Genomic DNA, 139,586 nt, shown 5'->3' on the forward strand with positions numbered 1-139,586 from the left:
CGCCACCTTCCCCACATGGCTCTCCACCCTGCCATGTCCTGGCGGACCTGCAGTCAACCGACTTGATCTCTGTTCGAAGAGGATAGCAGTGCCCCTACAAAGGCCCATTCAAGGTGTTGTAGCAGGATGGTGTCATTTTGACCCTGGACATTGGTGGGCGGCAGGACAGGTTTACAATTGATTGGCTCAAGGCAGTGCGTTTGAACTCAGGCCAGCCCACCACAGATCCCCAGGTCAGACACAGAGGTTGCCTTCCTAAAGACAGTATGATAACTTGTGGCAGTGATTCTTGCAGGGGGGAGGGTGGTGTAGTGGGTGGTGGAGCGACCACTCAAAGGGCCGAATTGCCACCCCAGTCATCCAACACAAGATGGAGCTGATTCCCCCCTTCCCTTCTGAGAAGCCTGCGGTTGGCAACACCCATTGCCCGGGTACATCGCCACTCCCTGGTCGTGTGCCATTAGATAGGTGGTGATGCCGCGACATGCTGACTTCACTCCTGAAAGCCAGTGCGCCCCTCAAAGGAAGTGGGTGGTCCCCTCATGCAGTGCGAGGAATTCAAAATAAAGTTTCAGTTACTGGTCCATCCTCGTGCTGTGTGGACGTCTCTCATTTTGGTGGTGCAGCTGGTAGCAGATGCTACAATGTGCTGAATACCCGTGGTAAATTCAGACACATAGGACAAGTGTCTCTGTGGTCGGGTCGACCACAGGTTCGATACCTTATGGAAGGCAAAGGTCAGTGGCTTGTGATTGGTGAAGACCTTGAATTGCCAGCCTTCCAAAAAGAAATGGAAATGTCTTACCGGCAGGTACAGCGCCAACAGCTCTCTGTCAAAAGCACTGAATTTAAGTTCGGGGGGGGGGGGAATGGGGGTGGGAGGGGGAGGTGCCTGTTGTAAAAGGCCAGGGGTTGCCACTGGTCCTCAGCAAGATGTTCTGGCACTGCCCCCTACCACTGTACTAGAGATGTTGACTGTCAGGGGTGCCTCCCGTCTGGGGTGGACCAGGAGTGTGGCCCTGGAAGACTCATCATCCCAAGTAATGTCTTTTGACTTGCCCGCCATTAGCGTGAAGAGGGGGCGCAAGATGTGCGTTGCTGCTGGTGTGAACCTGTGGTAAATGTTTATCATACCGTCAAATTCCTGCAGCCCTTTCACCGCACATGGCCTAGCAAAGTGCCGGACTGCCTCAACCTTCTTGGGGAGGGGTGAGGGTCCGGTGCTTGTTAATCCTGTACCCCAGGAAGTCGATGGTGTCCAGGCCAAATTGGAACATTGTGGGGTTGATCGTAAGACTGAACTTACTCAAATGGGCGCATAGGTGGGACGGGTGGTCTTTGCAGCTGCGGCTGGCGATGAGGATATCGTCCAAGTAGATGAACACAAATGAGTGGTCCCGGCCACTGTATCCTTCAGCCTCTGAAAAGTGTGTTGCATTCTTTAGACCAAGGGGCATGCGGAGAAATTCAAACAAGCCAGAGAGTCATGATTGCAGTCTTGTACCATCCTGGGGGTGAGCTAGGATTTGGCACCAGATGAGGTCCACCTTGGAGAACACCTGTGCCCTGTGCAGGTTAGTGGCAGACTTGGATATGGGGCACAAGATTTCTGTCGGGTGTGCTGGCCTCGTTGAGGCAGCAGTAGTCACCACATAGTCTCCACCCCCCTGCTGATTTGTAGAGGGGAGAGGCCCAGGGACTGTTGGAGTGGTGCACAATCCCCAGCTCCTCCATTTTCTTAAACTCTTCCTTCGCCAGGCTGAGGTTTTCGGAAGGGAGTCGGCGCACCCTGGCATGGAGCAGGGGACCATTGGTCAAAATGTGCTTTGGCTCAGCCGCAGAGTTCTGTGGGGCCATTATCGGGGGAACTCTGTCAGAATGCAGGTAAATTCATTGTCTGAGTGTTATAAAGTCCAGGTGGGCTGGGGGGTTGTTAGCTTGGCTTCCCCAAGAGGCAGAGTCTTTAAAGCCCTGAAGTGCACAAAACACCATTCCTTGAGGTCTACAAGCAGGCAATGGGCCTGAAGGAAGTCGACCCCCAGGAGCGGTTGCGCCACTGCCACGAGGGTGAAGGTCCATGTAAACTGGCTGTTGCTGAAACAAAAGGGGATGGTGCAGGTACCAAAAGTCCAAATGGAGGAGTTTTTGGCTACCCTCAGTGCTGGACTCTACTTGCTGCTGTCTTTGGATAGATTAGATGACCGGCCCCTCCTCTTGGCTCTGCCCCATCGGTCTTAATATAAACCCTGTTTTTCCACCTTACCTCCAATGTATCTGAAGTCTCCAAATACTATTGATCACGTTACAATTTTATTAGCTTACTTTGGAAACCAGATGGAAGCCCTATTGTAGCCATGCCTGCTCCAGGTTGTCCCCAGAGGCCCCGGAAGAATTCACCTACTGGTTGGAGTGCTTCCAGTCTTACCTAACAGCCACCCAAGAAGTCTTAGTCTCCGGAGATCGGTCCTCCACTCCCAAGTCAGTCCCAAGGGATATGCAGTCATCAGGGACTGCATGACATATGAGACAGCCATCAAAGGCCTGAAGGCTGGCTACAAGAGGCCTCAGAATGTCATGCTGGCGAGACTCCAACTCTCTTAATGTCGGACACGACCGGGTGAATCTCTGGACAACTATGTCTGGAATTATGGGCTCTGATGAAAAAGTCCCACCATGGAGTGGTTTCAGTGAAGGTGAAAGAAGAGCAAGTCCAGGACACCCTCATGGCAGGAGTGAGATTGAGGTACACAAGGCAGTAACTGCTAGAGTTGGGGAAGGACCTTGCCAGTACTCTCGATCAGGCGAAGTCACTCAAACAGGCCCAACTGGGAGCCGACAACCTCACTAATGAAAGTGGCACTTTCTTGGAAGACCCAAGTCTGTGGAGCACCGCCGGCCCTACGCAACCAGGGATGCTACCTCCGCGCCAGATGCCATGTGTTCAGAATGCGGTAAGGGGACATTGGGCGAGTCTGCCAGGGGAACCCAAGAAAGGTGACTGCATGTTCAACCCCCAAATCAGTGTACAACCTGTGCCCGAGTCCAGAAGCGCTGGTCCCGGCATCCCCAAGCTGCTCACTGTCGCCACCTTGCTGCGCATCATGGCAGGAACCACCAATGGAGGTGAAGCATCGAGAGAAGCAACAGTGGGAATGGCAACCATCTTGCTGCGCCTCATGGTCAACACCATCTTCCAAGCCCTCGGATCAAGACAATGCCGACAGGGAGAGCAATGCAGTCTCCGAAGCGTTGGCATCAATTGTCCTCGACCAGGCAAAACCCCACCAGCTGAACTCGATGACGGAGGTGAGGGTAAACAGATATCTGATGGATGGCTTAATAGACACTGGCTCAACGGAGAACTTTATAAACTCTCCGACTGTTCAGCAATACCACTTAAAGTTTTACCCAATGGACGACAGTATTTATCTAGTGTCGCAATTGTATTCGGCGACTATTCAGGGGGTATTGTACAGTACACCTAACCGTAAAGGGGGGAATTTTGTAAGTTCTGATTGAATGTTTTGGAGGATTTGTGAGCAGGAAATACAGAATACAGTGCAGGGGACCAAGAATTTATTAGAGCCGAAATGCAGCATCTGCTGAAAGAAAAATATAATTGAGCCCAGCAACAGCCCGTGGACAGCCCAGCAGGTAGTCATGAGAGGGGGAGAAAAGCCCAGGCTAGTGATTGGCTATAGCCAATTACTTGACACTACTGAACACAAACCCCCTCGCCCAAATTACACAGTACTGGGTTTCTTCGACCATTGACCTGAAAGCTGCTTATCACCAGCTACTGATCCATTCCAAGGGCCATCCCTACACTGCATTCGAGGCAAAGGGATGGCTTTATCAGTTCCTGAAGGTTCCCTTTGGTATTACGAATGGGCTCTCGGTCTTCCAGAGGCAGATGGACGAAATGGTCGACAAATATGAGTAAGGGTTACCTTCACCAATCTCAATAACATCACCATTTGTAGACACACTCTGGAAGACCATGACACCCATCTTCAGAAATGTATCCACATAGCCAAATCCCTGAACCTTACATACAATGTCATTAAGTGCGTGTTCCGGACTAAAGTCTGGCTATCCTGGGTTACGTGGTAGAGAATGGTGTTATTGGTCCGGACCCCGATCATAGGCGCTCCCGCTTAGTTCTCCCAATTCCAAGGACCATGAAAGCTTTAAGGAGGTGTTTGGATTTCTTCTCCAACTACGGCCAGTGGGTACCTCATTACGCTAACAAGGTCCACCCGCTCCTTTCCATTATTGGTTGAAGGCCAGGCAGCTTTTAGCTATGTCAAGCTATATCACTAAGGCCACCATGCAGGCGGTGGACGAAAACACACCCGCCTTTGGGATGATCCCTAGTGGTATAGTAATGACACCTCCCCCTCACTTGTTTTCGCTCACTAGCTGAAGTGGTTTCCAGTATGTGGCACGAGGGGCCAACAAGTAGGAGATGAGTGAGGTCCAGTGATGCCTACCATCCCCACCTTAGTGAGGGGGGTATAAGGAAGGAGGGTGGGAGGGGTAGGGCAAGGGTGAAGTAAACTAGCATGTAATCATTGTAATTTTAAATTTAATCGGTGTGTGTCTGCTTGCAGTTTATTACATGTATGGAAAGATTTTAAATAAAATATTCCAAAAAGAGTTAAATTCCATTTGTCAGTTTGACCCATCTTCCCAACTAACCTGCATCCTGCTGTAAACTGAGATATCCTCTTCTCTTCAGTGACAGCTTTTAACTCTACAATCTTTTATCTTCACCTTAATTAGACGCAATGATCTGGCCTCCACTATCCGATGGAGCAGGAAATTCCAGCGATTTCAATTTTTAAAATACATTTCCGTTAATTTTCGAGATACAGCACAGTAATTGGCCCTTTTGGCCCACGAGCCCATGCTACCCAAATATACCTAATTAACCTATAATCCATTGGAGAGTTATTGGAGAATGGTGGGAAACCAGAGCCCCCAGAGGAAACCCAAACATGTCACAGGGAGAACAACTTCTTTCAAACAGCAGTGGATTCAAACCCACGCCACCATATTTAATTTAAAAAAAATGTAAACACATTTAAATGCTGAACATACACAGATTTAAACATTGTCCCCGGTGTGACCCTGCTGGGGGGCCATCAAGTTGAATGACCAAGTGAATCCTTTCCCACACACTGCACAGGTGAAGGGTCTCTCGCCAGTGTGACTCCACCAATACATCTTCAGTGTGAACCTGATGGTGGGTCAGCAAGTCTGACGGTCAACTGAACCCCTTGCCTCACTCATTGGAGGTGAAGGACCTCTTGCCGGTGTGAATCTGCCGGTGGGACTTCAGGCCAGAGGAGCGAGCGAAGCCCTTGCCACACTCGAGGCAGGTGAAGGGCCTCTCACCAGTGTGGATCCGCCGGTGAATCTTCAGGCTGGAGGAGCGGGTGAAGCCTTTGCCACAAGCGAGGCAGGTGAAGGGCCTCTCACCGGTGTGGATCCGCCGATGGGACTTCAGGTGAGAGGAGTGGGTGAAGCACTTGCCACACACGGGGCAGGTGAAGGGTTTCTCCCTGGTATGGATCCGCTGGTGGGATGTCAGGTTAGACGAGTGGGTGAAGCCCTTGCCGCATACGGAGCAGGTAAAGGGCCTCTCACCGGTGTGAACTCTCCGGTGGATAATAAAGTTTGATGATTGACTGAACCCCTTGCCGCACTCAGGGCAAGTAAAAGGCTTTTCCCCAGTGTGGATCCGCCGGTGGGACTTAAGGTGAGAAGACTGGGTAAAGCCCTTGCCACACTCAGGACAGGTGAAGGCCCACTCACCAGTGTGAACCTGCCAGTGGGTCAGCAAGTCTGGTGATCGACTGAACCCCTTTCCACACTCAAGGCAGGTGAAAGGCTTCTCGCCAATGTGGACCCTCTGGTGGGTTAGGAGGTGAGAGGACTTAGCAAACCCCTTTCCACACTCCGAGCAGGTGAATGGTTGTTCCCCGGTGTGGGCCTGCTCGTGGGCACTCATTTTGGAAGGCAGAATGGACCCCTTCACTCACAGCAGATGAGTGACCAGGTTTTGGTTAGGATGTGCTCTCGATGCCCCAAATCATCGGGGAAAAGAACACGGTGTTTGCTTCAGATTCACCCATCTACTTCCAGGTAAAGTCCAGTTAATCCTGAAGCACAAATTTCAGTCTGGGACAGAAAATTGTTTAACAAGTATCAACAGTGATTGATCACTTTTAACAGCAATGTGGAAAATAAATTATTTAGCTTCACTCCTGTTTAATTCATCAAAGCCTCTCAGATGTGTTTCCCTCAGTGACTTTCTCTGTGCAACTGGCCAAAATTCCTTGCAGAGTCAGTGGTCCTTTACACTCTTATTCGGGGATGTGAATCTCACTGCCTTGCCGGTCACACTGTGGCTTGCAATCTCTTCTCAGAAATAAAACACGCAAGCATCGCCTCTTCGCTGACGTGACTGGTGCTAATGTTGCCTTTGATTCCCATCCACAAATCCTCTGCTTTTATCACCCTGTAAAACAAGTGTACCCACGTCATTATTTAGAGAAAGGCCGCAAGGTAGAACAGGTCACTTTGGCCTCTGTGGTCAGATGTCGGCTGTATTCCCACCTCAGTCAGGAAGTTGGGGCATTCTAAGCGTTAATTGAGCCAAGAAGATCATTGAATCATAAAGGTAATGAGAGTTTTGTAAAGGGTCCCAACCTGAAACGTTGGCCTTGGATGCGACCTGACCCACTAACTCCCTGCAGCTTCCCATTGTTCACTCAAAATTCCAGCATTTGCAGTTTTTGTGTTCTTCTGTAGAGGGTTTCATTTACTGGGAATTAAATTTAGTTCATTGACCATTTTAAACTCAGTCCCATTTGAAGCTGTCTCCTCAACCATGTGGATGTCAGCAAAATCTGGAAAACCACTCAGCTCCAAATCCATCCACATGCATTTCTCAATTCACTCAGCTGACTGACAGGGAGAGTTCGACTGGCGAGTGAAACCAATAGAGTTAAACGAGGAAGTATGCAGACACTGAGGTTGAGTGCTACACACAAACCTGCTGGAGAAACTCAGCTGGTCACGCAGCATCCATGGGAAATAAAGGGGAACTTATTCCTTGAAGTGCTCAGGTCTCAAACGATGGTAATAATCTTTACCTCCTCTGGTCATTGCAAGATCGGTCGAGTTCCTCTAGCATTTCTGTGTGTTTTTATTACCAACATTTCCGGCCTAGGCCCTTGCTCAGATATAAGCAAAAACAGACAGGCATCAGAATAAAAAGGTGTGGGTGGGGGAAGGTGCCCGTAAATTGGAGCAACACCACCTTGTATTCTATCTGGGCCCTCTCCAATCAGACAGCATTCCCACTCCTATCAGAGAGTTACTCTTTCTCCCATCACTTCACGGGTTTTCTCTTCCACCCTCTCACCTGTGTCCACTTTTGTCCTCCTCCACCATTTCCGTCACCTACTACGTGACCCCACCACAAGACACAAACTGTATTCCTTGCTCCTCACCACCTTCTGGAGGGACCACTCCCTCCGTGACTCCATTGTGCACTCCTCCCTCCCCAATAATTGTTCACTTGGTACCTACCCCTGTGACCACAGGAGATGCTCCACTTATGCCCACACCTTCTCCCTTACCACCATTGGGGACCCAAATAGTCCTTCCAACTGAAGCAACATTTCATTTGTGAATCTACAAGGTCATCCGGTGCTCCCGCTGTGATTTCCTCTACGTCGTAGGGACTGGATGCAGACTTATTGCTTTGTTGAGCACCTCGGCTCTGTGAAGCCATTCATTTCAATTCCCAGTTCCATTTACTTGCTGCCAGACTGAGACCACCAACAAATAGGAGGAACAACTCCTCATCTTCCGTCTGGGCACTCTCTAACCAAATGGTATTAACATCAACTTCTCCAGTCTCCGTTAACCATCCCCCTTCTTCTTCCTCCTTGTTTCCTTCCACAGAGCCTAAACCAATTATCACCTCTCCTCTTATCATATCCAGTTAAGACCTTTTGATGATGGAATCCTCCCCTTGCCATTCTTCAGACTTCATTCTGGCACCTTCCTGTTCTTTGCTTATTCTTTGAAGAAGGAATAAGATGATGAGGGACAATTATCGGGTGGATCATCAGAGGCTTTTTCCCAGAGCTGAAATGGTCGCCACAAGAGGACACGTGTTTAAGATGATGGGGAGTAGGTACAGAGCTGTCAGGGGTACTTTTTTTTAAGCAGAGACTGGTGTGTGCTGGCATGGGTAGTGAAGACGGATACAATAGGGTCTTTTAAGAGACTTTTGGAAAGGCAAATGGAACTGAAAGAAATAGAGGGCCACGGGTAAGCAAGTTTGGCACAATTTTGTGGGTCGCAGGGCTTGAATTGTGCTGTAAGGTTTCTATGTTTCTTCTATTTTTCTTAGGGCTCAGGCCCGAAATGTCGATAATGTATTTGTACCTCCTTTGGACGCTGCGACACCGGCTGAGTTCTCCAGTATTTCTGTGTTTCCCACGTGACCTATTACCCTGAGCTCCTTCACCTTCGACTCTCCAACGTCGACTAAAAGCTCAGGCCCGAAACGTTGCTCGCCCTTTGACTTCCAGCACGTTTGTGCAGTGCGAAGAGAACTAATGTCCTCCTCTTTACCCAAAATTCCCCGCGTTCCTGAACCCGCCCTATCGGGCCCAGACTAGAAGCCCGGGCCTTTGCAGGGCCGCCCCCACCCTCCAGAGCGAGCCCTTCCTACCAGGGCCGAACCATTCAACCGGCTGGGTCTCCCACCTCCTAGCGCAGCGACCAACTCTCACGGGGAAGCGGGATCCGAACTGGCCGATGTTAGAAGGCGGCAGCGGCTGCGGCATCCACTTCCCACCATCCGAAGAGCAAAGAGGCAGCGCGTAAGGGAGGCAGCTCCGCCCCTTACCCCGCCCACCATCTTGTATTGTTACATCACATCCGGCCGATGGCGTCTGCATCCATTACCCCTCTGTTCCCATAGGGTGCATTCTTCGCGGAGAGGATTCTGGGAACGTTCGCTGCCATTGCGCTCTGTGGCAGTGAGGGGAAATAGTCGCCATGAACCCGTTAAAGGCAGCGCCTGAGCTCGTCAACATGAACTTCACCGTTGGGTGGAACTGGATTCGGATTCACCGAGCAGCAAAAGGTAAATGCTTGCAAGCTCCAATGCGAGGACACGCGGCGCTTCGCCATGGCCTAGCCCGAGGCGGCGCCAGATGGGCGACTGGGAACATCACCCACATGTGCCTCAACCTGGCGCGGGCGGGGCCACCAGAAGCTGCCAGTTCGCGGGGAAATCCCGCGGGCGCCTGCGCAGTAAATGGTCCGGTGCGGCCGCTGCTTTGATTGACAGCTCCCTCATCCCAGGAAACGGCCGCACGTGACGTCGTGCTCCAGCCTTGGTGTGTGCGCGCTGACATCACAGGTTTCGCGAGCGTCTCTGAGCGCCGTTCCCTTAGCAACGGACCGGTTTCACGGAGGAAACCGCGGCTTGCCCCCTGGTGTGGAGGTGAGATTTGCCTCGTGTAGTCCCGAGTGTTCAGGAGCCGGTACTGCCCGAGGTGGGGGTGAGTGAGTGCGGCCTTTGTGAGGAGGACGAGTGGCCGGGGCCTCGTCCCTCTACAATCAGGTTGGTGGGGGGGGGGGGGAAGGGAAAGGGGGGGGAGAAGGGAAAGGGGGGGGGAGAAGGGAAAGGGGGGGGAGAAGGGAAAGGGGGGGGAGAAGGGAAAGGGGGGGGAGAAGGGAAAGGGGGGGAGAAGGGAAAGGGGGGGGAGAAGGGAAAGGGGGGGGAGAAGGGAAAGGGGGGGGAGAAGGGAAAGGGGGGGGAGAAGGGAAAGGGGGGGGAGAAGGGAAAGGGGGGGGAGAAGGGAAAGGGGGGGGAGAAGGGAAAGGGGGGGGAGAAGGGAAAGGGGGGGGAGAAGGGAGAAGGGTCCCAGACAATGCCGTGGGCAACGAGAGTGTCCGGCTACACCCCCTGTCGCCCTCAGCTGTACAGATGGGTGGGGGCAGCTGTCGGACTGGGAGAGGGAGTGGGACAGAAGGCGGACTGGCTCCCACACACGGAAAGGGTGAGGATGAGGGAGGATCTACTGTCGGGATGGGACTGGTTTCTCTTCCCCCCCCCCCCCCCCCATGACCCCGTTAGATCTGAGAGGGAGGGAGACAATGAGGGGGAAAGAGGGTTTGTGTGTGAGAGAGAAATGGGTTCAAGAGAGAAAGGGGCCAGGGTGTCTCTGTGCGTTATTTATCTGAATGAAAGGGACAGTCTCTTTCGAGAGAGGGGGAACAGTCCCTCCCTCTCCTCACCCCTCTGCCTCCTTCCTGCCATTCTCCCATCCCTCTGCCTTCTTTCCTTCTGCTCCCCACTCCCTCCTCCTATTAGACAGCAGTCCTCTCCCCATCACTGCAGCATTTTTCCTCCCATCTACCTGTTAGCCTGTGCTCCTGCCCCTTTTTCCTTCTTCTTCCGTCAGCTCTATGAGTACATCTACAACCAGGATTCTCCATCCCCCACTACAGACCCCTTCTCCCTCTTTAAACTCTTCTACCACCTGCACACTTTGTTCCCGGTCTTCTGCCTGCTCTAGACCTTTATATTTCCAGTTGCTGCTGTGACATCAACTGTATCGACTTCACTACTCCCCTCACTCTTCCAGTCTCAGCCCCTTGGAATACATGGCCCACTCTTTGCTTTCTGCTACTCATCTCACTCTTCCAGTCTCAGCCCCTCAGAATGCCTGGCCCACCTTTGCTTTCTGCCTTTCAGCCAATGCTCCACTCGATCTAATCTTTCCTGTAAGTTCTTATTAAGCAGCCTCTTATGCGGCACCTTATCAAAGGCCTTTTTAAAATCCAAATACACAACATCCACAGCCTCTCTCTTGTCTGTCTACTTGAGATTTCCTCAAAAAATTCCAATTTTTCCTCAGAGAGGATCTTCCCTTCATGAACCCATGCTGGCTTGGACCTATCACATTATGCATCTGGAGGTATTTCATAATCTCGTGCTTGAGGATCGACTTCAATAACTTTCTAATTACCGAAGTCAGGCTAATAGGCCTATAATTTCCTGTTTCCTGCCTCCCTCCTTTCTTAAACAGTGGAACTATATTTGTGACCTTCCAATCATCTGGAATCCTGCCAGAGTCTCTTGATTTCTGGAAAATCAATTCCAATGCCTCCACAATCTCCAAAGCCTTCAGAACCAATGGGTGCACCCCGTCTGGTCTGGGAGACTTATCTATCTTTAGTCCATTCAGTTTACTAAGCACAATCTCTCTAGTAACCCTGACTGTACTTAATTCTATTCCCTGAGACCTCTATCAGGTATATTGCTGTTGTCATCCTCAGTGAAGAATGTTGAAAAATACTCATTTAGTTCCTCTGCTTCTATTTGTTACCCATTATAATTTCTCCAGCATCATTTTCAATCGGTCCTATATCTATCCTTGTCTCTCTTTTACTCTTTAGATATTTAAAAAACTCTATCCTTTTCTATGTTATTTGCCAACTTCCCTTCATAATTCATCTTTTCTTCTCTAATGACTTTCTTTGTCTCTAAGTTTTTAGAAGATTCCCAGTCCTCTTTTTTTTCCACCGATTTTTGCTTTTATTTTATCAGCCACATTTGTGCCAATTTTCCATTTATAATTTTGCTTTTACTTGGAATAAATCTATCCTACACTTTCTGTTTCTTGTAGAAATATCATCCAATCCTGCTCTGCCGTCCCTTCATTGAGCTTACTTTTCCAGTCAATTTGAGCCAGTTCCTCTCTCATACCACTGTGATGTCCTGATATTGACACACCTGATATCAGCTTTTCCTTTTCAAATTTGAAACTGAACTCCATGTTATGATCACTACTTCCTAAGGGTTCCATTACCTTTAATTCCCTAATCACCTCCAGTTCATTGCACGTCACTCAATCCAAAATCCTGATTCCCCTGGCATGCTTATCGACAAGCTGTTCCAAAAAGCAATACCTTTTGTAGGCATTCTACAAATTCTTTCTCCTGAGATCCAGTACCTTCCTGACTTTCCCAATCCCCTTTCATGTTAAAATTCCTCATAATTATTTTGTCATTTTCGTTCCGACATGATTTCCAGCTATAACTTGTAGTCCACTTCCCGGCTGCTGTTTGGGGGACTGTATGTAACTGCTAATAGGGTTCCTTTACCCTTGCCATTTGTTAACTCCCGTCACCATAAGGATTCTACCATTTCTGACCCGACGTCCTTTCTTTCTAGTGATTGCTTACCACCAGGGCCACACCACCCCCTCTACCTACCTGCCTATCTTTTCTATACACTGTATGTTTGGACTTACAGCTCCCAATCACATCCATTATTGAGCCATGTCTCAGAGACATCCACAAGGTCATCTCTTTTTATCTGTAGCTGTACAAGGGCATCAACATTATTCCTAATGCTCTGTGTGTTTTAATACAGAACTTTTAAACCAGTATCTGTTACTGATTTTGCTGTTATTTCCATTGTACAGTAAATTATTCTGTCTTTTCTCCTGCCTGATCTTTATGTCATGTTTGCTGAATATTATTTTTGATTTTTTTTCTATTTTCCTCTTTCTTAGCCCTTAATACCCTACCCTAATCTCTGCACTCATTCTGATTCCCACCCCCTTTTGACGTGAATTCCGATGAAATTCATTCACTCCTGCTTTTTTTTTTACATAGCTGAAACCCTGTCGCTTCCGTTGTCCGGAGTTTGGACTTTTTATCCTCGTCGCCAGTGTCGGACTCGGCTTTACCTTACTCTTAATTTAGTCTCTGTGTGGTCTGAGTCCAGCGTGTTCTTTGAATGAAGTGATAGGAGAAGGTATTCGGTTCAACAGTCAGTTTATTACACAGCACAAGAATAAAACTTAACAGAGCTCTGGGTCAGTCATTAGTTCATAGGTCACCTGCACAGTGAGCTATTCCCCAAGACTGACCCCTATTGTCCAGTTGGCTCAGTTTATATAGATCAATCTTATACAGAACAAAAGTTGTCTTCCTTTGCTAGATCTTTTTGCATAAGGGTTATCACAAGTCATCTCCTGTTTTGCAGATATCTGGGGTGTAGCACTCCCATCTTAATCCTCCAAGTCAGACTATCCTGTTGTTTTGATCAGAAATTAATTCATCCCCAGATATTTCTAATCATCATTCTGTTCCTGTCTGGCCAATTTCTGCTGTACTCTTTAACACCTCCTCCTGCCTTAATCTTTCTCCTAGACTGGTTTTCCATTCCCTTTGTTTCTTGCAGGCCATTCTTTGTTCTGGTCTGGCCTGTGTCTCCTGTGCTACTCACCACCTCCTTCAGTTTGAGCATTCCTCCTAAATCGTTTTATGCATTTCCTCTCCCTGTATTTTGGGAGTAGACAATTTTGCTCAGCCAACTTTGCTCCATGCTGTGATTGCCACTTAATCACATTCCTGTTTTTCCCTGAACCATGCAGTAAATATAAAATTATTAATTAATAATTTCTTTCATAATGTTTTAACCCCTAGATTCCAACAGTCCCCCTTTTGGTCTCATGAAAATGAACGTCAGTCCAATCCGCAATGTACTGTTTTGGTTCGTTATGGGCCTCCCAGGCTGACCACAAACACTTTGTACAGTTGTTTCCTTCTCCAGATGCTTCAAGGGCTAGGAACAACATCACCCATAGTCCCCACATAGTGTCCATCACAGCCCCCTAAATTCTGTTGACTTCAATATAGAAATATCACTTCAAATACTGAAATACAGTCACTGTAATCCAATAGTCTCTTTAAAGGGACCCGTTCAAAAAGTTCTTAGTCTGTAGTTGCTTCACAGGGTCCCAGTCACCTCCGTTCGAATCTGTTCCAGTGTCCGTGTCGGTGGGTCCGTTGCTGTTCACTGACTCCATTGATACCACGTCTCCTTTTCCCAGTAGTCGAACCGCGTGGGACGTCCTCTCCACCACTCTGTAGGGCCCTGTCCACCTGGGCTCCGACCACTTTCTCTTGATCACCTTTAGCAGAACCCACTCCGCGACTGATGGTATCGGTGTTTCCCCTTTTCTGTTGGGACTTGTGACCTGTTGTGAAAAATCTGACACCAGATCCGTTAGTTTATCATAATAAAGCTTGCATCCCATTGAACTTACCTCATTCTTCGTAGTCTGAATTCCGGCTCCCGGTCCTGGAAACTGGTGCCCTGTTTGTAGTTCATATGGAGTAAATCCTGTCACAGAACTTACCGAACTCCTTATTGACATTAATGCCAGGGGCAACGCATCCACCCAATTTAGTTTGGTCCGTGCCTGTACTTTCCCGATCTTACCTTTTATTGTTTGGTTCATCCTCTCCACTTTCCCTTGGGATTGTGGATGGTACACCGTTCCAAAGGCATGTTTCAATCCCAACATTGCTTCTACCTCCTGTAGATCGTTATTCTTAAAATGCCTTCCATTATCGGACCTAATTTTTCTAGGAAATCCGTGTCTCGGAATATACTGGTTGATCAGGAATTTACATACCGTCCTTGCATCTTCTCTTTTGGCAGGGATTGCCTCCGGCCACCCTGTGAACACATCTACTGCTACTAAGAGGTATCGATAGCCACTTACCCTCTCAATCATGTCCGTATAATCAAGTACAATTTCCTGCCCTGGTAACTGAGGTAACGGGAACTGTCCTTCATATGGCTTTACAGTCGCCTTGACATTGAAAGTTCTACATACCTCACACTCTCTAATATGGTTCTCCACCATCGCCGGCAGGAAGGGGTGCCACCAATGTATCAAATACCTTATCATCTGCTTCTTTCCACAGTGTGTTAGCCCATGCGCCTCCTCGAGGAGGGGTTTCATGAGTCCAGATGGTAAAACTGGCCTCCCGTCTATCGATCTCCATAGTCCTTGATCCTCGGTTGCCCCCCTTTCCTCCCATACCATCCTTTCCTGAGGTGATGCCTTTGCTTGTTCCTGTACTATTACTTCTACCCTACACGGTGGTAATAAGTCATGTGCTGTTCTGTCTGCCTGTATCATAATAAACTGAGGGCCGTATCCTGCTGCCCTTTTAGCGGCCATGCCCGCTTCCTGATTTCCCCGAGCCACCATCGTATCTGTTCTATCATGTCCTTTACATTTAAGAACTGCTAATGCCCTTGGTTTCAGGAGAGCCTCAGCCAATTTCCTAACGTCCTTCTCGTGTTTAATTGGGGTCATTGCTGCTGTTAAAAACCCACTTCTAATCCATTGACTAAGTTCAACCTGTATCGTCCCTACCACATATGCCGAGTCTGTATATATATTGACCTCCTTCCCTTCCCTACGGAAGCCTAGTATACCGCAACTTTCTACCTCTATACGTGAACGAAAACACATCTCTTAATGGTTCTGCCAGCGGCAAGTAAAAGAAAGCATTCGCTAAAAGAAAGTAAAAGAAAGCATCCTCCATTCTAATGCTGCTATCATTCCCTGTAGTTCTGCGAGTTGTGCTGACTCCTTTCCTCTCACTGTCCCTGTAATGATTTCTTCAAATCCTCCTGTAGTTTTCCGTATCACCGCATAGGCAGCTTTCAATCCATCTGTGGGGTGTCTGTAACAACACCCATCTGTAAACAAGGTTTCATCTGGTTCTCTTAAGGGTGTAGCCTGTAAGTCAGGTCTTATTTTAATATCCTTTACTACCCTCTTCTCACAAAAGTGTGGTTCTCCCTCTCCCATATTGTCTGCCATGTTAATGCCTTCATGGGTAAACGTAACATTTGGAGCATTCAGGATCTTTTCTAGTCTCGTCTGCCTTAGCGAAGTCATTGTAAATGCTGTCGAGCTCACAAATGCTACAATACTATGTGTTGTTAATACCGTCAGGCCATGTCCCATTACTATGTGTGCCACCTTTTGTAAAATCTTTGCTACTCCCGCTGCATGTCTCGTACATGGTGGGTGTCTGTCTTCTGTCGGGTCTAGTGTGATACTCACATACATGAGCACACATCTTCCACCCCCTTTTTACTGAAAAAGAACACCATCAATTGTGTGTGCTTTTTCAGAAACATCCAAAAAGAAAGGTAGTTTATAATTTGGAATCGCCAAATCTATAGCTGTTGTAAGAGCTTGCTTCAATAGAATAAAACTCATCTCAGCCTGCGCAGTCCAATCAAGTGTAGCTCCCAGATTCCTCATCCCCTGCTCATTCACCAAAGTTCGCAGTGGATGTGTCAACTCAACATACGATGGGATAAACTGCCTACTATAACCTGACAAACCCAAAAACGAAAGCATCTCCTTTACTGTCTTTGGTTTTGGATGATGTAGTATCGTTGCTCGATGTGCAGGGGAAATCCCTGTGCCTTTCGCTGAGACCATTCTACCTAAAAAGGTGACCACCTGTCTGCAGCATTGCAGCTTTGAGCGAGAGACTTTAAAGCCTGCCTTGAACAGCTTCACTAGCAAGAGACAGGTGGCCTCCAAACAGGAAGTGTGATCAGGTGCTGCTAATAGGATGTCATCTACATACTGGATCAGAACTACCCCACCTGGCAGTGCTAGCCCCCCCAGCTGTTCTTTCAACACCTGATTGAAAATCCCTGGAGATAAGATAAAGCCCTGTGGAAGCCTAGTATACCGCAACTTTCTACCTCTATACGTGAACGAAAACACATCTCTTAATGGTTCTGCCAGCGGCAAGTAAAAGAAAGCATTCGCTAAATCTATGCAAGAGAACCACTTGTGGTTAGGGGTTAAAGCAGTCATGGCAGTACATGGGTTTGGTACTGGAACTGTGGGTGTTCGCACAATACCATTGATGCGCCTTAAGTCATGGGCCATCCGATATTTGCCCGTGTCCTGTTTCGGAACAGGTAAGATGGGTGTATTCCAACTAGAACACGAATGTTCCAACACCCCTGAATACATAAGGCCATCAATGGTATCTGCCAAACCTTCCTCAGCTTCAGGTTTGTGGGGATACTGCATCTGCCAAATTGGGGTGTAATCTGACAGTTCGAAGGTTATGGGATCAACCTGCTGACAAAAACCCACATCTGCTGATCCCACTGACCACAGGTTCTCAGGGAGAGAATCTAGCATAGGGGCCGAGTCGGGGTGATCCATCTTCTCTCTACCATGAAAGCGTTCAATCTGTCTATGCTCAAGGAGGACTTGATCATATGTCGGAGACAAAATTCTGTATGCCTGACCAGATGAGGAGAACTGCACTGTCGGTATTTGGGTGTCAGACCAGTCACTAAGGGACATCAAGTTCCGACACATTGGTCCCAAATCTTTTGCCTGGTGAGTAGTGCCAATTACAAGGGTGACATGAGGAATGGCCTCACCTGCCATCTCATACCATTCCAGCTGTTCAGATGTCAGTGCCACCGTAGCGGCCACTCCCTCCTTTCCTACCACTATGTAGTCCGAATTAATTTCCCATAGCATGCCCTCTACCTCTTCATAAAAGGCATGCTGATACATTTCATCCCCATCCCTATCGTAAAAGAGGGTCATATGGGGAGGGTCCGAGGGAGGGGTATACGGGTGTAACGTCTGGATCCACGGCTTCCATTGATTATAAAGCTTTAGCAGCCCTCCCTTTTGTGGGTCCTCTGGTTCCAACAGCCCCCAGTAAATGTCAGCCCATTGTCCCTCAGACGCGGATCCTCCAGCTGCCGCCAACAACATCTGAGAACCGGAATGAAGTGTAGTCACTGAACAGTTCATAGAATATCCATTTGGAAAGGTGACCTCTATTCCGCTGGGTCCACAAAGGATCGATGCTCTGCACTTGACCAACAGGTCTCTGCCCAAGAGATTGGTAGGGCACCTGGCTGACAAAATGTATTGATGTGTAAAAGTCTGTCCTGCCACAGAAGTGACTAGTGGTGTAGAAAACGGCAGATTTTCTGGTGTACCCGAGAACCCTATCAGCTGGACGCAAGAGGATGATGTTTTATCTTGAAACTCAGCGCCAGTGAGTGTTGAAAATCTGGCTCCCGTATCCACTAAAAAGGATACTTCCATGTCCATTACTTTAATCTGCAGGAAAGGGTCTGCCAACCTAGCCTGCTCGTGGGTGCTCGGGCTCCGTCACTGTGGGCAATATTGCTCCTCCTCTGTCAGCAAAGGGAATTGTCTCTTCGGAGCTAGAGCCGCATAGGGTGCCTGATGTACCGGGGGTGGCACTGACGATCTCTGGGGCTGGACCCAATGCTCATTTTGTGGTGGTCCATATCCCCTTCCCCCAGTGTCCCGAGGATCCCAAGCTAGGGGGCAGTCTCACTTCCAGTGTCCTGGCTGACTGTATACAAAACATATGGCTGGTTGCATTCGTGGAGCACCCCGACCTCTCCCTCTTACTCGGAATCCCCCCATTGGACCTCCCGTTCTGCCCACATAGGTGGGACCCAGTGCCCAATATCGGGCCGGGTGCCAACTCATATTATTCCCTTGTGGTGGCTGCTGAATCATCTGGTTCGCACCCTTTGAGGAAATCTTTTTTGCCTCGTTTGCCTTTTTCCTAGCCTCTTCCAATTGAAGCTTAAGGAGTTGCACTTGTGCCGACTCCGTAGTTTGTTTGTCCTCCTTTTGCTTAGCCCTGTAACGTTTCATGTGATGGGTCAAATGTTTTTCCCATTGCTCACTTGAGCAGCCAGGAATATCAGGGTTATTCTCTAACGCCTCCCTAACTACAGCTGGCAGTCCGCTCGTTACTGCAGCCCTAAAGAGTGTAGTCTGCAAGGGATCTGTGGCTGGATGTACTCCTGCTTTATCTGTCCAACTCTCCTTACACTGACTCAAAAAAGTCGAGATCTCCTCATCCTCCTTAATGGAAAAGGTCAGGGACTGCATGACACCGGGGGGAACGGGAAACTTATTTTGCATTGCCCCTCCTACTGCCGTAGCATGGTTGGCAAATGGCTCGGCATCAAGGTACCTAGTGATTCCTGTGATCATTTCTACCTGCTGTATCTCCCACAGCCCAAGCTGTTTACCCAATAATGTTCTCCAATCCCCTATGGCTATCTTATGTCCCATCATATATTGGCAGAACTTTCCCATCACGCTCCACCTCCCTCCGTCAGAGGTGGCATTTTGTCCAAAATACAATTCATGTCAGTGAATGAGAAAGGTTGATACCTTTCCCCAATTTGCGGACCCTCATAAATTAGCGGCATCTGTCTATACCTTTCTGGAAGCCGTACTTCCTCCCTGTCCCGCAATGCATATCCCAAAGGGGAGTGAGGGTTATCCTGACTCTGTCTTCTGTGTGTGATCATGCTTCCCCTGATCGTGACTGGCTGTTCCTCCTCTTCATTCTCAACACTCACACTAGCTAGATCAGTATCCTCGTTCTGCTCTCTCTCCCGCTCCCATCTGACACTCGCTGGGTCATTTCCCTTCCTATTCTCCTCTTGTCCCAGCTCTCTCTCATCTGTATTTCCCAAGCCCCTACTATTTTTCCTTACTGCACATATATCGGTCTGTACTTCGTGCACCCACTCTTTTGTTTCCTCCACTCTCTCCTGCGCAACTCTCTTCAGTCTCTCCTTCGCCTCATGTAGTTCTGGACCTGTTAACTCAGTGACATTCACTATTCCCTCACTTATCTGCATCGCTGGCATTTGGGGAATAGGATAAGGTGGTGGCAATGTCTCCGGTAACTCTGGATATAACGGGGCTGACGGCTTAACCTCCCCCGTATTCTCCTTAGTGATATGGGATCCCTTTTTAATATCATGTTGAAGGTTCGCTTCCACAGCCATGCAAGCCAATGTCATATTGTGTAAATTTGCCCTTCTCTGTTCCTTCACTTCTTTCTGCTGTTTAAGCCGCCTTCTATTCCATATAGATCCTTGTCCCTTTGCCTCATGTTCCTGTACCTCCTTGGCTGCTTCCCTCTCTGCTTCTCCTAAGTACAGTACCAGCCGGATTTTTTCAAACCCTCGTGGTACCTTCCCCTGACTGCAGCTCTTTCCATATCTGTTCGTTCCGTGCAATAGACTGTACCTCCTCTCCCTTCGGTAATCCTCCCAGTAATTGATTCCTTGTTTTTTCCCACTGTCGGTTTACAGATGGGGGAACTCCTCTGTCTTCCCTGAGCTCTTGCCCTATATCCCTATTTACTCCTTCCATCTCTGTTCCGATTTTTAACCCTTTAGACTTCGTACTTCACTGGGTCTCTCCCCGGGTAGGATTTTGCCACCCTGCAATCTCCTTCGACCCTTCCCACGTAATAAACACCAGCGGCACACTGTACACAATCCTTAAACAAATACTTATTATAAACTATTATGATACACTATATGATTCTTAAACAGATACTTATACACTATAGAAACAAATAAATATAACACAATACACCTTATACAAATACTTATTATACACTACTATGGTACACGATCCTTAATGAAATACTTATTACACACTATAGAAACAAATAACTATCACAATACACCTTATTCTAATTGGCCAAGTGTCTAAACCTATCTCTCGAGATTGCTACGAGGGGACTCCAACCCCCTTCTACTAGGGGGACTTCAACCCCCTTTTTTCTACAGGGGACTCCAACCCTGTTCTACTAGGGGGACTCCAACCCCATTTTGTTTTATTCTTTGGCTTTAACTAGGGCTTTTGCAGAGTAGTGACAACACACAATTTTATCGTTGCCAACAGCAGAACTTCGTTTAAACAGGCGTCTGCTTACCTCCCTTTGTAGAATGGTCACTTGTTATCACCACACCACAATTGACCGGTGTTTCGTATCTTTTTCTTCCGTCACTTCTCCATCTTCATCACGTCGGGGTCACCAAATTGTCGGACTCTGGCTTTACCTTACTCTTAATTTAGTCTCTGTGTGGTCTGAGTCCAGCGTGTTCTTTGAATGAAGTGATAGGAGAAGGTATTCGGTTCAACAGTCAGTTTATTACACAGCACAAGAATAAAACTTAACAGAGCTCTGGGTCAGTCGTTAGTTCATAGGTCACCTGCACAGTGAGCTATTCCCCAAGACTGACCCCTATTGTCCAGTTGGCTCAGTTTATAGTTTTGGGGTGTAGCACTCCCATCTTAATCCTCCAAGTCAGACTATCCTGTTGTTTTGATCAGAAATTAATTCATCCCCAGATATTTCTAATCACCATTCTGTTCCTGTCTGGCCAATTACTGCTGTACTCTTTAACACCTCCTCCTGCCTTAATCTTCCTCCTAGACTGGTTTTCCATTCCCTTTGTTTCTTGCAGGCCATTCTTTGTTCTGGTCTGGCCTGTGTCTCCTGTGCTACTCACCACCTCCTTCAGTTTGAGCGTTCATCCTAAATCGTTTTATGCATTTCCTCTCCCTGTATTTTGGGAGTAGACAATTTTGCTTAGCCAACTTTGCTCCATGCTGTGATTGCCACTTAATCACATTCCTCTTTTTCCCTGAACCATGCAGTAAATATAAAATTATTAATTAATAATTTCTTTCATAATGTTTTAACCCCTAGATTCCAACACCAGTCTGTAGTCTCCACATTAATTTAGCGATTTCTTCGTGGAACAGCTCACATACTTTATTCTCAAACTAAATAGTACACACACAAAACTGAACTGCGAACTTATCACATCACTTGTGTAATCCCATGAACTACGTAACTTGCATGATGATGTAGTGTGTTGCCATATCAGACATTATTTCCCTTTGCACTACACAAACATGCTGGAAGTAAAAGGGTGAGCAACATTTAAGGCCTGGGCTCTGTAATGGAAGATTTAAATTGTGTTTTTTTACTTTTGCAGCTCTTGGTTCTGCAAGGCTGAGAACCTGCTTGCTTTTACTTTTCAGCCTTTGCTTCTGCAAGGCTGAGAACCTTCTTATTTTTAGAATCAGCAGACATAAGCTAAATTCCACCGAGGGGCCAGAGATGCTGTTATCTGAAGAAAGGACATCTGTGTACCAAGAACATTTAATCTTCCTGCTTGTTTTGGTCACAGACTGTCAGAGGCCTAGCCTTGATGCAAAATAAACCATTGTATTCAAAGTGATAAGCTGAAAATTATGTTATTCAATAGAAGCCTAGCATGCTAGCTTGCTCGCTTATCTTGCTGTGGTGGGAATAGGTGCTTGGGTAAGCAGTTTTTGGGTAATATAAGCCACGGTCCCGCTGCTGAAGTTTGAGACTCTCTGAGAGGTGGCAACATCTCTCAGCAAGAAGAAGAACTTCTGGAGTCCAGCCAATGTCCTGGTCAGAGGAGGTGCCCTGACAACCTACTACAAGTGTGTAGTTGTTGCCTCGCTTCGGCAGTTGGGACTAGTCCAAGCGTTGATAAGTATAGTTGGGAAGGGCTTGCATATTGTAGTGTGAAATCAGCTTTTGAATTTGTAATAAACATTTGTATAATCTGAACTGCTCTTGGTGTGTGTGTCTATTTTCTTTTGGTAGCTCAAACACTGTGACCAATCTAAAACAAACAAAGTGAGAGGTACAAGTTTACCCAAGACAGGCTCTTTGTCAAGGGATGAGGAAAAGCAGGCAGATCCCTGAATGAAAAAGTTGGGGAGGGGTGGGGGAGAAGGTGGTGAAGGAACTCAGGCTAACAGGTCACGTGGGAAAAAAACTGGAGGAATTCAGTCACTCACAGCGTCCAAAGAAGGTACAGATATATTACTGACATTTTGAGCCTGAGCCATTAGAAACATAGAAAACCTACAGCACAATACAGGACTGTTAGAAATTAAAGTACCTTTAAAGAAATTGCTCGAGACAAAAATTGAGAACAAAGAACATTTATTACTACAACAATGCAAAGTTGGGTGCTTCCCCTTACCCTGGGAATACACACAGACACTGGGGCTCACCCAACTTTTATACAGTTGATTTCAGTGTAGGAATACCCTCCCCCTTACATTCTTCTGCCTCCTGCTGGAAAGGTTTGGCATTAGGCAATTCTGCCTGCCTACGTGCAATTTCAGTATACTTGGAGAACCGGGGGGGGGGGGGGGGGGGGGTATCCTGTCGGTGTCCCTTCATGTCATTGTCCTTATTCACACCTTCCTGATTCTCAGGGCTACAGTCTCTTGATATGCAGAGTTGACTCATTCTATCTAGGGTTGGCTAATTTCATATGTATAAATCTGTGTATGGTTAGCTAATTAGAAATGTATGACTTGGTACTTCTGTCCAGGGCTAGGAGACCCTTATCTGATCCAGACTACCTCAACTTCCTACATTCTATTGTACCTTACCATTCCTTATCTTAGTCCTATGGTCTTGTCACAAAGACTAGAAGATTCTTATGTTAATCGTGCTGACTCTGCTTTCCTGCATCCTAAGCCCCAAGCTTATCCTGTTTGAACTGGTTACAGCCATTTTACTGATGAACTTTAGTTTCTTCCATGTTCATAATTTTAGATCAATTTTCCCATCTCTCACAATCCTCACTTTTCTTTTAGATCAGTAATACTGATCTTTCACCATGATCAGTGTTACTGATCTTTGGTTACTAGTGTCAGTGTGACTGATCCCCCCCCCCCCTTCCTCACTTTTCTTTTAGATCAGTAATACTGATCTTTCAAGTGTAAGGTGTAGTTTTACCCAGCTGGACAATAACCGAAATGTAACACCTGTGTAAAGTCTTTAGGTAGGGGAGCACCATGAAGGTCAGAGTAGCAAGTCCAGCTGCTTATTAGGGTTGTGAGTATCAGGCTCCAGTTCTCAGTAAAGAGTCTAGTCCATCCCACATCAGTCCGAAGTTGCCACATCTGAACATGGGCATGGGCAGATTCACGTTGAAACATTGAAGCAGTGTCTTTTAACCACCCGACTTTTGTAAGCATTGTCCTGACGAAGTCTGTGAGAGACGCTGCCTTCAGCAGCGAACGAGTAGTCAGGCGGTTCCGTTGAATTGTGGCTAGTATATGATGTCCTCTTCAGCCCCGAACCCTAGGGCCACCGATCTCTGAAGGCTGTTTGGAGCCTGATATTAAAGTGTCAAGCAGCTCACGTTGTTGGAAACTGGTGTTCCCCTTCACGGGGTGATGAAAAGTGACCAAGCTGGGGGGGGATTGTTTCTTGTGATTTAACTGTGTGTTGCAGCTTGTCTGCTAACATTAGCATATGTATCATTGAACTTGTGAGTTGCAGCCTGTCTGTGTACATTAGCATATGTATTAACTCTCTCTCTCGGCTACATGTCTTCTTTGGCTTGGCTTCGCGGACGAAGATTTATGGAGGGGGTAAAAAGTCCACGTCAGCTGCAGGCTCGTTTGTGGCTGACCAGTCCGATGCGGGACAGGCAGACACGATTGCAGCGGTTGCAAGGGAAAATTGGTTGGTTGGGGTTGGGTGTTGGGTTTTTCCTCCTTTGCCTTTTGTCAGTGAGGTGGGCTCTGAGGTCTTCTTCAAAGGAGGCTGCTGCCCGCCAAACTGTGAGGCGCCAAGATGCACGGTTTGAGGCGTTATCAGCCCACTGGCGGTGGTCAATGTGGCAGGCACCAAGAGATTTCTTTAGGCAGTCCTTGTACCTTTTCTTTGGTGCACCTCTGTCACGGTGGCCAGTGGAGAGCTCGCCATATAATACGATCTTGGGAAGGCGATGGTCCTCCATTCTGGAGACGTGACCCATCCAGCGCAGCTGGATCTTCAGCAGCGTGGACTCGATGCTGTCGACCTCTGCCATCTCGAGTACCTCGACGTTAGGGGTGTGAGCGCTCCAATGGATGTTGAGGATGGAGCGGAGACAACGCTGGTGGAAGCGTTCTAGGAGCCGTAGGTGGTGCCGGTAGAGGACCCATGATTCGGAGCCGAACAGGAGTGTGGGTATGACAACGGCTCTGTATACACTTATCTTTGTGAGGTTTTTCAGTTGGTTGTTTTTCCAGACTCTTTTGTGTAGTCTTCCAAAGGCGCTATTTGCCTTGGCGAGTCTGTTGTCTATCTCATTGTCGATCCTTGCATCTGATGAAATGGTGCAGCCGAGATAGGTAAACTGGTTGACCGTTTTGAGTTTTGTGTGCCCGATGGAGATGTGGGGGGGCTGGTAGTCATGATGGGGAGCTGGCTGATGGAGGACCTCAGTTTTCTTCAGGCTGACTTCCAGGCCAAACATTTTGGCAGTTTCCGCAAAGCAGGACGTCAAGCGCTACATGTACAATCCTGACTACCATTCTGTCTGTCTTTGTCCCACCATGATACAAATTAGATGTACTCCACTAAAGCTGTTCAGTTCCCCTGGTCCGTATTGGAATCCCTTGTTAACCCATACCCCACTATGACTATACATTAAATCTATGCCCTGTCTACATTCTAAAAGAGCACAATTGTAACCTCTGCTGCCCCTATTCCAGGGGGACTTAAAACATAGCGAGTACTGAAGTGACATATCCATTTAACTAACAATATTCCAAAAAAATGAATAAACAACAATAAAAGTAAAACCCATTGAAAACAGCAATAAAATACAACAATAACTGAATAAACAACGATAAATGTAAAACCCATTAAAATACGGCAATAAAAATACAACAATAACTGTATAAACCATTAAAATACGACAATAAAAAATACAACAATAACTGTATAAACCATTAAAATACGACAATAAAAAATACAACAATAACTGTATAAACCATTAAAATACGACAATAAAAAATACAACAATAACTGTATAAACCATTAAAATACGACAATAAAAAATACAACAATAACTGTATAAACCATTAAAATACAACAATAAAAAATACAACAATAACTGTATAAACCATTAAAATAGGACAAGAAATGTAACATTACGGCACTTTGTCACGGCGCAGTGTAAGTTTCAGGTCTGAAGGATGAGGAACTGCACGCCAGGTTGAGGGTTGAATCTGTGTGTCGTGATGTTGTGGTTCAGAAGCTGGTTTAATTCTTTGAATGTGGGTCCAGCCTTTCTCTCTTGTTCTTACTGCGGTGTCTGTAATTAAAAGTACACAGCAGGGACCATCCCAGGCAGGTTTTAGTTGATCCTCTTGCCATGCTTTTACATATAACCAATCACTAGATTTTAATAAAATGAATAACAATCTGACTTTCCTTTGTGTTAGTGTAAAAATTGTAAAATGAAACACAAACCATATTTGCATGGGTTTTGAATATGTTAGACCTTATTAAAATGCAGTTGGAGCTGCTTGTCTGTATGGGGCACAACCCTCCAATTTGTTAGAGTACATAACAGACATTGTAGCACAAGAGCCTCTGCAAGAGAACTTGAAACATATTCAACCTTTAGTTCTGCCTTAAGTAAAATGCCTTGTGCCACAGCTCACAGGAGCAGGCCTTATTTAAAACAGTCTGTAAAACAGGCACCAAAAAAAGTTAAAAGATGTTCTTATGAAGATTGCACACACAATCATTTAAGTACAGGCTAGTTTCTATTATATTCCACTTAAAAGTTCTGCTGCATGAATCCTGGAGCTTGTGGAGTCATTATTGAATCAAGAAATATTGGTACCATGCCAATCTCATTCTAACATGCCAATTTCTCCAGTCCTTAAGTCAAGATGTACTGAATAGCATCTGGTACAAGATCTGTGAGTTCTTAATTATATTCTTATTCTTATGCACCCAATTGTTCTGAACTATGCCACCAATTTAAATCATATTCCACCTATTGCAGTACTCACACAGCACCATAGACCAGTTCGCAGGTTTATTTCTCCATTAAGCTGAATCCAGTTGCGCAGGGTTTACCTCCGTGATTATTTACAATGTAACTTCTGCACTACCGGATTTAAATATAAACCTGATGAATGGGGGAAAGTTATCATGAATTAAATAACAGCGGCAATACAGAGAAATTGTGCCGAGGCATTAATTTCACTCCGGAGGAAAATGCACCAGAGAAATGAATGATTAAACTTATAGGAATCCCCATAGGAATCCCCAGAGGTTTCTTTATTCTTCAGAGGTGGGTGATCTTTAAACTCACGGACCTTGACTGCTGAATGTGTAGAAGAAATACCTCTAACTGCAAGACAAGAGCCTGAAGCCTCAATTTCAAGTGCCACAGTGCACTTAAAGGGACATGCACACTCCCCCTTCAACTGGCTGATCCAGCCACTTTACACATCAGATCCTTTCTTTATCTTACATACACTTAAAATAAGACGTGTAGAACTCACCCTATTTGCGCAAACATTTCTCCCTGCAAATGTTATAACATCACTCAACTCTCAGGTACTCCCTGTGCAAAATCACATTTGAATACAATTTATTTCATAAATTGGAATTAACTGGTAGTTCAATTCGCTCATTCTACAGTATTGATAAACGATCCTTTATGACATTTAAATTTTAGCATGAATTTTAATCAATATTGGTTAGTGACTGAAGTGGGAAGTCGTGATTTATGAAATTATCTCTGGTCTCTACTCTCCCACTCCCGACGCTTCTCCCAACATTCAGGAGCTGGCACACAGTCCCTGCCTTTTTTCATGTTACTCATCTACTATTACTTTAACTGCTTGCATTAAAATGTTAGCCTTTGCTTTCTGCTTATCCTCAGATGTCTGGACAAATGCTTTTTGTGTGATCTGTAGAAGCTGGGTTATTCCCTGCTCATGCCAATTTTCTGTCTTTTGTAATTTTCTCCTAATGTCTGGGGCTGAGTTGGTAACAAAACCTGTTAGTACCAATTGTTCCCCTGCTGGGGATTCTATGTCGAGACCCCCATATTGTATATTTGGTCCCAAAAATTGGTCTAACTGTTCAGCACATCCCTGGGGATCTTCTATCAGGGAGGTCAGTTCTTTCTTAAAGTTACGCACTTCAGTACTGGTCAGGGGCACATTTACGAAACCGAGACCCTCTCCCATGGGAACTTCCCGCAGTGGTCTCATCCAATTGGTTTCTGGCTTATTAGGTCTGGGTTCCTGCTCCCTGGGAAATGAATCAAAGGGTTCTGCCCTTTCTTCCTGAAGAGTCTCACGCTGTTCTGAATTAAAGTTACCTCTCTCTCCTGTCAACAGAGGTGGTAATCGAGTGCTTTGTGAGCAAGTTATCATACCACTCCTGCTCTCTTCTCTCTTCTCTAGTGGTGGGGGAGGTGGGGAAGGTGCAGAAGGGTAGGTCATAGGAGGGGAAGGAAAGATAGGAGCCGGCATAGGAGGAACATAGGGTGGAGGGAGGGAATGTAACACATCCCAACCTTGTGATTCAGGGACAAAAGGTTCCTCCTCTCTCTTATCCCTGAATTCTTTCTCATTCAAAACCAGCTGTTCAATGGATCCCTTGAGCCAGCAGGCTGCATATTCCCTGCTCTCAACATTGTCTTTCTGGTTTTGATAGAGCCATAGGTTCAAAGCTTTACACATCCATTCATCCTCGGATCCGAATTTTGGCCAGTACACGGAGCTCCCTTTAACCGGGTATTTAACCCATTCAATACAACAATACCTGACCATCGTCAGTTTCTCTTTACCACGGGTCTTTCCTGTGCCCCACTCAGATAACATCAACCCAAGCGGGCTGTACGTAGCTATCTGGTGTTCACATCCTGTACCAGGACTCTCCTCTTTGCTACCCATTATTCCCATGCTTATAAACAAGTAAAATACTCTTACCGAGTTCTAGTAGTACTGCTCTAGTGCGCTTCCTTCCGTCGTTTGTTCTCAATGCCTCTTCTCGGATATCACTCGCTTCTTCCACTGACCAGCCACCCGTCGCCCGTGAGTCCAGCTGAATCAGCCGGGGTGCACCTACTCTCGTCGTCGGGGTACTCTGTCAGTGGAGGGAGTGTGATCCCGGACGAGCCCCCATTTGTTAGAAATTAAAGTACCTTTAAAGAAATTGCTCGAGACAAAAATTGAGAACAAAGAACATTTATTACTACAACAATGCAAAGTTGGGTGCTTCCCCTTACCCTGGGAATACACACAGACACTGGGGCTCACCCAACTTTTATACAGTTGATTTCAGTGTAGGAATACCCTCCCCCTTACATTCTTCTGCCTCCTGCTGGAAAGGTTTGGCATTAGGCAATCCTGCCTGCCTACGTGCAATTTCAGTATACTTGGAGAACCAGGGGGGGTATCCTGTCGGTGTCCCTTCATGTCATTGTCCTTATTCACACCTTCCTGATTCTCAGGGCTACAGTCTCTTGATATGCAGAGTTGACTCATTCTATCTAGGGTTGGCTAATTTCATATGTATAAATCTGTGTATGGTTAGCTAATTAGAAATGTATGACTTGGTACTTCTGTCCAGGGCTAGGAGACCCTTATCTGATCCAGACTACCTCAACTTCCTACATTCTATTGTACCTTACCATTCCTTATCTTAGTCTTATGGTCTTGTCACAAAGACTAGAAGATTCTTATGTTAATCGTGCTGACTCTGCTTTCCTGCATCCTAAGCCCCAAGCTTATCCTGTTTGAACTGGTTACAGCCATTTACTGATGAACTTTAGTTTCTTCCATGTTCATAATTTTAGATCAATTTTCCCATCTCTCACAGGACCTTCAGCCCACAAACTTGTGCCAAACATGTCCCAACCTAGAAATTACTAGGCTTACCCATAGCCCTCTATTTTTCTAAGCTCCATGTACCTATCCAAGAGTCTCTGTGAAGACCCTATTGTATCCACCTCCATTTCCGTTGCCAGCAGCCCATTCCGTACACCCACCACTCTGCATTTTAAAAAAAAAAGTACCCTGGACCATTCCTCTGTACCTACTCCCCAGCACCTTAAACCTGTGTCCTCTTGTGGCAACTGTTTCATCTCTGGGAAAAAGCCTCTGAAGATCCATACTAAAAATCCCTTAAGCAAAGAACAGGAAGGTGTCAGAATAAAGGCTGAAGAATGGCCGGGGGAGGAGTCTGTCCATTAAAGGTCTTAACTAGATATGATGAGGAGAGGTGATAATTGGTTTTGGCTCTGAGGAAGGAGTCAGGGAAAAGGGGAGAGCGAGAGACAGTGGGGGAAGGTGACATGGAAGAAGAGGGGGGGGGGTTAATGGAGAAGTCGATGTTAATATCTTCTGGTTGGAAAGTGCCCAGATGGAAGATGAGGTGTTGCTCCTCCAATTTGTGGGGGGGGGGGGGGGGGGAGGGTCTCAGTCTGGCAGTGCTTGAGTCCAAGGACACACATGTCAGCATGGGAATGGGATGGGGAATTGAAATGGTGGCCACTGAGTGATCCAGACTGTTGAGGTAGACAGAGCCAAGGCGCTCAACAAAGCGTCTCCCAGTCTCTGATGTAGAGACCACAGCGGGAGCAGTAGATGACCCCTGCAGATTCACAAGTGAAATATTGATTCATTTGGAAGGTCTGTTTTTGGCCCTGAGTGGTGGTGAGGGAGGAGGTGTTGGCGCAAGTGAACATATCCTGCTGTCACTGGGTAAGTCCCAAAGGGAAGATTGGTGGGGAGGGAGGAGTGGATAAGGGAGGAATGGATGGAGTGGTCCCTGCAGATGGCAATGAGGGGAGGAGAGGCAAATACAGTATGTGTCTAGTGGTAGGATCATGTAACTATATAACCATTTAGAGCACAGAAGCAGGTCAGTTCGGCCCTTATAATCCATGCTGAACATCAGCTTCCACCTGGTCCCACTGGCCCACATTTGGCCTATAATCCTTCATACTTCTCCCGTCCATATACCTTTGCAACATTTCCTTAAATATTAACATCGATCTCACTTTTACCACCTCTGCTGGAAGTTCATTCCACACCCCCACCACTGTGTGAAGATATTCCCCTTCATGTTTCCCCTAAACATTTCCACTTTTACTCTTGTTTAAATCTCTCCAACTCTCAATGGAAAAAGCCTATCCACATTGATCCCATCTGTCCCCCTTATAATTTTGAATCCTCTATCAAATCACCCCTCAATCTTCTACACTCCAGGGAATAGAGTCCCAGCCTGCTCAACCTTTCCCTGTAACTCAAACCCTGAAACCCCGGCAACACTCGTAAACCTCAACACCCTCTCAATTCTGTTTATATCCTTGAAATTTGGTGACCAAAACTGCACACAGTATTCCAAATTTGGCTTCACCAATGCCTTATACAATTTCAACATAACATCCCAACTTTGTACTCAGTATTCTGAGGTATGAAAGCCAACATATCAAATGCCTTTTTCACCATCCTATCTACATGTGGTTCAACTTTCAGGGAATTATGTACCATAACTCTTAAACCTCTTTGTTCCACTGCACTCAACTGTCTACCATTTAACTTGTATAACTTATTTTGTTAAGTCCTACCAAAATGTAGCATCTCACATTTATCTGTATTAAACTCCATTGCCATCTTTCAGCTCATTCTTTAAACTGTCCTTTATCACACTGTAAGCTTTGATAATCTTCCTTGCTGCCAACAACACCACCAGTCTTTGTATAATCTGCAAATTTATTAATCCAATTTTCCACCCTATCATCTAGATCGTTTCTGACAAACAGCAGTGGACCCAGTACCAATCCCTGAGGAAATCCACTCGTCACTGGCTTCCAATTCAACAAATAATTTTCCACCACTACTCTCTGGGATCTTCCATCCAACCATTGTTGAATCCATTTCACTACTTCATCATTAATACTTAATGCTTCCACATTCTTTATTAACCTTTTATGGGGAACTTTGTCAAAAGCCTTACTAAAGCCCAAATAGACAATATCCACAGCATTCCCCTCATCAACCTTATAAGTAACCTCCTCGAAAAACTACAAGATTTGTTAAAAATGATCTTCCACATGCTGACTACTCCAAATCAATTGCTGTCTTTCCAATTAGTTGTACATACCATCTCTAAGAACAGTTTCCATTAATTTACCCAACGCAAATGTCAGACTTACAGGCCTATAATTACCAGATTTACCTTTGGAACCTTTTTTTGGACAGTGGAACAACATGAGCCACCCTCCAGTCCTCCAGCACCTCCTCTGTGGCCAGTGACATTTTAAATATTTCTGTCAGTGCCCCCATTTATACACTAACTTCCCTCAGGGTCCTAAGCAATAGTTTGTAGTAGGTGGCAGAAATGGCGGAGGAGGACACTACTGGGAGGGTAGGTGAAAAAAAAACGCTGAGATGATGGGGGAAAGGGTAACTCTGATTGGAGTAGGAAAGCTGTCTGATTCGAGAGGGCCCAAACAGAATACAAGGTGTTATTCCTCCAATTTACAGGTGGCCTCGGATTGGCAACTTCCCCCAGCCCCACCTTTTTATTCTGATGTCTGTCTGTTTTTGCTTATACCTGAGCAAGGGCCCAGGCCAGAAATGTTGGTAATAAAAACACAGAAATGCTGGAGGAACTCCGCTGGTCTTGTAGCGTCCATAGGAGGTAAAGATTATTACTGTTGTTTCGGGCCTGAGCCCGAATAAGTGCGTGACCAGCTGAGTTTCTCCAACAGGTTTGTGTGTAACATTTAACCTCAGTGTCTACAGACTTCCTCGTTTAACTCCATTGGTTCCTCTTGCCAGTCAAACTTTCCCTGTCAGTCAGCCAAGCAAATTGAGAAATGCATGTGGATGGATTTGGAGCTGATTGCTTTTCCAGACCTTGGGACATCCACATTGTTGAGGAAACAGCTTCAGTTGGGGCTGAGATTTAAAACAGACGATGAACTAAATTTAATTCCCAGTAAATAAAACCCTCTGTAGAAGAACACAAAAACTGCAGATGCTGGAATTTTGAGGGAACAATTGGGAGCTGCAGGGAGTTAGTGTGTCAGGTCGCATCCAAGGCCAACGTTTCAGGTTGGGACCCTTTACAAAACTCTCATTACCTTTATGATTCAATGAATGTCTTGGCTCAATTAACACCTATAAAGTCCCAACTTTCTGACTGAGGTGGGAATATAGCCAACAGCTGACCAGAGATCAAAGTGACCTGTTCTTCTTTGCCATCTTTCACTGAATAATGACATTGGTACATTTGTTTTACATGGTGATAAAAGCAGAGGAGTTGTGGATGGAGTCAAAGGCAATATTAGTGCCAGTCACATCAGCGAAGAGGAAATGCTTGCGTGTTTTATTTCTGAGAAGAGATTAAAAGCCACAGTGTGGCTGGCAAGGCGGTGAGTGTTAATGACCACAAGCTCTGCAAAGAATTTTGGCCAGTTGTGCAGAGAGAGTCACCAAGGGAAACACAAGCACATCCTCTGAGAGGCTTTGATGAACTAAACAGGAGCGAAGCCAAATAATTTTCCACATCGCTGCCTGTTAAAAGTGATCGATTGCTGTTGATGCTTGAAAAACAATTTTCTGTCCGACTGAAATTTGTGCTTGGGGATTAGCTGGACTTTACCTGGAAGTAGTTGGGTGAATCTGGAGCAAACACCGTGTTCTTTCCACAGTTGATTTGGGGATGGAGAGCACATCCTAACCAAAGCCTGGTCACTATTCTGCTGTGAGTGAAAGCTCTGCCTTCTGAGATGAGTGCCCGCCAGCGGGCCTGCAGTGGTGAGCAGCCCTTCACTTGCCCTAAGTGTGGCAAGGGGTTCAGTCAATCGTCATATTTTCTGAACCACCAGCAGGTTCTCACTGGGGACTGGGCCTTCACTTGCCCTGATTGCGGCAAGAGGTTCAGTCATTTGTTGAAATTGCTTATATACCGCCGGATCCATGCCAGGGAGAGGACCTTCACCTGCCCTGAGTGCGGCAGGGGGTTCAGGCAATCGTCGGACTTGCTGAACCATGAGCAGGTTCAGAATGCCGAGTAGGCCTTCTCCTGCCCTGAGTGCAGCAAGGGCTTCATCCAGTCCTCTAACTTAAAGTTCCACCATTGGTCCAAACTGGGGAGAGGCCTTTCACCTGCCCTGAGTGTGGCAAGGGCTTCACCCAGTCCTCTGAACTGAAGTCCCACCAGCAGACCCTCACTGTGGAGAGACTCTTCACCTGCTCTGAATGTGGCAAGGGCTTCACCCGGTCCTATTACCTGAAGTGCCACTAGTGGGTCCACACCAGGGAGAGGCCCTTCACCTGCTCTGAGTGTGGCAAAGGCTTCACCCAATCCTGACGTCCCACTGGCGCATCCACACCGGAGAGAGACCCTTCACCTATGGAGTGTGTGGGAAAGGACTTGCTCGGTCATCTAACTTGATTCCCCACCAGCGGTTCATGCCGGGGGCAATGTTTAAATCTGTCGTTTGTTAATCATTTAAATGTGTTTACACTTTTAAGAAAATTAAATTCAGGGAAGTGGGTTCAAATCCACTGTTGTTAAGGAGTTTGTATGTTCTCCCCATGACATTTTCCTCCCACCCTCCAATAACATACATGGATTGTAGGTTATTTGGGTGACAGTGCCGGATCATTGTGCATGTGCCAGCCAGAACTATGTGCGCTGCTATCACACTTCCCCCTCACCGCACATCCGCCAGCATGAACTACGTGCGCTGCGGTCGCACTTCCCCCTCACTGTGCATGCACAAGTCAGCACTCGCTCGTGCACTCCAGAAGAAGAATGGCCGCACATGCAGGTAAGTGAATTTTATGCTACTTAATCTGTCCTCCATTTGGGGGAGTAGGACAAACTAATATCTGGCTCAAGATTTATGTGTCCTAATATTTACACTTATTTTTAAAATTTAGTTTCCTTTTATAACGTGCTACAGAACTGCAGTACTTCATAACATGTACTAGCTTAATCTGGTCTGTTGGGTGGGACGGACTTATGGGCCTAAAGGGCCTGTTACTGTGCTGTATCTCTAAAAGAAATGCATTTTAAAAGTAGTACCCTCTGTAATTTCCTGCTCCATAGGATCATGGAGGCCAGAGCATTAAGGTGAAGATAAAAATGCATTTACCAGATTGAAGAGTAAAAAGCTGTCACAGAAGAGGACATCTCAGTTTACAGCAGGATGCAGGTCAGTTGGGAAGATGGGTCAAAACTACAAATGGAATTTAACTCTTTTTTTGAATATTTTAATTTTTATAGACTCTTCAATCAAACAAACATTATAATCTTGTTCACATTTCATATACAGAGTCTGTATTTATCTTCCCTTATATGACTGAAAGTACCATCAATTAAATTACCTAGATAGCAAAACAAAAAAAATCTTCCCCCCGCCCAGTTTATCTCCTCCCCCCACCCCCCCGGCTCTAATAACCAAGCTACTGGTGCCAATCTTTCCCCCCCCACCCACCACCACCATTTTGAAATGTGGCTAATGCACCCATCTACCACTTGTATCTCCCTCCCCTTCATTGAGCTTCCCATATACATTCATACTTCTAATATACATTCTTTATTAACATTTTGGGGGAAAAAAATCCCTCTCATATTGCTCACAAATACAATATTTATAACCATATAACTGTTTACGGAGCAGAACAGGCCATGTCAGCCTTTTGAGTCTGCACCGGTTCACTAGAACAACTCTACTAGCTCAACCCTCCCGCTCTCCGACCATAACCCTCCAACCCCTTCACCTCCATGTACACATTCAACCTTCTCTTAAATGACAGTAGGGACCCTGCCACAACTATCTCATTTGGAAGTTCATTCCATTCTGCCACCACTTGCTGAGTGAAAAAGCCACCTCTAATATTTCTCCTAAAGTTTTGCCCCCTTACCCTTAACTCATGGCCTCTTGTTCCAACCTCCCCTGCCCTGTTTATGTCTAGTCCATCTATTCCTTTCATAATTTTAAATACCTCTAACAAGTCCCCTCTCAATTGTCTATGTTGCAAAGAATAAAGTCCCAGTCTCCTTAATCTCTCCCTGTAATCCAGATGCTGTAAGCCACGTAACATTATTGTAAATCTCTGCACCCTCTCCACGTTATCTATATCCTTTCTATAATTTGGAGACCAGAACTGAGCACAGTACTCCAAATCAGGCCTCATGAATGCCTTAAACAGCTGCAGCATCACCTCCCAGCTCCTATACTCTACTAAGATTTATGAAGGCCAGCATACCATATGCCTTCTTAACCAATGTCTACAATGGGAATCCACCTTCAGTGAACTCTGTACCACAACCCCCAGGTCCCTCTGCTCCTCTACATACCTCAGTGCCCTCCCCTTATCTGCATATGTTCTATTCTAGTTATTTTTACTGAAATGCAACCTCACACTTGCCATCTGCCATCTTTCAGCCCACTCTTCCAAACAAACCAAATCGTTCTATAATCCAAGAAAATCTACCTCACTATCTACCACTCCCCCTATTTTTGTATTATCTGCATATTTGCTTACCCAGTTAACCACACCCTCCTCTAAATCATTAATATAAATGATAAACAACAAGGGACCCAGCAGTGATCCTTGAGGCATCCTGCTTGTCACAGGCTTCCAACATGACAGACAGTTGTCCACCATGACTCTCTGCTGTCTATCTGCCAGCCACCTCTGAACCCATGTCACAATCTCTCTACTAATTCCTAGTGACTGAACCTTCCTTATTAACCTTACATGCAGAACCTTATCAAAAGCCTTACTAAAATCCAAATAGATCGCATCAATTGCTCTACCTTCATCCACCTTTTTTGTCACTTCCTCAAAAAACTCAACAAGGTTCGTCAAACATGACTTTCCCTTTACAAACCCATGCTGGGTGCCCCTAATCAATCCCTGCCTATCCAGATATGCATATATACTATCTCGAAGAATACCCTCCATAACCTTCCCCACCACTGAAGTCAAGCTTACTGGCTGATAATGACTTGGCCTACATTTAATGCTTTTTTTGAACAATGGAACTACATTTGCAACCCTCCAATCCCGTGGTACCACCCCCTCCTCCAGTGATCTTTGAAAAATCACTGCTATTTTTTCCCTGACCTCCCTTAAAGGAAAATCCCATCAGGACCAGGAGACTTATCCACCTTAATTGACCCTAAAAGCTCCAGAACCCTCTCTTTACTAATCCCTATCTTCTCCATAACTAAGCCCTTTGCCTCTCTATTATCTCGTAAAGCCCAATGACCCTTTCCCTCGTGAATGCAGATGAGAAAAAATTGTTCAATTTTTATCCCATCTCATGCGGTTCCTTACATAGTTCACCGGTCCCATCATCCAGTGGACCTATTCTATCCTTAATCCTCCTTTTACTATTCATATATCTGTAAAAACCCTTAGGATTCACTTTCGCCTTATTAGCTATGGACACCTCATACCTTCTTTTTGCCTTTCTAATTTCCCTCTTAAGGTTCTTCCTGGAATCTAAGTAACGACCATACCTCAATCCCTTGTTTTTTATATTTAGTATAGGCCTCCCTCTTGTCCCGAACAAACTTCTTAATTTCACCAGAAAACCACAGCTCCCTCGAACCTTTAGTCTTTCGGCCTGACTGGAACATAAAGATCCTGTACTCAAAATCTCACCCCTAAATGCTCCCCAAAGATCCTCTATAACCTTTCTGGCAAAAAGATCAGCCCACACAACTCTCTGCAAATCCCTTCTCATTCTCCAAATCTGGCCTTCCCCCACTTGAAGACCTTCAACCACGAACCTGACCTATCCCTTTCCATCATTAAGCTAAAGCTAATGGACCCGTGATCACTGGATCCGAAGTTCTCTCCAATGCTTACCTGTCACCTGCCCCATTTTCATTCCCAAACAACAGATCTAACACCGATCTCCTTCTAGTTGGCATCTCAACATATTGTTGCAAAAAGCAACCCTGAACACAATGCATAAATAATAAGCTATGCTGCCCTTTTACTAACTGCGTTTCCCAATCTATGTTTGGAAAATTGAAATCCCCAACCAACACCACCCTATTTCTACTGCACATCTCACCTATTTCCTTGCACATTTGCTCTTCTAGTTCCCTTTCCCCATTTGGAGGCCTATAATATACCCCCATAATAGTAACCTCACCCTTCTTATTTTTCAGCTCTACCAAGACCGCCTCCCTCGATGAGCCCTCTAGTCTATCTTGCCTCAGCACTGCTGTAATATCCTCCCTGACAAGTAATGCCACATCTTCTCTTCTTAATCAACCAATTCTGTCACATCTAAAGCAGCTAAATCCTTGAATATTTAACTGCCAGTCACAACCTTCCTTCAACCACGTCTCGCTAATGGGCACAACATCTTAATGCCACGTGTCGATCCACACTTTTAGCTCATCCAGCTTCCTTACTACGCTCCTCGCATTAAAACAAATACATCTCAGGGATCTCCTACATCCTACCTTCTGCCTATCCTCTCTACCATTCTCACACTTTTCACTACCACATCTTTTTTCTACTTCCTGCTGTTCCTCCCTCAAATTTAAACTTGTTTCTTTCCATAGCCTACAAACCCTCTCCCTGCTGTCCTGCCTAACTTGAAACCTTGTCCCCAACCATACTAGTTCAAACCCCCCCCCGACAGCCTTAGCAAATGCCCCTGCCAGGAGACTGGTCCCTCTATGATTAGGGTGTAACCCATCATTATGGCATAGGTCCCATCTTCCCCAGAAAAGGTCCCAGTGGTCCAAGAACTTGAAATCCTGTCTCTTACTCCACCCCTAATTCTATTTCTGCCCTCACTGTCATGTGGCGCAAGAAACAATCCAGAGATTACCCCCTTAGTGGTCCTCCTTTTAAGCTCCATACCCAACTCCCTATACTCATTCTGCAGGACCACTTCCTCCTTCCTTCCAACATCATTGGTGGCAACATGTACTACAACCTCAGGTTCCTTACCTTCCCCTTCTAGGATGTTCTGAACACACATAGTCACATCCTGGACCCTGGCACCAGGGAGGCAAAACACCATCCAGTTTTCCACAGAGGTTTACAGTCCATCTTTTCCCTGATACCCTCTTTCCACCTTATTTACATTTAATTCCAAAGTGGTGGCAGGGTTCTTACAAAGTCCATAACCTCCCTTGGATCCTTAAACTTTCTTTCCCCACTTGCCAGGTGAATGAGGGGAAACTCAATTCCTTTTGTTTAAGGCCCTTTTTAACCAGGTCAAATTCCCTCCTGCATTTCAATAGCACCACGCTTATGTCTGGGTAGAGATCTGTTGATGGACACACAAATTGATTCCTTCTGATCAGCCACTTTACTGTCTTGCCGAAGAAACGCCCCATTAGGGTTTTCCAGATGATAGCCTCTTTCTTTCAGGTCACCACAGAGTTCCTTTCTGTTTCTCTTATCTCATGCAAAACATTATACAGCCAGCCCATCTCCTCTTTATGGACCACAAGGGCTTTGAACAGGCAAAACTCAGAACTCATAACCCCTCTTCAAAATGGGGTTTCCAACAAGCTTTCAAAAGCCCCTGCACTCTCTCTGTCACACTTGGAGAAAAACCTGTTTAACTCACTGCTTGCAAAACCACATGATCCATCTAAAACCGCACACTCCACCAAAACAGCTTGCTGACTCCCAAACTCTTCATGAGAGATCTTCTCAGTTTCCTGAGATGGTCCCCTTTCATTTGCATCTTGTGAAAATCTTCAGCACAGGAGTCTATTGTCTGTAGACTTGGAGGCACCACCTTATACACAAGTCTTGCATTTTAAAATGAAATCTGTTTTGAAGTGTTTGTAACCTAACTAAAACCCCACAATCTATTTTCCAAAAACATATCTATACATAATATAAAATATAACATAATCTGTCGCAAAAGCAAGTTCGGTTGTACACATTTGTGAACTTTCATGCATGCACACCTGTTCCTGGAGAAGCTACAGTTCAATTATTTTCTTTTGAACCCCGGTGCCATCTTCCCCAGCTCCACGGAGAGTTGGTGCCAGCATCATATGAACACGAGCTGTCAGAGCATGAGTCGATCGTGAAGGAAAAGGAGGAACATGAACCCATTAAAATTTCTCATAATTTAGACGTACAGACGATCATAGACCAATTCAGCCCATGTGTCTGGGCCACCCCATTAACCTCCACACCAAGAAAGGTAGGAGGAAACTGGTGCCCCTGGTGAAACTCCACGCAGACACAGGGAGAACATAAACATGTCTTACACAAAGCTTGGGATTGGAACCATGGACTGGTCCTGATCGCTGGTGCTGTAAAGGTGCTGCGCTAACTGCTACACCAACCCTGCTGCCCTCTAGCAGGTGTAGTCATCAGGGACAATTGTGCTGTCCCAAATTTTCCACATGCTGCATTCGGAGTATTCCACTGCCCCAGCTGCTGTCTCCATTATCCACTCCTAGTGTAATTACAAAGGTCTTACCTGGCCTAACCTCACTGGAGACAAGCTTATTCTCAGCCTCTGCTCACCAAAGCCTTGTGAGTCAGCCTCAAAGTTCCTCTCTTACCCTGAGCCACTCACTGGCCGTTCTTTACTGTGCCAGAGGGTTGTTAACTTGGCCTGCAACATCATGGGCACCAGACTTCACTCCATTGAAAATATCTATGTGAGGTAGTGTCTTAAGAAAGCAGCCTCTACCCTCAAAGACCATGCCCACCCAGGCCATGCCCTCTTTGCTACTATTGGAAAAAAGGTACAGGAGACTCAAGACGAGCACTCAGCGGCACAAGGACTGGTTCTTCCCCACTGCTAAGAGATTTCTGAATGATCAATGAACTCGAGATAATGCCTTACTTTGACTTTTTGCGCACTACTTTTCCTTATTGTCAGGTGGTTTATATGAATGTTTACACTATGATGCTGCAGCAAAACAATAAATGTTCTGACTTGTTCATGACAATAAATTCTGATGCTGATTCTAATGAGGTGCCCCACTGATTCTCAGACCACATCCCTCATGAGAGTCATACGGCAATGAAACAGACCCTTCGGCCCAATTTGCCCACACTGTTCCAAATGCCCCTGCACCAGTCCCACCTGCCTGCATTGGGCCCGTCCTATCCATGGTTCCAACCAATCCTTTTCTGAAACATTGCAATAGTACCTGCCTCAACCCCCTCCTCTGGCACTTGTTCCATACTGTTACAAGTTAACAGCCCTTTTTAGTTTTGTTTGGGACTGAAGGGACTTTGTTCGACTAACAAAGAAACAACAATGGAAAATTCATCAATGGTAAATCTAAAATAAAGTCCAAAAACTCTGAAAAGTAATTTTAAAGCTTCAGTATAATTTTAGTCTTGCTTAAGTCTTAAATCCTCAGTTCATAAATAATTATAAAGTTGTGGTGGCCCGCAATTGCGGAGATTGAGCCGGCACATCGCGCGGCAGCAGACGCGGACAGAGATCGCTAAAGCGACTCCCAGGACAATGAACCGGCGGGGGTAGAAGCTGGCCTACAGACCTAAAATGGTATTGGTCAAGCTGCCTAGCTAACTCGGCAGAAACAGGCTGGGGAAGAAGGGCATTTATTATGCATGAACGTTCCCGCCTGCTATTGTTGTTCATATCGATGACTCAGTCAATCAGCAAAAATGGCAGGAACTTGAAGCAGCATTTCCAGCCCTAATAAAGGAGTGAGCTTCTCCTGCCTCACTGTATGTGTGTCTTTCTTTGTAACGGTCGGCTACAAAGCGTTTTTAAACATTACATCTTCAGGCCTCTTAAACTCACAATTCTTTTGATAGGTGACCATCCTCTGAGCCACAAATGTATCTCCTGTGAAAAGGAGAATACAAGTCCTGTCTTTTTTCTTTTGTTGAATGAAGACTTTGGAATCTGTTTTCCAAATGATGAAACTGTCCTCATTATCTTAAAGAGACAGTCAAAAGTAGGCTTCTCTTGAAATTTACTTATTCCGTGTTCCCCTTCTGTGAAGAGCAACATATAGGCAGTCTTTCCCCTTCTGCAGGAAATATGGCTCCTGGTCAGTTCTGCATTTTATCAGAATGGTGAGTTTTCTTAAACTGACTTCTTTGACTTAATTTCAATAATATATTTCTTGCAAATCTCTAATGTCACAAGGTATGTGACATCATTTGTCTTTGAAATTCATATGGTCTTTTGACACAGATATGCTAAAAGCATTTGTCCATGTATGCCTCTATGAGGTCTGCTCTCCTCAGAGCTAAAATGATCGTGCATTTATACAGCTGCTTCTGAAATAACACCTATTATTTTTATCATCTCAAAATCCATCATAAATCTTTCCATCTTTCCGACTCTGCAAACTGGCTTCTGTCTTCCATCTCAAGAACCAGGTGTATTTCAAATGCTGATGTGTTTCTCTGTGCTGAAGAACATCTGTAGAATGTAAATGAGCCCTGTCCTCCCAAACTAACTTATTAACCCATATCGAGATAAAAATATAGTTTTAACATTAACTAAGGATTAACACAGATCCGTAACATGCACCCACCACCCTCTGCATAAAAATAAAGTAACTCCTCAGGTTCCTGTTACAACTCCACTCCTCTCCCCCCACCTTAATCCTATGACTCCTGGCTACCGATTCCCCTACTCTGGGCAAAAGAACATAGCACAGTACAGGCCCTTCGGCTCAATGTTGTTCTGACCTATAAATATCCTCCCAAAAAAACTATACCCTCTTAACCTCATAACCCTCTATTTTTTACATCCATGTGGTTGCTAAAAGTTCCTTAAATGCCCCTATTTTTTCAGCCTCCACCACCATCCCTGGCAAGGCACAACTCTGTGTAAAAATAAAAAAAAAAAATGTACCCCTGATGTCTCCCCTAAACTTCCCTCCCTTTACTCTGTACACGTCATATAGTCATTCTGGTCTTTTCCTCCCATGATTTGTCCACCTTCATGAGAGGCCCTGCCATCTCCAGTTAGAGCAGGGGTGGCCAAACCGGAGCTCACAAGCCACACGCAGACCTTTTAAGTATAATGTGCGGTTTGCAGAAATAATGTATATGCCATTTGACAGGACAATCTGGAATGTAAAATCTTAAGAGCATGATCGTCCTGACCTTGACCACAAAGTCCCAACACCACCGCCATCTTCCTGTCAGCTCTGACACAATCTCACGCATGCCCCATTAGTTATTTGTTAAGTCTCAGTGCTCCCCCGCAGGGTCCATCCACCCGGTCGCACCGCTGTCGGCTCTGTACAGGCTTAAACATCCTGTTACAGGTGGTTTATTTTAAAACATCTAAATAAAATTTAAGCCTTTAAATCAGTAGTTTTCAAACATTTTCTTTCCACTCACATATCACCTTAAGAAATCCCTCTACCATAGGTGCTCTGTGATTAGTAAGGGATTACTTGAGTTGATATTTGAGTGGGGAAAAAGGTTGAGAACCACAGGTCTGGACCCAATACTTACTGAAATATTTTGCTTGAGAAAAATTGTCATTGACCCATTCACCTTGGAGTTATGAAACCATGCACATAGCAATCTTTCTAATCAGAGCACCTATGGCAGAGGGATTATTTAAAGTGGAATGTGAGTGGAAAGAAACCGTTTGAAAACCACGACTTTAAATGATATCTCAACATTCTTCTCAACTTCAATAAGTAATGTGCCAAACTCTTTAACCTTTACCCTGAGGGCAAACCTTCTGCACCCAAGATCACCCCACTGACCCTTATGAATGGCCTGTGATAGAATAGACTTTTCCTCACATATGAACAATCAAGATGTGAATACAATTGTAAGATGCAGAGAAAATTTATAAGGATGTTGTTGGGTCTTGAAAAGTTGAGTTATGGGGAAAGGTTGAATAGGTTGGCACTTTAATCCCTGGAGAATCGAAGAATGAAGAGAGAGTTGCTGGTACAAAATTATGAGGGGTATATTGATAGGACAACTGCAATGAGAGGACATGGGTTAAGGGTGATATGGTTAAGGGGAATCAGGAGGAATTTCATGCAGAGAGGGATGGGAGTGTGGAACGAGCTGGCAGCTGAAGTGGTGAATGCCGCACAATTTAAACATTGAAGAGAAATTTAGATGGGTAGAGGAATGGGAGGGGTATGTAGCTATGGGCTGGGTGCAGGTTGATAGGACAATCAATAGTGCAGCAGGGCCTAGATGGATCAAATGGCCTTTTTCCTGTGTTGTGTCCATGGTTCTCACAGAGCAGTATTATTCTCATTACTCCAGGTGTGGTCTCATAAGTGATATGGTTCAGTTAAGATTGTGCTACTTTTATCCCCATCTCCTTTACACTAAGGGTGAGGAATCCATTGCCCTCCCCAATTACCCACTGCATTCTGCAATTTTAAATTTTAATGTAATTTACAAAATATCGAAGTTAGAGCCCTTCTTTGCAGGCAGTGAGGTGTGAGCTTGGACTCACCCTCTGGAAGGGCAGTTCACGCAGATTCAACAGGAAGCTTCATGGGGCAAACTGGACGTATTCAATGTTCGGAGGGAAATGTGTCCAAGGCTCATTGTGAAAGAGCACATGTGGTGGGGGTGGGACTGATCTCCTCATTGAAGGACAGAGTGAAGAACCAGGGAGCCTGGTCTCAGGGTGGCCACTTCGAAATTAGATCAAGAGAAGCCTTGTGGCTGGAGATTTCTATTTGATTTAGACAAACAGCATAGTTACAGGCCATTTCAGCCCATGAGTCTATGCCATCCAACTTACAACCAACTAAGCTACATGCCCAATAGGTTTGGAATGGTTGGAGGGAACTGGAGCCCCCGGAGAAAACCCACACAGACATGGGGAGAAAGTACAAACTCCTTACAGACAGCGCAGGATTCAAACTCTGGTTCCAATTGCTGGGCTCTAAAGGTGTTGCACTAACCACTACACCAACCATTCCAGTGGTTGGAAACTGCCACACTAGCGCGTGAGATTGTTCAGCCACCAGGTGCTATTCAAGTGTGTAACAGGTGCACTTTTGAACGTGTTGAAAGTAGTCAGGGGCGGGGGGGGGGGTAACCATCCAGGGCCTTGATGCATTGGGATTCACAGGCCGAGATGGGACCTAGACTATCCCATGACTCTCTGCAACCTGAGCCCTCCAGTTCCAGAATCTCCTCTGTACCCCTTCAACTTATTGATGTCCTTCCTAAAGCTGGGGAACTGGAACTGTGGACAACCTCCTGAGTGCAGTCATGCCAGCGGCTGTATCAGGGTGTCCCATCTTTGTTTTCGTCACCCTGCCCAATGAAGGCCCACATTTTCAAACACCTGCTTCACCGCCCTGTCCACCAGAATGGCCACTTTCAGGGAACTCTGCCTCTGTTCCCCTCTCCAGGGCTCTCCAGGGCTGTGCCATTTATCATGTCAGTCATGCCCTGGATTGATACCAAAAATCAAAACCTCAAACTTAAGAACATCACAGCCCACCACAGCTTATGATGTTGTGCTGATCTACAGAAACCTACTGAACAAACTAAACCTTCCCTACCTCACCCATAATCCTCTATTTTCCTTGCATCGACGTCTAACTAAAAGTATTTTAAATGTCCCTATTGGACCACCTCTTGCAAATCATTCCAGACCCTCACCACTCTTGTGTTTTTAAAAAAAAGTGAATATTCCTCCCCCTACCATGTACAGGCGTCCTCCGTTGTTTGCTAGTCTCACCCTACTAAAAAGGTCCTGTCTGTCCATCCCAGCTCTGCATCTTATAATCTTGTAGACCTCTATTAAGACATCTGTCATCCCTCTCTGTTCCATAAACATGTCCTCCAATCCAGTCAACATCCTGGATAATCTACTCTGCACCCTCTCCACAGCTTCCACATCTTTCTTGTAATGAGATGATGAGAACTGAACCAACACACCATCATCCTACTTAACTGTGCAGCAACTTTGAGAGATGTATGGATTTGGGCCCCAAGGACCCTCTGTTCTTCCACACTGTTCAGAATCCTGCTATTAACCATGTTCTCTCCCTTCAAGTTTGAACTTCTCACCTCTGCTGTTTGTAGAAATGAGAGTAATGATCAAAATTAATCTAGTTTTATTTCTGGGGATCTAGATGTCCTGAATGTCCGGGCGCCTGCCTATCTTTTGCTCACACCCTGAACTCCAGTTCAAAACGTTGGTTCTGCATCTTATTCTTTGCACAGTTTTGAGCTGCTGAGTTTCTGCAGCATCGCCCAGCAAACGGGGTTCGCATTTAAATTTTGTAAGTTACAAGAATTACCTGATTAAAGTGAACTTCATGTAATTAAGGACCACAATACTGGTTATTTTTTTTCAAATTTCTTTACATTTTGCACTGTATTTTGTCTTTTAAATTATTTATTCTTAATGCTATTGTGCATGATGTACTTTCAAGTAACAGAACAGAATAAAAGAACTAGAACAATTTATAAAAAACAAGAAAAAAAAAGTTTGAACTTCTCAAATGCATCACCTCACACTGATCTGGATTGAACTCCATCTGTCACTTTTCCACCTAACTCTGCATCTGTCAATAAGCCATTGTAACCTACAACAATGTTCTACACCGGGGGTGGCCTACCTTTTAATTTAGACATGCAGCACAGTAACAGGCCATTTCAGCCCACGAGTACATATCTGGGGTTCAGGTTAATTAGGTGGCACCAACTCGTGGGCCAAAATGGCCTGTTACCATGCTGTATGTCTAAATTTAAAATTTAAATTTAAAAGGTTGGCCACCTTGTTCTACAAATCCTCAGTACCTCCAACCTTTGCGTCAAGAGTTAAATTCCATCCAAAGGAACTACCAAAAGTAAATCACATCGTTCTCTTGAAGCATTAATTAGTGATATTAATTTAACAACATTATCAGCTGAATAACGGTTTGGAATAAATCCTGCTTGATCGAAATGAATTAACTTTAGTAAATATTTCACTATCTTATTTGCCAACAATTTATCTACAATTTTATAATCTATATTTAACAGGGAAATTGGTCTATACGAAGCTACTTTTAATGGATCTCTATCTTTTTTTGGAACAACCGTAATCAATGCTCGAGAAAAATATTCTGGAAGGGAGGACATTTCCACTGCTTGTTCTAATACTTGACGAAATACTGGAAATAACAACATAAAATTCCTTATAAAATTCCAACATAAATCCATCTTCTCCTGGAGATTTCCCATTTGGCATCATTTGTAACAATTCTTTAATTTCCATATCCGTAAAAGAAGAATCTAACTCTTGATTTTCTAAATCATTCAAGAACGGGGGATCTAACCCAACCAAGAGATTCTACATCATGTACCACTTCAGACAAGAGTAATTTCATCGTCATTTACTTTATCAAGATCAACGAGACAGGGTTGTCCATTGTCTCCAGCTTTATTTGCTTTAGTTATTGAACCTTTACCTCAATCTATTAGAGAAAATATTAATATTAAAGATATTACTGAAGGGGAGGATGATGTATTAATTTATTTAACAAATCCTAAACAATCTTTAGTTTATTTACAGACACATTTGCAACATTATGGAGAGATGTCTGGATATAAAATTAATTGGGACAAGAGTAAATTATTACTTGTTTCAAAGGATGATTATTTGGAGTGTAAACAGATTACTCAGTTTCATTGTTCTGAAAAGATAAAGTATTTAGGAGTTGTAATAAATGTGGATTATAATCAATTATATCATTTGAACTATATACCCTTGTTAAGAAAAGTTAAAGCAGATTTGAAGAAGTGGAAAGATTTACCATTAACTCTAATAGGAAGCGTGAATTGTATTAAGATAAATGGTTTTCCACGAATACAATATCTTGTTTTTTACCAAAATATTTTTTTAAGGAATTGAATTCGGCTGTTCATTCATTTTTGTGGAAGAGTAAATTATCTAGAGTTTCATTGCAAAAATTGACTTGGAAATATGCATTAGGAGGTCTTCAGTTACCTAATTTTGAAAATTATTATGAGGCAGTTCAACTGAAATTCATTAATCAAATGTTAGATAAGGGGAAAACTCATAACATGGGTCAGAGTAGAATTAAGTCAACTTTCAGAAAGTGATGTAATTTATTTTATATATAGCTGGATACCAAGTTTTTTTAAAGTTTTTTAGTGTTCCAGTACTTCGACATTTAATTGATATTTGGTATAAAAGAGATTGTATAATTGGATCTAAGGGTAAAATTACTGGTCGGACTCCTATATATAGACATAGGATTATACCATTTTCAATGGATAGTTATTATTTAAAGGAATGGGATTTAAAAGGTATTAAAAGGGTAGAGGATCTTTTTGAGAAAGGAAGCTTTCTTTCTTTTATTCAATTACAAGAAAAATTTCATATTTCAATGAATTCAATATTTGCTTATTATCAAATACGAGCTTTTTTAAAAGAAAATTTTGGAAATGAAATTAAACTTTTGAATTTGTCCAGATTTTAAAAATTACAGAATCTTTGAAAAAAGGATATATCAAAAATGTATAGTTTATTACAAGAGAAGTTGAAGAAACTTTGTGTTTTTAGAATAAAAAGTAAATGGGAAAGATTTACAACTTGGAGGATGATTGGTTAAAGATATGTGAGAATGAGGTAACTAAGTTGATTAATATAAGATATAACTTAGTTAATTATAATTTTGTACATCAGTTATATTTGACACCAGAGAAGTTGAAAAGATATGGTTTAGAGATTCAGAGCAATGTTTCCGGTGTGGAGCACAAAAAGGGACTTTTTTACATTTGGTTTGGTTATTTGAAAAGGTACAAAATTTTTGGTTAAAAGTTAGACAATTTTTAGAATGTTTGTATAATATTCAATTATTGTTTGACCCATTTTTTTAAAATTATGGTTTATGATGGAATTAATGGGTTTGAAATTGGATAAATTTCAGATCGTCTTTATTTGTTTAACTTTAGCCGTTGCGAGAAAATGTATTGCAGTAACATGGAAGGATGATGTAGAGATTAGTATTTTGAGGTGGCATAATGAATTAAAATCTTGTATTTCTTTAGAAAAAATAACATATAGATTATATGATAATAGTTTTTTTAAATTAAAATGTGGGATCCATATTTGAAATATATGGGTCTTAGTATATGGTAACTATGTTGTTTTAATTACTTTTTAATTAATATTTATATATGATGTATTATATTTTAATTTTGGTATAAGGCTCTAATAGTTTGTAAAAATAAGTATAGTTTGGGTTTTTTGGTAAGGGGGTTGGGGGACTGGGGCCAGAATGGGTTATTAATGTACTAATTTAAGATTATCTATTTTACTAATATATTTTTGTAATAACAGATTTTGTATTTTTGATTGTATTAACTTTTTAAAAAATATTATAAATAAAGTTTTAAAAAAAAGTTAAATTCCATTTGCCACTTTTGACCCATCTTCCCAATTGATCTGCATCCTGCTGTAAACTGAGATATCCTCTTCTCTTCTGTGACAGCTTTACCAATTTACCAATCTGGTAAATGAATTTTTATCTTCACCTTAATTAAACCTAATGATCTGGCCTCCACTCTCCTATGGAGCAGGAAATTCCAGAGGTTTCAATTTTTCTTTTTTTTTTAATTATTTTTATTGATTTTAATAGAAAAAAATCCTTTATACATGATTTCTGATTATTTCACTCAATTCAATTGAATGTATATACATAACAGACAAACTGAAATACAGAATCAAAATCAGAATGATCAGGCAACAGATCTTGCTCAACACCTCGGATTCTGATGTTAAACAGAAAATAATGAGAGAGAATTAAGAATCCCATAAGGGGACTATAAATCTTCATCCAATTCTACAATGTGATCATTATTATTTGTCTACTAGAGCCTGGTTTTCTCTAGAAATAATAAATAAAGAGAAAACCCTGACAAATCCTTCCCCTCCCCATAATCCAGGAGAACCTGCAGATATTAAGTAGATGTAAATCGAATCACGATTCTCAGACATCACACGGGGAATCCTCACAGCATTCATACAACTAAATCTTCAATTTTTAAAATACATTTCCTTTAGTTTTAGAAATACAGCACGGTAACAGGCCCTTTCACTCCACGAGCTCGTGCCACCCAATACACCCAATTAACCTACAATTCATATACGTTCTTGGAGCGTGGGGGGAAACCGGATCACTCAGAGGAAACCCAAATGTCACAGGGAGAACAAAGTCCTTGCAAACCCACGACGCTACATTTAATTAATTTAAAAATGTAAAATCACTTAAATGCTTAACATATGACAGATTTAAACATTCCTCCCTGCGTAAAGTTGGATAACTTTCCTACACACTGCACAGTTGAAGGGCCTCTTGCCAGTGTAAACACACTGTCAGCAAGTCTGACAATTGATGGAATGCCCAGCTGCAATTGGGGCAGGTGAAGGGCTTCTTGCTGATGTGGAGATGCTAGTGGGTGATCAGGTGGGATGATTTGGCAAACCTCCCAGCCCAACTCTGGGCAGGTGTAGGGCCTCTCACTGGTGTGGATCCGCCAGTGGCACTTCAGGCTAGAGGACTGATTGAACTCCTTGCCACACTCGGGGCAAGTAAATGACTTCTGCCCCGTGTCGATCTGCTGATAAGACTTCAGATTAAAGAAGTGAGTGAAGCCTTTTCCACAGTTGGGGTAGGTGAAGAGCTTCTCCCTGGTGTGGATCCATTGGTGGATCTTAGGGCAAGAGGAATGCATGAGGCCCTTGCTGCACTTGGGACAGGTGAAGGGCCACACCTGATGTGGATCCGCTGGTGGGTCTTCAGGCTAGAGGAGTGGGTGAAGCCCTTGCCACACTCAGGGCAGGTGAAGGGCCACTCGCCTGTATGAACAAGCCGGTGGGTCAGAAAGCCTGATGATCGACTGAAACCCTTGCCACACTCAGGGCAGGTGTAGGGCCTCTCCCCAGTGTGGATCTGCCAGTGGGACTTCAGGCTAGAGGACTGGGTGAATCCCTTACCGCACTCTGGGCAGGTGAAGGGCTTCTCCCCAGAGTGGATCCGTTGGTGAGATTTCAGATGAGAGATCTGGGTGAAGCCCTTGCCGCACTCTTGGCAGGTGAAGGGCCTCTCCCCGGTGTGGATTCGACAGTGGATCTTCAGCATGGAAGAGTGGATGAAGCCCTTACCGCACTCAGTGCAGGTGAAGGGCCTCTCTCTGGTATGGATCCGCTGGTGGGTCTTCAGGTGAGAGGACAAGGTGAATCCCTTTCCACACTCAGTGCAGGTGAAGGGCCTCTCCCCTGTGTGGATCCGCTGGTGGGACTTCAGTTTAGAGGACTGTATGAAGCCCTTGCCGCACTCGGGGCAGATGAAGGGCCTCTCCCCAGTATGGATCCGCTGGTGGGTCTTAAGGCTGGAGGAGTTGGTGCAGCCCTTACCACACTCAGAACAGGTGAAGGGCCACTCCCCGGTGTGAATCCGCCGGTGTATCAGCAAGTCCCATGATCGACTGAACCCCTTGCTGCACTCAGGGCATGTGAAGGGCCTCTCCCCGGTGTGGATCCGCTGGTGGGACTTCAGTTTAGAGGACTGGGTAAAACCCTTGCCACACTCAGAACAGGTAAAAGGCCACTCCCCAGTGTGGATCCGCCGGTGGGTTAGAAAGTCCCACGATCGACTGAACCTCTTGCCACACTCGGGGCATGTGAAGGGCCTCTGCCTGGTGTGGGTCCGCCTGTGGGTCAGCAAGTCCGACGATCGACTGAATCCCTTGTTGCATTCAGGACAGTTGAATGGCTTCTCCCCGGTGTGGATCCGCCGGTGGGTCTTCAGGCTGGAGGAATGAGTAAAGCCCTTGCCACACTCAAGGCAGGTGAAGGGCCTCTCCCTGGTGTGGATCCGCTGGTGGGTCTTCAGGTTAGAGGACTTGGTGAAGCCCTTTCCGCACTCGGGGCAGGTGTAGGGCCACTCACCAGTATGAACCTTCCGGTGAGTCAGCAAGTCCGATGATCGATTGAACCCCTTGCCACACACATGACAGGTGAAGGATCTGATTCTGGTGTGAATCCGCTGGTGGGTCTTCAGGTTAGAGGACTGGGTGAAGCACTTGCCGCACTCAGGGCAGGTGAAGGGCTTCTCGCCAGTGTGGAGACGCCGATGGGTTATTATGTGGGAGGACTTAGTGAAGCCCTTTCCACACTCCGAGCAGATGAATGGCCGTTTCCCAGTGTGGGCCTGCTCGAGGGCACTCATTTCGGAAAGGAGAGTGGACCCCTTCGCTCACAGCAGCTGAGTGACCAGGGTTTGGTTAGGATGTGCTCTTGATTCACCAAATCATCAGTGAAAAGAACACGGTGTTTGCTCCAGATTCACCCAGCTACTTCCAGGTAAAGTCCAGCACATCATGAAGCCCAAATTAGTTTGGGACTGAAAATTGCTTTTCAAGCATCAACAGTGATTGATCACTTTTAACAAGAAAATATTTGCTCACTCCTTCAGCAATGTGGAAAATAAATATTTGGCTTCACTCCTGTTTTGTTCATCAAAGCCTCTCAGAGTATGTGCTTGTGTTTGTTTCCCTCTGATTCTCTCTGTGCAACTGGCCAAAATTCCTTACAGAGTGAGAGGTCCTTAACACTCTTATTCGGGGGTGTGAATCTCACTGCCTTGCCGGTCACACTGTGGCTTGTAATCTCTTCTCAGAAATAAAACATGCAAGTATTGCCTCTTCACTGACTTGACTGGTGCTATAATGTTGCCTTTGATTCCCATCCACAACTCCTCTGCTTTTATCACCCTGCAAAACAAGTGTAGCCATGTCATTATTCAGATAAAGGCGGTAAGGTAGAACAGGACACTTTGGTCTCCGTGGTCAGCTATTGGCTGTATTCCCATATCAGTCAGAAAGTTGGGACTTCATAGGCATTAATTGAACAACCAAGAAGTTTATAAAGGTACTGGGAGTTTTAAAACATTGGCCTTGGATGCAACCTGACCCACTAACTCCCTGCAGCTTTGCATTATTCACTCAAAATTCCCATCTACAGTTTTTGTGTTCTTCTACAGAGGGTTTTATTTTCTGGAAATTAAATTTACTTCAGTCTTTTTTTTAAATCCCAGTCCTTTCTGAAGCTGTTTCCTCAACAATGTGAATATTGGCAAAATCTGGAAAGCCAATCAGCTCCAAATTCAACCGCATGCATTTCTTAATTCACTCGGCTGACAGGGAGAGTGTGACTGGCGAGTGGAACCAATGGAGTTAAATGAGGAACTCTGCAGACACTGAGGTTGAGTGCTACACACAAACCTGCTGGAGAAACTCAGTAGGTCACGCAGCATCCATGGGAAATAAAGGGGAACTTATTCCTTGAAGGGCTCAGGCTCGAAATGACAATAATAATCTTTACTTCCTATAGTCACTGCAAGACCGGCTGAGTTCTTCCAGCATTTCTGGGTGTTTTTAATTCCACCATTTCCAGCCTGGGCCCTTGCTTAGACATAAGCAAACACGGGCAGGCATCAGAATAAAAAGGTTGGGGTGGGGCCACCTATAAATTGGAGGAACAACACCTTGTATTCTGTCTGGGCCCTCTCCAATCAGACAGCATTCCTACTCCTATCAGAGTTACTCTGCCCCCCATCACCTCAGTGGTTTTTCTCTTCTATCCTCCCACCTGTGTCCACTTCTGTCCCCCTCCACCATTTCCGCCACCTACTACTAGACACCCACCACTAGACACAAACTGTATTTCCCTCTCCTTCCCTCACCACCTTCCGCAGAGACCACTCCCTCCGTGACTTCCTTGACCACTCCTCCCTCCACACCTATCATCCCCATGGTACCTAACCCTGTGACTGCAGGAGATGCTTTACTTGTACCCACACCTTCCCCTTCACCACCATTCAGGCCCCCAAACAGTCCTTCCAAGTGAATCAACATTTCACTTGTTAACCTGCAGGGGCTGTCTACTGCATTCAGTGCTCTCACTGGTTTCTCTACATCAGAGGGACTGGATGCAGACTGGGAAATTGCTTTGTGAGCACTTCAGCTCTGTTGCTGCAATAACATGGATCTCCCAGTGGCCACCCATTTTAATTCTCAGTCCCATTCCTATGAAGGCATGTCTGTCAATGGTCTCATGCACTGTCAGATTGAGACCACCTGTAAATTGGAGAACACCTCATCTTCCATCTAGACACTCTCCACTCTCCATCTAGACACTCTCTCTCTCTTGTATTAACAAGAACTGCTCGTTTCCAATAAACCCCCTCCCCCCCACCTTCTTCCCTCACCTTCCCCAGCTCTGTCTCTCAATCTCCCTTTTCCCCATCTCCATCCACAGAGCCAAAACCATTTATCACCTCTCCTTATCATATCCTGTTAAGACCTTTTGTAGATGGACCCCTCCCCCACCACTCTTCAGCCTTTATTCTGACACCTTCCTGTTCTTTGCTTATTCCTTGAAGAAGGATTAAGATGATGAGAGGCATTGATCCTGTGGATAGAGGCTTTTTCCCAGGGCTAAAATGATTCCCACGAGGACATAGGTTTACAGGGGAAAGAGTGGGAAGAGGTGTCATCGAGGTAGCTGTGAGAGTTGGTGGGTTTATAGATGTCTGTCAAGAGCTTGTCCTTTGAAATGGAGATTGAGGAAAGGGAGAGTGAATCTAAGGTCAGGGTGGAATCCAAGTGAATCTAAGGTCAGGGTGGAATCCAAGTGAATCTAAGGTCAGGGTGGAAGTTGGCAGAAAAATAGATGAAGTTGACAAGCTCATCATGGGTACATGAAGCAGCACCAAACTAGTCATTGATGTAGTGGAGGAAGAGTTGAGGGGCCTTACCTGTTCGGCTTGTAGCATGGATTGTTTCATGTAGCCAACAAAAAGACAGGCAGAGCTGGGGCCCTGTAACCTGGAAAGTGCGATGAATCAAAGGAGAAATTGATGAGGGCAAGGATAAGTTCTGCCAGCCATAGATGGGTGGTGATGGAGGGGGATTGGTTGGTTTTACTGTCCAGAAAGAAATAAAGGGTTTTAAGGCCTTCAGTATGAGGAATGTAGATGTATAGGGATTGGATATCCATGGGAAACATGAGGCAAATGAGTTCAGGGAACTGGAAGTTGGAGGGCACGTGGTGTCCCAGATGTTGGTGGGGAGGGTCTGGACCGGGGGGACAAAACAGAGTCAAGGTAAGCAGAGACCAATTCAGTGGGGCAGAAGCTAGTGAACATGATGTGTCTGCCGGGACAATCGGGTTCGTGGATCTTGGGTTGAAACGGGAAACAATTGGGTTGGAGGCCGGCCAGGGAGGTGACTGGAAATGATGAATTGAGATGGTGTGTGATACAGTGCGTTGAGTTCTGGTGGGGTCCTGTTGGAAGGTTAAATAAGAGGTGTCTGAGAGTTGTCATTTGGCTTCGGCCAGATAGAGGTCAGTGTGTCAGACCACAACAGCACCACCCTTGTTTGTAGGTTTGATGGTGATTTTCGGATTGGTGCGGAGAGAGTGGTGGGCCAGGTATTCCGTGGGGGCGAGATTTGAAGAGTGAGGGGAGTAGTGAAGTTGATACGGTTGATGTCAAGGCAGCAGGTAGAACGGGAACAAGTTGTCCAGATATTAAATTCTGTCCGCGCTGCACATATATTTGTGAATAAAGAACATAGCAGAGAACCACAACCCATTTTAAAATACAGTTTTAATATTTCAATTGTAACACCAGTGGGAGAGAGGGTGGCACGAAGAAATATCAGTGATATTCCTATAGTGCAGATTCCCTTCTCAAAGTTTGAAGGAAAATGGGTCTATTTACATAGTAAATTTAATCAATGCTTTCCACTTGTTCTAACTAATTGGAAACAGCTTTCACATTTGTTCATGGACTTAGAATTTCTTTGTTGAGTCAGAGATCGCTCCAAAACCTCTAATTACCTCAGCTTCAATTACTCATCCAACACTATCACAGCTAATATCTCCTATAGATGTGAAACGTTGCTCTTTCTTGATACAAGAACCATTAAAACTGATGATTGTGACAGCCCTTCCGAGAACTGAAAATGAACAAGAAAGTTCACGCTTAGTTAAAAGTTCATCTATAGTTATAATCCCATAATCTTTAGCAATAAGAGTTGGCCATATACAGTGTAAAAACTCCCAGAATTCTTTGCAGTATCACAAGATCATGCTTAATTAACCACAAATCTTTTACAGAAGAGGTGGAAGACAGTTTAAAGAGGGAGAAGGGGTCTGTCGTGGGGGATGGAGAATCCTGGCTGTAGAAGTAAGCATGGAGACAGAGCCAACAGAAAAAGAGGAAGGAGAAAGGGGCAGGAGCACAGGCTCATGGGTAGGAGGTGACAGGGAGATACAGGTGGGCAGGGAGAAGAAGAAAAAAGCTCCAAAGTGAGAAGGCGGTTGTCTAATGGGAGAGGGAAGGGGTGGGGAGAGGTTGAACAGAGAAGTCTATATGAATGCCGTCTGGTTGGAGAGTGTGCAGATGGAATCACATCCACGTTGTGACATGTCTGCCTGGCTCTCTGGGAGACCTGTTCCTCTTCCTCCCGAGAACACCTCTGTCTCAATACTCTCCCTCTGCGTCTTTTCATGCTCACAGACACACACACAGCCTTTCTATCCAGAACTCCTCTTCCGCTACCTTGCTTTCTTTATTGGGCACCTTTCCTTACCTGGGAGACATATTCCTCTACGACCCTGGATCACCATTCCCCCCTCTTTCTGACACAACATTCTTTTTCTCTGGGAACTTACCCCACCTCTCCCTTTGCTACATCATTCATTGTCCCTCTCTATTTAACTGCATGGGATCCCTGTTCCTCACTCTCTGGGACTCATTCTCTCTCTCTGTCACTCTCCCCTCTCTCCCACTACAACCCAGCCCTTGCGACTGTTCCCGCTCCCTCAAAGGAGCCTCTCCCTTTCACTCAGTTAAATAACACCTGATCCCACAGAGACACCTCTTCTGGACCTTGATACCTCTCCCTTTCTCTCGTGGACCCATTTCCCTCTCTCACACACAACATACTCTCTCCTTCTAACACAAACTCACTCCCTCTCTTGTACACTCTCTCTCAGTTCTTCACACAAACCTTCTCTTCCCCACCCAAACCCTCTCTCTCACACACACAACAGACTTTCTTTCTTTATCATACATGCCAGAAGAGATCTAAGGGGGCGGGGGGGGGGGGGGGCTCCATCCCTGACGTGGATACCTCACCCTTGCCCTGTGTGGGAGCCTGTCCCCCCTCCCTCAGTCCGACTGCTGCTCCCAGCCATCTGTGCGGCCGGGGAGTACAGCTGCCCACAGCGTTGTCAGGGACCCTTCTCCCTGATCCTCCCGGGTGACAGTAGGCGCGATCCCTTTCCCCCAAAGGCTCTCCAAGGCCGCACCCCTCCCCCTCCCCCTCCCCCTCCCCCGGCATCACCTCAGGGAAGCACAGGCTTCAACAAGGGCCGGACCTGCGCCCCAGGCACCGAGCACTCGGGACCCACCCCACCCTTATCCTGCTCCACCCGCCCGGGGCAAATCTCACCTCCATCCCCGCGCCCAGGCCGCGGCCTCCTTCGCGGGACCGGCCCGTTGCTGAGGGAACGGCGCTCAGGGACGTTCGTGGCCCCCGTGACGTCAGCGCGCACACGCCTGAGTCGAGGGGAGGGAAGGTGTTCCGGGGCGGTTGTCAACCGGGAGGAGAGGCGAAGGGAGCTGTCAATCGGAGGAGCGGCAGCGTCGGGCAGTCACTGCGCAGGCGCCCAGGGCATCCACCTCCACTGCCATTGGTGGCAGCCCATTCCACACCTACTCCGACATCTCCTCTGTACCTTCTCCTCGGCACCTTAAATCCGTATCCCCTTGTGGCAACCATTTCAGCCGTGGAAAAAAAGTTTCTGACACAATCAATGTCTCTCATCATCATTCAAGGAAGAATGGTAGGGGAGGAGTCCGTCAACAAAAGGTCTTAACTGGACATGATAAGAGGAGAGGGGATCATTGCTTTGGCTCTGTGGAAGGGGCCAGGGAAAAGGGGAGAGCGAGATACAGAAGGCGAGGGTTAACGGAAATTGGAGAAGGCGATGTTAATACCATTTGATTGGAGAGTATCCAGATGGAAGATGAGGTGTTGTTCCTCCAATTTGCAGCTGGTTTCAGTCTGGCCGTACATGAGACTATGTATCAAAGACACGACGGCAAGGGAATGGGACCCAAGGTCTTTGCCTGGGCTTGGTACTGGCTCAAGTGATACACCCTGACCAGTCCTATACGGTCCATTCAGCACAACATCCACCTTGTCTGGGACCTGGTCCAACTGTCCCGTGAGGCTGGTCTGTTGACTGCCTTTCTCTCTCTGGACCACAAGGCTTTTGATAGGGTGGATCACAGTTACCTTCTCGGGACCATGCGCGCATTTAGTTTGAGGCGATGTTTCACGGCCCGTGTCCAACTGATGTGCGCCGCGGCAGAATGTCTCGTCAAGGTCAATAGATCCCTACCGACGCCTTTTTGCTTTGGCTGGGGTGTGCCAAAACAATTCCTGCACGGGCTGTTCCTGTACACTTTTCACTTCTTCGTCCTGGTTAGTCGCCCGGACACACCGTGGCGGTTGTTTTTACCACCCGGCATCGAGGGGGGTCCCCAGTGGAGTTCTCTGTCGCAGAAGTTCTCTTCATTTACATCGGTCCCTTGCTGCTGGTCTCTTGCGAGTATGACTCTTCTTCCTCTTTGTTGCTGGACCCTTGTGAGCCCAACACTTCTTCCTATTCAGCTTCGCTGCTTGTCCCTTGTGAACCCGACTCTTCTTTTTCCTCCTCTTCGCTGCTGGTCCTTCGTGAACCCGACTCTTCTTCTTCTGACACTTGCTGAAGGCCCTGGCATTTCGCACATGCGTGATTCACTTTTGGGTTCTTCCTCGACGTCATCTCTCCATCGTTGCCAGATGCACCCTTTCCCAGTTCACTCACCCAGGGAGCAGCTCGAACACTTGCAGTAGGAATGAGATCTCTTCTGGTCTTCTCTTCACATCAGGCTCCAGGTAGGGCTGCAGGAGTTTTCTCTTTCTTCAGAGGCACTTTAAAATATTGTTTCAGTGTTTAAATGTGCTCCAAAAATTTTAATTAGTTTAAAACATTACTTATTTTGTACTTTTTCGTTAGTTTACCAGGAGGGTCAGTTTCTTACGTCCTAACCCGATGGCATCATGAGATCTCGCCCATGCTGACTATCCTTGAGTGGACTGTGAGGAAGGGGGCCAGGCATTCTGTTGATCTCCTTGTGGGATTGGTGTTGGGGTTGGTGAAATTGGCTCTTCACCAGGTGAGGGGGTGGGGTGAGCTAACTGACCATCTTTCGAGGTTATGACCAGGCCCGTGCGGTGTTGGAGTGGGAGCACACGATGTCTGAGGGGATGGTGGCTGATTTCAGGGAGCGTTGGGCCACCCAGGGGATCGTGTGTGTAGTTGATGATGAAAATCACATTTTAATTTGATGGGTAATACTGTGAAATAGAGAGGTAGTCATAATTAATGCCTTATGGTGGTTTTTAGTTGTGGTTCTGAGTGTGTTTGTGTTTTGTAATTATGCTGGAACACAGTAGTGCAGGTGTGATCTTATTGGGCTATACAGGCTGGTCCACCTCTGACCCTGAAACTCCACCCCATAAGATCCCCAATAAAGGCTGAGAGCCCTCGTCTCCATTCCAGCCTTGGATCTGGGCCAGCAGCGTGTAGAGATGTGCTGGAGGTTTCAGGATGTTAAAGCCTATAATCACTTGCTTTGTGTCTGCTTGTGGTTATTGATCGAACTACAGTAATGTTGGATGGAGATCTTGTCGCTGAGGTCCTCCATCAGCCAGCTCCCCACCATGACTACCAGCCCCCCCACATCTCCATCGGGCACACAGAACTCAAAACGGTCAACCAGTTTACCTACCTCGGCTGCACCATTTCATCTGATGCAAGGATCGACAAAGAGATAAGACAACAGACTCGCCAAGGCAAATAGTACCTTTGGAAGACAACACAAGAGTCTGGAAAAACAACCACCTGAAGAAACACACAAAGATCAGCGTGTACAGAGCCATTGTCATACCCACGCTCCTGTTCGGCTCCGAATCATGGGTCCTCTACCAGCATCACCTACGGCTCCTAGAATTCTTCCATCAGCACTGTCTCCGCTCCATCCTCAATATTCATTGGAATGACTTCATCACCAACATCGAGCTGGCAGAGTCCGCAAGCATTGAATCCATGCTGCTGAAGACCCAACTGCGCTGGGTGGGTCACGTCTCCAGAATGGAGGACCCTCACCTTCACAAGATCGTGTTCTATGGTGAGCTCTCCACTGGCCACCGAGACAGAGGTGCACCAAAGAAGAGGTACAAGGACTGCTTAAAGAAATCTGAGAGGAGTCATGTGATGGAGTAGTGGCCGGTCGGGGAATTCCAGCCCTCTCCGGAAAAGTTAAAAAAAAACAAAGGCACAAACACAAAAACTAAAATAAAGTGAAAATAAAGGTGTGGAGAAAATGGCAGCGAAGAAAGAAAAGCCAAAAGCAACGGGAAGGAGAGAAGAAGAAAAGACGTCGGAAGAAGAAGGTGAAGGCCTCACCTGTCCGAGGAGGCCCGCTGTGGAGAGAGAAGCCCGCTCCCTCAGGTCAGTTGAAGCCCCGAGCTCGGGACTACAAAAATGGCTCGCTGAGCCAAACAAAAGTGCGCAACCGTGCATGCGCGATGCACAAGACAAAAAGAACACTGACGGGAGGGGGGAACAGCTGAGGAGTAGATCTCCACAGCTGAAATTGACAACCACAACAAAGCAGCAAGAGGAGAACATAGAAAATAACGAGAACAAGAAAGAAGAGAGTAAAAAGAAATCAAAGAAACAACAGATGACCAACCCAGAGGAAGAAGACCAGCAGCAAGACACTTCTAATAAAAATAAGAAGACCAAAAATAGTCAACAAGATAAAACAAACAACCCAACAAGAAAACCAGAAGAGACAGAGGTAAAGGACACAGATCCTGGAGTGGACTCAGAAGAAGAAGAGGAAGAACACAGAGAAATGGAAGAAGAAGGGAAGGGCAAGTACATGGATATATTTTTTTTTAAAGAATATATGGAATCAATAAAAGAATGGGAATCACAAGAATTCAGTGAAATAAAAAGAAGAGTAAAAAGTACAGAAGAAAAAATGAATAGATTAGAGATGATCATGTCAGATATAGGAAAAAGAGTGGACAAGGTGGAAGAACGAGAAACAGCCATAGAAATGGAAGTAGATGACTTAAAAAAGAAATTAGAAGAATCTAATAAAAAAGTTAAAGAGACACAAGAGCTGTTAGCTCAGAAGATAGATATAATGGAAAATTATAATAGAAGAAACAATATAAAGATAGTGGGCCTTAAGGAAGATGAAGAAGGCAAGAATATGAGAGAATTTATAAAAGAATGGATCCCCAGGGTCCTAGGAAGACCAGAATTACAGGAAGAAATGGAAATAGAAAGGGCACATAGAACATTAACTCCTAAACCACAACCACAACAAAAACCAAGATCCATTCTTTATTCCTAACTTTATTCCTAAGATATACAACAAGAGAAAATATATTGGAGAAAGCAATGAGGAAAATATGAGAAGACAAAAAAACACTGGAATACAAAGGTCAAACATTTTTTTTCTATCCAGATATAAGTTTTGAACTTCTGAAGAAGAGGAAGGAGTTTAATACAGCAAAAACGATCCTATGGAAAAAAGGATATAAATTTATGCTAAAGTACCCAGCGGTACTTAAAATAGTTATTCCAGGGCAGCAAAACAGACTATTCTTGGATCCGGAGGAAGCACGAAAATTTGCAGAACAACTACAAAACAGACAGAGAGATGAAGACATGTAACGAGAACAAAAATGACCACAAACTATATGTATGTGTGTATATGGGTATATCCATCAGCCAGCTCCCCACCATGACTACCAGCCCCCCCACATCTCCATCGGGCACACAAAACTCAAAACGGTCAACCAGTTTGCCTATCTCGGCTGCACCATTTCATCAGATGCAAGGATCGACAATGGGATGGACGGCAGACTCGCCAAGGCGGGTGGCGCCTTTGGAAGACTGCACGGAGGAGTCTGGAGGGACGGCCAGCTGAAAAACCTCACAAAGATAAGCGTATACAGAGCCGTTGTCATACCCACACTCCTGTTCGGCTCCGAATCATGGGTCCTCTACCGGCACCACCTACGGCTCCTAGAACGCTTCCACCAGCGTTGTCTCCGCTCCATCCTCAACATCCATTGGAGCGCTCACACCCCTAACGTCGAGGTGCTCGAGATGGCAGAGGTCGACAGCATCGAGTCCACGCTGCTGAAGATCCAGCTGCGCTGGATGGGTCACGTCTCCAGAATGGAGGACCATCGCCTTCCCAAGATCGTATTATATGGCGAGCTCTCCACTGGCCACCGTGACAGAGGTGCACCAAAGAAAAGGTACAAGGACTGCCTAAAGAAATCTCTTGGTGCCTGCCACATTGACCACCGCCAGTGGGCTGATAACGCCTCAAACCGTGCATCTTGGCGCCTCACAGTTTGGCGGGCAGCAGCCTCCTTTGAAGAAGACCGCAGAGCCCACCTCACTGACAAAAGGCAAAGGAGGAAAAACCCAACACCCAACCCCAACCAACCAATTTTCCCTTGCAACCGCTGCAATCGTGTCTGCCTGTCCCGCATCGGACTGGTCAGCCACAAACGAGCCTGCAGCTGACGTGGACTTTTTACCCCCTCCATAAATCTTCGTCCGCGAAGCCAAGCCAAAGAATATATATATATATATGTGTGTATGTATATTTAAAAAATAATAGAGTATAGATAAGAACTAAGAAGGGAAAGTAAGGAAGAAAGGAAGTAAGGAGGGAATTAAGAGAGTGATCTTTGTTATATAAGAAGATTAAAATCTTTTCTGGGGGGGCTGGGTGGGGAAGAATTACGGTCACTGCGAAATCAGTTGACGCTTGCGAGCGATTTCGCAAATCCAAATCGAGAGGGGAGATGTAGTTGCCCGACAAGGGACAAAGGGCAACTCAGGAAGGGGAGGGGATAGTGGGGTTAAAGGAATTTTAGATAGGAGAATAATGGAAATATTTTATGTTTTAGAAATGTTGTCTTATAATGTGTTCAAAAAAAAAGAAAGCAGAAATGGATAAGAAGGAAAGGTGATGATGAGAAAACGGAAAGGAAAGATAAACAAAGTATGAATGGCTATGTTGAACTATATGCCTTTAAATATTAATGGAATACATAACCAAATCAAAAAGAAGAAACTGTTAAATTTACTGAAAAAAGAAAAAATTGATATAGCATTCATACAAGAGACACACTTAATTGAAGTGCAACACAAGAAATTAAAGAGAGATTGGATAGGACATGTAACAGCAGCATCATATAATTCAAAAGCTAGAGGAGTAGCTATATTAATCAGTAAAAATGTACCAATCAAAATAGAAGAGGAAATAATAGATCCAGCAGGGAGATATGTAATGATAAAATGTCAGACATATTCAGAGTTTTGGAAATTACTAATGAAGAAGACCAAAAATTTATGCAAGATATCTTTTTGAAGATAGCAGACACGCAAGGGAACATACTAATAGGAGGGGATTTCAATCTTAATTTGGATTCAAACATGGATAAAACTGGAAAAAAAAATCGATAGAAAGAACAAAGTAACCAAATTTATAATTAAATCGATGCAAGAAATGCAACTTTTGGATATATGGAGGAAACAACACCCAAAGGAATTCATATTATTCGGGCAGACATAAAACATACTCAAGAATAGACCTATTACCTGTTATCAGCTCACATGCAAGAGAGAGTTAGGAAAACGGAATATAAAGCTAGACTATTATCGGACCACTCACCCCTGTTATTGACAATAGAGTTAGAGGACAACCCACCAAGAATGTATAGATGGAGATTAAACTCCATGCTACTTAAAAGGCAAATAGCGTCTTTGGAAGACTACACAAAAGAGTCTGGAAAAACAACCAACTGAAAAACCTCACAAAGATAAGCGTATACAGAGCCGTTGTCATACCCACACTCCTGTTCGGCTCTGAATCATGGGTCCTCTACCGGCATCACCTACGGCTCCTAGAACGCTTCCACCAGCGTTGTCTCCGCTCCATCCTCAACATTCATTGAAGCCCCCGGGAGTCATGTGATGGAGTAGTGGCCGGACGGTGAACTCCAGCCCTCTCCAGAAAAGTCGGAAAAAACAAATGAAAACACAAAGGCACGAAAATAAAAATTAAAGAAAAGTGAGTATAAAGGTGGAAAGAAGATGGCGACGAAAAAAGAAAAATCGAAATCAACGGTAAGAAGAGAGGAAGAGAAGACAACGGAAGAAGAAGGAGAAGGCCTTACCTGTTCGAAGAGGCCCGCAGTGGAGAGAGAAACCCGCTCCCTCAGGTCGGTAGAAAGTGGACTACAAAAATGGCTCGCTGAGCTGAGTAAAAGTGCGCAACTGCGCATGCGCGATGCGCATGCAAAAAAACACACTAACAGGAGGGGTGACCAGCTGGGGAGTCGATCTCCACAGCCGGCAATGACAGCTGCAGAACACCTGCAGCAAGAGGAGAACATAGAAGACAACGAAAACAAGAAAGAAGAGAAGAAAAGGGCAACAAAGAAACAACAGATGGCCAACCCAGAGGAAGAAGAAGAGGAAGAGGAAGAGTACAGTGAAATAGAAGAAGAAGGGAAAGGCAAGATAAAGGATATACTTTCTCTTATTAAAGAATGGAGTCATTTAAAGAATGGCAAGCGCAAGAATTTAATGATTTAAGAAGAAGAATAAACAATACAGAAGAGAAAATGAATAAAATAGATATGACCTTAACAGAAATGGGAAAGAGAATGGACAAGATGGAAGAGCGGGAAGCAGCAGTAGAAATGGAGGTAGAGGACTTACAAAAGAAATTAGAGGAATCTAATAAAAAAGTTAAAGAGACACAAGAACTGTTGCTCAGAAAATAGATATAATGGAAAATTATATCACAGAAGAAATAACATAAAGATAGTGGGCCTTAAGGAAGATGAAGAAGGCAAGAATATGAGAGAGTTTATAAAAGATTGGATCCCCAGGATCCTAGGATGTTCAGAACTACAGCAAGAAATGGAAATAGAAAGGGCACATAGAGCATTGGCCTTTAAACCACAACCACAACAAAGGCCAAGATCTATTTTAGTAAAATTCCTAAGATATACTACAAGAGAAAAGGTACTGGAGAAGACAATGGAAAAAGTAAGAGAGGGCAACAAGCCACTGGAGTACAAAGGGCAAAAAATCTTAATTTATCCAGATATAAGTTTTGAACTCCTGAAGAAGAGAAAGGAGTTCAATACAGCAAAGGCGATTTTATGGAAAAAAACTATTCTTGGATCCGGAGGAAGCAAGGAAACTTGCAGAACAACTACAAAACAACCAGAGAGATGAAGATATGTAATAAGAGTAAAAATGACCACGATTTATATGTATGTGGGTAAAGAGGTATATGTGTGTATATGTATAATGTGCATACATAAATGTATCCATATTTAGAGGAAAATATAGATAGTATAGACAAGAATTAATAAGGGAAGGAAATGGAATAGAGGGAATAAGGAGGGAACTAAAAGAGTGATCTTTGTTACATATGAAAAGTGAAATCTTTTCTGGAGGGGGCTGGGTGGGGAGGAGCTGCGGTCACTGCAAAATCAGCTGACGCTTGCGAGTGAATTCGCAAATCCAAATGGAGAGGGGAGATGTGGTTGTCCGACAAGGGATAAAGGACAACTCAGGAGGGGAAGGGGAGATTGGGGCTAAAGAAGTTTTAAATAGGAAAATAAGGAAAATGTTTGATGTTTTAGGAATGTTGTCTTATAAAGGGTTCAAAACAAGAAAACAGAAATGGATAAGAAGGAAAGGTAATGATGGAGAAACGGAAAGGGAAGATAAACAAAGTATAAAATGGCTACGTTGAACTATATGACTTTAAATATTAATGGAATACATAACCAAATTAAAAGGAAGAAACTGCTAAATTTACTGAAAAAAGAAAAAATTGAGATAGCATTTGTGCAAGAAACACATTTAACTGAATTGGAGCACAAGAAATTAAAGAGAGATTGGGTAGGACACGTAACAGCAGCATCGGATAATTCAAAAGCAAGAGGAGTGGCTATATTAATTAGTAAAAATGTGCCATTTAAAATAGAAGAGGAAATAATAGATCCAGCAGGGAGATATGTAATGATAAAATGTCAGATATATTCGGAGTTTTGGAATCTACTCAATGTATATTCACCTAACGAAGAAGATCAAAAGTTTATGCAAGATATCTTTTTGAAGGTAGCAGATACGCAAGGGAACATATTAATAGGAGGGGATTTCAACCTGAATTTGGATTCAAATATGGACAAAACTGGGAAAAAAATTAACAGAAAGAACAAAGTAACCAAATTTATAATTAAATCGATGGAAGAAATGCAACTTTTGGATATATGGAGGAAACAACACCCAAAGGAAAAGGAATATTCATATTACTCGGCTAGACAAAAAACATACTCAAGAATAGACCTATTTTCGTTGTCAGCTCGTATGCAAGATAGAGTAAGAAAAACAGAATATAAAGCTAGAATACTATCGGACCATTCACCCTTAATATTGACAGTAAAGTTAGAGGACATCCCTCCAAGAATGTATAGATGGAGATTAAACCCCATGTTACTTAAAAGGCAGGATTTTAGAGAATTTATTGAAAAACAAATAAAAATGTATTTTGAAATAAATACGGAATCAGTGGAAGATAAGTTTATACTATGGGATGCAATGAAAGCATTCATTAGAGGGCAAATAATAAGTTATGTAACCAAGATGAAGAAGGACTATAATCAGGAAACAGAGCAGTTGGAAAGGGAAATAGTAAATATAGAAAAAGAATTAGCAATGAAGGAAGATACAACTAAAAGAAGAGAATTGGCGGATAAAAAAATAAAATATGAAACACTACAAACATATAAGGTGGAGAAGAATATAATGAAGACAAAACAGAAATATTATGAACTAGGTGAAAAAACGCACAAAATCCTAGCATGGCAGCTTAAGACAGAACAAGCTAAGAAAATGGTATTGGCATCAAGGAAAAAAGACAAACAAATTACATATAATCCAAAAGAAATTAAGGAAAACTTTAGAGAATTCTATGAACAAATATACCGAACTGAAAACGAAGGGAAAGAAGGGAAAATAGATGAATTTCTGACTAAAAGTGAACTACCAAAACTACAAATAGAGGAACAAAATAAATTAACAGAGCCATTTGGAATAGTAGAAATACAAGAGATAATAAAAAAAATTACCAAATAATAAGATACCAGGAGAGGATGGATTCCCAATAGAATTCAACAAAACATTTAAAGACTTATTAATTCCGCCCCTCCTGGAAGTAATCAACCAGATTGATAAAACACAAAGCTTCCCAGATTCATGTAAAACAGCAATAATTACAGTAATACTAAAGCAAGGGAAAGATCCACTCTCACCAGCGTCATATAGACCAATATCTTTACTTAACACAGATTATAAGATAATAGCTAAACTATTAGCAAACAGATTAGCAGAGTATGTACCGAAAATGGTAAATTTAGACCAAACTGGATTTATCAAAAAAAGACGCACAACAGACAATATTTGTACATTTATTAACTTAATTCATGCAGTAGAAGGGAATAAAGCACCTACAGTAGCAGTTGCTTTAGACGCAGAGAAGACCTTTGACAGAGTAGAATGGAATTATTTGTTCAAAGTATTGCAAAAATTCAGTTTACCGGAGAAGTATATTAATTGGATTAAAGCATTATATAAGGGACCGTTAGCGAAAGTGACAGTAAATGGACATTATTCAAAGCAATTTAACTTAAGCAGGTCAACACGGCAGGGATGCCCACTATCACCTTTATTGTTTGCGTTAGCTATAGAACCACTAGCAGAATTGATAAGAACAGATAATAATATAAAAGGAATAAAAATAAAAGACAAGGAATATAAAATCAGTTTATTTGCGGATGATGTTATAGTGTACTTAACAGAACCAGAACTATCAATAAAAGAATTATATAAGAAATTGAAGGAATATGGAGAAGTGTCGGGTTACAAGATAAACGTAAATAAAAGTGAAGCAATGCCTATGAATAATGTGGATTTCTCAAAATTTAAGAAGGAATCACCATTTAGATGGCAAATGCAAGCAATAAGATACCTAGGTGTACAAATAAACAAAAATCTCGGCCAACTATATAAACTCAATTATTGTCCACTAATGAAAAAATTACAGGACAATTAAGAGCATTGGAAAGATTTACCACTAACACTAATAGGAAGGATAAACTGTATTAAAATGAACATTTTTCCAAGGATATTATACTTATTTCAGGCATTGCCAATACAACTGACAGAGAAATTCTTCAAGGAGTTAAAGAAAATAATAAGGAAATTTTTATGGAGAGGGGGGAAACTGAGGATAGCACTAGATAAATTAACAGAATGGTATAAACAAGGAGGCTTACAACTGCCAAACTTTAAAAATTATTATAGAGCCGCACAATTAAGATACCTATCTGATTTTTATCAAACAAGGGAAAAGCCAGATTGGACAAGATTCTTCTTTTTCTTTGGCTTGGCTTCGCGGACGAAGATTTATGGAGGGGGTAAAAAGTCCACGTCAGCTGCAGGCTCGTTTGTGGCTGACCAGTCCGATGCGGGACAGGCAGACACGATTGCAGCGGTTGCAAGGGAAAATTGGTTGGTTGGGGTTGGGTGTTGGGTTTTTCCTCCTTTGCCTTTTGTCAGTGAGGTGGGCTCTGCGGTCTTCTTCAAAGGAGGCTGCTGCCCGCCAAACTGTGAGGCGCCAAGATGCACGGTTTGAGGCGTTATCAGCCCACTGGCGGTGGTCAATGTGGCAGGCACCAAGAGATTTCTTTAGGCAGTCCTTGTACCTTTTCTTTGGTGCACCTCTGTCACGGTGGCCAGTGGAGAGCTCGCCATATAATACGATCTTGGGAAGGCGATGGTCCTCCATTCTGGAGACGTGACCCATCCAGCGCAGCTGGATCTTCAGCAGCGTGGACTCGATGCTGTCGACCTCTGCCATCTCGAGTACCTCGACGTTAGGGGTGTGAGCGCTCCAATGGATGTTGAGGATGGAGCGGAGACAACGCTGGTGGAAGCGTTCTAGGAGCCGTAGGTGGTGCCGGTAGAGGACCCATGATTCGGAGCCGAACAGGAGTGTGGGTATGACAACGGCTCTGTATACGCTTATCTTTGTGAGGTTTTTCAGTTGGTTGTTTTTCCAGACTCTTTTGTGTAGTCTTCCAAAGGCGCTATTTGCCTTGGCGAGTCTGTTGTCTATCTCATTGTCGATCCTTGCATCTGATGAAATGGTGCAGCCGAGATAGGTAAACTGGTTGACCGTTTTGAGTTTTGTGTGCCCGATGGAGATGTGGGGGGGCTGGTAGTCATGGTGGGGAGCTGGCTGATGGAGGACCTCAGTTTTCTTCAGGCTGACTTCCAGGCCAAACATTTTGGCAGTTTCCGCAAAGCAGGACGTCAAGCGCTGAAGAGCTGGCTCTGAATGGGCAACTAAAGCGGCATCATCTGCAAAGAGTAGTTCACGGACAAGTTTCTCTTGTGTCTTGGTGTGAGCTTGCAGGCGCCTCAGATTGAAGAGACTGCCATCCGTGCGGTACCGGATGTAAACAGCGTCTTCATTGTTGGGGTCTTTCATGGCTTGGTTCAGCATCATGCTGAAGAAGATTGAAAAGAGGGTTGGTGCGAGAACACAGCCTTGCTTCACGCCATTGTTAATGGAGAAGGGTTCAGAGAGCTCATTGCTGTATCTGACCCGACCTTGTTGGTTTTCGTGCAGTTGGATAATCATGTTGAGGAACTTTGGGGGACATCCGATGCGCTCTAGTATTTGCCAAAGCCCTTTCCTGCTCACGGTGTCGAAGGCTTTGGTGAGGTCAACAAAGGTGATGTAGAGTCCTTTGTTTTGTTCTCTACACTTTTCTTGGAGCTGTCTGAGGGCAAAGACCATGTCAGTGGTTCCTCTGTTAGCGCGAAAGCCGCACTGTGATTCTGGGAGAATATTCTCAGCGACACTAGGTATTATTCTATTTAGTAGAATCCTAGCGAAGATTTTGCCTGCAATGGAGAGCAACGTGATTCCCCTGTAGTTTGAGCAGTCTGATTTCTCGCCTTTGTTTTTGTACAGGGTGATGATGGTGGCATCACGAAGATCCTGAGGCAGTTTACCTTGGTCCCAACAAAGCTTGAAAAACTCATGCAGTTTGGCATGCAGAGTTTTGCCGCCAGCCTTCCAGACTTCTTGGGGGATTCCATCCATACCTGCTGCTCTGCCACTTTTCAGTTGTTCGATTGCCTTATATGTCTCATCCAGGGTGGGAACCTCATCCAGCTCTAGCCTTAGGGGCTGTTGAGGGAGCTGGAGCAGGGCGGAATCTTGGACTGAGCGGTTGGTACTGAAAAGAGATTGGAAGTGTTCTGACCATCGGTTGAGGATGGAGATCTTGTCGCTGAGGAGGACTTTGCCGTCTGAGCTGCGCAGCGGGCTTTGGACTTGGGGTGAGGGGCCGTACACAGCCTTTAGAGCCTCGTAGAAACCCCTGAAGTCGCCAATGTCCGCGCTGAGCTGTGTTCGTTTGGCGAGGCTAGTCCACCACTCATTTTGGATCTCCCGGAGTTTGCGCTGAAGATGGCTGCATGCGCGACGGAAGGCTTGTTTCTTCTCTGGACAGGACGGCTTTGTAAGGTGAGCCTGGTGGGCAGATCGCTTCTTTGCCAGCAGCTCCTGGATTTCCTGGCTGTTTTCGTCAAACCAGTCCTTGTTTTTCCTGGAGGAGAAGCCCAGTACCTCTTCAGTGGATTGCAGTATGGTAGTCTTCAACTGATCCCAGAGGGTTTCAGGGGACGGGTCCGTGAGGCGGGTTGCAACGTCGAGCTTTGCTTTGAGGTTTGCCTGGAAGTTTCCTCTCGCTTCGTCTGACTGCAGTTTTCCAACATTGAACCTCTTTCTGGGGGCTTTATTGTTCCTGGGCTTTGGCTTGAAGTGAAGGTTGAGCTTGCAGCGAACCAGCCGGTGGTCAGTGTGGCATTCCGCGCTAGGCATGACCCTGGTGTGGAGCACATCTTGTTTGTCACTTTCTCGCACCAGGATGTAGTCCAGGAGGTGCCAGTGTTTGGATCGGGGATGCATCCAGGTGGTCTTAAGGCTGTCCCTCTGCTGAAAAAGGGTGTTTGTAATGACAAGCCGCTGTTCTGCGCAGAGCTCCAACAGGAGGCGCCCATTGTCGTTGCACTTGCCGACGCCATGCTTGCCCAGGATTCCTGGCCAGGTTTCTGAGTCTTTGCCGACACGAGCGTTGAAGTCGCCCAGGATGACAACCTTGTCGGCTGTAGGGGTACGTTGGATGAGGTTGCGCAGGTCGGTGTAGAACTTGTTCTTTTCTGCTGGTTCCGCCTGGAGGGTTGGAGCATAGACACTGATGAGGGTGATGTGACGCTTGTTTTGAAGTGGGAGTCGCATGGACATGATTCGGTCCGAGAGGCCTGTCGGAAGGTTTTCGAGTTTGGAGGCAATGAAGCTCTTGACCATGAAGCCTACACCAGATAGGCGTCGTTCATCCGAAGGCTTGCCAGACCAGTAGAGTGTGTAGCCCGCGCCGCGTTCTTGGAAGCTGCCTACATCTGCCAGGCGGACTTCACTGAGAGCGGCTATGTCGATGTCAAGTCTGAGGAGTTCATGTGCAATGAGGGCAGACCGACGTTCAGGTCGATGGCTGTCAGTCTTATCTAGCATGGTTCTGATGTTCCAGCATGCTAGCTTGAGTTTGTGAGCATCTTTTGAGGGGGAGGACGTGGAGGGGGAGGACGTGGAGGGGGAGGACGTGGAGGGGGAGGACGTGGACCTGTCCTCGGGCCTGCGCAAAGGAGCTTTTAGGTGGAGTGCAGTGCGCGCAGTACTGGCCCCACCCTTTACACCCATGGTTCGTGTGCCGTGGCCAAGCAAGCTGGGACGTGGCAGCGAGGTCCTTGGGTCGTAGGTTTTATATCGGAGTGGCCTTCTCCTATGCAGGTTTCTTACCCGGGCTGGAGGGGCCTGCCTCCCCTCCTAGGTCGGTCCATACTGCCCGGACCGGGGCCTCCGTCTGCCTCACTCGACCGAGGCCGGGGCCGCCGTCTCCCCCTTGCTCCTGCCCGTATCGGGGCCGCCGCCGTCTACCCTTCGCCCGGACCGGGGCCGGGGCCGCTGCTGCTCTCCCTGTGCCCGGACTGGGGCCGCCGTCTCCCCCTTGCTCCTGCCCGGATCGGGGCCGCCGCCGTCTACCCTTCGCCCGGACCGGGGCCGGGGCCGCTGCTGCTCTCCCTGTGCCCGGACTGGGGCCGCCGCCTCCCACTCCCTGTCCGGACCGGGGCCTCCGTCTGCCTCACTCGACCGAGGCCGGGGCCGCCGCCTCCCCCTTGCTCCTGCCCGTATCGGGGCCGCCGCCGTCTACCCTTCGCCCGGACCGGGGCCGCCGCTGCTCTCCCTGTGCCCGGACTGGGGCCGCCGCCTCCCCCTTGCTCCTGCCCGTATCGGGGCCGCCGCCGTCTACCCTTCGCCCGGACCGGGGCCGGGGCCGCTGCTGCTCTCCCTGTGCCCGGACTGGGGCCGCCGTCTCCCCCTTGCTCCTGCCCGGATCGGGGCCGCCGCCGTCTACCCTTCGCCCGGACCGGGGCCGGGGCCGCTGCTGCTCTCCCTGTGCCCGGACTGGGGCCGCCGCCTCCCCCTTGCTCCTGCCCGCTTTTATCAGATTAAACCTAAATGAAAACCAGGTAGTAACAGGAATAAAAGGAGCCGTAAAATTAAAATGCCCAACTCTTCCTCCTTTCCCTAAATCAATACAAATTGGCAAGATTGGACAAGATTAGAATTAGATAAAATAGGGGAAAAGATACCTGAACACATATTATATAAATGGGATGAAAAATTGGTACAACATAGAAGTTCTCCAGTATTTCATCATCTCCTCAATATTTGGAAGAAGATTCATGTAGAAAGAAATGAAACAAATTATCAATTACCAAAATGACGCAAAACAAGTTACTCCCTTTTACAATAGATAACCTTTCCTTTAGAGAATGGGGAAAAAAAGGGATTAAAAGAATAGAAAATTGTTTTTCAGGAAATAGACTCTTATCCTTTGAACAAATGAAAGATAAGTACAATATAACTCAAGATACAGCGCTGGCATATTACCAATTGAGATCCTACTTGAAGGATAAATTAGGAAGCAGCTTGAGTTTGCCAGAGGGAAGTAACCTTGAATATGTGATTACAGATACAATGATAATCAAAAGATTTATAACAAATATGTATATTAAACTGCAAGAAAAGGAGAATGAGGAAACAAATGGTAAAACTAAACAAAAATGGGAACAAGATTTAAATATAAAGATAAAAAAGGAAACATGGGAGAAGTTATGCTCCGGAACGATGAGAAATACAATAAATACGAGGTTACGTATGATACAATATAACTGGATACACAGGCTATACATTACACCTCAAAAGTTAAATAAATGGGACCCAACAGTATCTGATAGATGTTTTCGATGTAAAAAAGAAATGGGAACAACAATTCATGCAATCTGGACATGTGAGAAAGTAAAAAAAATTTGGGAAGATCTAAATCAGATATTAAATAAAATAACAGAAAACAATATACCAAAGAATCCAGAGATCTTCCTCCTAAGTAACATAAAAAACAAAGAATTTGGAATTGATTTGGAGGATGCACAAAAAAGATTTGTTAAGATAGCTCTAGCCGTAGCAAAAAAATGTATTATGTCAACCTGGAAATTGGAAGATAATTTGAAAATACAACAATGGTATATAGAAATGAATAAATGTATTCCATTAGAAAAAATAACATATAGTTTAAGAAATAATATTGAAATATTCGAACAAATATGGGAGCCTTACATTAAATACAATAGCGAAAACTTACCGGGGACAATCATTACCTAAGTTAACGGAAGGAAAAGGAAATGAAAAGAATGGACTCAGTAGAATTTCTGGTGTATTTTTATTGAATGACAACATTGTCTGACTGGTTTAATGTATCCTAGATTGTATACCTTAAATGGACGGGAGGGGGTAGGTAGGGAGGGTGGGATGGGAGGAGGGGGGGAGGGAGAAAATGGCACTGCATATGTGTGAAAAGGAAAAAGTGTGTACCATGGTTAATGTGATTTATGGTGTGAAAAATAAAAAATTAAAAAAAATAACATTAATTGGAGCGACTTCATCCCTAACATCGAAGTACTTGAGATGGCAGATACTAAATAAAATCACAAAAAGCAATATACCAAAAAACCCAGAGATCTTCCTCCTAAGTAATATAAAAAACAAAGAATTTGAACTCGATTTGGATGGAGCACAAAAAAAGATTTGTTATGATAGCCCTAGCTGTAGCAAAAAAATGTATTATGTCAACCTGGAAATTAGAAAATAACTTGAGAATACAACAATGGTATATAGAAATGTATTCCATTAGAAAAAATAACATATAATTTAAGAAATAACATTTCAATATTTGAACACATATGGGAGCCATACATGAAAAACAATAGAGAAAACCTTCCGTGGACATCTACCTCCTAAAATAACAGAAGGAGATAATGAAAAGAACTGATTCAGTGGAATTTCTTGTTTATTTTTATTTAGTGACAACATTGTTTAACGGGTTTATGTATCTGATATTCTGAACTTTAAATAAATGGGAGAGGAGGTGAGGGAGGGAGGTAGGGGAGGAGGGAAGGGGGGGAGAAAATGACACTATATATTTAAGAAGGAAAATGTATGTATCTTGATCAATATGGTTTATAGTGTGAAAAATAAAAAATTAAAAAAAAAAGAAATCTCTTGGTGCCTGCCACATTGACCACCGCCAGTGGGCTGATATCGCCTCAAACCATGCATCTTGGCGCCTCACAGTTCGGCGGGCAGCAACCTCCTTGGAAGAAGACCGCAGAGCCCACCTCACTGACAAAAGACAAAGGAGGAAAATCCCAACCCCAACCAACCAATTTTCCCTTGCACTCGCTGCAACCGTGCCTGCCTGTCCCGCCTCGGACTTTCAGTCATCAACGAGCCTGCAGCAGACGTGGACATACCCCTCCATAAATCTTCGTCCGCGAAGCCAAGCCAAAGAACAGTAATGTTGAAGTTTGGGACTAGGTTTTGGCCTGGCCGTGCAGCAGAGGCTATGGGGATGCTAGAGTGCCCAGTTTTCCCCTCAGCTTAGTCAATGAGGCCGTGGGGTCCTCTGGAGCCTTGGCGGTGGCCAAGAACTCCCCTGGTATCACCAACGATGAACCGTATACCATTTTGGTTGTGGAGGCATTGAAGTCCTCTTTTGGTGTGGTGTGGATCTCCAGGACCCAGGGTAAATTTGGGTGCCTGTGGAACTACTTTACCAACCTGTTTTCTTGGCCAGTGCCGCCCAGGGTGCCAAAGTGAACTGTGTACCTCTATTGACATCCAGGTGTTAATCAGCGCCCTGGCGCAGGACTCAGTGGTTGTGTTGGTCAACTGGACTGCTTCCAGCCACCTCATGGAGCAGTCAATCATAGTGAGGCCCACGATGTCAATATGGACACGGCTGAACCTACGTCACGCTGCCTACAAAGTCTTGGGGGGGGGGGGGCCTTGACGTGTGTCTACACTTTGGACGTTTGGCAGAGCGTGCAGGTCTCGGCCCACTAACTGACCTGATTCCAGAAGCTGTGCCAGACGAACCTACTGGCCACCATTTTAACATAAGTACTGATGGCTGGGTGTGCCAAGTAGTGGACCACGTCAAAGACCTGCTGACACAATGGGGCATTTGTCAGTGGAGATGTCACAGAGGAGTGTCAGGTTACCAAGACTGATGGCGACATCTTTCATCCTGAGGCTGGACATACCTGTTCTGTATGCTGGGATCTCAGAATCTTCCTGCTGTGCCTTGGCTAGGGCAGAATAGTCTATTCCCTGGGACAGGGCCTGGAAGGACTCGATCGCAAGGTGGGACAGTGTGTCGGCCACCACATTGGTCTTACCCATGATGTGTTGTGTGTCGATGGTGAACTGAGACATGTATGCCTGGCCGACCATGGGTCAGACACTTTAATGGAAGGCAAAGGCCAACGGTTTATGGTCCATGAAGACCCTGAACACTGGAAGTGTCTGACTGCCAGGTACAATGCCAAAGCTGTATTTGAGTTTGGGTGGCCGGAGGTGTCTGCTAAAGAAGGCCAGGGGCTGCCATTACCATTTGATGAATTGCTCCAGTACACCTGTGTTGGAGCCATCTACTGTGAAAGTGGTTGGTGCCGCTGGCCTAGGGTGTACCAGAAGGATGGTGTTTGCCAGTGCATCTTTGGCCTTCTGGAATATCTCTGAGGCCTCATTGAACCAGGTAATGTCCTTACCCTTCACCACCATGAGCACGAAAATGGGGCGCATGATGCGAGTCACTGCCAGTATGAGTTGGTGATAAAAGTTAATCATACCGGCGAATTCTTGCAACCCCTTCACTGTGCAGGGCTTGGTGAAATGCCAAAAGGCCTGTACCTTTTCAGGCAGGGGTTTCGCTCTGTGCCTGTTGATCTGATTCCCCAGGAAGTCAATTGTTTCCAATCCGAACTTGCATTTAGAAGTGTTTAAAGTTAGCCTGAATTCCTGCGGCCAGATGCGGTCGCCTTAGATGGGCTGTGTGCTCCGTGTTGTTGTGGTCGGTGATGAGAATATTGTCCAAATAGATGAATGCGAATGGAAGGTCCTGACCCACCGCATCCATCAGCCACTGGAAGGTCTGGGCTGCATTCTTGAATATAAAGGGCAATATCAGGAATTTAAAAGAGTCCAACAGGGGTAATGACCGTGGTTTTGGGGATGTCATCGGGGTGGATCGGGTTCTGATGATAGCCCCTGGTGAAGTCGACTATTGAAAATACCTGTGCCCCTTGTAAGTTAGTGGTAATGTCTTGGATGTGGGGCATGGGGTTTCTGTCTGGTGTAGCATCGGTAATATCGGTAATCACCACATGACCTACACCCTCTTGCTGCTTTCGGTGCCTTGTGGTGGTGGTGGGGGGGGGGGTGGGGGAGAAGCCCAGGGGCTGTCGGACCACTGCACTATCCCCATCTCTTCCATTTTTAAAACTCTCCCTTGGCGAGGGTGAGTTTCTCAGGGTGAGTACCCTGGTGTGGAGCGGGAGACACCTTGGTGAGGATATGGTGCCCTATCCCATGCTTCAGTTTGGTGGAGGAAAACTGGCACCATGATCAAAGGGAACTCCACTAGGATCTATGTGAATACGTTGTTGGACAGAGTAATGGAGTCGAGATGGGGGGCAGATAACTTGGCTTCCCCCAGGGGCATTGTTTGAAAAGTCCTGGCGTGCACCAATTGCCACTCTTTAAGGTCCACCAGCAGGCAGTGGGCTCACAGGACGTCTGTTTTCAGGAGCAGTTGCGCCACAGATGCAGTCATGAATGTCCATGTGAACCGGTTGCTGCCAAACTGGAGGGGGACGGTGTAATGTAGAGGCAACGGCCACCACCAAATGGTGCAGCTGCGCTCCTGTTTGGAGGACAGACTACCTGCCAATCAAGGTCAAGGTCTCATCCCAAGCCATCAAGGTGACCCTTACAATTGGCCCAAGGGAATCACCTCAGTTCATCCCTGCTGAGCCCCTGCATTTGGCTTCGAGCCATTGGCCACAGCAACCAATGGGGCCCACATTGACCCTTACAATTGGCCCCCCAGCTTTGTCCCCAGAACTATAAAGGACCATGTGCCCCTTTGTTCTATCTCTTTTGACTCCTCGTGGCATGCAAGTATCACCTCCTGTACTGGGTTGGGGTGAGTCTTGATGCTAGGTAGCAGAGCTGTGTCCTTACCAGTCAAGGGGTGAGGGCACGTAATATTATCTTGATTTGATTGTTGAGTTTGTATGCTTTTGTAACTTCCCTAGTTTCTGTTATCCAAAAATGTATATTTGCCCCACTGCGTATTGTGTATTTGTAGAGGTTCGCTATACATATCAACCCTGTTGTCTCAATTCCATCCCTGAAATGTGTGCTTTGTACCTGCACTTTGGCCTGGTTCTTAACCTGTGGGACCCATATGGACCCAAACAACAGACGGTGCTGGCGTCAAACGTGCATATGGTGGAGCTGTTCGCTGCCCTCAGTGCCGGGCCCAGTTTGCCGTTTAAGGTATTGTAGACTGAGGAGGGAGGGACACTTATTTTGGCATTGGTGTCCATCAGGAAGTACTTAACACACGTGGAGGAGGTTGTCACTTTGGCCAAACGCCACAACCCTCAACGACAGTTGGCCATGGTGTTTCCCTGAAACGCGCAGGGCGGGTGGCATCGATGGGCCCCCGCACCCCATCGCTGATGATAGTAGCAATACTATTGGGTCAGGGGGTCCACTTGTCTCCGCTTGCTGTAGCCTTGTTGCTGGCTGTGTGCAGGGCCTAGTGACCTGCTCCCATGATGCATCATTTTTATTCTTCACTCTCCAGAGCACGTCTACCCTGGGGTCACTGAATTCTTCATCGGTGAGCAAGACCCAGATATCTTCAGGTAGCTGCTCCAGAAGCAGGCAAGAGCTGTGTCTCTCAGCAAGGGCAAGTATTTCACTCATGAGGGCAGATGGGGCCCTGTCCCCTAAACCATCCATATGCAGCAATTGGGTGGCTCGCTTGTGCCATGAGAACCCAAGGGTGGAGGTGTGACAGAGTATATAGATATATTTTAAGGAGATAAATTGGGAAAGGTTTGTAAGAGTAGGTCACATACAACACTTTAAAACAGATCCTATTTGAAATACTGGAGCTCTGCTAATGCTAGACATATCGGCTCCAAAGTTTTTGCAAGAGCTTTGGAGAGTGCCCAAGAGACTTTACTGATGGATTGTTGTTTACAAAAGGCAACAAATGAAAAAGATTGTCAGAACCACCTTCTGTCTGGAAGTGTACTTGCTGTAATGTGGTTTTCCAAACAGAGAGAGTCAAACAGGCTTTCTCTCAGAGATGAGACAGAGATCACGTCTACAGTATTAGTCAGTAACAGCAGCTGGGACTGGAATAGGACAAGCTGGCAAACTTGTGGAAAACCCCATTTTGAAGATGGGTTTTGAGTGCCCTTGTGGTTCATGCAAGAGGAGAGGACTGGCTGTCTCATATTTCACTTTGAATAAGGGAAACAAAAAAGGAACTTGGTGGTGACCTGAAAGAAAGAGGTTATCGTCTGGAGAATCCTGACGAGGCAAGTTTCTTTGGCAAAGTGCTGAAGTGACTAATGGAAGTAAACTGACAAGAACCTTCCTAAGCGGTAACAATTTACCTTTCAAGCACCAAAGCCTGGTGAAATTTATATATGTTAAATTCTGTGCACAGTATAAGAATTGCCTGCAACCAGTGAACTTGGAGGAATGAGAAGTGAGATTAGACTGTGAACCAAAGAACTTTTCTGATCTTACACACACATTACATACACATGCGCTTAGAATTATAAGGGGGTTGTGAGGTTAGTCTTGGTGAATACCTATTGCTGCTGGGTTTTGGGGTCGTCCGGGCTCGTAACACAGGTCAATAGCTCCATGAGGGCATCATATTTGCCTTGCTCCAGAGGCTGCCTTATCCTGGTCAAACAAGCTCATCACGTAGTGGAATCATGTGTCATCGGTGTTCATCTGTCGGAGGTGGAACTGGGCCTTGGCCTGTTCAAACCATACATGTGGCCTCAACTCCCAGAAATTGGCAGCTTCAATAAAACCGGGTGAAGAGTTGCTTGCTCCATCATGTTTGGGTACAACTGCTGGGTGGACCTGCCAGGGTCACCAATGTAGTGTGTGCGTTACCGCGAAGTGTGGAAAGAAGGCGTAAACACAAGGAGTCAATGTCGAAGTCTGATTTATTGCATTGGCAGCTCTGCTTATAATCTCTCTCTGCAGCTGACGACAGCAGTGACGTCACAGCAGCGCCTGCCTCAGATTGGTCCGCCTTCCCACCGTTGCTCATTGTTTTCTGCCGTGACCCACGTGACCTGGGTCAAAAGTCTTTGGCTACACAGGGTCTGCGCAGTCGGCATGTTCGTCAGCCGTATTTTGTACTGGGTCGCATCCCGGTTAGTGGGCCGCTACAGGTTAAACCTAAATTAAAATTGAAAATGTATCAAACGAAGTTGGTTCAAATTGCTTTAGCAATAGCTAGAAAATGTATCCCTATAACTGTGAAGTCTGATGCACACTTGGGACTGGAAAAATGGCATGTGGAAGTTCGGACCAATATACCACTTGAGAACGTTACTTATAACTTAAGAGACAAATATATAATTTGTAGAATAAGATGCTTGTAGCAGCATCTGATGGGGGGGTGGGCAGGGTTTCAGACACGAATCGTCCCAGAAATGGCAGCTGACTACAAGTTCTGGGGGTCTGCGGTAAGATGGTACTGGACCCTCTCCACCTCGGACACAAAGCCTGTGAACCAAGTAACGTGTCAGAAGAGGAGCGGGGGCGTTATAACGTCACTTCTGGTTTCAGAACTGGCGGACCAGAAGTGACATGAAAGTTGGCTGGAAAGAGAATTAAACCGCTTTCCTGCTTGTCTCAACCTGAGCCGGGCGTTTTCTTCTGTAGCTTTGCCCGTCAGCTGCACTGCAGTGGGTGTGGATATTGAAATGAATCTCGGGCATTCCCTTTCTCCGAAAGGTCTCTATATACTAGAAGAAGCCTTATAGTAAGGAGTGCTCCTATTGAAGATCTATTGTCCCACTTCCTTCATTGCTTTGCAGGGGTAGAGGGGGAGGCTGAGGGGTTATGGGGGTGGGGTTCTTTCTCAATCTTTTCTTTTTTTCTTCTATATACATGTATTTGGAATGGATTTCTATTATTGTAAAATAAGTGACCATCTTGTGGTTTTAAATTTAATAAATAAAATTTATTTTTAAAAAAGATATTCTCTCCTATTGATACTTGGAGCACCCTTGCTTCCAAGTTAACTGATAATCTGGTCGTCAGAAACACTTGGAGAATTTGGTTTCAATTTAGGATATGTTTTGGTTACTACAGGTTTTTATTGAAGAGAGTTCTATGTAACTCCCTTTTTTTTAAACATTCAGACCAAGATGTCGGTTATATTCAATGGTTAAACTTGGGTATCCAATCTGTTTTTGATCTATATACTCACTTAAAAATACCTAAACATCACGTTTTCCTAATTAACAGATTAACAGCTTCTTAGATTCTTTAACATTGAAGCTTCCCCAGGATTTAGATCATGACCTTATTTGGGAAGTATATAATTTTAAACCTGATCATAAAGGATTGCTTTCACACCTTTATAAATTATTTTAAAATCTCGGAATAGTTCCCTGGGTGGTGTTAAGGAAATAAAGGAACAAGACTTTCAACAACCATTTGCCAAAACTGCATGGGATTCCGTTTTGAAACGTACTCCCTCATCTCTTTGTGCCAGGAATTCATTGATACAATCTAAGGTGGCCCATCAGGCTCACTTTTCCAAGGTTCATCTTAATATCTCTTCTGAATGTGATAAATGCCTAAATGAGGCAGGCACTTTGTATCATATGTTTTGGTTATGTACTTCTCTCTCTCTCATTTCTGCCAAGGAGTATTTCTCACCTTATCATTAGTTCTTGATATTAACTTGATTCCAAGCCCTTTTTTTTACTATCTTTGGAGTGAGTGGCCCCATGGATTGAACATTCCATGTCGTGGCTTTTGCTTCCCTCGTCACTGGAAGGGCATTTTACAGAGATGGGAAGATGCTATCCCTCCCACTCCTACTCAGTGGTTGTTGGATGTGACAGCAGGTCTGTCTCAAGAAAAAAATGAGGTGTTCTACTACTGCAATGGATTTTAACTTTCTTTCTCTTTGGGAACTTCCCTCACTATCAAAACTTATAGTTTTTTGGACCCCATTGTTATTATTAGTAGTCGACTCCTTAATCTGGACAGCAGCCCTCGTATGGTGGGGAATGATTCTTAGTTTAGAAATATTTTTTCTCTTTTTTTTCCCAATTAATAACATGGGCTCATATGTTGTTTGGTATTTGTATTATGAATTTACTTCATCATTATTATCAAATATACCATGTATTTTGCAGATGTTAAAACCAATAAAAAGACTGAAAAAGAAATAAACCGACTGATTAAACTCAACCTGCCCTACCTCACACCCATAACCCTTTATTTTCCTTGCATCCACATGTCTAAAAAGTCTTTTAAATGTCCCTATTGGACCAATGCATTCCACACTCCTACCACTGTTTTAAAAAAAAACTTACCCTGTGTACGGACGTCCTCTGGAGTTTGCTCATGTCACCCCACAATAAGGGTGCTGACTGTCCACACCAGCTCTGCCTCTTATAATCTTGTAGACCTCTATTAAGACACTTCTCGTCCCTCTCTGCTCCATAAACAAAAAGCCTGGCTCCAGCAATCTTGTCTCTAAAGACATGTTCTCCAATCCAGGCAACATCCTGGAAAATCTACTCTGTACTCTCTCCAAAGCTTCCATATTTTTCTTGTAATGAGACGATGAGAACTGAACACAATATTCCAAGTGTGGCCTTACCAGAGTTTTCTAGAACTGCAACATTACCTCACGATTCTTGAACTCAATCTCCCGACTAATGAAGACCAACGTACCATAATCCTTCTTAATTGTGCAGCAAACTTGAGTGATGTATGGATTTGGACATCAAGGTCCCTCTGTTCTTCCACACCATTAAGAATCCTGCCATTAACCATGTTCTCTACCTTCAAGTTTGATCTTCCCAAATGCATCACCTCACACTGATCTGGATTGAACTCCATCTGTCACTTTTCCACCCTACTCTGCATCCTGTCGATAAGCCGTTGTAAGCTACGACAATGCTCTACACCAGGGGTGGCCAACCTTTTCATTTTTAATTTAGACATACAGCATGGTAACAGGCTATTTTGACCCACAAATACGTACTAGGGATGTAGGTTAATTTGGCAACACATAAATGGCTGTATATCTAAATTAAAAATGAAAGGATGGCCACCCCTGTTCTACACTATCCACCATACCTCCAACCTTCGCGTCAAGAGTTAAATTCCATTTGCCAGTTTTTGCCCATCTTCCCAATTGATCTGCATTGTAGATATCCTCTTCACTTCTGTGACAGCTTTTAACTCTTCAATCTGGTAAATGTATTTTTATCTTCATCTTAATTAGACCTAATGATCTGGCCTCCACTATCCTATGGAGCAGGAAATTCCAGAGGTTTGAATTTTCTTTTTTAAAAAATTATTTTTATTGATTTTAATAGAAAAAACTCTTTATACATGGTTTCCTAACTGATTACATAATTCAATTCAATTCATCGTATATACATAACAGATAAAATGAAATACAGAAGCAAAATCAGAATGATCAGACAACAGATCTTGCTCAACACCTTGGATTCTGATGTTAAACAGAAATAATGAGAGAATTAAGAATCCCATAAGGGGACTGTAAATCCTCATCCAATTCTACAATGTGATCATTATTAATTGTCTACTACAGCCTGGTTTTCTCTAGAAATAATAAAAGAGAGAAAACCCTGACAAATCCTTCCCCTCCCCCTAATCCAGGTGAACCTGCAGATATTAAGTAGATGTGAATCGAATCATGATTCTCAGACATCACACGGAGAATCCTCAGGGCATTCACACAACTAAATCTTCAATTTTTAAAATACATTTCCTTTAGTGTTAGAAATACAGCACGGTGACAGGCCCTTTCAGCCCATGAGGTCGTGCTGCTCAATACACCCAATTAACCTACAATCCCATGTACGTTATTGGAGAGTGGGAGGAAACCGGAGCACTCAAAGGAAACCCAAACAAGTCACGGGGAGAAAAGGCAAACTCCTTACAAAAAGCAGTGAATTCAAACTCATGATGCTAAATTTAATTTGATTTAAAATGTAAAATTACTTAAATGCTCAAAATATGAAAGATTTAAACTTGCCCCTGACATGAATACACTGGTGGGTCAACAAGTTGGATGACCGAGTGAATCCTTTCCCACACACTACACAGTGAAAGCAAGCCAGTGTGAACTCGCTGATGGGTCAGCAATTCTGACGATTGAACCTGCAGCTGCACCTGGGGCAGGTGAAGGGCCTGTCGCGGGTGTGCAGACACCAGTGGATTATCAGGTGGCACCACTCAGCAATCCCCAGGCTGTACTTGGGGTAGGTGCAGGGCCTCTCGCACTGTGGATCCGCTGGTGGAACTTCAGGTTAGAGGAGTGGGCAAAGCATTTGTCGCACTCGGGGCAGGTGAAGGGCCTTTCCCTGGTGTGGATCCGCTGGTGGGAATTCAAGTTAGAAGAGTGGGTAAAGCCCTTGCCGCACTTGGGGCAGATGAAGGGCATCTCCCTGTTGTGGATCCGCTGGTGGGTCAGCAAGTCTGATGAACGAATGATCCCCTTGTCACACTCAGGGCAGGAAAATGACTTCTCCCCTGTGTGGATCCGCAAGTGGGATTTCAGGCCAGAGGAATGAGTGAAGCCCTTGTCACACTTGGGGCAGGAGAAGGACCACTCGCCAGTGTGAACCTGCTGGTGGGTAAGCAAGTCGCATGATCGAATGAACCCTTTGCCGCACTCGGGGCAAGTGAATGGCCTCTCCCTGGTGTGGATCTGCCGGTGGGTCTTCAGGACAGAGGGCTGGGTGAAGCCCTTGCCGCACTCAGTGCAGGTGAAAGGCCTCTCCCCAGTGTGGACCCACCGGTGGGTTAGCAAGTCTGATGATCGACGGAACCCCTTGCCACACTCAGGGCAGGTGAAGGGTCTCTCCCCGGTGTGGATCCGCAGGTCGGACTTCAGGTCAAAGGACTGGGTGAAGTCCTTGCTGCACTCAGGGCAGGTAAAGGGCTTCTCTCCAGTGTGGATCCGCCAGTGGGACTTCAGGTTAGAGGACTTAGTGAAGCCCTTCCCACACTCCAAGCAGGTTAACGGGCGCTCTCTGGTGTGGGCCCGGTGGTGGGCACTCATTTCGGAAGGCAGAGTGGATCCCTTCGCTCACAGCAGCAGTGACCAGGCTTTGGTTAGGATATGCTCTCACTGCCCCAAATATGCTCCAAGTTCACCCAACTGCTTCCAGGTGATATCCAGCTAATCCTGAAGCAAAGATTTCAGTCTGAGGCGGAAAATTGTTTTTCAAGCATCAACAATGATCGATCACTTTTAACAGGCAAATATTTGCACACTTCTTCAGCGATGTGGTAAATAAATTATTTGGCTTCACTCCTGTTTAGTTCATCAAAGCCTCTTAGAGGACGTGCTTGTGCTTCCCTCGGTGACTCTGCACAATTGGCCTAAATTCCTTACAGTCAGTGGTCCTTAATACTCTTATTAGGGGCTATGAATCTCACTGCCTTGCCGGTCACACTGTGGCTTGTAATCTCTTTTCAGAAAAAAAACACACAAGCATCTCCTCTTCGCTGATGTGACTGGCACTAATGTTGCCTTTGATTCCCATCCACAAGTCCTCAGCTTTTATCACCCTGCAAAACAAGTGTACCCACATCATTATTCAGAGAAAGGTGGCAAGATTGAACAGGTCACTTTGGTCTCTGTGGTCAGCTGTTGGCTGTATCCCCACCTCAGTCAGAAAGTTGGGACTTCATAGGCATTAATTGAACCAAGAAGTTTATTAAATCATAAAGGTACTGGGAGTTCTGAAACATTGGCCTTGGCTGCGACCTGATCCACTAACTCCCTGCAGCTTCCCATTGTTCCCTCAAAATTCCAGCATCTGCAGCTTTTGTGTTCTTCTACAGAGGGTTTATTGACTGGGAATTAAATTTAGTTCATTGTCTTTTTATAATATCAGTCCCAACTGAAGCTGTTTCCTGCTGTGGATGTCGGCAAGGTCTGAGAAGCCAATCAGCTCCAAATCCATCCGCATGCATTTCTCAATTCGCTCGGCTGACTGACAGGGAGAGTGCGACTGGGGAGTGGAACCAACGGAGTTAAACTAGGAAGTCTGCAGACGCTGAGGTTGAGTACAACACACAAACCTGCTGGAGAAACTCAGCAGGTCATGTAGCATCCATGGAAAATAAAGGGGAACTTATTTCTTGAAGGGCTCAGGCCCGAAACAACAGTAATAATCTTTACCTCCTATAGACACTGCAAGACCCGCTGAGTTCCTCCAGCATTTCTGTGTTTTTATTACCAACATTTCCCACCTGGGCCCTTGCTCAGGTGGAAGCAAAAACAGGCAGGCATCAGAATAGAAAGGTGGGAGTGGAGGAAGGTGCCAAACCAAGCCACCTGTAAATTGGAGGAAGAACACCTTGTATTCTGTCTGGGCCCTCTCCAATCAGACAGCATTCCTACTCTAATCAGAGAGTTACTCTTTCCCCCATCACCTCTGCGGTTTTTCTCTTCTATCCTCCCACTTGTTTCCACGTTGTCCTCCACCATTTTTGCCACCTACTAGACACAAACTGTATTCCCCTCTCCTCCCCTCACCATCTCCCACAGGGACCACTCCCTCTGTTAGAAATTGAAGTACCTTTAAAGAAATTGCTCGAGACAAAAATTGAGAACAAAGAACATTTATTTTACAACAATGCAAAGTTGGGTGCTTCCCCTTACCCTGGGAATACACACATACACTGGGGCTCACCCAACTTTTATACAGTTGATTTCAGTATAGGAATACCCTCCCCCTTACATTCTTCTGCCTCCTGCTGGAGAGGTTTGGCATTAGGCAATCCTTCCTGCCTACGTGCAGTTTCAGTATACTTGGAGGACTAGGAGGTATCCTGTCGGTGTCCCTTCATGTTATTGTCCTTATTCACACCTTCCTGATTCTCGGGGCTACAGTCTCTTGATATGCAGAGTTGGCTCAACCTGTCTTGGGTTGGCTAATTTAATATGTATAAATCTGTGTAAGGTTAGCTAATTAGATATGTAGAACTTGGTACTTCTGTCCAGGGCTAGGAGACCCTTATATGATCCAGACTACCTCAACTTCCTACATTCTATTGTTCCTTACCACTCCTTATCTTAGTCTTATGGTGGCTCTTGTCACAAAGAGTAGAAGATTCTTATGTTAATCGTGCTGACTCTGCTTTCCTGCATCCTAATCCCCAAGCTCATCCTGTTTGTACTGGTTACAGCCATTAACTGATGTATGAATTTTAGTTTCCTTCATGTTCATAATTCTAGATCAGTTTTCCCATCTCTCACAATCCTCACTTTTCTTTTAGATCAGTAATACTGATCTTTCACCATGATCAGTGTTACTGATCTTTGGTTACTGGTCTCAGTGTGACTGATCCCACCCCCCCCCCCCCTTCCTCACTTTTCTTTTAGATCAGTATTACTGATGCTGTAAAGTGTAAGGTGTTGTTTTACCCAGCTGGTCAATAACCGAATTGCAGTCTCTGTGTCGTTGGATAGAGTTAGGGAAACATACTTTCTTTGGGGTATAGTGTTCTGACGAGGGGTTCGATGAATTAAAAACTGCAGCCAAGTCTTTAGGCAGGGGAGCACCATAAAGGTCAGAGTAGCGACTCCTGCTGCTATAAAGGTTGTGAGTATCAGGCTCCAGTTTTCAGTAAAAAGTCTAGTCCATCCCACATCAGTCCAAGGTTGCCAAGTCTGAACATGGGCATGGGCAGATTCTTGTCGAAGTCCTGAAGCAGTGTCTTTAACCACCCGACTGTTGTAAGCATTGTCCTGTAGAAGTCTCTGAGAAATGCTGCCTTCAGCAGCGAACGAACAGTCGAGAGTCAGGCGGTTCCGTTGAATTGTGGCTCGTATCTGCCGTTCCTCTTCAGCCCTGAACCCCAGGGCCACCGATCTCCGAAGGCTGTCTGGAGTCTGATATTGAAATACCAAGCAGCTTTAGAGTACTGTAGCAGCTCACGTTTGTAACTGGTGCTCCCCTTCACGGGGTGGTGTTTGTCATTTTGAATGTATGAGAGACCCAAAGGATGTTTGAGAAGAGACCAAACTGGGGAGGATTGTTTCTTGTGATTTAACTGTGTGTTGCAGCTTGTCTGCTAACATTAGCATGGGTATCATTGAACTTGTGAGTTGCAGCCTGTCTGTGTACATTAGCACATGTATTAACTCTCTCTCTCTGCGACATGTACAATCCTGACTACCATTCTGTCTGTCTTTGTCCCACCATGTCCTTTGTGCTATCGCTTTAAAACTCCTGTCTTTAATACCTGTGTAGGCTAAGATACAAATTAAATGTACTCCACTAAAGCTGTTCAGTTCCCCTGGTCCGTATTGGAATCCCTTGTTAACCCATATCCAACTATGACTATACATTAAATCTATGCCCTGTCTACATTCTAAAGGAAAATAATTGTGACCTCTGCTGCCCCTATCCCAGGAGGACTTAAAACATAGCGAGTAATGAAGTGACATAAACAGTTAACAAACAATACCCCAATAAATGAATAAACAGTTAAAAAAATAAACAGTTAAAAATACAACAATAAATGTATAAACAGTTAAAAAAATACAACAATAAATGTAACATTACGGCACTTTGTCACGGCGCAGTGTAAGTTTCAGGTCTGAAGGATGAAGAACTGCACGCCAGGTTGAGGGTGTGTCGTGATGTTGTGGTTCGGAAGCTGGTTTGATTCTTTGAATGTGGGTCCAGCCTTTTTCTCTTGTTCTTACTACGGTGTCTGTAATTAAAAGTACACAGTAGGGACCATCCCAGGCAGGTTTTAGTTGATCCTCTTGCCATGCTTTTACATATAACCAATCACTAGATTTTAATAAAATGAATAACAATCTGACTTTCCTTTGTGTTAGTGTAAAAATTGTAAAATGAAACACAAACCATATTTGCATGGGTTTTGAATATGTTAGACCTTATTAAAATGCAGTTGGAGCTGCTTGTCTGTATGGGGCACAACCCTCCAATTTGTTAGAGTGAGTACATAACAGACATTGCAGCACAAGAGCCTCTGCAAGAGAACTTGAAACATATTCAACCTTTAGTTCTGCCTTAAGAGCACAATTAGCCATAATGATTAGGCGAGTGATATTAACTGTATTGTAACTGAATTTATTTTAAAATAGCCGAGTGGGAATAAGACATGTCTTTGTTACTGCCGACGGCAATGAATTTGACGATTAATTAACATCGCTATTGTAATTGTAAAATTAAATGCCTTGTGCCACAGCTCACAACCATATTCCATATAATAACCATATAACAATAACAGTACGGAAACAGGCCATATCGGCCCCTCTAGTCCGCACCGATTTACATGAAACTCCAACTAGTTCCACCTACCTACTCCCTGCCCATAACCCTCCAACCCCCTCACATCATGTACTCATCAGTGCCACTGTAATATAGTTGAACTAACCGCTACACTACCCAAAGTGAGACAAGAGCCCATGCATTTTCTGACTAAAGGTCACAAGTGCAGCCAACAGACTACTTCAAGGCACTTTCAGCCTTGCTCCTCTGTGCAGCCATGTAATCTTTGAGAAGAGGCAAACATAACCAAGGGCATTAAAAGGGTAAAAATCTGGCAATTTTCTCTCCACAGAGAGCATTGGGAGCTTGGAACCGATTGTTGATTTTGTAAAATGAAGTTGAACAGGCTTGTACACATTTTCAGACTGCTTGTGGAGTGAGTGCCATACACCATGGTCTTCTGATTCATTGGTGAGGAGGTGATCAGTAAGATGCAGCAGTGGAAGCGCTTGCTCAAAGGCTGGAGGAAAATTAGACTTAGACCTAGATTTGTCAGAATGATAAGAGTTTATCTAAAGCTGGCTTTAGATAGAAGAACATCACAGGTACTCCTCAATTTACGATAGGGTTGCGTTCCAGCAGACCCAGCATAAGTTGAAAAAAAATCTTAATTGGAGACGTACCTTGTCTAACATTGACAGCGCTGTATCAGTCCTCATACTGATCCCGCTGCCCTGCTCTCTCCCAACAGTCCCTGTAAGCTTTCCGAAAATGTGATTAACCAACGAGGCTACAAAAAATTCACCTTAGAGGAATTATCAAAGTTTATTGGAAAAATCAACAATGCTTGTGATGACCTTTAACACATTATATGAAAGTAAATGACAGTCATGCTATTGTGTCATCGTAAAATCATAAGTAGGGGAGCACCTGTATTACCTTTCATATTTTTCCAATGTTGATTGCACACACAATCATTTAAGTACCGGCTAGTTTCAATAATATTGCACTTAAAGTTTTGCTGCATGAATCCTGGAGCTTGTGGAGTCATTAGTGAATCAAGAAATATTGGTGCCATGCTAATTTCTCTGTACCATGCCAATTTCCCAGTCCTGAAGCCAGGACGTAGTGAATAGTATCAGGTACAAGATCTGTGAGTAATTAATGCTATTATTATTCCTATGCGCCCAATTGTTCTGAACGATGCCACCAATGTAAATCATATTCCACCTATTGCAGTACTCACACACCACCATAGACCAGTTCGCAGGTTTATTTCTCCATTAAGCTGAATCCAGTCGCGCAGGGTTTACCTCCGTGATTATTTACAATGTAACTTCCGCACTACCGGATTTAAATATAAACCTGATGAATGGGGGAAAGTTATCATGAATTAAATAACAGCGGCAATACAGAGAAATTGTGCTGAGGCATTAATTTCACTCCGGAGGAAAATGCACCAGAGAAATGAATGATTAAACTTATAGGAATCCCCATAGGAATCCCCAGAGGTATCTTTATTCTTCAGAGGTGGGTGATCTTTAAACTCACAGACCTTGACTGCTGAATGTGTAAAAGAAATACCTCTAACTGCAAGACAAGAGCCTGAAGCCTCAATTTCAAGTGCCACAGTGCACTTAAAGGGACATGCACACTCCCCCTTCAACTGGCTGATCCAGCCACTTTACACATCAGATCCTTTCTTTATCTTACATACACTTAAAATAAGACGTGTAGAACTCACCCTATTTGCGCAAACATTTCTCCCTGCAAATGTTATAACATCACTCAACTCTCAGGTACTCGCTGTGCAAAATCACATTTGAATACAATTTATTTCATAAATTGGAATTAACTGGTAGTTAAATTCGCTAATTCTACAGTATTGAAAAACGATCATTTATGACATTTAATTTTTAGCATGAATTTTAATCAATATTGGTCAGTGACTGAAGTGGGAAGTCGTGATTTATGAAATTATCTCTGGTCTCTACTCTCCCACTCCCGACGCTTCTCCCAACATTCAGGAGCTGGCACACAGTCCCTGCCTTTTTCATGTTACTCATCTACTATTCCTTTAACTGCTTGCCTTTGCTTTCTGCTTATCCTCAGATGTCTGGACAAATGCTTTTTGTGTGATCTGTAGAAGCTGGGTTATTCCCTGCTCATGCCAATTTTCTGTCTTTTGTAATTTTCTCCTAATGTCTGGGGCTGAGTTGGTAACAAAACCTGTTAGTACCAATTATTCCCCTGCTGGGGATTCTATGTCGAGACCCCCATATTGTATATATATTTGGTCCCAAAAATTGGTCTAACTGTTCGGCACATCCCTGGGGATCTTCTATCAGGGAGGTCAGTTCTTTCTTAAAGTTACGCACTTCAGTACTGGTCAGTGGCACATTTACGAAACCGAGACCCTCTCCCATGGGAACTTCCCGCAGTGGTCTCATCCAGTTGGTTTCTAGCTTATTAGGTCTGGGTTCCTGCTCCCTGGGAAATGAATCAAAGGGTTCTGCCCTTTCTTCCTGAAGAGTCTCATGCTGTTCTGAATTAAAGTTACCTCTCTCTCCTGTCAACAGGGGTGCTAATCGAGTGCTTTGTGAGCGAGTCATCATACCACTCCTGCTCTCTTCTCTCTTCTCTCGTGTTGGGGGAGGTGGGGAAGGTGCAGAAGGGTAGGGCATAGGAGGGGGAGGAAAGATAGGAGCCGGCATAGGAGGAACATAAGGTGGAGGGAGGTAATGTAGCACATCCCACCCCTGTGATTCAGGGACAAAAGGTTCCTCCTCTCTCTTATCCCTGAGTTCTTTCTCACTCAAAACCAGTTGTTGAATGGGTCCCTTGAGCCAGCAGGCTGCATATTCCCTGCTCTCAACATTGTCTCTCTCTGGTTTTGATTGAGCCAGATGTTCAAAGCTTGACACATCTATTCATCCTCGGATCCGAAATTTGGCCAGTACACGGAGCTCCCTTTAACCGGGCGTTTAACCCATTCAATACAACAATACCTGACCATTGTCAGTTTGTCTTTCCCGTGCCCCACTCAGATAACATCAACCCAAGCGGGCTGTACGTAGCTATCTGGTGTTCACATCCTGAACCAGGACTCTCTTCCTTGCTACTCATAATTCCCATACTTATAGGCAAGTAAAACTCCTCTTACCGAGTTCCAGTAGCAATGCTCTAGCGCGCTTCCTCCCGTCGTTTGTTCTCAATGCCTCTTCTCGGATATCACTCGCTTCTTCCACTGACCAGCCACCCGTCGTCCGTGAGTCCAGCTGAATCAGCCGGGGTGCACCTACTCTCGTTGTCGGGGTACTCTGTCAGTGGAGGGAGTGTGATCCCGGACGAACCCCCATTTGTTAGAAATTGAAGTACCTTTAAAGAAATTGCTCGAGACAAAAATTGAGAACAAAGAACATTTATTTTACAACAATGCTAAGTTGGGTGCTTCCCCTTACCCTGGGAATACACACATACACTGGGGCTCACCCAACTTTTATACAGTTGATTTCAGTATAGGAATACCCTCCCCCTTACATTCTTCTGCCTCCTGTTGGAGAGGTTTGGCATTAGGCAATCCTTCCTGCCTACGTGCAGTTTCAGTATACTTGGAGGACCAGGGGGTATCCTGTCGGTGTCCCTTCATGTTATTGTCCTTATTCACACCTTCCTGATTCTCGGGGCTACAGTCTCTTGATATGCAGAGTTGGCTCATCCTGTCTTGGGTTGGCTAATTTAATATGTATAAATCTGTGTAAGGTTAGCTAATTAGATATGTAGGACTTGGTACTTCTGTCCAGGGCTAGGAGACCCTTATCTGATCCAGACTACCTCAACTTCCTACATTCTATTGTTCCTTACCACTCCTTATCTTAGTCTTATGGTGGCTCTTGTCACAAAGAGTAGAAGATTCTTATGTTAATCGTGCTGACTCTGCTTTCCTGCATCCTAATCCCCAAGCTCATCCTGTTGTACTGGTAACAGCCATTAACTGATGTATGAATTTTAGTTTCCTTCATGTTCATAATTTTAGATCAGTTTTCCCATCTCTCACACCTCCATGACTCACTTGTCCACTCCTCCCTCCCTACCAATCATCCCCTTCGTACCGACCCCTGTGACTGCAGGAGATGGTTCACTTGCACCCATTCCTCCTCCTCCCTCACCACTATTCAGGCCCTCAAACAGTCGTTTCAAACGAAGCAACATTTCACTTGTGAATCTGCAGGTGTCATCTACTGCAGCCGGTGATCCCACTGTGGTCTCCTCTACATCGGAGACTGGACGTAGACTAGGAGATCACTTTGTTGAGCACTTCGGCTCTGTCCACTGTAATAGTGTGGATCTCCCAGTGGCCATCCATTTCTTTTTATTTTAATATTTTATTTAAATTTTATATGCCAACATGGAATCAACAAGAACCAAAAAAAAAGGGGAGTCACGTGATGGAGTAGTGGCTGGTAGGAGAATACCAGCCCTCTCCAGAAAAGAAGAAATAAAGTGAAGAAAACATAAAGCTCAAGAAACACAAAACACAACAAATAAAAGATAAAGGTGTGGAGAAAAGAAAGAAAATGGCACCCAAGAAGGAAAAAGCAAAAACAACGGGAAAAAAAGAAGGAAAGAAGCCGGAAGTGAAAGGAGAAGGCCTTACCTGCATGAAGAGGCAGGGAGCCACCGTGGAGAGAGGAATCTGCTCCCTGAGGTTAGTGGCGACCCCGCAGGGACGCGACCTTCCGACCGCGGGACTCAAAAATGGCTCTCTGAGACAAACAGAAGTGCGCAATGTGCACAACAAGGAAAAGGAAAACACCGACAGGAGGGTGGCCCAGCTGTGGAGTGAACTTACACAGCACGACCAGCTGAGAGATGCCCGACAGCAGGGCTCTCAGCTGGAAGAAGAGGAAAGCAACGGGAAAGGGAGTGATAAGAAGGAAAAACAGCAACAGGAAGCCCAACAGATAACTAGCCCAGAAGAGGACCAACAATAAGAAGCTATGCAAAAAAACAGCCAACAAACTGAGGCAAGCAGCTCAACAAGAAAGTCAGAAGAGACACAGATACAAGGAAGAGAAGTAGAAGACACAAACACAGGTGCAGACACAGAAGAAGAAGAAGAATAAGAAGAAGACCAAGCTCTGCACAGAGGAATAGAAGGTAAAATAGATGGACAGTATATAGATAAAAAAAATTTCAAGAACAAATGAAAGCATTAAAAGAATGGTTGACATTAGAATTTAGTGAAATGAAAAGTACAGAAGAAAAAGTGAGTAGAATAGAGCAGGTCATGACAGAAATAAGGAAAAGATTAGAAAATGTGGAAGAACGAGTAATGGCTGTAGAAATGGAAGTGAATGACTTAAGAAGAAAATTGGAAGAAAGTGACAAAAAAGTTAAGAGTCACAGGAGTTGTGAGCTCAGAAGTTGGATATAATGGAAAACTATAGTAGGCAAAACAATATAAAGATAGTGGGCCTAAAGGAAGATGAAGAAGGCAAAAATATGAAAGAATTTATAAAAATGGATTCCAAAGGTCCTGGGAATGCCAGAAATACAGGAAGGAATGGAAATAGAAGGGGCACACAGAACACTAGCCCCAAAACCACAGTCACAACAAAAACCAAGATCCATTTTAGTAGAATTTATGAGATACACGACAAGAGAAAATATATTGGAGAGGGCAAGGAAGAAAATTAGAGAAGACAAAAAAACCATTGGAATACAAGGGTCAAAAAATATTTTTTTACCCAGACATAAGTTTTGAACTCCTAAAGAAAAATCGAGCAAAAATCGATCCTATGAAAAAAAACCTATAAATTTTTTTAAAGATATCCAGCTGTGCTTAAAATAGTTATCCCGGTGGAGCAAAACAGACTGTTCTTAGATCCGGAGAAATCACAAGAATTTGCAAAACGCCTGCAGGACAGAAAGAGAGATGAAGAGATGTAACAAGATCGATGACAAACTACATATAAAGATGTAAAAATAATGTATAAGTAAGAACTAAAGAAGGGTGAGCTTTGTTAAATGTGAAGATGTGAAGTCTTTTCTGGAGGGGGTTGGGTGGGAGAGAATAACAGTCACTGTGAAATCAGTTGATGCTTGCGAGCGGGTTCACAATCCGAATGGAGAGGGGAGTTGTGGTTGCCCGGCAAGGGACAAGGGGCAACTCAGAATGGGGGGGGGGGGGAACACTTAGGGTTAAGGGAATTTTAGATGTGGGAGTTGTTGAAGTATTTTATGTTTTAGAAGTGTAGTCATACATTGAGTTCAAAAAGGGAAAACTGAAATATGAAAATGGGGAAAAGGGGAAATGTGGTGGTGAGGAAGCAGAAATGAGGTGTAAACAGAGTATGAGATGGCCATGTTGAACTATATGACTATAAATATTAATGGAATACATAACCAAATCAAAAGGAAGAGGCTATTAAATTTACTGAAAAAAGAAAAAAATAGATACTGCATTCGTGCAGGAAACACATCTAACTGAAGTGGAACATAATAAATTAAGAAGAGACTGGGTAGGGCACGTAACAGCAGCATCATATAATTCAAAAGCTAGAGGTGTAGCTATATTAATCAATAAAAATCTACCAATCAAAATAGAGGAGGAAATAATAGATCCAGCAGGGAGGTATGTAATGATAAAGTGTCAGATATATTCAAAATTCTGGAATTTGGTCAATATATATGCACCTAATGAAAAGGATCAAAAGTTTATGCAAGATATTTTTTTTGAAGATTGTAGATACACAGGGGAATATATTGATAGGAGGGGATTTTAACCTTAATTTGGACCCAAAGGTGGATAAAACTGGACAAAAGACTACCAAAAAGAATAAAGTGGCCAAATTTATGGTTAAATCAATGCAGGAAATGTAACTTTTGGATATATGGAGGAGGCAACACCCAAAGGAGAAGGAATACTCATATTATTCGAGTAGACATAAAACATACTCAGGATTGACTTGTTCCTGTTGACAGCCCAAATCCAAGAGAGAGTTAGGAAAATGGAATATAAAGCTAGATTGCTATCTGATCATTCACCCCTGTTATTAGCAATAGAACTGGAGGACAACCCACCAAGAACATATAGATGGAGATTAAACTGCATGCTACTTAAAAGACAGGAATTTGGAGAATTTATTGAATGCCAAATTAAAATGTACTTTGAAATAAATACGGAATCAGTGAAAGACAAATTTACACTATGGGATGCAATGAAAGCCTTCATTAGAGGGCAGATAATAAGTTATGTAACTAAGATGAAAAAGGACTACAATCGGGAAATAGAATAGTTGGAAAGGGAAATAGTAAGTACAGGAAAAGAACTAGCGACAAGGGAAGATACAACAAAAAGAAGAGAATTGGCAGATAAAAAAAACCCAAAACATTACAAATGTATAAGGTGGAGAAGAACATAATGAGCTAGGAGAGCTATTACGAGCTAGGAGAAAAAATGCACAAAATATTAGCCTGGCAACTTAAAACAGAACAAGCTAAAAGAACTGTATTGGCACCAAGGAAAAAGGACAAACAAATTACATATAACCCAACAGAGATCAATGAAAACTTTAAGGAATTCTATGAATAATTATACCAAACTGAGAACTAAGGGAAAGAAGACAAAAGAGATGAGTTTTTAGCTAAAATTGAACTACCAAAATTGCAAGAAGAGGAGCAAAACAAATTGATAAAACCATTTGAAATAGAGGAAATACAGGATATATTAAAAAAGCTGCTGAACAATAAAATGCCTGGAGAGGTTGGACTCTCAATAGAATTCTATACAACATTTAAATAGTTATTAATTCCTCCTCTCCTGGAAGTAATAAACCAGATAGAAGAAACACAAAACTTGCCAGATTCATGTAAAACAGCAATAATTACAGTAATACCAAAGACAGGGAAAGATCCACTAACAGCAGCGTCATATAGACCAATATCTCTACTTAATTCAGATTATAAGATAATAGCATAACTATTAGCAAACAGATTGGCTGACTGTGTACCAAAAATAGTAAAACAAGATCAAACTGGATTTATTAAGAAAAGACGAACAATGGACAATGTCTGTAAATTCATTAATTTAATCCATGCAGTACAAGGAAATAAGATACCAACAGTGGCTGTTGCTTTAGATGCAGAAAAAACCTTTGACAGGGTAGAATGGAATTATTTATTCAAAGTATTACAGAGGTTCAACCTACCAGAAAAATATATTAATTGGATTAAGGCATCATATAAGGGACCATTGGCGAAGATGACAGTAAATGGATATGTATCAAACCAATTTAAATTAAGTACGTCAATTAGGCAGGGATGACCACTATCTCCCTCACTGTTCACTTTAGCAATAGAACCATTGGCAGAACTGATAAGAACAGAAAATAAAAAAGGGATAAAAATAAAATCAGTCTATTTGCAGATGACATCATAGTATACTTAACAGAACCAGAAATATCAATAAAAGAACTACATAAGAAATTGAAGGAATATGGAGATATATCGGGGTACAAGATCAACGCAAATAAAAGTGAAGCGATGCCAATGAAATAATACGAATTACACGAGCAATCCGATACCTAGGTTTAGATTAGATAATAATTTAGGCCACCTATACAAATTAAATTATCAGCCATTAATGAAGAAATTACAGGATGACTTAGAACATTGGAAAGAATTGCCACTAACATTGATAGGGAGGGTAAATTACATTAAAATGAATTTCTTCCCAAGGATACAATACCTATATCAATCGTTACCAATTCCCTTAACAGAGAAATTCTTTAATGAACTAAAGAGAATAATAAGGAAATTCTTATGGAAAGGGGGGAAACCGAGGATAGCGCTAGATAAATTAACAGAATGGTACGAACAAGATGGTTTGCAGCTACCAAACTTTAAGAATTATTATAGAGCAGCACAATTAAGGTATTTATCAGATTTTTATCAAACAAGGGAAAAACCAGATTGGACCAAGATAGAGCTAGATAAAATAGGGGAGAAGGTACCAGAACATATACTTTATAAGTGGGATGAAAAACTGGTGCAATATAGAAATTCACCAGTACTGCACCATTTACTCAACATATGGAAGAAGATTCACGTAGAAAGAAAAAAAGCAAATTACCACCTACCAAAATTATTATTGACACAAAATCAACTAATCCCTTTCACAATAGATCACCTTTCCTTTAGAGAATGGGAGAGAAAAGGAATTAATTGTTTTTTGGGAAATAATTTATTAACATTTGAACAAAAGAAGTACAAATATGGAATAACTCATGGTACAATGTTTGCATACCACCAACTGAAAACCTACTTAAAGGACAAATTGGGAAGCAGACTGAGATTACCAGAAGGAAGCAGCTTTGAATATGTGATTACAGAAACAACGATAATAAAAAAATTTATAACAAACATGTACATCAATCTGCAAGAGAAGGAAAATGATGAAATAAGCTATAAACCCAAACAAAATTGGGAAAAAGATTTAAACATAAAGATAAAAAATGAAATATGGGAAGTTATGCTCTGGAACTATGAAAAATATAATAAACACGCATGATACAATATAATTGGTTACACAGGCTATATATCACGCCCCAAAAGTTAAATAAATGGGATCCAACATTATCAGATAGATGTTTTCGCTGTAAGAAGGAAATGGGAACAACAGTACAAGCAATTTGGGCATGTGAGAAAGTGAAAAAGTTTTGGGAAGATCTAAATTAGGTATTAAATAAAATCACAAAAAGCAACATACCAAAAAATCCAGAGATCTTTCTTCTAAGTAATATAAGAAGTAAAGAATTAGGCCTCAAACTGGATGAAGCACAAAAAAAGATATATTATGATAGCCTTAGCTGTAGCAAAAAAATGTATAATGTCAACTTGGAAATCAGAAGAGAGCCTGAGAGTACAGCAATGGTACATGGAAATGAATAAATGTATTCCATTGGAAAAAATAACATATAATTTAAAAAATAAAGTCACATTATTTGAACAAATTTGGGAATCGTACATGGAACACAACAGAGAGGACTTACTACGGACCTCCACCCCCTAAAATGATAAAATGAGAAGACAAAATTACTTGATCCAGTGTGTAAAAGTAGATGACACAATTTTCTTGTTTATTTTCATTGTGTGATGACATTGTTTAATGGTTTTATTGTATTGTATATGTTGAATGTTTAACGGGTTTGGAGGGGGGTGGGAAGGAGGGAGGGAAGGTAGGGGGGGGCAAAAAAGGGGAGTAAATGCTACTGTGTATATTTAAGAGGGAAATGTTTGTATGTATTTTGATTGATATGGTTCACAGTGTGAAAAATAAAAATTAAAAAAAAACAAGAACAAAAAAATTTGAAGTAAAATAATAATCTTTGATACACGATGGCTATAATCGCCATCTCCCAATCCCACTCCCCTTTGAAAAGTAAATAAAGAAATAAGCCCCAAAGAAATGATGAAGAGAAGAAAAACGTTTTGTCAGGAATCCGACAACTATCCCACAATTTCAAAATTTACTTTGATCTCAAGGGGGTTATTAATGTGGGTCTCGTGGGTGAGATGGGGGAAATTAAAGATCTGCATCTGAATTTTGGAAATAGGACTGCTATATTTGAAAGGACGTCATACTTATTTCTAAGGTTAATTTTCTAATCTCTCAAGGGGACACCACTATGCATTTCCGAATTCCAACGGGCTATACCAAGATGGGAATCAGACTTCCAAGTAACTGCGATACATATCCTGCCCACTGCCAATGGAATCTTAACAAACATTATTTGATGTTGGGACTCACTCGTTTTAGATCTTTTAGTGGCAATATTCCCCAATAAGAATAATTCAGGGTTCTGTGGAAATTGCATTTTTATAATTTGCTCTAAAAATTGCCGCAGATCTATCCCAAAGGGTCTTACTTGGAACATGCCCAAATTGGATGTAGAAAAGTTCTGATCTCCTCACAACACCTAAATCATTAATCCAAAATATCTGATTTAAATGTATTTACCTTTTGTGGTGTGAGATACAGCTGGTGCAAAATGTTATATTGCACCAATCTATATCTTACATTTGTTGTATTTGCCATATAATCCCGGCATAGATCGTACCAGTTTTGATCACCAATATTTCCATTTAAGTCCAATTCCCATCTCCGTGTACACTTTTGAACCCCCTGTTTGATGGTTCCCGTTTGAAGTGGTAAATACATTGCTGAAGTAAATTTCTTTGTGTTTCCCTTTCGAATCAGAGTCTCCACATCACTACACTTTGATAGAGTCATTGTCGGGCCCAGTTTATCCCTTAAATATGCTCTTAATGGAAAATAGCAGAATATTGTATGATTAGCAATACCAAACTTGTTTTTCAAGTGTTCAAATAACATAAGTTGCCCCTGCTCAGAACAATCCTCAATAAATCTGATCCCTTTTCGGGACCAGATATCTAAAATCTTATTTCCCACTGTAAAGAGTATGTCTATTTTGAGTGTGGGGTGTTTTTTGAGATATTCCCCCAATAGTACCCATCTGTTCATTTATTTTACTCCAGATGTTAATTAAGGGGGGGGGGGGGTTCTTTCTCACCTGGCAATAATTTTGAATCCCATTTGTGTATAACATCTGCTATCTTCTCTCCCTCTTTATACAGTTCTATTTTTACCCATGAAGATTTATTTCCTCCCTCAAATATGGAGGAAAGGAATTTAGTTTGGGCTACCCAATAATCATTATTTTAAAATTTTGGAGCTGTAAACCTCCCAACTCATATTTCCATGTTAATTTTTCTATGGAGACTCTGGCCATCTCACCCTTCTGTCGAAAGTTTCTGACATGTTCATTTAGTTCCTGAAAAATCCCCTGAGGTAATGATATGGGCAGTGTCTGAGATATTGTACTCTTGGAAATATATTCATTTTTACACAATTGACTGCCAGCTAGTGTTACTGGCAGAGCCAGTCACCTGTTTGTCCTCTTGAACCCTTTTAAGTAAGGGGACATCATTTAATTTGTAACAGTTCTGTAATTTATTATCTGTTTTAATCCTTAAATATTTTATCCCATTTGGCAGTCACTAAAATGGAGTATTTCTTTGACATTGACTATAATCCCAACCCGTACGCGGCACAATTTCACTTTTATCCTAATTATTTTATAACCTGAGACTTTTCCCATATTCTTCCAATTTTGAGTACAATTTCTGTAATGAAGTTACTGGTTCTCTCAAGTATATCAATACATCACCAGCAAATGAATTAATCTTATATTCCACCTGGAATATAACCCTAACCCCCTTAATGTCTGGATCTCATCGAATTGTCTCTGATAATGGCTCTATAGCCAATATAAGGAGAGCTGGGAATAGTGGACTTCCCTGTCTGCTAGATCTAAATAGGGGGAATGCTGGAGAAATTTGTCCATTAGTTACAACTTTGGCTATAGGTTCATGATATAATGCCCTTGTGGATTCTGGTTTGTTTGGTGGAACACGTAAAATGACAATACCCAAACTTTTGTCCTGATCAGCAAAATTTTGAGCTATCTGCTCAATGCTGTTACAGACATGCTTTCTCTGTAAGCATCAGGCATAGACTGACTCACTTGTGTTTCACTAATTTCCTTTGTTCAATCTACACATGGGCCGAGTTACATTTGGCCCAATCAAAAGTTTACTCAATACATTCTTACCCAATGCAATTGCTTCTTACATACACATTAGGTTATAACATAAGATGGACAGCCTCTTATCAGACATTGCTCAAGCTGTTTGGTTCAAAATAAATTCCTATAGTTATTCTTCGAGCTAATTGGCCCCTTTGAATTGCCACATCCACCTTATTATCATGCTGTAAAATCTGGCTATACTCTAGCTTGCTTTTAACCCCTTCCTCCTCACCCTAATCCAAATCTTTCTAGCACTTTAAATAAAAAGTCCCATGCCAATCTATCAAATGCCCTTTCTGCATCTAGGGCCACAGCTACACTAAAATCACCTCTTGTTTGGGCCAGATGGATTAGACTAAGCAATCTGCTTTCATTATCAACAGATGATCTCTTTTTGACAAAACCAGCTTGGTCCATATTTATTAGTTTTGGAAAATTTCGCCAGTCTATTTGCCAAGGCTTTGGCAATAATTTTATAATCCAAATTCAATAATGAAATAGGCCTATAAGATGACAGTTTCAGTGGGTCTCTATCTTTTTTAGTTATCACTGTAATTATTGCCGTTGAAATGGATTCCAGGGGGGATGGGGGGGCGTGACAAGATGGCGTAGAGTCTAGACGTGTAATCTCGACCTCTCTGGCCGGACTTTTAAGTACCCATTTTTTAACCCTTTGTTTTCAAGTTTAAACTTAAATTTTAGTTTAAAGTATTAATGAACTATTATGGCCATTAATGGTAAAAAGATTAAACCTCAAGTGCAGAAGAAGTTACATTTTCAAAGTATTGAAGATTTGGGGCCTAAACAACTTGGTACAGCCTCAGGTTTAATTTCTTCAGTGCCTCAACTACAAAGATTGCCTGTGGGAGCTGAAAAAAATGTCTACTACTCACCAAGTGAAGGATAGTGCTGGAATTACCCATTCTCTGGAGGAAGGTGCGTGTTCCCAAGAAGTGGAGAAATGGATCCCAATTCTGGCAGCCTATCGATTTTAACAGAAGGAGCACGCAGGAAGACGACTCCATTGTCTGAAACACTTCAGGAAGCATTTCAACCTGAAGATATTGCTTTCCTCCATGAGTTTTTGAAAAAACAGCGAGCTGCGGGGGGAGACCAGCATGGACCCCGAGGAAGTTGGGGTGCCATCGCTGGGAGTCCAGACCTGCAGTAAAACCATTAAAATGCCTTTTGTTGAGTTGCAGCAGGAGCTGCAGTTACCTGGTTCTGCCACTACGTTAGAGAAAGCAGGGCTGAGCTTTTATGAACTACAATGTAAGCTGTTAAATGTTGTCATTCAGCCTATAATGAATGAGCTGGCTCAAAGGATAAGTTCAGAATTGAATACAGTTAAAGCACGTGTAGAAGCATCTTGTTAGGATTTAAAAAAAATTCAGTCTGCTTTTTTTGGAATGTCAACAACAAGTGGCTTCTAATACAGAAAAAGTGTTGAAGGTTGAAAAATCCGTTATAGAATTGCGAGAACGTGAGAAGGAGTTAGGAAAATAGACTATTTGGAGAATCAAAGTAGAAGGAATAATGTGAAAATTGTTGGTTTGCCAGAAGGTATGGAAGGACAAGATCCTCTTCGTTTTTTTAAAGACTGGATCCCACAAGTACTCGGGCAAGAATTTTTTTCTGAAGGCTTGGTATTGGAAAGAGCTCATAGAGCTTTAAGGAGATCACCTTTACTTGGTCAGCCACCGAGACCTGTAATAATTCGATGTTTGAATTATTTGGATAGAGAAGCAATACTTCGACTGGCGGTGCAAAATGCGAGAAAACGACAAACTCCGTTATTGATTCAGAATAGCAGAGTTTTTTTCTATCCTGATTTGAGTCAAGAGGTTATTCAACATCGACGTTGATTTAATCCAGTTAAAGTTTTGTGGCGTAAAGGTTATAAGTCTACTTTTCGCTATCTGGCAGTGTTGAAGGTATTTCATGGAGACTATCAATCTCGGTTTTTTGAGGATGATCATGAAGCAATGATTTTTGCTGATTCACTGCCAGATATAAGACGTCCACCATTGTCTCCTAAAGAAAAATCTGGTTGTTCTGGAAACGGAAGAAATGGTAGAAATGGGAAAAACGGGAATGGAAAGAGTCCAACTTCTTTTGAAATGGGATCTCCGAGTTTGGAACCTCTTATATGAATAGCAGAATCTTCGTATTCTTATTTTACTTTTTACGTTATTATGATATTTTGAGATTATTTTTTTGTTTGGCTGGGGAGGAAGAAATTTGTTCTAGGTTCTATTAGTCACCAGCCACTGGTGGGTGATCCACACCCAAATTTTGTTTAGGGATTACTACCTTTTGGTAGTTTTTTTTTGGGGGGTGGGGGGAGGTTTGTTAATTTTTTTTTCTTTTCATTTTATCTCGCTTTTAATTTGTGACTTTTTTTTCTCCTAATGATTTGAGTTTTTATATAAAGATATTATTGGTCTTTAGTAATATTAGTAGATATGTTAAAGTTGAGGTTTGCTACTTTTAATGCTCGAGGTTTAAACAGTTCGATTAAGCGTAAAGATGAGGGACAGCTATGGTATTGATAAGAATTCTTTGTTTCTTTATTTTTAAATTTGATCTTTGGTAAAATGTGTGTTTGGTAGCGATATGATTTTACCTGAAATAACTAAATTTGAGACTTTTCTTATGAAGGTACCAGAGAAGGGTTATATTTCATTCATGTATTAAACATTATAGGATGGTATGGATAAAAAGGGTTGGGATAAATCCAAATCTGTATAAGATTAAAATATCTTTAGATCTGATAGTATCTTTATTGGGCAGTTTGCAACCTCTGAAAGGTTTGGGATTAGATAAATTTCAACTTGCTTTTGTATATTTAGCATTATTTGTAGTGAAAAAATGTATTGTTAGTACGTGGAAAGATAAATATGATTGATATTAATAGATGGCATGAAATGACATACTGTTTAATAATGGAAAAAATTACATATGTTTCACATGATAACTATAGCTTTTTTATTAGTAAATGGTTGTTATATTCATATTTACATTTTGATTTACGTCGATTAGATTTTAATATGTATGTTTAATTTTTCTTTAATTTTTTTTTCTTTCTTTATGACTCTCCTTAGGAGAACTGCCTGAAAGGGGGGGGGGAGGAGGAGGGTTTTTTTTTCCCTTTTTTTCTATAAAATATAATGTTCATGTTTTTGGTTCATTGTTGTATATGTTATTTTTATGTTTAAAAATAAGAAATGGATTCCGGGAGAGTATGAGTCTTAACCAGCTGATCTAATAACTCCATAAAAAGAGGCCTCACAGATTTTTAAATTCTTTATAAAATTCGGGGGGGGGGGGGGGAACCCATCCTCTCCTGGAGACTTCCCTTATCGCCATCTGGGTAAAGGGGGCATTGAGTCCTTCTTGTTTTTCTAAAATCAAAATTTGGAAGTTCCATTTGTGAGAGGACCTCTTCAATTTTATTACTATCTCGAGATTCTGATCGATATAATTTAGAATAAAATTGTTTAAAAGCCTCATTAATTTCTTGTAGTTTGTAGGACATTCTATTTGTATCCGTTTTGACTGCATTGATTGTTCTTGAGATCTGTTCTGCTTTCAACTGCCAACCTTATGAGCTCTTTCCTCTAACTCATAGTATCTTTGTCTAGTTCTTAATATTCTCTATCTTGCATGTTTGTAATGTATTATAGTTAAAGCTTTTTATTAATAAGTAATTTGCATTTTTCTTCAGAACCCCTTTGCAGAAGCTTCTTTTCCAAATGGAGTATTGTAGTGGTGCTATGGTGGCACTACCACTCCCAGAAGGCATTGAACTAGCTATGTGACATCAGTGCATGATGACATCAACGGGTTTCATGCGCGATTCAGGCTTTTAAAAGGTTGCACGCATTCTGAACAGTAAATCAGTTTGATTCACTGAAGAAACGACTTGTGTGGCTATTTTGTTGTGACCCCTGCAATTCCAGTGGCCACAATTAGTGACCCCGATGAGTCCAAAAACGTATTTTTGGAAAAACCCTACAAAAGTTGCTGTGAAGCTGCCACCTTTCTGGACAGCTGAGCATGAACTGTGGTTCCAACAGGCTGAAGCATAATTTCACCTTCACAAAGTTGAGTTATTACTATCTCATCAGTTCCCTGGACCTGGCCGTCGCTAAGAGGGTCGGCGACTTCCTACAGGATCCACCATGCTCAAGCAAGTATAACACTTTAAAAGCACTTTTATTGTGGGTATATGGTATGTCCCATAGGGAAAGGGCAGCCAAACCACTACATCACGATGGGTTGGGAGACCATGCCCCTTCGGAACTAATGGACGAAATGCTGTTCCTGTCATGTGGTGAAAGTTCCAATCTGCTATTTGAGCAGCTGTGTTTTAGAAAGAATGCCAGATTATATTAGGCTCTTGTCATCCAGGTGTTTATTCGAAGACCCAAGAGGTGTTACAGCAAAGGCAGACATTGTATGGCTGGCTAAAAAGGACAGCAAGGAAAAACAAGTCTGCACAACCAACTCCTCCACTCTTGACCCTGGGTCACACTATAGTGCTCTTAACACAGCACTTCCTACAAACAAACAATGCCCCAAAACAGAGAAGCAGGACACCTCATCTTGGTGTTATTATCACAGGCGTTGGGGAATATAAGCCTGCAAGTACCTTCCACTCTGCTTGCGTGTGGGATATGCTCAGGCCAACTGCCAATGAGGGCTGCGGCAGTTGGTGAAAAACCTACAAGCCTATTGTATGCATAGGATCAGTTGTCCCAGTGAAAATTTCTGGTGGACACATGTTCAGAAGTTAATGTATTTCCACCCACCAGTTTTGACACATGCCATCCTACTCTGGACCTGCAACTATGAACAGTTAACAGTTCCAACATTCCAATCTTCATGAATGTCAAGTTCAAGAATCATCTCTACACTTGGCCATTTATTATAGCAGCAGTATCCCGTCTTTTGTTGGTGCAGATTTTCTTTGGGCTCATTCATTTCTCGTTGATTTAAAAGGGTGTCGGCTAATAGATGGAACTACTTTTAGACCATTCCTCTGGCAAAAGCCTATATCCCTGCTCTGTGCCTCTAAACATTAAGTAAACCAGTGGATGAATCCCCAAGCTGTTGGAAGATTTCCCTGAGATTACTACTCTACAATTTTCTGCCTCCACTGCATAGCATGGTGTTACTCACCACATTTGTACTAAGGGCCCACCTATCCATGTGAAAGTGCATCGCTTACTGCCAGAGAAACTGCCTTTAGCTAAGGATGAGTTTGCCAAGATGGAGGAACTAGCTATAATTTGTAGGTCCGAAAGTCCCTGGTCATCCCCATTACACTTGGTCCCAAAACACAATGGAAGTCGGCGACCTTGTGGAAATTACAGGCGGCTCAACGACATCACCATTCCGGATTGTTATCCGATACCTCATATTCAGGATTTCTGAGCTAATTTGCATGGTGCAAAAATCTTCTCCAAAATAGACTTGGTGTGTGGCTATCACCAAGTACTGGTAGAGACGGAAGACATTCCAAAACAGCAATAATTACCTGGTTTGGGCTGTTCGAATTTTTAAGAATGCCATTTGGATTAAAGAATACTGCTCAATCATTTTACGGATGATGGACATTTTAGGTTGTGGTATGACGTCTTCATTTACCGTGACAACATTTTAGTGGCCAGTGGAACCAAGGAGGAACACTTGGAACATTTTCGTACACTTTTTATCTGTCTTCAAGAATTTGGACTGACAATCAATCCAGACAAATGCGTTTTTGGACAAGAAACGATCAATTATGTTTGGGGGCATAGAATTACTCTGGAGGGCGTGACTCCACAACCATACAAAATTGAGGCCATTATCAAATACTCAAAGCCTATTACAGTTAAAAGCCTACAGAAATTCTTAGGAATGGTGATTTTTTATTGTAGGTTTCTTCCAGGAGCAGCCCAGATCATGAAGTCTCTTTTTGATTTACTGTCAGGTAACGCAAAAACTATCCATTGGACTGAAGAGTTAAACAATGCCTTCTTGAAGACAAAAGATTTGCTAACTCATGCCACTTATACTCCGCTACCCAGTTTTAAATGCAGGCACTCCCCTTTCCACTGATGCTTCCAATGTGGCCGAGGGAGGTGCTTTTAATCAATAAGTCAATGGGCAATGGAAACCTTTAGCATTCTTCAGCCGCCATGTTTGTGAAACAGAGAAGAAATACAGTGCTTTTGATAAGGAGCTTTTGGCCATATACTTGTCTATTCAACACTGCCATTTTTTGGAGGGCAGAGATTTTACTATGTACATTGACTACAAATGTTTTCCAAGGTCGCAAAGCCCTAGTCAGCTCAACAACGACAACAATTATCATTCATTTCAGAATTTTCCATAAAAACAGTAGATATTTCCGGAAAAGACAATGTGGTAGCTAATGCAATGTCCTGTTCTGCTCCACTCGTGGTTTCATCCATAGATCAAGGTATTGACTATACAGCTTTGACCGTGGCCCAAGAATACGACAATGACTGCTTATTGGACTGCAATCACGAACCTGCAATAGAAGGGTGTCTAGATTGGATTTCATGGCAAACTACTCCTCTGTGCTATATCAACGGGACACCCACTGTCATCATGGAAATGTTGAGTATTAGACTCGGTGCATGGTTTCTCACATCCATCAATTAGATCGATTGTTCGTGTGGTTTCTGACAGGTTCGTGTGCCACAGTCTTAAAAAAGATGCTGCACAAATGGCAAGGTCATACATTGTCTGCCAGAAAGCAAAAGTCCTTCCTCGCAGTTTTGCTCATTTCCACATGGACGTTACAGTAGACAGGTTAATGCAGTGGCCCGAGGCCATGTCTATTATTGATGCTACTACAGACTCTTGTGCTTGGGCACTCTTCAGTTCCTGGGTGACTTGTTTTGTTTTACTGGCCCATGTTACTTCAGATAGAGGACCACAGTTTACTTCCTCGCTGTGGACGGCTTTGTTCTGCTTGCTTAGTACAACAGTTCATCGTACAAATGCCTATCATTCTCAGGCTAATGGAATGGTGGAAAGATTTCATCAACATCCCATGTCGGCCTTGATGGCTTGGTTAGAGGGCTCAAACTGGGATGATGAGCTGCCCTGGGCATTTCTGGACATTAGAACAACTCTAAAGAGGACCTCCATGCTTCATGTACTGAGCTCATGCACAGTGCATCATTGGTGGTCCCGGGAGAATTCATCCCCTACCATTCCAACTTCAATGACGATCTTAAGGAACTGTTGACCAGGCTAAGGGAGACTGTAGGAAAATTGACCCTATACCACCATCTTCACATGGAGAACACTTCTCCTTCATGCCTGAAGACCTCAAAAACTGTGAATGTCTTCATCTGTAGGGGAACAGTTGGTCAACCTTTACAGGTGCCTTATGAAGGACCTTATAAGATAATCAGACAAACTACAGTCTGTCGTAGAGGTTGACCACAGACAAACCTTTCTGCCGGTTCTGGTGGGGTGGTTGTGGGTTTGTGTGTTGTGGTGCTATGGTGGCACTCCAACTCCCAGAATTTATCGAACTGACCATGTGACGTCAGTGCATGATGACATCAACACGTGTCAGGCGCGATTTGGACTTTTAAAAGGTTGTGTACAATCTGTACAGTGAATCCATTTGATTCACAGAAGAAATACCTTGTGAGGTTATTTTACTGTGTCTACTGCGATTCCAGTGGCTACAGTATCTCTTTTTCTAACCCTTCCACCTCCCTTGGAAATTCTTACTTAATGCTTGAAGCATAACTTATTATTGGTCCTCTTAAATATGCTTTTAGAGCATCCTATATAATAAATTTATTATTGGTTGAATTGCAGTTGGTCTCACAGATCATCTCAATTTGTCTCCTTATAAAATTACATAAGTCCTATCTTTTCAACAGCAATGAATTAAAAAACACCATCAATATACCATTTATTATTTATCCTGCATTAAAATAGTTAATAGCAGAGGTGAGTGATCTGATAAAAGTTTTGCTTTGATTTCTGCTTCCACAATTCTACCCTGTAATTGAATTGATGCGAAAAACAAATCTATCCTAGAGTAGGAATCATGTATATTAGAATAGAAGGAACAGTCCCTTCCACTTGGTGGAAATCTCGAAGCATCCATTAAATTCAATTCTCTCATTAATACCAGCATTGCTTTCGCTGCCCTTGTTGTACCAACTGCCTTGTTGATTTATCAAGAACCAGATCCAGACAAATATTAAAATACCCTCCCACTAAAAAGTTTGAATGTGCTTCTGCCAATTTAAAAAAGTTTTGTTAATAAATTTCTCATCACCAGTGTTCACTGAGTCAGTGTGGGTAGAAGTCAGAAATAGGAAGGGAGTTATCACTGTGTAAGGAGTAGTCTATGTCATGTTGGGTTCAGACACACTCATTATAAAAATGACCTTGAGCCTGGAGTCACATTCGAGGCTTTGTCTGCATGCCCAGGCTTTTCCCTGCTAGTTCTGAGCCTCTCTCTCCAAGAGGGAGCACAAGAGTCTGTAGTAGCATCAATCATAGGCATGGCCTCAGTCCACCGCGTTAACCTGTCTACTGTAAAAAGATCACTCACCTCTGCAGAAGTCACTCTCTGTGATGTAATCGCCCTGCTTGATGTCCCAATAGTATTACACCTAGTCTACAGGCTTCAAATAGCCCTCGGAACACTGAGGAGCAGATAAGCAGACAGATTTTGGAATGATGTGGGAAATTCAGAGTTGTAGTGATTTCAACTTCCCTAACATTAACTGTCACCTACTTATCGCCACAATACTCACACTGCCCCACTCACTCCCCACAGCCCTGTATCAGGCCCCACACTGATCCCACTCTTTCCTTACAGCCCTGTATTCGTCCCCACACTGATCCCACTGCCTCCCCACAGCCCTGTATCAGGCCCCACACTGATCCCATTCTTTCCTTACAGCCCTGTATTCGTCCCCACACTGATCCCACTGCCACTCCACAGCCCTGTATCAGTTCCCATACTGATCCCACTGCCCCACTCTCTCCCCACAGCCCTGTATTCGTCCCCACACTGATCCCACTGCCTCTCCACAGCCCTGTATCAGGCCCCACACTGATCCCACTGCCCCACTCTCACCCCACAGCCCTGTATTCGTCCCCACACTGATCCCACTGCCTCTCCACAGCCCTGTATCAGTCCCCATACTGATCCCACTGCCCCACTCTCTCCCCACAGCTTATGTACCAGTCTCCACACTGATCCCATCCTGTATCTGAATCCAAACGAATCCCAGTCCTAAGGGGTTACGGGTAGGGAGGGTTTAGTACTTTTTGAGGAATATATGGATCGGTACATCACCGAGGGCCGAAGGGCCTGTGCTGTAGTTTTATGTCCCAGAATGCCCCGCGTTCCTGAACCCGCTCTATTGGCCCCAGAACACGCGCCCGGGACCTTTCAGGGCCGAGTCGTTCAACCGGCTGGGTCTCCCAGCTCCTGGCGCAGCGGCCAATTCCCACGGGGAATCGGGACCCAAACTGGGCGGCCTCCACTTCCCACCAGCCGGAGGGAGGCCCCGCCCCCCGCTTTGTGACGTCGGTGCCGGCCTGTGGCGCCTGCCTGAGCTCATCAACATGATCTTCCCCATTGGGCGGGACGAGAGCCTGATTCACCGAGCAGCTTAAGGAGCATCTGCTATGGGCCCCGCGGTAAATATTTGCAAGCTCCCGATTCGCCATAACCTGGCGTCTCTTTACGTGACGACGTGCCCTGGCCCAGGGGTGGCGCACTGACGTCACAGAGCCTGCGAGCGTCGTTTCCTCAGCAACGAGCCAGGAGGAGGAGTGCTCGGTGCTGGGGGTGGGGGGGAGAAGGGGGAATGGGCGTCCCGAGTGCCTTCTGTCATCCGGGGGAATCAGAGAGAAGGGTCCCTGACAACGCCGTGTCCAGCTGCAGTCCTTGTCCCACCGGCTGCACGGATGGGTTGGGGCAGGTGTAGGACTGAGAGAGGAAGGGGGGACAGGAGGTGGACAGGCTCCTACACAGGGCAAGGGTGAAGATACAGGAGGAGGGAGTATCCACAGCAGGGATGAGACCCACCCCTCCCGGTACCCTAATTGCCCCCCCCCCCATTAGATCTCTTCTGATGTGCATGATAGAAATGGGTTCAAGAGAGAAAGATATCAAAGTCCAAAAGATGTAAAACACAGGATTCTGTTGACACTGGTTAAGTGAATCAGAGATAAAACACAGGACTCTGTCTGTCTCTCTCCCCCCCCCCCCCCCCCCCCCACACCAGCCCTCTGCTTTCTTCCTTCCTTCCTTCCCTCCATTACATCCCTTTCCCACCACTCTGCCTGTTTTCCTCCATCCTCCCACCCCTCCATTTCCCCAGTACATTTTGAACAGTGGGTGGAAACCGGAGCCCCTGGGGAATAACTCACGAAGACACAGGAAGAATGTAGAAACTCCTTACAGACAGCGTGGGATTCGATGTGGGCCCGATCTCTGAAGCTGTAACAGTGTTGCACTGACCGCTACTCTAACCATACTGCCATTTCACAGAACCTGAATCAATTCTCATCTTTCCTCTGATCATATACAATGAGCACCTTTTGGCTGTGGGTCAGGACTCCTTCCCATCCCATTCTTCCCCCTTTCTCATCTTGAATTAAGATGCCTGCTGCTTTTTGCTTCTACCTTGAAGAAGAGCTCAGGCATGAGAAATTGGTAATATATCTTCACCGGCTGAGTTCCTCCAGCATTTCTGTATTTTTACTACAATCTCAGAGTCTGCAGACTTTCATGTTTCACTCCATCTTCCTGTGGATCCACAGGAAGATGGGGTGGGATTTTGACTGAATGTTTCACATCAGCCTGTGAAGGAGATCATGGAAGACAAGGAGCTGAAGACAATGAGTGGCAATGGCCTGGATCATGCATGTTGTAGCAGGGAGGTGGTGTTGGCAGCCCTGGGATACGTTAGAGCGGACAGATCCCGAGGGCCTGATGAAGTGCATCCTCACATCTGGTGGGATGTTGGAAAAGAAATGGTGGAGGCCCTTTCTAGGATATGTACATCATTTTTGGCTTCGGGCGAAGTGCTAGAAGACTTGGGGTGGCTAATGTGCTTTTTTTTTGAAAATGAGTCCGGGACCTTGAGTTTGATGTCAGTGGTCGGAAAATTGTTGGAGGAGATTCTGAGGAGCAGGATGGACCAGCAGATGGATTGTCAGGAACCAATTGAAGGTTGTCAGCATGGATTCATGTGTGGCAGCTCATGTCTCGTGAATCTGAGGATTGATGAAGGCAGGACGGTGGATGTGGACTTCAGCAAGGCCTTTGTGGGAGGTGAAATCATATGGGATCCAAGGTGAACTGGCCAATTGGATTCAAAACTGACTGAATGGAAGGAGACAGAGGGTCATAGTGGAAGGATGTTTTTCTTGATGTCCAGTGATGTACTGCAGAGGTCAGTATTGGGTCCACTGCTGTTGGCCATCCAAATGACAATGTAGAGAACTTGATTGTAGATCAATCAGGAAGGAGGAGCAGCAATTGAATTATGATTCTTTTATTGTCATATAATAAATTTTTCTTTTTCTTTCGCAGAAGGCGGCACGGATGGTGTAGCGGTTTGATCAATGCTGTTACAGCTCCAGCGATCGAGACTGGGGATCGAATCCCGCGCTGTCTGTAAGGAGTTTGTACATTCTCCCCTTGTCTGTATAGGTTTTCCTGTGAGGGGGCTCGTTTCCTCCCACTGATCGAAAAGTACAGGCAGTGTAAATTGAGTGGTACGGACTTCAGCCAGTCTCAAGTCAGTATCCAACACCCTACACCCTGCGTGGGGTACCTCACCGAGTGGCCAACAGCTCCATTTTAGCTTCAGAGCCCCTGGTTGGTCCGCTGCCGTGCTCACCATCCCATGAATCATCCCCTTATATGGAGGTGGTTCTGTTCATTTTCTGGTGCCCTGCTTTCCAGAGTCTGCAACCCTTTGAAGCCTCTGCCAGCACAGGCCCCATGGTCACAGGATTTTAAAATAAAACATCACCAGCTCTTTTAACAGGTCATTAAAAGCCTGACTGGGCAGTAGGATCCTGCAGAGCAGTGCTGGGTCTCCGTTCCTCATTTTCTCTGGGTCCATTCTGGCAGCGTCGCTGTTTTAAAAAATAATTGTAATTCAACTCTTCCAAGTGTGAGGAGCTGCACTTTTGTCAGTCAATCCAGGACAGTCCCTACATGGTGATTGGTAGAGTACTGTAGAACAGAGACTGAGGGGACAGCTACATAGTTCCTTGACAGTGGCAATTCAGGTGGACAAGATGGTGAAGAGGGTCATTTGGCATTTGGGCTTTCATTGAGTGGGGTACAGAATATAAATATTGGGACCTCCTAATCTTCTTGGGCAAAGGGATGATCAATGCTCTTTTGAAGCAGGTGGGAACTTCTGACTGCAGCAGGTACAGACTTTTGGGAACCTGCCAGATACACTGTCAGGGCCTAACATCTGATTCAGTTGGTTAAGGGACTGGTGCAATCACCCTTTGAGTATTGTATGCAATTCTGGTTGCCCAGTTATTGGAAGAACATCAATATTTTGGAAGGGGTGCAGAGATGTTGCTTGAACTAAAGGGCTTGTCTTTATTCTTTAGAATGAAAGTGACTGAGCGGTGATAGTTTTATAAAATCAGGAGGGGCAAGTAGAAAGTGACAGTTCCCCCCCCCCCAGGATAGATGCTTCTCAAACAAGAGAATATCAGTTTAATGGACCCGGGAGGCAACATTTTTATTCTGGGGGGGGGGGGGGGGGAAAGAACCATAAATGGAGTGAGTTATGTGAGAAAACTGTAGAAGGGGGCACGTCCAAAAGACATTTGGGCAGATTTCTGGACAGTAAGTTTTGAGAAGGATCGAGACCCAATGCAGACAAATGGGACTAGCTCAGAATGTTGACGTTTTCAGTCTGCCTGAGTTGGGCCTAAGGACCTGTTCTATGCTGTACCACTCTATTGCAATAAGCGTTGTTGACTTCCAGTTGGTCTCTGGCCCGTCATGTTGATGGTGCTTTAACGGGTTCATGGTGACCATTTCCTCTGACTGTCACAGAACGCAATGGTAGTTCAACGTTCCCAGAATCCTCTCCATGAAGAAAGCGCCCTATCTACGCTGAGGGGCGAAGGACACAGGCGCCATAGGCCGACAGTGACCTCACGAAACGGGGCAAGGAGCGGAGCCACCTCTCTCTGGCTGGCGAGGTGCAGGTTGCGGTCGCCTTCTAACGTCGGCCAGTTTGGGCCTCGATTCCCCGTGGGAATTGGCCGCTGCGCCAGGAGGTGGGAGACCCAGCCGGATGAATGGCTCGGCCATGGTAGGAAGGGCTCGCTCGGGTGTCCTTGCAAGGCCCCGGGCTCCAGACTGGTGTCGATAGACCGTGTTTAGGAACGCGGGGCATTCTGGGTAAAGAGGTGGACACGAGTTCCCTTTGCACTGCACAAACGTGATGGAAGTCAAAGGGTGATCAATGTTTCGGGCCTGGAGTCTTCGTCAAGGTTGGAGAGTCGAAGGTGGAGGGGCTCAGGGTAACAGGTCACAAGTGGGAAACACACACAAAAATACTCAAGAACTCAGCCGGTCTCGCACTGTCCATAGGAGGTACAAATGCATTACCGACATTTCGGGCTTGAGCCTTTAGAAACATAAAAAAACCTACAGCACAATACAGGCTCTTCGGCCCATAAAGTTGTGCCACCTACCGAGAAAATACTAGGCTTACCCATAGCTGGGTACCTACCCAAAAGTCTCTTAAAAGACTGTATGGTATCCACCTCCACTGCCGTTGCCGGCAGCCCATTCCATGCGCCCACCACTCTGCCTTTTTTAAAAAAACCCTCTGTACCTACTCCCCTGCACCTTAAACCCATCTCCCCTTGTGATAGCCTCTGACTATCCACAAACATGGACTCTGTAGCCATTACTGTGAAGCTGGCACCTTTCTGGACAGCTGAGCCTGAACTGTGGTTCCAACAGGCTGAAGCACAATTTCACTTTCACAAAGTTGAATTGGACACCACTCGTTATTACCATCTTGTCAGTTCCCTGGACCAGATCTTCGCTAATAGGGTCGGTGTCTTCCTACAGGATCCGTCACGTAGCAGCAACCATGTTGCTTTAAAAGCACTTTTATTATATGTCCTGGAGGGAAAGGGCAGCCAAACTACTACATTTTGATGGGTTGGGAGACCACGCCCTTTCAGAACTAATGGATGAAATGCTGTTCCTGGCAGCGGGCAAAAGGCTCAATATGTTATTCAAGCAGCTCTTTTTACAGCAAATGCCAGGTGAGTGTTGCTCTTGTTATCCAAGTGTTTATTTGAAGGCCCAAGGGCTGTAGCGGTGGCACAACAAGTAAAGAAAAGTTGCACAACCAACCCCTCTGATATTGACCCCGTGTTACACTCTAGTGTTGTCAACACATCACTCCCTACAAGCAGCCCATGGACACATCATCTTGGTGTAATTACCACAGGCGATGGGGAGTATATGTAATGGAGATGCCCAGGGACTGTTAGACCTACGAGTTATGCCTAGTTCCTCCACCCTACCTATTTGCAGAAAATACCCACACCAACCACCAGTCAGGGCTGCAACGGTTGGCGAGAAATCTGCAAGCCTACTGTATGTACGGGACCAGTTGTCCCAACAAAAATATCCGGTGGACCTGGGTTCAGAATTTAGTGTATTTCCACCTACAGGTTTTGACACACAACATCCTACTCCAAACCTGCAATTACGAGCATTTAACAGTTCCAACATTCTGACCTCCGGCACCAGGAAGATGAATGTCAAGTTCAAGAATCATCTCTGCACTTGGCCATTTATTACAGCAACACTATCGCGACCTTTGCTTGGTGCATATTTTCTTTGGGTTCATTCATTTCTCCTTGACTTAAAAGGGTGTTGGCTAATTAGATGGAACTACTGTTCAGACGATTCCTTTGGCAGATGCCTATGCCCTTGCTCAGCTCCTCCAAACATTAAGTAAACCAGTGGAAAATTCCAGTGTCAATTTTTACACGGCCACTTCACCTTAACCTTGTCTGGGCTTGTTGAAATCATTGCGCAGAGATCACAAGAGCTGCAACCCTCCATGCAAGTGAGAGAAATCATTCATATGAAGAAACAACTCAACAAAAATTTTGTGAGCTTTGAGAAGTCTGATTCCTCACACCTACTCCATGATTGCTTTTGAGCAGCAATTTAAAGAATCTGAGTTTCAGCTCAAAACTGACGGAACTTTAAAAATTCATTCTTTTGATAATCTTGCCAAAACTGTAATGGTTGGAATCTGTGTGCCCCACCCGCCCCACTACGTACGCTCGCGCACACACATAGAATGGGGTTAAGTTAGAGTAAAGTTTCGAGTTAGGGAAGAAGTATTATATTATTAAAAGTTAATAGAAATTTGTGAATTTCTGTTGCTGCTGGTCCAGGTAGTTACATAGTAATGGTTCAAGCTGCTCCTCACAATGGCAATTTTAGTGGACATGGCTTGCGTGATTGTTGCATCTCTCATACATCTGAAGTTTAGCGTATTGTAGCTCTTGGGTTAAGCAAGTTTTGCCACCTTTGAGTTAGAGGAAACATCCCCTCAGCTTGTTACCAATCTCAACATTCTCAACTTCAGTAAGTAATGTACCAAACTCTCTAATCTTTACCTTGAGGGCAAACCTTCTGGACCCAGGATCACCCATTGACCCTTCTGTGAATGGCCTGTGATAGAATGGAATTTTCCTTACGTATGAATACAATTAAGATGTGAATACAATGGAAAGCTGCAGAGAAAATTTACAAGGATGTTGGTGGGTTTTGAAGAGATGAGTTATGGGGAAAGGTTGAATAGGTTAGGACTTTATTCCTTGGAGCATCAGAAAATGAGGAGAGAATTGCCGGTACAAAATTATGAGGGGTATATCGATGGGACAAATGCAAGCAGAGACAAGAATGAGAGGACATGGTTATATGGTTAAGGGGAATCAGGGGGAACTGCTTCATGTCGAGAGCAGTGGGAATGTGGAACAATCTGGCAGCTGAAGTGGTGAATGTTGGCTCAATTTAAACACCGAAGAGAAATTTGGATGGGTAGAGGGATGGGAGGGGCATGTAGGGCTAGGATCTACGTGCAGGTCAATGGGACAATCAGAATAGTGTGGCAGGGTCTAGATGGGCCGAAAAGCCCTTTTCTGTGCTGTGGTGTCCATGGTTCTCATGGAGCAGTATTATTCTCATTACTCCAGGTGTGGCCTCACAAGTGATACAGTTCAGTTTAAGACTGTGCTACTTTTATCCCCCGACTCCTTTAAACCAAGGGTGAGGAATCCATCGCCCTTCCCAATCACATGCTACATTCTGCAATTTTAATGTCATTTACAAAATATCGAGGTTGGAGCCCAAGGACTTCTCTGCAGGGTAGTGCAGATTCAACAGGAAGCTTCATGGGGCAAACTGGATGTATTCAATGTTCAGAGGGAAATGCATCCAAGGCTCATTGTAAAAAGAGCACACGTGGTGGGGGTGGGACTGACCTCCAGGGAGCCTGGCTTTAGCGTGGCCACTTTGGAATGAGATCAAGAGGAGCCTCGTGGATGTGGATTTTTTTTTAAGTCATACAGCATGGTAACAGGCCATTTCGGCCCATGAGTCCATGCCACCTAATTTACACCAAATTAACCCACACCCTGAAATGTGTTTCGAACAGTGGGAGGAAACCGGAGAACCCAGAGAAAAAACAGGCAGTTACGGAGGAGCAGAAAACACTAACCACAACTCCAGCTAGTTTATTCAGTCACCAAGCGCTATTCGAAGGTGTAATGGGTGGACATAGTGAAGGTAGTGGGGGAGGGGGAAACCATACAGTGCCTTGCTGGATCGGGTATCACAGGCCGAGATGGGACCTAGACTATGCCACATCTCACTGCAACCTGAGCCCTGTAGTCCCAGAATCTCCCCTGCGCCCCTTCAACTTATTGATGTCCTTCATACAGCTGGGCAATTGGAACTGTGGACAATATCCTAAGTGTGGTCCTGCCAGCAGCTGTATCAAGGGGTTCCATCTTTGTACTTGACACCCTGCCCAATGAAGGCCCACATTTCCAAACACCCGCTTCACTGTTCTGTTCACCAGAGTGGCCACTTTCAAGGAACTATGCACCTGTCCTCCTGGGTCTCCAGGACTGTGCCATTCACCGTGTTAGTCATACCCTGTATTGATTACCAAGGAGCAACACGAGCTTGATCAATAATTACAAGTAGATACAAAGCAAGTGGTTAAAGGCTTTAATATCCAGAAGCATTGGGCATGTCTCTATGTGCTGCCGGCCCAGATCCAAGGCAGGAATATAGGGTTTATTGGGAATCTTATGGGGAGGAGTTACAGTAAATTGGAGGAACAACACCTTGTATTCTGTCTGAACCCTCTCCAATCAGACAGCATTCCCACGCCTATCAGAGAGTTACTCTTTCCCCCATCATCTCAGTGGTTTTTCTCTTCTACCCAACCACCTGTGTCCATTTGTCCCCTCCTCCGCCATTTCTGCCATCTACTACACAATCCCACCATTAGACACAAACTGTATTTTCCCCTCTCCTCCCCTCACTGCCTTCCACAGGGACCGCTCCCCCCATGGCTCCCTTGTCCACTCATCCCTCCCCACCAATTGTCCCCTTAGCATCGAGCCCTGTGACCACAGGAGATGCTCCACTTGCCCCCACATCTCCTCCCTCACCACCATTCGGGCCCCCAAATATTTCATGTGAATTGGCTGGGGTCATCTGCTACATCCGGTGCTCCCGCTGTGGTCTCCTCTACATCGGAGAGACTGCCCGCTGACTGGGAGATCGCTTGTTGAGCACCTCGGCTCTGTCTGATGGACTGGCATAGTCTCATGCATGGCCTGACTGAAACACTCACAAACTGGAGGATCAACACCTCATCTTCCATCTGGACACTCTCCAACCAGATGGTATTAACATTGACCTCTTCTTCACACTGTCACCTTCCCCCAGCTCTGTCTCTTGCTCTCCCCTTTTCCCAGTCTCCTTCCACAGAGCCAAAACCAATGATCTCCTTGTAGCCATGTGCTACTCTTGGTTTTATTGGGGGCTCAGGCCCGACTTTTATACCTCTCAGATTCCTGCTGTTTTCCCCTTTATTACTGATGCAATGACTCGCATAACAAAAGTGGGTTTCCCACGTACGGGTACCCTCTTGCATGACAACACACTGTCCCTGGCTGTTGGTTGTGCCATTTTGGGGTTGCTGGCCCTTAAGCTGCCCTTGCCTTTCGTCTGCCAGTTTGCTTCCTAGGGCCAGTGCTGCTGTGTGGTCTGCTGGCTTTTAGGTGTGGTCGCCACGCAGAGTGCTGGTTTGACCGCTGCAGCAGCGGGCTGCCACATGACCCCCCCCCTCAGAATTGGCAGTATTGTCTGTGCCCGGAGACAGAATCTCTGCAGACTTCAGTGGCCTGCCTCTTTTGCGTGGTGCTGGCATCTCGAGTGGGCACGCCAGGTCCAGGTATGCTGGCTTTAGTCTGTGGTGAAAACCTCAGTCTTGCCTCCAACCTCCAGCTCGAATGTGGCTCCATTGTTACATAAGACCCACATCGGGCCTTTGTAAGGTCTCTGCAGGGGTGGACGATACCAATGAAAACATAGGTCCTTGGGTATGTTGGTCCTCATGTGTCTTTGCCTGGAAGGTGGAGTTGAGGCCAAGTGGCTGACTCTTTCCCTCAGCTTGCGGAGGAGAGCTGCCGCATCATCCTGCCTGGAGACAGTATGAATTCCCTGGGACCACCAGTGGAGCACCGTAGATGAGCTCAGCCGAAGAGGTGTTGAGGTCCTCCTTGGGTGCTGTGCGGATACCCAACAGCGCTCATGGTAACTCATCCACCCAGTTAGGTCCTTGGGAGTCTGGTCATGAGCGCAGTTTTAAGGTGCCTGTCGAAGCGCTCCACCAACCCATTTAACTGTGGGTGGTAGGCTGTTGTGAGGTGCAGCTGGGCATCCTACAGGTTGGTGAGGTTGGACCACAGGCTGGAGGTGAACTGGGCCCCTATATCTGATGTGATGAGGGACGGTAACCCAAACTGTTCCACCCAAGACGAGATGAGAGCCCTGGTGCATGAGGTTGTAGATGTATCTGTCAGCAGGACTGCTTCCAGCCACCTGGTGAAGCGGTCGACCATCATGAACAGGTAGCGGAAACCCTGGGATACTGGTAAGGGTTTCTACTATGTTCACAGGCTCGAAGTGCTCAGGTGGGGTCTTGGAATGCCACTGTATCTTGGCTGTTTGGCATTGCGTGAAAGCCTTCACCCACCTGCTGACCTATTTTCACAATCTATGCCACACATATTTGCTGGCCACCAACCAGACCACGGTCCAGTTGAGCCAGCCCGTGGATGAAATCGAAAACCTGCCATCTCCAAGCTGCCAGAATGATAGGTGTGACCTGGCCGGTGGCTATGTTGCACAGGAGAGTGGTGGTACCTGTGCTGACTGGGGTGTCCTGGAGGTGCAGTCCCAATATGGCCATCCTGTACTTGTCTTCTTGCTGCACCTCCGCCAGTACTATGAAATCTACTCCCTCGATAACTTGTGGACACTCTATTTGGATAATGCAATGGCCACCACGTTGTCCTTGCCGGAGATGTGCCTTACATCTGTGCAAGACTGGTGACGCTGCTGGTGGCTGACCAGGGGTCCGAGATCTTGATCAAGGTGAAGGTCAGAGGCTTGTGGTCTGTGAAAGCTGTAAAAGACCTGTCGTCAAGGAAATATCTTAAGTGGTGGATGGCCAAGTATAGCGCTGTATTTCAGTTCCAGACGCCACAGATGTTTGCTGAAAAAAGCCAGTGGCCGCCAACTTCTTTCAATTCTCTGCTCCAGAACTCCACCGATCACTGTTCCTGAGGCATCCACCATCAGGGCTATTGGAGCATCTGCCCTTGGATGTGCCAGAAGAGCAGCGTCTGCCAGGGCTTCCTTGGGCTTCACGAAGGTCTCCGCTGACTCATCGTCCCATGTGATGTCCTTCGCCTTGCCTGCCATCTGGGCAAACAAGTGCCACATGATCCAGGCAGCTGAGAGGATGAACCTGTGGTAGAAGTTGATCATCCCCATGAACTCCTGTAGACCCTTGGTCGTGCTGGGCCTAGGAAGCTTCCAGATGGCCTCCACCTTGCTGGGTAGCGGTGTGGCTCCTTCCCTAGTTATCCTATGGTCAAGGAAGTTGAGGGCCTCCCCCGAACTGGCATTTGGGTGGGTTGATCATCAGGCCAAACTCGCTCAGCAGGGTGTAGAGGTTGTGGAGGTGTGTTAAGTGTCCTTGTCGGTTCCTGCTCACCATGAGGACATCGTCCAGTCAGACGAAGGTGCTGTCCAGGTCTCGGCCCACTGCATCCATTAGTCGCTGGAAGATCTGTGCGGAGTTCTTCAACCTGAATGGTGGCGTTCGCAGGAATTATAACAGCCCAAACGGATGATGATGGTGGTGGTCTTGGGGATATCATTAGGGTGTACCGGGATCTGATGATATCCCCGCACGAGGTTCACTTTGGAAAAGATCTTTTCCCTGTGCAGGTTAGCCGCAAAGTCCTGGATATGCAGCACAGGGTAGCAATCTGGTGTGGCCTTGTTGAGCCAATGGTAGTCGCCACGTGGTCTCCAACCTCCAGTGGCTTTGGGCACCATATGCAGGGGTGAAGCCCATGGGCTGTCTGACCATCATGCAATGCCGAGCTCCTTCAGCTTCCTGAATTCCTCCTTTGCCAGGTGGAGCTTCTCTGGAGGGAGGCATCTTGCTCGTATGTGGAGTGGTGTGCCATGGGTCAAGATATGGTTCTGTACTCCATGCAGGGGCATCATTGTGGTGAATGGGGGTGGGGGGGGGGGTTGTGGTAAGCACTGCTGGGAACTTGGCCAGGACCTTGTTTGTGGATAGCTGTAAGGAGTCTAGGTGGAGTGGCTTTGAGGGGGACAGTTTAGAAAGTCCTGGCTGGACCAGTCTCTGACCCTTGAGGCCAACGATCAGGCTATTGGCACGCAGGAAGTCTGCCCTGAGAAGCGGCTGTTCCACTGCAACCAGTGTGAACACCCACGAGAAAAGGCTGCCTCCCAACTGCAGTTGGAGTTTGCAGTTACTATAAGTTGGGATTGTGCTGTAATTGGCAGCCTTCAGTGTGTGACCCAACTGCCTGTACCTGGTGTCCTATCCCGACGTGGGCAGGATGCTGACCTCTGCTCCACAAGGAAATGTTGTCTGGACTGGCGATCCCAAATGTACAGGAGGCTATCCTTTTGGCCAGCCATCATGGCCATTAGCAACAGCTGGCCCCAGCGTTACCCTGGAACATGCATGGCGGCCTGCACCAGCAGGCCCTGGAACCCCATCTCTATGTTAGGAACACCATTGGTTGTTGGGATCGCTTTCTCTGTAGGGCTGTTGTTCCTTGGGCAGGCCTGCATGGGCCTGGCTACGGGGTTTAGCAATGATCCCAATGGATGCCAAGCAGTCCTTTTTTTATTTCCTCAGAATGTCCACTCACGCTGCGACTTTCTGGGGGTCGCTGGTCAGTGTCTGCCAGGAGCAGTTGGACGTTCTCAGGCAGTTGCTCCAGGAATGCCATCTCGAACATGATGCAGGGCTCGTGCTTGCTCAGGACGGCCAGCATCTCATTCATGAGAGCCGATAGGGGTCTTTCCCTAAGTTTGTCCAGATGGAACAGGCATGCCTCCCTCACGCCATGAGAGCCCGAAGGTCTCGATTAGCAAGTCCTCAAAGGCAGTGTATGCACCTTCCGATGGGGGCTCCTGGATGAAGTTGGGATACCCGGCTCGCTGTGTCCTGGTCCAGGGTGCTCACCATGTGGTAGTATCGGGTGGACTCTGCTGTGATCTGCCGAACCTGAAACTGTGCCTCAGCCTGATCAAACCAGATGCGTGGCTGATTCGTCTGGAAGGTCAGCAGCTTGAGAGTGACTGCGTGTGTGCTGCCAACTCATTTATTGTTAGGTTTAGATGCTATCTAAACCTTCGGGGCCACCAATTGTAGCCATGTGCTACTTGAAAGACACACACACACCTGCACAGTCAGGTTAAGCTCTGTGTTTTATTGGGGGCTCAGGCCCGACTTTTATATCTCTCGTATTCCCGCCGTTTCCCCCTTTTTACTGACGCAATGACCCGCATAACAAAAGTGTGTTTCCCGCGTGCAGGTACCTCCTGCATGACAATCCCTTCTTCCCTGTGCGCTGTCCCTGTCTGTTGGCTGTGCAGTGGGGCCAGCACCATTTTGGGGCTACTGACCCTTAAGCTGCCCTTGCCATTCGTACACTGGTTCACTTGCTAGGGCCAGTGCTGCTGAGAAGCCTGCTGGCTTTTAGGTGTGCTCGCTTTTAGGTTTGATCACTGCAGCAGCAGGCTACCACAACCTCTCCTTTTATCACATCTAATTGAGACCTTTTATAGACAGACTCCTCCCCCTGCCATTCTTCAGCCTTTATTCTGACGCCTTCCTCTGACGAAGAGCCCAGGCCTTAAATGTTGCTCACCATTTTACTTCCAGCACTCTTGTGCAGTGTGAAGGGAACTCATGTCTGCCTCTTTTCCTAGAATGCTCGTGTTCCTGAACCCGCTTGATCGGCCCCAGACTAGACACCTGGGGTCTTGCAGGGCCACCCCCGCCTGCTTGAATCCTTCCTATCAGGCCCGAGCCATTCCCCTGGCTGGGTTTCCCATCTCCTGGCGCAGCGGCCAATTCCCACTGGGAAGCAGGGCCCAAACTGGCCGATATTATCTATTTCCCACCAGCTGGAGAGCAAAGCTTTAGCGCCGGAGGGAGGCAGCCCCACCCCCCTGCTCTGTGACAGTGTGTGGCACCTGCGTCCTTCGCCCATCAGCTCAGATAGGGTGCTTTCTTCACAGAGAGGATTCTGGGAACATTGAGCTACCATTGCATTCTGTGGCAGTGCCTAAGCTCATCAACATGATCCTCACCACTGGATGGAACCAATGATCAACTGCAAGTCAACAACATTTTGTGCAATAGAGTCATACAACCTAGAACAGGCCCTTCGGCCCAACTCAAGCAGACTCAACACATTGACATTCTGAGCTCATCCCATATGTCTGCATTGGGTCTTGATCCTTCTCAACCCTTCCTGTCCAGAAATCTGCCCAAATGTCTTTTGAATGTTGTTATTTTGCTACCTTCTAGTTTTCTCACACAACTCACTCCAGATATGGTCCCCCCTTTGAATGAAAATGTTCCTTCCTGGGTCTCTCTCATCTTAAATGGATATTCTCTTGTTCTAGCACCATCTATCCTGGGGAAAAAGACTGTGAGCATTCACTTTATCCTCACCCCTCCAGATTTTATAAAACTCTATAAAATCCCCTCTTAGCCAGCTTCATTCCAAAGAATAAAGACCCAGCCGATCGAACCTGTCCCTGTGAAACAAGTCCTTGCAGTTCAAACATTATCCTGGTGAACCTCTGCACCCCTTACAAAATATTGTTGATCTTCTAGTAACTGGGCAACCAGAACTGCACACAGTACACAAAGTGTGAATGCACCAATGCCTTGTCCAACTGAATCAGACGATAGGCCCTGATGCCATTCCTGTTACTGAAAATCTGTGCCATCCAACTAGCCAGTGTTCAGATTTATTGTTAAGAGTACCTATATTACATCTTTCTTTGGCTTGGCTTCGCGGACGAAGATTTATGGAGGGGGTAAAAAGTCCACGTCAGCTGCAGGCTCGTTTGTGGCTGACCAGTCCGATGCGGGACAGGCAGACACGATTGCAGCGGTTGCAAGGGAAAATTGGTTGGTTGGGGTTGGGTGTTGGGTTTTTCCTCCTTTGCCTTTTGTCAGTGAGGTGGGCTCTGCGGTCTTCTTCAAAGGAGGCTGCTGCCCGCCAAACTGTGAGGCGCCAAGATGCACGGTTTGAGGCGTTATCAGCCCACTGGCGGTGGTCAATGTGGCAGGCACCAAGAGATTTCTTTAGGCAGTCCTTGTACCTTTTCTTTGGTGCACCTCTGTCACGGTGGCCAGTGGAGAGCTCGCCATATAATACGATCTTGGGAAGGCGATGGTCCTCCATTCTGGAGACGTGACCCATCCAGCGCAGCTGGATCTTCAGCAGCGTGGACTCGATGCTGTCGACCTCTGCCATCTCGAGTACCTCGACGTTAGGGGTGTGAGCGCTCCAATGGATGTTGAGGATGGAGCGGAAACAACGCTGGTGGAAGCGTTCTAGGAGCCGTAGGTTGTGCCGGTAGAGGACCCATGATTCGGAGCCGAACAGGAGTGTGGGTATGACAACGGCTCTGTATACGCTTATCTTTGTGAGGTTTTTCAGTTGGTTGTTTTTCCAGACTCTTTTGTGTAGTCTTCCAAAGGCGCTATTTGCCTTGGCGAGTCTGTTGTCTATCTCATTGTCGATCCTTGCATCTGATGAAATGGTGCAGCCGAGATAGGTAAACTGGTTGACCGTTTTGAGTTTTGTGTGCCCGATGGAGATGTGGGGGGGCTGGTAGTCATGGTGGGGAGCTGGCTGATGGAGGACCTCAGTTTTCTTCAGGCTGACTTCCAGGCCAAACATTTTGGCAGTTTCCGCAAAGCAGGACGTCAAGCGCTGAAGAGCTGGCTCTGAATGGGCAACTAAAGCGGCATCATCTGCAAAGAGTAGTTCACGGTCTTTGCCCTCAGACAGCTCCAAGAAAAGTGTAGAGAACAAAACAAAGGACTCTACATCACCTTTGTTGACCTCACCAAAGCCTTCGACACCGTGAGCAGGAAAGGGCTTTGGCAAATACTAGAGCGCATCGGATGTCCCCCAAAGTTCCTCAACATGATTATCCAACTGCACGAAAACCAACAAGGTCGGGTCAGATACAGCAATGAGCTCTCTGAACCCTTCTCCATTAACAATGGCGTGAAGCAAGGCTGTGTTCTCGCACCAACCCTCTTTTCAATCTTCTTCAGCATGATGCTGAACCAAGCCATGAAAGACCCCAACAATGAAGACGCTGTTTACATCCGGTACCGCACGGATGGCAGTCTCTTCAATCTGAGGCGCCTGCAAGCTCACACCAAGACACAAGAGAAACTTGTCCGTGAACTACTCTTTGCAGATGATGCCGCTTTAGTTGCCCATTCAGAGCTATATTACATAACACCCTGATTATTTCCCTGGGGACTCCTGTTTCCATCTATCCTTCAAAATGTACCAGGGGTTGAGGGGCTCATGGGCAAAAATGGCCTGTTTATATTAAATATATTAAATTAATATATATTATTAAAGACAAAGGCAAAAGGGAAGAGACAGTGAGAGAGACAGACAAAACTAGAAAGTAGATAGGGAATGAGTGTGGGGGGGAAATACAAAAGACAGATAAGTCGATATTAATGCCATTCGGTTGAAGGGTGCCCAGTCAGAAGATGATGTGTTGTTCCTCCAATTTGCGGGTGGTCTCAGTCAATCAGTACATGACACTACGGACAGACACGTCTGCAAGGGAATGCGATGGGGAATTAAAATGGGTGGTCACTGGGTGATCCAGGCTATTGCGGCAGACAGAGCTGAGGTGCCCGACAAAGTCATCACCCAACATGCATTCAGTTTCTCCAATGGAGAGCAGACCACAGCAGGAGCACCGGACGCAGTAGATGCAGATTCACAAGTGAAATGTTGCTTCACTTGGAAGGAATGTTTGGGGCCCAACTGGTGGTGATGGAGAAGGAGTGGGAACAAGTGGAGCATCTCCTGCGGTCACAGGGGTAGGACCTAAGGGATGATTGATGGAGAAGGAGTGGGCAAGGGAGTCATGGAGGGAGCGGTCACTGCAGAAAGAGGAAAGGGCAATGTCTAGTGGTGGGATCATGTAGTAGGTAGCAGAAATGGTGGAGGAGGATGTTTTAGGATGCGGAGGCTGGTAGGTGAGGACAAGAGGAATCCTGTCCTTGTTGCGTGCAGAGGCAGAGGGGGAAAGGGCAGATGTGTGAGTCATGGAGAATCTGTGGGTGAGTGCCAAGTTGATAGTGGTAGGGGGAAGGCCACGTTATTTAAAGGAGGCCATCTCTGATGATCTTGCATATCAGTTCTCATCCTGGGTGCAGATGCGACAGAGACGGAAGAATTGAGAGAATGGAATGTTAACAGAGGACAGGGTGGGAACAGGTGTACTTGAGGTAGCTGAGGGAACTGGTGGATTTATAGATGTCTGTCAAAAGGGAGTGTTGCTGGAGATGGACCAAGTGAATCTGAGGTCGGGTGGAAGTTGGCAGAAAAATGGATGAAGTCGACGAGCTCATTATGGGTACATGAGACAGCACCAAAGTAGTCATCGAGGTAGCAGAGGAAGAGTTGGGGTGGCTTTGGCTGTGTAGCATGGATTGTTCCACATAGCCAACAAAAGGCCTGCATAGCTGGGCCCATGCAGGTACCCATGGATACCTCTTTAACCTGGAGAAAGTGTGATGAGTCAGAGGAGAAATTATTGGGAGTCAGGACATGTTCTGCCAGCCAGAGGAGGGTTGTAGTGGAGAGGGACTGGTTTGTTCTATTGTCCAGAAAGTAACAAAGGGCTTTGAGGACTTCAGTATGGGTAATATAAGTGTATAAGGATTGTACATATCCATGGTAAATATGGAGTGATTGAGTTCAAGGAAATTAAGTTGTTGAAGTGATGGAGGTGTGTGGTGTCCTGGATACAGACAGGGAGGGACAGTACCAAGGGGACAAAACAGAGTCAAGGTAAGCGGAGACCAATTTGGTAGGACAAGAGCACGCGGACAATGATGGGCCTGCCAGGACAAATTGGTAAGAGGTAGAAACGGGTGGTACGGGGTTGAGAAACAATAAGGTTGAAGGCCATGCCAGGGAGGTGACTGGAAGTGATGAGTTCAGAGATGGTGCAAGATATAGTGATTTGATGAGTTCTGGTGGGGTCCTGTTGGAGGGTTAAGTAGAAGGAGGTGTCTGAGAGTTGTCGTCTGGCCTTTGGCAATCTAATGGGTTAGTGCGCCAGATACAACTGCACTACCCTTGTCTTTAGGTTTGATGGTGAGGTTTGGATTGGTGCGGGGAGAGTGGTGGGTCAGGCGTTCTGAGGGGGTGAGATTGGAAGAGTGAGGTGAGTCGTGAAATCGATACCCTTTTGCTCAGTTAAATGGCACAACCTCACAGAGACACCTCTTTCTGGACCTTGATGCCTCTCCTTTTCTCTCCTGGAACCATTTCTCTCTTACACACTTTCTCTTACAAAAACATTTGCTCTTTCTCACACACACTCACAGTTTCTCACTTGCTTCCTTTCTCTCTCTCTCAAACACATTCTTTCCCTCTCACACACTCACTCTCTCCCTTACTATCACACACAAAGTCACCGTCAGAAGAGATCTAATCGGGGGCATTAGGGTAATGGGTTAGGGGGCATTAGGGTAACAGGGGGAGTGCATGCCATCCCTGCTGTGGATCCACCCTTATCCTGTGTGGGAGCCTGTCCAACTTCTGTCCCCCCTCCCTCCCCCAGTCTTATCTTTGCTCTCACCTATCAATGTGGCCGGACACACTCGCCCATGGTATTGTCAGGGACACTTCTCCCTGATCCCACCATGTGATAGGAGGCACGATCCCTGCACTCACCCACCCCCATGTTTAGCATGCTTTGCAATAGGAAAAGACACATGGGGACACTGATATACATGCATGTGCAGTGGGCTGGTCAACCCCACACACGACAGGCCAAATCGCTGCAGCGAAGAGCTAGCGTGGTAGGGCACAGGAGCTTTATGCCCACTGCACGAGTTCTAGGCTGCAGGAGCATGTTGCCAGGGCTCACAGCAGCATTATGACATCACTCCCATGAGCCTGTCGCCTCCCTTAAAAAGGAACACGTGTGGCTTGAATAAAAGGCAGTTACTGGTTTACTTGCTTGGTGTGGACAGCATTTATTTCAGCAGCTCTGCCTTTAGAAGTGCTACACATGCTTGTTAGAACACCATTGAGAATGTAAAGTATCAATGAATCAAAAGCTTGCTGTGTCTTTTGCTTTTTTTAAAAATATTTTATTTGATTGTGAACCATTCAAAAAGAAACAATACATACAATCAAAAAAAAACATGGTGTAAATAAAACATTACTCCCCCACTACCCACCCCCTCTCCTCCCATATTAACCCTCCCACCTGCCCTATCCCCCCCCCCCCCCCAATACCCAACTAACCTCTCTCTTTGGCTTGGCTTCGCGGACGAAGATTTATGGAGGGGGTAAAAAGTCCACGTCAGCTGCAGGCTCGTTTGTGGCTGACAAGTCCGATGCGGGACAGGCAGACACGATTGCAGCGGTTGCAAGGGAAAATTGGTTGGTTGGGGTTGGGTGTTGGGTTTTTCCTCCTTTGCCTTTTGTCAGTGAGGTGGGCTCTGCGGTCTTCTTCAAAGGAGGTTGCTGCCCGCCAAACTGTGAGGCGCCAAGATGCACGGTTTGAGGCGTTATCAGCCCACTGGCGGTGGTCAATGTGGCAGGCACCAAGAGATTTCTTTAGGCAGTCCTTGTACCTTTTCTTTGGTGCACCTCTGTCACGGTGGCCAGTGGAGAGCTCGCCATATAACAGGATCTTGGGAAGGCGATGGTCCTCCATTCTGGAGACGTGACCCATCCAGCGCAGCTGGATCCTCAGCAGCGTGGACTCGATGCTGTCGACCTCTGCCATCTCGAGTACTTCAACGTTAGGGGTGTAAGCGCTCCAATGGATGTTGAGGATAGAGCGGAGACAACGCTGGTGGAAGCGTTCTAGGAGCCGTAGGTGGTGCCGGTAGATGACCCATGATTCGGAGCCGAACAGGAGTGTGGGTATGACAACGGCTCTGTATACGCTTATCTTTGTGAGGTTTTTCAGTTGGTTGTTTTTCCAGACTCTTTTGTGTAGTCTTCCAAAGGCGCTATTTGCCTTGGCGAGTCTGTTGTCTATCTCATTGTCGATCCTTGCATCTGATGAAATGGTGCAGCCGAGATAGGTAAACTGGTTGACCGTTTTGAGTTTTGTGTGCCCGATGGAGATGTGGGGGGGCTGGTAGTCATGGTGGGGAGCTGGCTGATGGAGGACCTCAGTTTTCTTCAGGCTGACTTCCAGGCCAAACATTTTGGCAGTTTCCGCAAAGCAGGACGTCAAGCGCTGAAGAGCTGGCTCTGAATGGGCAACTAAAGCGGCATCATCTGCAAAGAGTAGTTCACGGACAAGTTTCTCTTGTGTCTTGGTGTGAGCTTGCAGGCGCCTCAGATTGAAGAGACTGCCATCCGTGCGGTACCGGATGTAAACAGCGTCTTCATTGTTGGGGTCTTTCATGGCTTGGTTCAGCATCATGCTGAAGAAGATTGAAAAGAGGGTTGGTGCGAGAACACAGCCTTGCTTCACGCCAATGTTATTGGAGAAGGGTTCAGAGAGCTCATTGCTGTATCTGACCCGACCTTGTTGGTTTTCGTGCAGTTGGATAATCATGTTGAGGAACTTTGGGGGACATCCGACGCGCTCTAGTATTTGCCAAAGCCCTTTCCTGCTCACGGTGTCGAAGGCTTTGGTGAGGTCAACAAAGGTGATGTAGAGTCCTTTGTTTTGTTCTCTGCACTTTTCTTGGAGCTGTCTGAGGGCAAAGACCATGTCAGTAGTTCCTCTGTTTGCACGAAAGCCGCACTGTGATTCTGGGAGAATATTCTCGGCGACACTAAGTATTATTCTATTTAGTAGAATCCTAGCGAAGATTTTGCCTGCAATGGAGAGCAACGTGATTCCCCTGTAGTTTGAGCAGTCTGATTTCTCGCCTTTGTTTTTGTACAGGGTGATGATGGTGGCATCACGAAGATCCTGAGGCAGGATCTTCGTGATGCCACCATCATCACCCTGTACAAAAACCCAACTAACCTAATTCCCAAGAAAAAGGAAGAAAGAAAAGGAGATATAAACCATAATTACATAATTAATGTCTTTTCCTATTACGAAGCATGCTAAACACACAGATTGGCATCAAGGACAAATTTACTTAACCCGGTCAAACTTAACAATACTGTTACAACTGAGAACAGCTGCGACATAGCAAGACAGAAAACTCCAAATCAAAGGGAACGATGGTTGATACCCAGTTTGGAAAATTTAATGATGAAGAAAATTGGCAGGGGTATGTGGAACATTTTATTCAACATTGTTTCGTCCATAATATTACAGACAATAGAAAAAGATGGGAGGGAAGATGTACAAACTGTTGAGATCGCTAGGAAGTCTACATATGCCCCCGCTACCAGGACATATGCAGAGATTTGTTAACTTATTGAGCAACACCTTAGCCCTCGACCATCAGATATGACAGAAAGACAAATTTTAATTGCCCTAAGACCAGGAGAGTCAGTTCCAGAATTTTTGGCTGCACTACATAAGTTAACCAGATACTGTAAATTTGAGCAATTTATAAACAGTGCTTTAAGAGGTCAGCTAATCATGGGATTAGCTAACCAGGCTACCAGATAAAAACTCATTGCAACACGAAATCTGACATTTGATATGGCTGAAGACATCACTTCAGCTGCTAAAACAGCTACTAGCAATGCAGATGTCTGCCAGAGAGACTCTACGGCTATCAATAAATCTTCCCACCAAAAATTCTCCCACCGTAAATCTTCTCACCTAAAATGTTTTCGCTGCAGGAAGACAAATCACAGCCCAGATGACTGATACTTCAAAAATGCTAAATGAGAGATTTAATAAAGAAGTGCACTTAAGAACAAGACGTTCAGCCAAAAAAAGTACAATAATAAGATGCAAAGCTCCAGAAAAATAAAATACATTAAAGAAAGCCTAGACACCAAAACCATAAAAACCAAGGACTCTGAAGAGATCAAACATGAAGAGAAAAAAAAAATCATGCACATCCAAAAGGAGCCAAATTTTTATGTCAATATCCAAATTAATAGCAAACCAGTGCATATAGAATTGGATACTGGAGCAACGGTTTCCATGATGCCACTAACAATGAAAGATAATCCAAACCGACACTGTTTTAAAAACCGTTATTGGAGAACTACGAGTATTCAGGAAATGCAAGATGCATGTTAAGTACAATGAACAAATGCTAAAGCAATTACCCCCCTATATTGTGAACACCAAGGGGCCAGCGTTATTTGGACACAACTGGCTAAGCCACTTTCAATGAGATTGGCGAGCGATGGGAACGATAATCAGCAAAAGAGAAAGTACCTTTCGCAATAAGGGAGAAATTTGAATTTGAATTGGAAAAAGTATGACTATTAGAGAAAATTCAGTCACTGATTGCTTTACATACTGGCATGATTGGGGAGGCCCAAATGGAGAAATACACATCTGTGGAGATTACAAAGTAACCATGAAGAATTATAAATTCCAGAACACCCATTTCCGAGACCCAAAGAGTTATTTCAAACACTAAATGGAGTACAAAAGTTCACAAAATTAGACCTGTCACAAGCCTACCAACAGGTGGAAGTGGACAATGATTCACAGAAGTATGTGACTATCAATACACATTTGGGATTATTCACATATACCCACATGCCATATGGGATATCAGCAGGACCAGCCATATTCCAAGCAATCATGGAGAAGCTACTACAGGGGCTCAAGATAGGCTGCTACCTGTATGACATCATCATTTCCAGTAAGGACAACGCAGAATATCTAGTCAACTTGGAAATTATTCTAGACCAACTATAACATGCGAATGTCCATCTACGGCAAGAAAAGTGTGTATTCATGGCACCCTCAGTGACTTATTTGGCTTCACTGCCAACATGGAAGGAATATAAATGGACAAGAATGGTACGGAAGCAGTACGGAGAGCTCCTTACCCCACCGACAGAACTACAATAATTTTTGGGTTTGGTAAACAATTATCGCCGACACATTCCCAATACTTTGACATTATGTAAGCCTCTAAATCAACTACTGAAGAAAAATCAAAAATGGTACTGAAACACAGAAACTAAACATACTGTGGATAAATTAAAAATGTTACTAACAAGCAGTAACCATGTCTTAATCCATTACGATTATGGCAAAGAAGTGATACTGGCAGTGGATGTGTCATCAGTGGGATTGGGGTTAGTATTTTCACAGAAAATTGGAAAGAGAGAGCAAACAGTGGCATATGCCTCCAGATCACTAACTATCTGGGACCCTGTTTGGGGAGGTGGGGGTGGTGCTCTGTAGAAGAGGTGAGAATTGATTCCTGTCTGAGAGCCTTGGTGGCCTTAAGTTTATACCCTGCTCTCTGGAAGCTCCTTGACTAAATTAACCTATTTTTGCAGTGATCTTAAAATCACGACTTTCTACATGAAATGCCATTGACAGCATATGAATTTGATTTAAAACACAAACAAGCTTTACAGAATAACCACGCAGATGCCCTCTCCCGCTTACCACTCCCAGATACAGAACAAAACAATCATCAAATGGACATTGGAAGCGAAAGCGATAAATCAAGGTCAGTTGGATCAACTTCCCATTACAGCAAAATTGATCAGTAAGGAAATCCAAAAGGATATAATATTATCAAGAGTGTTGGCCAGAAGATCAGAAAATGTCAGAAAAATGGGGAACTATCGATCGAAGAAGGATGCCTGCTATGGGGAACCAGGACTGTCATCCCAAATAAGTGGCAGAAAGATGCCCTGGCTAAACTTCACAATAACCACCCAGGGATAGTGTGAATGAAAGCACTCACCAGAATGTACATCCTTAGGGGAAGGCATCAAGCGCACGGTCAGGTGATGCAGCATGTGCCAGGAAGCACAATCCAAAGCACCTCAAGCAGTAGCAAATCCATGGAAATGGCTGATAGAACCGTTGAATTGTGTCCATATAGACTTTGAAGGACCATTTATGGGAGAGAACTTCCAGATAGTAGTCAACACACATTCCAAATGGCCAACATGAAAAAAAACGACTGCAGGTCGTACCACCGAAAAACTAAGAAAGTCTTCACATTGAATGGATTACCCATATAACCATATAAGAGCGGAAACAGGCCATGTTGGCCTTTCGAGTCCGCACCAGTTCACTGATTTTGTGCGCCCTCTTCAGGCATTGGTCCCGGTAGATCTTTATTCAATAACGATGGGCGAATTCATTGCAGGTGGAATCAGTCATAGAAATGTTTGTGAAACGTGCAGTTCAATATTTTCTGACAATGGCCCACAATTTGTATCAGCAGAATTTAAGCCCGCCCTCTGGACATCATGATGCCCATGTCATGTCATCCTTCCATATATATAAAACACTGTGACTCAGTGACCATGTTAGTCTAATAGAAGTAAAGGATGAGATAACATCACATCTCTGAGTCTTAATTGTGTGAGGGCATACACAGCAGTGGCGACGAGGAACGAAACAAACTCTACACATATTCCATGCACCAATCGTGAGAAGATAAACAAGTGAAGAAAGGTAGAAAATGACTACCTAACAACCCCAACAAATTCCCACCAAAAGATCAAGGAAAAACGCACCAAGATGGCAGAGGGAAAGTTCGGGGAGTTCAACAAAGCAGAAGAAAGTTGGGATAACTACATAGCCCACAATATTATGGAAAATCCAGTAAACCACAAATGTGCCCTCTTCCTCAGTATAATGGGCAGCAAAACATTTGTCCTCCTTAAAATCTTGCTAGCATTGGAGGATCAGGAGACGAGGACCAGAATACCTGGCATCGTTGTGCAAAATGGCGGAGCACTGTCATTTCGAGCAGTTTCTAAATCAGGCACTGTGAGGCAGATTAGTGATGGGGCTGGCAAACTGCCAAGCAAGGCAAAAATTATTAGCAATGGATAAAGACATTATGCTACAAATTGCATACAGAACTGCCTGCAGCTTTGAAATGACAGATAAAAACTTATGTGGGTCAACCAGACCTACTGGTTGGGAGGTCTTCCCACCAGTAATGCTTCCGTTGTGGGAAATACAACCACTGACCAGAAAACCATTTCTTCAAAAATTCTAAATGCAACAATTGCAAAGTAGAGAGACATATCAAAGCTAAATGTTTGCTTCTAAAGTGCAGGAGGCATGCAAATAAATAGGCAGCTAAAGTCAAAACAAATGCACAGAAAGACAAAACATGATAACCACTCAACCAGTGATGTTGAGTGGCAGAGCACTCAAGCTCCTGATATAGTACACATCCAAGGAATAAATGGAGGAAACACAGCAATCTTTATACAGCCAAAAATAAACAGACACCCCCCGAAGATGGAGTTAGATATAGGGACACACGTGTCCCTAATTCTCTTTGGCTTGGCTTCGCAGACGAAGATTTATGGAGGGGGTAAATGTCCACGTCAGCTGCAGGCTCGTTTGTGGCTGACAAGTCCGATACGGGACAGGCAGACACGGTTGGGGTTGGGTGTTGGGTTTTTCCTCCTTTGTCAGTGAGGTGGGCTCTGCGGTCTTCTTCAAAGGAGGTTGCTCCCCGCCGAACTGTGAGGCGCCAAGATGCACGGTTTGAGGCGATATCAGCCCACTGGTGGTGGTCAATGTGGCAGGCACCAAGAGATTTCTTTAGGCAGTCCTTGTATCTCTGCTTTGGTGCACCTCTGACATGATGGCCAGTGGAGAGCTCGCCATATAACACGATCTTGGGAAGGCGATGGTCCTCCATTCTGGAGACGTAACCTACCCAGCACAGTTGGATCTTCAACAGCGTGGATTCGATGCTGTCGGCCTCTGCCATCTCGAGTACTTCGATGTTAGGGATGAAGTCGCTCCAATGAATGTTGAGGATGGAGCGGAGACAACGCTGGTGGAAGCGTTCTAGGAGCCGTAGGTGATGCCGGTAGAGGACCCATGATTCGGAGCCGAACAGGAGTGTGGGTATGACAACGGCTCTGTATACGCTAATCTTTGTGAGGTTTTTCAGTTGGTTGTTTTTCCAGACTCTTTTGTGTAGTCTTCCAAAGGCGCTATTTGCCTTGGCGAGTCTGTGGTCTATCTTGTTGTCAATCCTTGCATCCGATGAAATGGTGCAGCTGAGACAGGTAAACTGGTTGACCGTTTTGAGTTTTGTGTGCCCGATGGAGATGTGGGGGGGCTGGTAGTCATGGTGGGGAGCTGGCTGATGGAGGACCTCAGTTTTCTTCAGGCTGACTTCCAGGCCAAACATTATGGCAGTTTCCGCAACACATTCGCCAAGACTGGCTGGAAATCGGTTCAATACTAAACGTAAACCACATGGACACTTCCCAGCCAGAACTCGACCAAATCCTCAACAACCACGCAGTGGTTTTCCAACAAGAATTGGGGAAGATCAAAGGTGTTCAAGCCAAACTGCAATTCAAAGATATGGCAGAACCAAAATTCTTCAAAACCAGAACAGTCCCATTTGCTATGAAAGGGAAAATTGAGGCTGAATTAAACAGACTAAAACATGAAGGCATATTAGAACCAAGACAATACAGCGATTGGGCACTGCCCATCGGACCCGTACGAAAAGCAAACGGTGAGATTCGCATTTGTGGCGATTACAAAGTCACCATCAATCCATCACTCAAAATACCCGAACACCCCATGCCCAAGGCAGAAGAATTGTTCCAAGCGCTAAATGGAGGGCAAAAATTCACAAAACTAGATTTGTCACAAGCATATTAACAGACAGAATTGGAGAAAAAAAAACAAGGGAATATGTGACAATCAATACCCATCTGGAACTATTAACCTATACACCTGCCTTATGGAATTTCAGCAGAACCTGCAATTGTTCAAGCAGCAATGGACAAATTACTATATGTAATCTCAGCTGGGTGTTACCTCGATGATATCATCATCATGGACCAAAATGACAGTGAACATTTACAAAACCTTGAAAAGGTTTTAAACAGACTATATGTCTTCATGCACCCCTCAGTAACATATCTTGGATTTACAATCGACAACAAGGGGGTACGAATGAATCCATCAGGAATAGAAGCCATGAGCAAGGCCCTATACCCAACAAATTGGAATTACAGTCCTTCCTAGGACTTGTTAATCACAAGTGGGTGGTTATTTGCAGCCCACTGAACCAATTACTCAAGAAACTAAAAACATAGTCGATCAACTAAAGGAAATACTAACATCAACAAATAATGTCCTGATCCACTATGACCCTAGTAAAGAAGTTACACGAGCCATGGATGCTTCACCAGTGGAATTAGGAGCGGTACTATCCAAATCACAGAAAAAGGTGAACAACCAGTAGCGTTTGGTTCGTGAACATTAACCACAAACACAATTACACCCAACCATAAAAAGGATTAGCAATTTTTGGTGTAAAAAAATTTCCACCAATATCTTTACAGAAGAAAATTCACCCTGATCACAGACAACAAGCCTCTTAGTTTAACCCTGGGGCCACACAAAGGTATATCATGCATGCCACTATCCGAGACAGAACGAGAAGAAATTATTAAATGGACAGCAGCCATCAACCAAGATCAACTTCAACAACTGCCCATTACAGCCCAGATGATCGCAAAGGAAACACGAAAAGAGGCAACATTAAGCAAAATCCTATACTTCAACTTTAATGGGCAGCCTGAATCTGAATTCATCTCAGAAGATCTAAAACCTTACCACACACGCTGCCATGAATTATCAATCGAAGAAGGATGTCTAACCCGTACAATTATGCCAGACAAATGGTAAAGTACCATGTTATCAAAACTGCACCACAACCATCCGGGAATGGTACTGGAACAGATGCATGTCTGGTGGCCCTCTATAGACAGAGACATTGAAACAACATTAAGAGAATGCAAAGTATGTCAGACAATGCAACCAAAAATGCCGCAAGCCATCCAAACTCTGGCATCAGATTCATGTAGACTTCGCTGGACCATTCATGGGTGAGACTCTCCTTATAGTGTGCATTTGGATGCACACTCCAAATGGCCAGTAGTTTCACAGCTGAAAAACACCAAAGCAGATCCCACGATTGACTGTCTACAAACTATCTTTGCCTTTTACAGATTGCTTCATGAAATAGTTATGGACATGGGCCACAATTTACATCAGAACATTTTTTTAAATGTATGCACGACAACAATATCAGACATATTTTGCCTGCACCCTATCACCCAAGTACTAATGGGGAGGCAAAACGTTTTGTTCAAACATTAAAAAAAACCAATGAAAACCATGAAACTTCTAAATGCCTCCTGAACACACAAAATCACAGATTTCCTATTGGGGTACAGAAACACACTGCATTCTACCACAAAATGCACCCCAGCAGAACTAATGTTTGGCTGCAACCTGTGGACCAAGCTGTCCACAGTTCTTCCAGATCTGGGTCTCCGATTGCAAAAAAAGGCCACAAACCTAACCTAGAACATTGGAAGTAGGTGAGAGAGTTCCAGTACAAGATTATAGACAATAATAAAGACCCATGGGTGGTAGGAGTATAATCTTACAAAAATTGAGCCCCTGCTCACTCTTCTAGTGGGGGACAGATTGTGGAAGCGAAACATTTGACCAATTACGAGCCTTGACTGACATTAAGGTCCATGAGCTGGAGAAGGCAGAACCAGACCTGCTGTGGCCTGCCCCGACCATCAAGCCGAGTGAGGGGCAGGTAGCAGAGATGGTCCTGAAGCCGAGGAGTCCGGTAACTGAGACATACAGCCAGGAGGGCAGCGAAGGCGAGCAGTCGCCACCAAAGGTGGGCAGTAGCTACTGACTCGACCATCGACCTATCTACAGATCCCGAGCTAGACCGTCATTGCAAACCACACCAAGGCGGTCCAAAAGAGAAAGACCACCTGAACGCTTTAAGGACTATGTGCCCTGATTATTATTAAATACTTTCCCTTTTATAATTACTCATG

The 139,586-nt window shown here is 44.8% G+C and overlaps 2 protein-coding genes and 3 long non-coding RNA genes across 10 annotated transcripts; 2 read left to right on the top strand and 3 right to left on the bottom strand.

Annotated features, from left to right (window-relative positions):
* Nucleotides 1-5,019: 5,019 nt before the first annotated feature.
* LOC138755037 (gastrula zinc finger protein XlCGF57.1-like) lies at nt 5,020-8,940 on the bottom strand. Its single transcript, XM_069920213.1, has 2 exons — nt 8,794-8,940; nt 5,020-6,526 (listed from the first exon to the last, which is right to left on the bottom strand). The coding sequence occupies exon 2, from the start codon at nt 6,014-6,016 to the stop codon at nt 5,288-5,290; it is 729 nt and encodes a 242-aa protein (XP_069776314.1). The 5' UTR covers nt 6,017-6,526; nt 8,794-8,940; the 3' UTR covers nt 5,020-5,287.
* A 467-nt stretch (nt 8,941-9,407) lies between these two features.
* LOC138755046 (uncharacterized) lies at nt 9,408-47,919 on the top strand. Its single transcript, XR_011352009.1, has 3 exons — nt 9,408-9,658; nt 34,726-34,831; nt 46,608-47,919. It is a non-coding gene; the product is annotated as an uncharacterized lncRNA (long non-coding RNA).
* Nucleotides 47,920-50,127: 2,208 nt separating this feature from the next.
* Nucleotides 50,128-86,124, bottom strand: LOC138755023 (zinc finger protein 229-like). 5 transcript variants are annotated; one of them, XM_069920173.1, is made up of 3 exons: nt 84,016-86,124; nt 51,922-51,931; nt 50,128-51,808 (listed from the first exon to the last, which is right to left on the bottom strand). In XM_069920173.1, exons 1-3 carry the CDS (start codon nt 84,774-84,776, stop codon nt 50,225-50,227), a joined length of 2,355 nt encoding a protein of 784 aa, XP_069776274.1. In that variant the 5' UTR covers nt 84,777-86,124; the 3' UTR covers nt 50,128-50,224. The 5 variants fall into 5 exon arrangements, 3 of the variants coding, with proteins under 3 accessions (XP_069776274.1, XP_069776273.1, XP_069776272.1); XM_069920172.1 differs by lacking the exon at nt 51,922-51,931 and having other exon boundaries at nt 50,128-51,803; nt 84,085-86,123; XM_069920171.1 differs by lacking the exon at nt 84,016-86,124 and adding an exon at nt 57,120-57,661 and having other exon boundaries at nt 50,128-52,367.
* Nucleotides 86,125-86,367: 243 nt separating this feature from the next.
* LOC138755040 (uncharacterized) lies at nt 86,368-111,372 on the bottom strand. 2 transcript variants are annotated; one of them, XR_011352003.1, is made up of 3 exons: nt 110,973-111,372; nt 110,251-110,344; nt 86,368-88,447 (listed from the first exon to the last, which is right to left on the bottom strand). It is a non-coding gene; the product is annotated as an uncharacterized lncRNA (long non-coding RNA). The 2 variants fall into 2 exon arrangements; XR_011352002.1 differs by having other exon boundaries at nt 111,004-111,353.
* Nucleotides 111,168-113,710, top strand: LOC138755041 (uncharacterized). The gene is made up of 2 exons (XR_011352004.1): nt 111,168-111,350; nt 113,254-113,710. It is a non-coding gene; the product is annotated as an uncharacterized lncRNA (long non-coding RNA).
* The last annotated feature ends 25,876 nt before the right edge of the window (nt 113,711-139,586 follow it).

Source organism: Narcine bancroftii, chromosome 2 (assembly GCF_036971445.1).
Source record: "Narcine bancroftii isolate sNarBan1 chromosome 2, sNarBan1.hap1, whole genome shotgun sequence".
Taxonomy (NCBI): domain Eukaryota; kingdom Metazoa; phylum Chordata; class Chondrichthyes; order Torpediniformes; family Narcinidae; genus Narcine; species Narcine bancroftii.

Excerpts from the sequence above, each read along its gene's own strand:
- LOC138755023 (XM_069920173.1), bottom strand. The coding sequence starts at position 84,776 with ATGAGTGCCCACCACCGGGCCCACACCAGAGAGCGCCCGTTAACCTGC.
- LOC138755037 (XM_069920213.1), bottom strand. The coding sequence starts at position 6,016 with ATGAGTGCCCACGAGCAGGCCCACACCGGGGAACAACCATTCACCTGC.